General features: G+C 42.8%; 3 protein-coding genes across 3 annotated transcripts; 2 read left to right on the plus strand and 1 right to left on the minus strand.

Moving 5' to 3' along the window:
- Positions 1 to 45640: 45640 nt before the first annotated feature.
- Positions 45641 to 64179, minus strand: GTF2H4 (general transcription factor IIH subunit 4). The gene is made up of 14 exons (XM_075265891.1): positions 64106 to 64179; positions 62568 to 62696; positions 61258 to 61362; positions 58485 to 58616; positions 54889 to 54985; positions 54192 to 54280; positions 53864 to 53972; positions 51568 to 51636; positions 51383 to 51466; positions 51071 to 51203; positions 50420 to 50550; positions 50058 to 50105; positions 48390 to 48468; positions 45641 to 46549 (listed from the first exon to the last, which is right to left on the minus strand). Exons 2-14 carry the CDS (start codon positions 62684 to 62686, stop codon positions 46380 to 46382), a joined length of 1365 nt encoding a protein of 454 aa, XP_075121992.1. The 5' UTR covers positions 62687 to 62696; positions 64106 to 64179; the 3' UTR covers positions 45641 to 46379.
- Positions 64180 to 64227: 48 nt separating this feature from the next.
- On the plus strand, positions 64228 to 90070 carry LOC142194122 (E3 ubiquitin-protein ligase TRIM39-like). The gene is made up of 7 exons (XM_075263141.1): positions 64228 to 64300; positions 70467 to 70888; positions 73529 to 73624; positions 78911 to 79141; positions 83727 to 83749; positions 89378 to 89460; positions 89547 to 90070. Exons 2-7 carry the CDS (start codon positions 70469 to 70471, stop codon positions 90068 to 90070), a joined length of 1377 nt encoding a protein of 458 aa, XP_075119242.1. The 5' UTR covers positions 64228 to 64300; positions 70467 to 70468.
- On the plus strand, positions 89813 to 106602 carry LOC142195835 (olfactory receptor 5AP2-like). The gene is made up of 2 exons (XM_075265892.1): positions 89813 to 89841; positions 105650 to 106602. The coding sequence occupies exon 2, from the start codon at positions 105661 to 105663 to the stop codon at positions 106600 to 106602; it is 942 nt and encodes a 313-aa protein (XP_075121993.1). The 5' UTR covers positions 89813 to 89841; positions 105650 to 105660.
- Positions 106603 to 144179: the final 37577 nt, after the last annotated feature.

The raw sequence follows: 144179 nt of genomic DNA on the forward strand, positions 1-144179 counted from the left end.
GGTTTGAGGGGACCCAAAAGTATAATAGTATTTCAACCCGACACATATACTGTATGTTATTGGTGTCTTGGCTAGACTTATATTGGGCTGTCAATATTCAAGGTTTTACACTATTTCAGAAAGTTTGAGTAAGTAGGAAAAGAGTATGTCACTGTCAGTCACTGTCGCATATAGGGCTTGTAAGCTAAATTCCCTAACACTCTCTTTGGAGTGTTGGAGGAAACCAGAGTGTCCAGAGGAAACCCACACAAACACAGAGAGGTCTTTACAGTGGCATCTCAAAAATTAGGCTGTGTTCACACTGCCATGGAAACTACAGCTAATCAGATAACAAAGTGGATAACCCCAAAACTGTGCAGGAATGTGCCCTAATTACTATTGCCCTAATGCTCCATTAACTGTAGAGACTGAATTACTTGTGCTTGGCGGCACATGACATAATAACCTATTCCCATGGAAGATTTATGTCTTTCTAACTTATTTCAGTTTACCTGTCAAACTCTGTTTAATAAGGACTAATAGGTAATAATATAGCCTGATACTAATAATATAGCCTTATGCTAATAATACAGCCTTATGCTAATAATACAGCCTTATACTAATAATACAGCCTTATGCTAATAATACTGCCTTATACTAATAATACAGCCTTATGCTAATAATACAGCCTTATACTAATAATACAGCCTTATGCTAATAATACTGCCTTATACTAATAATACTGCCTTATGCTAATAATACTGCCTTATACTAATAATATAGCCTGATACTAATAATATAGCCTTATACTAATAATAGAGCCTTATGCTAATAATACAGCCTTATGCTAATAATACAGCCTGATACTAATAATATAGCCTGATACTAATAATATAGCCTTATACTAATAATAGAGCCTTATGCTAATAATACAGCCTTATACTAATAATACAGCCTTATGCTAATAATACTGCCTTATACTAATAATACAGCCTTATGCTAATAATACTGCCTTATACTAATAATACAGCCTTATGCTAATAATACAGCCTGATACTAATAATATAGCCTGATACTAATAATATAGCCTTATACTAATAATAGAGCCTTATGCTAATAATACAGCCATATGCTAATAATACAGCCTGATACTAATAATACAGCCTGATACTAATAATATAGCCTGATACTAATAATACAGCCTTACAGTATGGGAAAAATATGCAAATCTGTTTTCCAAGAGGTAAATAGCTATTTACCTCTTGGAAAACAAATTTGCATATTTTTCCCATAATTCCCCCAGTGGAGCAAAAAAGGCTTTTTGTAAGTCTCCATACGCCTGTGAAGGTGATCTCTACTATTATCCCCAGAACCTAGCCTTATACTAACAATACAGCGTTACACTATTGTGCATTGGTAAAATAACATCCCATTTCCAGAAAATTAAATATCAGTATGTAATGGGAAACTATATGAGATTATAGAGGCAAAAAATTTCAGAGGAACTGACAAACTGTATGTAAGGTTGTATCAAACACGTATGAAGAAAGGAAGTCTGCTACACTCCAGAGTCCTTTAAAATTTAGACGCTTTATTCCATATTCGTTAAAAGAGATAGTCCAACACAAACATCGTGACAGTAGGAAAACATACAAGTGAAATAAAATGATCTCTAACGCGTTTCGGGGTTAATGTCCCCCTTAGTCACTGCCAAAATTTGTTGCTTTTTGCTTTATCTTTATAGTATCGGCAAGGTGAATGGGATTTTGATAATTTCATCTATACATAGCGGAAAAAAGGCTAAGGCCCCACGTAGTGATCCACAGCCCAAAACCACTGCAGGAAAAAACACAGCGGAAACACATTGTGGTTTTCCTGCAGCACTTTTCACGGAAAGTCTGCAGAGTGTGAATGATTCGTGCGGGCAGTGCGCGGCAAGCATACGGACCCCATTATAGTCTATGGGATCCATGCGCTTTGACAGCACAGCGCTTGCAATTGCGATTGTATTCCATCCAGGGGTTCTCCATGCGGACTCTCCCCGGACGGAATACATACGCTAGTGTGAAACAAACCCTTCCAGGATACTGCTATTTCCAAAAACGCAGCATTTTCACTGCGGGTACTTTTCTGTAATGTGTGGATGGTATTCGCTACAGGGACTGTAACATGCCGCAGCCAAACCGTGACGCTTACACCATGTACAGCTTCCGCCTAAAAGTTGCTTTATCAGAAACACTTTATTTGGTGCAGAATTGATAGCGTTTTTTAGCTATATTTCACTACATAGTCTAAGGGTATGTTCACACATCAGTATGCCATCCGTCCGTTTAAAATTCAGTTTGACACTTCAAAACGGACTGATGCACATACTGATTGTATACTGACTAGAGATGAGCGAACACCAAAATGTTCGAGGTTCGAAATCCGATTCGAACAGTCGCTTACTGTTCGACTGTTCGAACGGGTTTCGAACCCCATTATAGTCTATGGGGAACATATACTCGTTAAGGGGGAAACCCAAATCCGTGTCTGGAGGGTCACCAAGTCCACTATGACACCCCAGGAAATGATGCCAACACCCTGGAATGACACTGGGACAGCAGGGGAAGCAAGTCTGGGGGCGTATAAATCACTTTATAACATGGAAATCCCTGTCAGCTTGTGATTGTCGCAAGCTAACTTTTTACCATAGGAAATCAGCGCTGGCCAATGCATTCTATTAGCTTGATGAAGCAGAGTGTGCACAAGGGTTCAAGCGCACCCTCGGCTCTGATGTAGCAGAGCCGAGGGTGCACAAGGGTTCAAGCGCACCCTCGGCTCTGATGTAGCAGAGCTGAGTGTGCACAAGGGTTCAAGTGCATCCTTGGCTCTGATGTAGCAGAGCTGAGTGTGCACAAGGGTTCAAGTGCACCCTCGGCCCTGCTACATCAGAGTTGAGGGTGCGCTTGAACCCTTGTGCACACTCTGCTTCATCAAGCTAATAGAATGCATTGGCCAGCGCCGATTGAAGCAGAGCTAAATCTGTGTGCTTAGCTCAACTACTCCTCCAGCAGAGCCAGCGCTGATTGGCCGAATTCCGTACTCTGGCCAATCAGCGCTGGGCAATGCATTCTATTGGCGTGATGAAGCAGTGCTGAATGTGTGTGCTTAGCTCAACTACGCCGGTGGAGTAGTTGAGCTAAGCACACAGATTCAGCTCTGCTTCAATCAGCGCTGGCCAATGCATTCTATTAGCGTGATGAAGCAGTGCTAAATGTGTGTGCTTAGCTCAACTACACCGGTGGAGTAGTTGAGCTAAACACACAGATTCAGCTCTGCTTCAATCAGCGCTGGCCAATGCATTTTATTAGCTTGATGAAGCCGAGTGTGCACAAGGGTTCAAGCGCACCCTCGGCTCTGATGTAGCAGAGATGAGGGTGCACTTGAACCCTTGTGCACCCTCGGCTCTGCTACATCAGAGCCAAGGGTGCACTTGAACCCTTGTGCACACTTGGCTCTGCTACATCAGAGCCGAGGGTGCGCTTGAACCCTTGTGCACACTCGGCTTCATCAAGCTAATAGAATGCATTGGCCAGCGCTGATTGAAGCAGAGCTGAATCTGTGTGCTTAGCTCAACTACTCCACCGGCGTAGTTGAGCTAAACACACACATTCAGCACTGCTTCATCACGCCAATAGAATGCATTGGCCAGCGCTGATTGGCCAAAGTACGGAATTCGGCCAATCAGCGCTGGCTCGGCTGGAGGAGGCGGAGTCTAAGGTCAGACCAGAATGGAGACTAGTGTGGAGCGATCTTAGACTCCACCTCCTCCAGCAGAGCCAGCGCCGATTGGCCAAAGTACGGAATTCGGCCAATCAGCGCTGGCCAATGCATCCCTATGGGAAAAAGTTTATCTCACAAAAATCACAATTACACACCCGATAGAGCCCCAAAAAGTTATTTTTAATAACATTCCCCCCTAAATAAAGGTTATCCCTAGCTATCCCTGCCTGTACAGCTATCCCTGTCTCATAGTCACAAAGTTCACATTCTCATATGACCCGGATTTGAAATCCACTATTCGTCTAAAATGGAGGTCACCTGATTTCGGCAGCCAATGACTTTTTCCGATTTTTTTCAATGCCCCCGTTGTCGTAGTTCCTCTCCCACCTCCCCTGCGCTGTTATTGGTGCAAAAAAGGCGCCAGGGAAGGTGGGAGGGGAATCGAGTTTTGGCGCATTTTACCACGCGGTGTTCGATTCGATTTGAACATGGCGAACACCCTGATATCCGATCGAACATGTGTTCGATAGAACACTGTTCGCTCATCTCTAATACTGACACCTTTTTGATGATAGTATCCATATTTGAATATGGGATTGTCTTCTGCAGCAACAAATTCTATGTATAAAGCAATGAACTGAGATATTTTTAGAGTAAACTCTCAAACTTGTTAAAATTTAGGAAACTGTTACATAGCGATCTTACTGTGCTCAGTATCCTAGGGAACTCGATAAGGAATATGCATGACCCTTGTGAAAGCAATCACTTTAACTTCATTTGGGAGCGATGGACAGAAGGATACAAGCAATGTTTATCACCTATTCATCTACAAGTATTTATGGCGCTCATCACTCATGTTTCCTCCACTTGTGCTCTTTATTTGCCTCTCTTAGGCCGTGTTTACTGCGCCGCTCTCGTAGATTTATGGCGTTCATTATCCTTTCACGTTGAAGTTAAAAAGACAATAACAAACATTACGTATTTGTATGCGACTCAGACCTCTAGTTATAGAGCCAGTTTAGTAATGTTTACCAACCATGTGAAAAAACAAGACCCACTGACTACTTACTGCATCTCGGAAACTTTGTGAATACTTTAGATTATTTTATTATCTTTTACATTATTTGCTAGTTATATTTGGGATAGTTGCTTTGTCATCAGTTGGCACCAAATGAGTTAACAATCATTTTGAGGGGCCTGAACTGATCTGAAGCTTTGCCTTCCTCTCCAGATCAGCAGCTGGCCGGCTTTGAAGTTATCCCTGTTTCAAAGAGAAATAAGTGAGCTGCAGGGGTTTTTAGACATTCGGCGGACTGAGGAACAGAGTCATTAGAAATAGAGAAAAGACACTTTATAGGTTTATATCATGGACAGGGGGTAGAGAATTGTGTCTAGAGAACCATGAATGAGAACCAATCAGCCAAAATAGAAGTTCCAAGACGCATTCTTATTGATCAGTAGGTGACAGACCCTCACCCTTTCTATACCAAGAATCATCAGGATCAATGACCAGGTGGGCAATACAACAAGATCCAGCAAAAATCTATTACAATGAGAAGGTTTGGTAGCAGAATCCAAATATCTAAGGCTTTCCTATATATTGTTAGATCAATGGAGATTGTGAAACCCCCGAGGATTCCTGGAACAAGGTTCTTGGGTCGCCCCTTTACAGCACAGAGGTGGTCACATATATGGTCACATAAACATGGTCGACTGCCAATATAATAACAGGAGAAATGGAAACAACTGAGAACACACAATTGCTCCATACTTTGTATAGACTATAATGGAGAATATCTATATAGGTGTGGCCTCATTTCTTCGAAAAATAGGAGGCAAGTGACCTTAAATGCCATGTGTAGTGCTCAGTTGTAAAGGGCTGTATCTATGGCCCCCATAATATAGTTGGTTTTATGGGATGTGGATACTCAATTTCTGGGCCTATAGGCAGGGGTGAACCATGGCTTTCTGCCACCTGAGGCAGACGTCAGAAACCCCACCCCCACCCCGGAGGAGGGGGCGGGGCCGAGCGGAGCGAGCGTCTTTAGCAGGCAGAGAGCAGGCAGGGAGAGAACCTGCTCTCTGCCTGAGCATGAGGGGAGGCCGCTGGAGCAGCGCTGTGTCCACAGGGCCGCCCCAATCCACCACTCAGTAATGGTGACCCTAAGCCAGTCCAGGACCGCTTGTCCTGGACTGGCTTAGGTCAGCAAAAATGCCTAGAGGCCACACCAGATTACAGCTACAGTGTATACCCTTCATTTACTTTACATTTTAACTTTACAATTATTTTTATTTTATTCTTCCAGTCATAAAGCCAGAATATCCTCTGAAGTAAAACAATGTATATATGCTAAAGATTGCAACATTCTAGTTAACAAAGTCATTATATAGATGACATGTCAACTACTAAAATGCTGGTTTTTCAGATCATCAGGTTTGGTAACTGTATGAAGGTCCCATTTAACAATGTTATGTTCCACCTTCTGTAATAGTGTTTGTCCAGCTTGTCACGGTCTTAGACTTCATGCACACAACAGGGAAAAATAGCCGTGCTGTTTTTGGAATGCCATCCCAGGGCAGTTCTTAGGGCACATTGACCCTGACTAACAATAATGGAGACATCTAGACACTGGTGTAAACTTGGTACATCTTTGCTTTAATTTGGTGCACCTAGGATGGGCTACAATTTTTCTACATGCTCAAAATGTGTGCATAGAATCTCGTAAAAAGGGGATAAGGTGTAAATACGGTACAATGCACCAAAAATACATCAAAATAGTGTTGATAAATTTTGGAACAAAGTAAGGCAACTAAAAGGTGGTATAAATGCAATCTAGTCAGTCGAAAGTTCTCTAGATATATCATCTGGCCTCAGTCACTGTGATAAATCGGGTGTATTTTCAGACCAGTTGTCTAAGTTTGCACTGTCTAGCACAGTGGTTCTTAGCCTTGTTTGAGGTACCGAACCCACCAGTTTCATATGTACATTCACCGAACCCTTCTTTAGTGATAAATCAAATATGATTTTTTTTCCAAATTCAAGACATAGGTCTATGTTTTTTTACTCGTACACAAAATGAACCGTGCCTAGGGCCTAGGGTTCGATCGAACCCCTATTAAGAACCACTGGTCTAGCTAACAGAAAATGTGGGCCCTTAATTTTAGTGAGACTATTGACATGTTCTTTTTTAACAGACCATCAAAAAATAGATATATCCTATTTTTGTCTGTTTTGACGGATTGGACAATTCTATGAGAAATCTGTGACAATGGATTCCCAATGGATACAAAGTGGCTGTGAAAAAAACAGACATTGGATCCATTTTTCATGTTTTTTTTCCATTGTTCATGCGCAGGAGGCCTTATTCTTGGTATTCCTCTCTCTCAATCTTTAGGGTACTTTGCAACGAGATGGATCTTTTAATAGTATATTCACAATAAGGTAACATCAGTTTGGCCATTTGGACATTTCCCGGCAGTTCTCACCCCTGCTTTTATGGATTCACATTATGCAAGGTCTACCAGCTTTACTTTCCCAACATTATGAGGCTTTTGCTTTGTTTGCATGATTTCTACTTACTTTGTAAAAAAATACAGAAGCAATGTTTTTTGACATAGCTGAGGCTAATTGAAGAATGGGCTTCATTTTACCGTGAAGCAACCTCTAAATCTTTTCTTAGCCACCTGCCGTTTGCTGGTTCAGAACTAATTAAATCCTTAATTTTCAAATAATTCCTTCAATTCTGTCATTTTTAATAACTTCACGGAAAATGCAGATTAAAGGTATATCATTAGATGGGACATTAGAAGAAAATAGAGGGAATGGAAAAAAAGAATGGAAGAAGTAATAAGCCCCTTGTGTGTGCCACAATATTAAGACAAGACCAGTAAACAGATCCCGTTACCGTACCTTTTTGGTTTTGTTACAAAAAGCAGTGGAGCAATGTTTCACCAGATCCCAAAATCTGTGAATCAGATTGTGTCTGGCACTATACTATATCTATGCTCTCGTAGTAGATGTCTAGCCTTCAGTATATTCATATGTAAATGCTTTTACAGGATGTTCATCCAGGACCACCTATAGTTACAAATCTATAATCTTAATCCTGTCTTGCTTCTATGGCTGTTTGATCAGTTTAATAATAGAAAAAAAGAAAAGCAAAAAAGTCACTTAGGCTGAGGCTTTGTTGCAGATTTGGCTGCCATTTTTATGTGGCCACTTACTACAAGAACTCATAGAGCTGATTGCGCATGCGTAGAAGATTGAAAACCAGGCCAGAAGACAACACATAGAGGCCGGTTCCTGAAGAAGATGGAGTTGGCGCTGGAGAGTTCTCTCGCAGCACTGGGGACGTCCCCAGTGCCGTTTGAGCGCTGGGACCCGCCCCCAGTGCTGCAAGAGAACTCATTTGCATAAAAACGGAATATCTACCGAACACAGAGAAGACATCTAAAGGTAGAAGAAGAATAACCTTTCTTAAAGGGGCTCTATCAGCAAAATCATGCTGATAGAGCCCCACATATGCGTGAATAGCCTTTAAAAAGGCTATTCAGGCACCGTAAAAGTTATATTAAACTACCCCCCCCCCCGTTTTAAAATAATAACCTAAAAAGGAATGTGCTCTACTTACCGAACGTGCACCCTGGGCGGGCATTCAGGGTGTGTCTTCATCTTCATCCCCGCCTCTTCTTCCTCTGATGTCCTCCGGTCCCGTCTTCCTCCAGTGCTCGCGAACGGCCAGTGATACCCGGGGCGCATGCGCAGTAGCCGTAGTAGAAGCCGCATGCTACTGCGCATGCGCCCAGGCCGTTTTTTCATATCAGTGTCCACGAGCGAGCGCTGGAAGAAGACGGGACCGGAGGACATCGGAGGAAGAAGAGGCAGGAAAGAAGATGAAGACACACCCAGAATGCCTGCCCAGCGTGCACGATCCGTAAGCAGAGCACATTCTTTTTTAGGTTATTTTTTTAAAACGGGGGGGGGGGTAGTTTAATATAATATTACCGATGCCTGAATAGCCTTTTTAAAGACTATGCACGCATATGTGGGGCTCTATCAGCATGATTTTGCTGATAGAGCCCCTTTAAGGATATTCCTACGTGTTAGTTAGAAAAAAAGGATTCTAATGATAGGATCTAGAGATGAGCGAGTAGGTATTCGATCGAATACTACGGTATTTGAAATACTCGTACTCGATTGACTACCACTCGCTATTCGAATGGAAAAGTTTGATGCAGAACCAGCATGGTTCTTCTGGTTCTTCTCCTACCTTCAGAAGTCTTCTCCGTGCAGCTTCCCCGCGGCGTCTTCCGGCTCTGAATTCACTCTGCCAGGCATCAGGCCTGGGCAGAGCCGACTGCGCATGTCCGCTTGTAGTGCGGGCATGCGCAGTCGGCTCTGCCCAGGCCCGATGCCTGGCAGAGTGAATTCAAAGCCGGAAGACGCCGCGGGGACGCTGCACGGAGAAGACTTCTTGGAGGATCCGGCGCGACCCTCACTCGTGGACTTGGTAAGTGTAATTTGATCGAATGTTGCCTACCCCTGAAACGAGCATTTCCAGCCATAGAGTATAATAGGATTCGATATTCGATTCGAGTGGTCGAATATTGAGGGGCTACTCGAAAAGAATATTGAATCTCGAACATTTTACTGTTCGCTCATCTCTAATAGGATCCCTTTTAACACTTAGGAGAAAAGTGTACACATAACATTTTCATTCTGTATTAAGAGGATTATGGAATCATTAGGGCAGAAACAAATATAAAAACCCAGATTTAACATCTGCTGATATGTATCGGGAGAGTAAATTATAAAAAATATTCAAATTTGCAGAAAAGTCACCCACATTATATTATATATGTATAAAGTAGAATCAGATCACATTTGTTCCAAATTTCTAGAGCTTTTACATAATTTTTTTTCAATTTTTTACAGATGTTACAGAGTATTTTGCTTATCAGAGACATAAAGAGGAACATTTTTGAAGACTGGATTTTTCAACAGCAGTTTTCATATCACTTGCCTCAATGGACCGTGCACCTCATATATAGGAGGAGATGCATGACTCCTTGTCCATAAGGCTCACCCTCTGCCGAGCTGTGCGCCTACACTGAAATCTACACCAGTAAAGTGACATCAATTATCATAAATCTGGTGAGGCTGGTGGCCCTGCCCATGTAACACCTCATCACATCGTCTTCCAGGAAAGTGGAGAGGGTGGCTCAAAAGTAAAAATAAAGTCGCAAATGTTTGCGTAGAAAAAAAGAAGATTTGTGCAACAATTTGTAACTTTTTCCTGCTTGATATACAAAGAAAGTTGGTCATGATAAATATCCCCCAATGTGTGTAGTGTGAACGGTGACTATTCAATAGTCAATTAACAGTAAATTGAATAGAAGTATTTCAATCAATTAAATATGATTTAACATTTAACATTGCCATGTATAATAGCTTCTAGATGTGTGCATACAATGAGGCATACAAAGTTATACACTGTCTACCAATAAGTATTTGGACACCTATGGTAGAATAGAAAAACAACATTTATTCATATTCAATAGTTGGTAGGTCCCAGCAGATGCTTCCTTACGGATGGTATTGATCAACACAATACTCCTGGATGCCTGGTGAAACTCCTGGTGTATGTGAGCCATCGGTTGGGTGCGGTTTCTCTGGCCAGCACTTGTTGGTCTCTATCTCCCAGTTTCGGGGGTCTGCCAACTCGGGGCACATTCCGACAATCACCGTTCACATTCCACTTCGTAATCACATAGGCCACTGTCAATTTTGGGTAATTCAGTTCGTTGCTATGTCCCTTAAGGGTCGACAATTTCTGTAGTACCCCACAATTGCCACTTTCTCAAAATCGGATAACTCTGCACTTCATAACATCTTACATGTGACTAATGCCAATGCTGTTTCCTATTTAATGGCGGAAGGCATGACGTACATCACGACCACAGATATCTTCATTTGCGTGGGTGTCCAAATACTTATTGGTAGACAGTTTAGCAAATCTTTTCCTTATTTAAGAGCACAGATTTAGTTTGTTACCCAAGCCCTATCACTGAATACCCTGACCAGAGTCAGCCCTTCATGGTATTTGTATTGCCTTATATCAGGGCCTTCTTTCAGAAGTACAATGTGCCCTGCCACACTGCAAAAATACAGACTGAGGGCATGACTAAGAGTTCAGTGTGCTAACTTGCAAAATTTTTAATTAATTAGATTAGCAAAAATGTTTAACTTTTAATTGTCTCCAAATTTTAAATGTTCATGTTTGTGAGAAAACCCCTTAAGGCTAAAGCCCCACACAGCGAATCACTGCCAAAACTGCTGCGGAAAAGACACTGTTTTTCATAGAAAGTCTGCAGAATTTTCGTCTGTGGACTTGCTGTCTCTATTATACCTATACAAAAAACACCAGAGTTTCTGTAGGTATAATTGACATGCTGCGATTTACAAAAACACAACAGTTTTTGAAATCGCAGCTTTTCTGCTTCCAGTTTTTGTTCTTCAATGTATGGATGGGATTAGCCACTTTGCAGGTACTGTAATATGCAGTATTTTTTGCTGCAGCATTTCAATGCAAACCAAAACGTTGCATATTCACAAAGTGGGGCCCCGGCTAAGGATCCACATTGCAGAAATGGATTGTTTTTTGTTGTAGATTTGGCTGCGTTTTTGAGCCAAAGTCAGGAGTGGATTTAACAGAAGTGAAACGTGTAAGAGCTTCTTTTATGTTTTTCATTTCTTTTCAAGCCACTCCTGACTTTGGCTCGCAAAAACGCTGCAAAATCTGCAACAAAAAATTCAGCATTTTTGCAACATGGGGCCACAGCGTATTTCACAGTCCATTCATATTAATGTGACCACTGCCTACTTTTGACGTCAATGTTAAATAACCAATGGCAGAATGCACGTGTCATCAGCCATCTGGGTGCACTCATCATTGTGGAAGGCACGATGGATCAGCACAAGTATGCATCTATCCTTGCAGACCATGTTCACCCCTACATGTGAATTGTTTTTCCTCAGGATGATGGCATCTAGCAGCAGGACAATGCGACATGTCATTAAGCTCGCAGTGTATGTGCATGGTTTGAAGAGCGCCAGGATGAGTTTACCGTACTCCCTTGGCCAGAAAATAACCCGGACTTGAACCCAATCGAGAATCTGTGGGACCACATCATTCGGGTTGTTCGCTCCATGGATGCTCAACCGCGTAACCTAGCGCAGCTGGCCACGGCACTGGTGTCGGCGTGGCTCAACATCCCAGTGAAGATCATCACAACATCCTCTCTCTTCCTGCACGTCTCGCAGCGGTCCGCTCTGCCAAAGGTGGTTATTCTGGATTTTGACAGCTGGTCACATTAATGTGACTGGACTGAGTAGTTCAAAGCTATTCAATCCAATGTATTTTCTCTCCTCTCTTCATATATGGACACAGGACTTCTTTTCTGCATACTTAGGCTCTGCACAGTATCATTTCTGTAACCCCATATACATGGGCAAAGTACAGTTCTACCCCTGCAAAATATATAGAAACTGTACACCGCCCCTTCTATTATAATATAATAATATCCTGTATAGTACATATAGACACAACACAGCATCAGTTCTCCTAGGGTGGATTCACACCACTGTCTTTAGGTTTGTTAATCTGATCTGATAGAGAATCAGAGCAATGGACATAAAATGCCAGATTAAAGACTTTCCATTTGTATCCATCATCATTGATTTCAATGATAAAGTAGCATTAAAAAGACCTTTTCTGGGGTTGTTTTTTGCTTATTTTTTTTCTTTTGTAAGTGTCAGGTGACTTTAAAAAGTTTAGACTAATGGGAGGGGTCTCACAATGTTCATACAACCCAGGGCTCATGGTAGTCTTAATTTGTTCCGGATAGCTGGGCTCTCTAAGAAACACCAACGTGAATATGTAATGGAGACCCAGGTTAATGTTTATATAGAATGTATAAAACCTAAAGAAATGCAGATGAAACAATAATGTAAATACTCTGAAATGTCACAAATACTATACTTACTGTATAGCAGCGGAGCTTGTGGAGTACAGGCGAGTGTGAGCAATGACCTAAGCACATTGAAGCTGAATTGCCTTTTCTCCCTAACAAAGAACAGGCGGCCAGCTTTGTAAAGGCGCACTGTCAGTACAAGGGAAAGTGACCTGCGAATGTGTACTCCTGGTCCAGCTCCATGGCGTCTGAAATAGATGAGAAACTGTAATATTTGACCAATCATTTATCACCCTTATAACACCAGCTATGACCATAACATCATCATGTTTCTCCTAACTTTTATGGGCACATAAACTGCTGGCAGATATCTACCAAATGGTTTGCGTACCAAGTCCAGGTTTTTTCCATGATTACTGTAAATCTGGAGATTCCATTTCCAGCTTACATTTCCTACTACTTCAAGCATGTCACTAATGTGGAAGTATACAGGATTCTTTCAATTGCACTTTGAAGGAGACTAACGTTTGACCAGAACAGAATATATCCTTGTTCTAAAGTGTCTTTCTGTTGGAAATATAAAAATATACAAGTACCTGCTGTCCACTTGTGCAGTAGTATAATGCACCTTTATGTGCAAAGCTTCAGAATATTCATTCGTAACATTAAAGGGGTTGTCAGAGATATGAAACAATATGCAAAGATTGAAGGGTTGAGTTAAAATAGGATAAAGCCATATACTTATTACTTACATGTCTAACACCCCTTTACTTTTAGCGCTACACCACCATTCTCCCTATTGGGATTGTATTCAAAGAAAGAGAAGTAGGACAGCAAACCAGAATTCTTAATCTCATCGTGTATATGAATTCTTAGTGCAAGTTATATACAATTTCTGGTGTGAAATATTAATGCAACTTTTCAGGTAAAGTAGAATGGGGATGTCTTGCCATGAATGTTGCTTATGATAAGAAGTTGCATTGTTGTGTATCTGTGTTCCCTGCTGTTAAAAGTTTGATCCTTTTTTCACAGATCCATTTATGTCTATGGATGAATCCAGTCAGTGATAACAGATCTGAAAGGCTGATGTGTGAAAAAATAGGGTAAATTCTATTATTTCATGGATAATGGACACTCGGTGATGTGAATAGGCTCTTATGACTTAAGTGGATTCCAGATGAGTGCGCTTATATTACTGGTTATGCGTTTTATAAAATCCATTGAATTTATTTACTTTTCTTTAAGGGGGCATTCACACCATAGAAGAATTAGACAATGGACACTAGTTGGTCCGTTTGCAATTTCCATTCATTTCAATGGGATTTAATCTTGTGTCCTTTACGCTGGGTTCACACCTGCGTCTGGGGTCTCCGTTCTATGGTTTCCGTCTTCTGCATGCCATGCGTTTTGCGCTCTCCGCCGCGACACCGGATTTTTTTATCCGGACACAGAGTACTGCATGTCCGACTCTGTGTCCGGATTATAAAACCCGGTTTCGCGGCAGAGAGCGCAAAACGCTCACCGCTGCGCACAGCCGGACAGCTTTCTCACCCATTCAAATGAATGGGTGAGAAAGTCTCCTGCAGGTTTCCGTATCCTGCCTGTGTTTTAGGCAGGAAACGGAAACCTAAGTACGGAGTGCCGGGCCGCAGATGTGAACGAGCCCTTAGTGTCCGTTTACAACCATGTCCGTTTTTTCAAGCGGACAAAAAAATCCTACTTGCAGTAAGTGTTTGTTATTTTTTTAACATTGAGGTCTATAGCCACGGACATATAACAGACAGTAACTGATAGCCATCTGTTACTGTCCGTTATTTTGTGTCTGTTTATTTTCTGCACATGCTCAGAAAGCATAAACAGCAAAAAACAAAAACGGACAGTATAAAAAAACCGACACCAACTGATGCTAATTGATACTAATGTGTCCGTTTTTTTTAACTGATCTATTAAATGGATCAGTTAAAAAACGGACACATTAACATCACTGAGGGCAGGTTCACAACTGCGCCCGGTCTTCGCTTTGCAGGTTTCCATCTTCTGTCTGAGAAACTGGACAGGAAACAGAAACCGCCAGTCAGTTTTCAAACCCATTCATTTGAATGGGTTTGCAAAGTGTCTGCCCGTGAGCGTCTTTTGCCTCTCTGTGGCAAAATAATTTTTTTTTAACCGGACACAAAGTCGGACATGCAGGACTTTGTATCCGGTAAAAAAAAAAAAAAAAAAACGGTTTTGCCACGGAGACCAAAAGACGCTCACTAGCGGACACTGACTGCTGGGTTTCCATCTCCTGTCTAGTTTCTCAGGCAGAAGACGGGAACCCACAAAGCGGAGACCGGGCGCAGGTGTGAACCCGCCCTTAGCATCAGTTAGTGTCAGTTAATGTCTGTTATTATAGGTATCCATTTTTTTTTCTTTTAAACAGACACCTTCATAATGGAATCCAACGTTAGTGTGAACCCTGCCTTAGGATTTAAATTTTCCATGGATTATTTTATTACAATATACTGACACACTTTGGTATTGCTTGCAGTATATGGTACATGTGTATTGAAATACGCTCAGGCTTTTATGCCATTGAGATGATTTAGTGATGGGAATTGCAGAATTGCTTACTGAGGAGATTTTCTATGAGTTGCAATAATCTATGATGCCCTCCTATTTGCACGAGACTTACAGCTTCGATCATATGCATCACTTACTTCTTGGCCCATCATGTTGTTATAAGATCCATTAGTAATCACTTGTGATAGGGACAGCCCTAGTGACACATCTCAACAGAATAAAACCACAAGTAACGGACAAGTACAATTGTAACAGTTCAAAGAGGTTGAAAGGTTCCTCTCCATTCTTACCCCCTTTATGTAGGTAAAAATCATGTACCGTACCCATCAGTCAAGATCTACTGTATATACAGAGTTATGGGGAATTAAGAAACACAGCTGAAGTAGCTTGGACCCACTACAGATGACATATCAATAATATAGATTCATTGGGTATTTGTATAGTAACCCACAAAAATAATAAACTCTTTGGTAACGAGAAATTACATTACAATATTAGAATCTAGGTCAGGCTAAAGATTATTTGGTCCTCTAGTGGTCCAATCCAACCTGCTATGAATGATCATTCTGTCAACAGGAAAGCCTTATGTGTGTGGGCAACCTTACACTAGGAGAATTGTGCAGTGTAAGGGTGCAGTGATATAACTGTGAATAACCATGCCATTTTATCTGCCAGAGGAAGATGGTGGAAAGCTGAGAAACAGGGGCTGTTGGAACTGTTATGGCTGCCAATAGTAGGCTATCATTCATCACATTTTATTCTTATAGGAGACCCAAACAGCTCAGTCACACGTCAGAAGCATATACAGTACTGTGCAAAAGTTTTAAGCAGGTGTGAAAAAATGCTGCCTAATAAGAATGCTTTAAATAATAGAAGTGTTAATAGTTTATTTTTGTCAATTAACAAACTGCAAAGTGAATGAACAAAATAGAAATTTAAATCTCATCAATATTTGTTTTGACTTGTGTTTGGAGGAGGAGTCCTGGAAGGGATGATCCGGCCCCCACAGAGCCCTGGTCTCAACATCATCCAGTCTGTCTGGGATTACATGAAGAGACAGAAGGAATGGAGGAAGCCTACATCCGCAGAAGATCTGTGCTTAGTTATAACAAGATGTTTGGAACAACCTCGTTCCTTGAAAAACTATGTACAAGTGTACCTGGAAGAACTGATGGAACGCAAAGGGCAGTGACATCAAATATTGATGGGATTTAGATTCCTCTTTTGTTCATTCACTTCATTATTTTGATTAACTATTGGCACCTCTATTTTTGAAAACATTCTTACTGTTAGAAACTAGGCCGGAGCCTCCACAGCACTGTGCGGGGATTGCTGGCCCCCCCTTTCCTCTGCTCCCGAGTCCCGCTTCTGGGTCTTGGGAGGCAGGCTGGACCTCCGCAGCATTGTGCAGGGATTGCTAGTCTCCTCCTGAGCCAGACAGTGGACTTCAGGTTTTCGGACTATTTAAGGAGGGTTCTGGCTCCAGTCCGCCACTGGTTATTCAGTTGTACTCTTTGTCCGGATACTCGTTCTCCTGTATCTGACAACCTGTGTTCTGACCCTTTTTCTTTGACTTCTGACCTTGCCTTTACCTCCTGATTGTGTGCTGTGCTTGCTCCTGTTTATGACTCCGGTTTGCCTCTAAACCTCTGCTTCTTGAACACCATTTTTGTACTGCTCTACTGCTTCTGTTACTGACTCGGTCTGCCTGACCTTCCCTTTGGATTTCCCACTGTACTGCGTTGCCCTCTTCTTGATGATCCAGACCGTATGACTGCGCTTTGACTCTCTGCTCCCACCTTCTGACTACCCGCCACAACCTTCTGAATCCTTGGACCTGTACCACAACCCAAGACACTTGCTGGAAAGAGATCTCAGTGTCTGATTCTACTGGGATTTGTGGTGCGCTGTGTGTTTGGCATTTCCCAACCCATACCGCTCCATCCAGCAGTGTAGCCAAGTCCATCCCTACCATCTGGGGCTATGGTGGGGTTAGAGTTGGTGTGGCGGTTGGGGTGTTAGACCCATTTTGATCAGTGTATCTAGTACTAGTTCTCACTATTTGCTCAGATCTGCATCTGCTATCCTAACACTTACATTGCAGCATTTTTTACAAACCTACTTGAGCTTTTATGCTTTAGAGCAAAATAACTAATATAATAAAACACAACTAGAGTAAATTTGTTCAGTGAAGTATATAGGGCCAAAGGAAAACTACTTATGGAGTTGCAGAGATCAGTTCTATTGCTGCGTGTCCATAGATATTACCCCCTTACCACTTATAGAGTATTGCAAGGTGAGCATTCAGATAAATGCTTATTTATATAAAATGTGAGCTGCTTGCGTCTGCCAGAACAGAAGCCTCTCTTACACAGATCCTCCGTGGCTCATAGAGGGGTATTTTTGATGAGGAGACCCCCCTCGGTTATGTCATATGTCCTTATACGGCATACGAGAAGACTTTGTCTCCATGGATCAATCCCTTTGTGTACCCTAAATCAACTAAGACCTGATTCCCACATAGTGGTTGCTGGTAGCCATATTTGCCACCCAAACATTTTATTTTACCAAAACTGGAATTATACGGAAGAGGTGAACTAACCTCAAGCAAATCACAACATTGTGTAGCATCAGTCCGCTGCCAACCACTGCATTATTCCACCATTGCATCACATATACTCTATTACAAAGCAGTCTATGGTGCAAAGCTTTGGGCCAGTTCTTGTTCTATCCAAAGCACATATTAGACTTAATTCAATATATTGTTATTTATCTTGACAGAATAAGTGACAACTGAAAACTTGGAGGAAAAAGACTTGTGCGGTATTTGCCTCAAATATTTAGAATCTGATGAACAAACTTTGTACTTATTCCTTTTTAGTAGAAACAAACTATCATCATGTTCCTGGACTGAACAGATTTGTTGAAACATATACTTCATGTTGTTTGATCTTGGCAGATTCGTTTCTGTGGATGAAATGTGATAGATATTGGTTATATTGCACAAAATGGAAGCTTTGTGTAATGTGAAGGCGCTATTTACTTTTTCTTTATAAAACAGGATAAGTTGTCCAACAAACATAGGACAAGTGCACAGATTGTAATGGTAAAGGAAAACTCCATCAGAGGAGGACAATGTCTCCTGCCAAAACAGCTCTCCCCATTGACCCCCTCTAATGATGTTTCGCTTCACATCCAACATCCTGCTTTGGATTAAGACCAACAAAACTAATGCGCCACCCACACACCCCCACTTCCCCTTTTAGTCTATTGACTGTGACTGTCTCTGGTCTTCAGTTTATGGACCGCTATTTACACATGCCACACTTTTTATTTTAACATGTTGTACTCTTTCTGAGAGCCTATCTAACAGGTTTCTTGTCTGTGTGTCCATCGCATGACTATGGATTGTATAGAACATGACCATAGACTGAGTTTTAGATGTAAGCAGAATGAATGATCTAGAAATTATTCAGAGATCCAGAACCATGAAGAATTGATACAGAAAGTATTTTGGAAAATGTAGAACTTCATATTATACAAACAATAATCTTTCTCTCTCAATATTGGTCTAAAGCAGTGGCATAACTACCGCCATAGTAGCAGAGGCAGCTGCCACAGGGCTCGGGACATTAGGGGCCCAGTCACAGCCGTTACCGCTGCTATCATTATACTTGGGGGTCTTTTCGGACCCCCGAGTACAATGATCGGCGGCCCTGGAGAGGTAAGAAACATAAAAAACACTTTTACTTACCTCTCCACGATCCGGGCAGGCTTCGGTCTAGTCGTCTGACGTCTCTTGATCCTGGCCTGCATCCCGGGTCATGTGACGTCTGACGTAATTGAAAATGGACTACTTCGGAGGCCGACATCGTAAGAGCCGGGAGATAGGTGAGCAACAGAGTTTTTTTTATGTTGTTCTCCCCCAGGGTCTCCGACTATTATACTCTGGGGTCTGAAAAGATCCCAGAGTATAATAATTGTTTATGGGTGTCCACAGTGGGGCATCATACTGTGTGCAGGGGCCACTATGGGGTACAATACTGTTTGCAGGGGCCACTATGGAGATAATAGTGTGTGCAGGGGCCACTGAGGGACATAATACTGTGTGCAGGAGCCACTATGGGGGATAATACTGTGTGGAGGGGCCACTATGGAGATAATACTGTGTGCAGGGGCCATTATGGGGGATAATACTGTGTGGAGGGGCCACTATGGGGAATAATACTGTGTGGAGGGGCCACTGAGGGACATAATACTGCGTGCAGGGACCACTATGGGACATAATGGAGTGCGCAGGAATGTGCAGGAGGGGGTCGGTTGAGGTCTTCGGTGCCGGTGGGGGGGGGCTGGGGCCATGTCAAAAGTTTGCCACGGGGCCCCACCATTCCTAGTTATGCCACTGGTCTAAAGGTGGACAACCCTTAAGGAACAACTTACTTAAAGGTTATAACAATCATTAAATCCAGGAGCGACCTACAAATAAAAAGCTGAGCCAGACACAAGAAAGTTTACCGGTAATGAAACTGAATCTATTGATCAACCATTACTGCAATGCTCAGAACTTGATAGGTAGTTAAAGTTGTGGGGAGTTGAATTCACCTCCTTTCATCCAGCGGATTCTTCATGATGGACTCGAGAGTTCTGCACTAGTTCCAACGCCCAGGTCACATTATATAATGGAGGAGACACAGTGACCCAAAGGATGGGATCTGGTTCTGGTTGTACCCTAGGGACCCATGATAGAGAATAAGCCAGCTGAATTAAGGTATAGTTATCTCCTTGGACAACCCCTTTTAATCTTCAAACATAGAATAGTAGAACCAGTATTTTTAATTAATAATATTGTTAAAACAAATGTATCAAATAGAAAATAATCCTGCTAAGGGTTATTTGCAAATAAGAATTTTTATTCCTTAGGGCTAGTTCACATGTGGGGCGCCTGTGCGGGTTTTGACACAGAGAGAGACACGGCGAGCCGCGTCTCTCTCTGGTCAAAACCCGCCTGCCGCGACCATCGTGGTCGCGGCTTTCCCCTCCTTTGTCGGCTCAAAGACATAGGAGAAAGGACATGTCGCTTCTTTTCTCCGCTAGCAGCAGCCCGCCGCTAGTGGAAAAAAGAAGCCCGGCGGTCTGCATAGACCACCATTGTAAAGGGGCGGATTTTGAAGCGAAATCCGTTGTCAAAATCCGCCCCTTTGTTCACGTGTGAACGAGCCCTTAAGCAAATCACCTCTCCTAGGGTAAGTTCACACGGCGGAAACCTTTTCCGTCATGTGGCTTTTTCTGATGGCTAGCCGCGATGGGATGCCGAAAGCAGCATCCCGTTCCTGATTAGGCCCAAATGAATGGGCCTAATCAGGAGTGTGTCTCGAGCTGCAGAATCCACGGGAAGTTAGGACATGTCGCATTTTTCTCTGCTAGCTGAAAAAAAAATCACTAACGGAAAAAACTGCAAATAACTCCCATTGAAATGAATGGGAGGCGCTTTTGAGGGCAAATTTTGAGGCAGATTCCGCATCAAACTCCACCTGCAAAAAACTCCTTTTGAACATACCCTTAGTCATCCGGTTGCGTTGGCTGCCATGAATAGTCACACAGTCATCACTTTACTCATAGTGTTCTAGATGGAGTCTGACATTACACCAGCATCAAAGTAATCCACCCCTATAGACATAATTCATGGTCAAGAATGAGTCCAGTGTCACTGAAGCATCTTCCAAAATCACACAACATCCTGTCCATGAAGTTCAATGAAACTGGGTGTACCAACTCCAGCTTGATACAGGCAGTGGCCATGTACCATAGTAAGGAGACTAGAAAACCCAAGCACAAGGTGATGTCAAAACCTCTCTACAAAGTCAATCATGTCACTATGGGTGTGACGCAATGACTAGTGACAACCATTCCGCCCAGAATATTGGAAGAGATAGTTTGCATTAGGGGTTTCTTGTTCTTATTTTGACAATGGGTAGCAGAACCATAGCCAGGTGATGGGAATTTAATAGCTAAAATCCATATAAGGGGTTTTCTTTAAAAACTATAGTACATTTATTATTCCATATGGATTTTTTTGGAGTATAGACTTTCTAAACCTTGACAGAAACATGAAGATGTAAAACACTAAAAGTGGCACAGAGAAGACCAGGCACCTTCAGTGGTACAGACAGGGATACTTGCATAGAGATATATGTACCTATGGGCAAAATGAAATCATGTATCATACTTGTGGAAAAGTGGCAACAGCAGTGTAAAAAAAAAGAAAAGTTGCAAATGAATCGCCTGCGCCTTTTTAACCTCAGAAGACTGTTGAAATTGATAAAGTCCCCCATTGTCTGCATATAATACCAGGCATATATTCACACATTCATTTTGATATACTTGTTTATTTTAATTTCTCCTCGGCTTTCTCATTTCCTCCCTTGTGGTATGTATATTCTGTTCCTCTCCCTGACACTGGCCCCTAACATTAAAGGAAGTACAACTTTTGAAATCTGATAATGTCCTTAGAAGTTGGTAAGAAACAAAAGGCTTAAAACAAAATACAGAGGAGCAGAAAGGTGGGCGATGATCCAGTAATAAGGGGCAGTCACATCCAGGATGACACAGAAGCCAGGTTTTATTTTTATTCAAGTGACAAACACAATATGTAGGCTAAGATGACATAAACTATAACATAAGACATTCATGAAAATGTATGCAAAAGGAAGCAATACATTAGGAAAGCACCCAATAACTTAGGCTCATATAAAGTGTACCTCCAATTATAAAATATCTTATTATAAATAGAACAGGGGAATATAAAAAACTTCTTTTTTTTTTGTAGATTGTGAGCCCCATGTAGGGCTCACAATGTACATTTATTTCCCTATGAGTATGTCTTTGTAGAATGGGAGGAAATCCATGCAAACAAGGGGAGAACATACAAACTCCTTGCAGATGTTGTTCCTAGTGGGATTTGAACCCAGGACTCCAGCACTGCAAGGGCTCACAATGTACATTTATTTCCCTAGTATGTCTTTGTAGAATGGGAGGAAATCCATGCAAACAAGGGGAGAACATACAAACTCCTTGCAGATGTTGTTCCTAGTGGGATTTGAACCCAGGACTCCAGCACTGCAAGGCTGCAGTGCTAACCACTGAGCCACCATGTTGCCCCCTGGAATATAAGAAACTTTGTAATACACCTTATTAAAAAAAAATAATAATTTCTTCTCCACTTATTGTTCTGACTGCCTTTTTATGATGAACTCTTTAGAGAGGAGAGGGTGGAGGAGAAGGCTGCTAGAAAAAACAAACATATACATCAGTTTTTAAGCTCCACTACATTGTGAATGAGAGAGTTCTTTTGATATGGCTATATCTTCAAGATACGGCTCTACTACTACAAAGAATGAGGCTCTCGTATATAAATTAACTAGCCAGCAGCAGACTCCTCATCCCCTCTCCCCTCTCCATAGAGTCTGTGTTTGAGCCTGAAGATGAATATAGATGTTATTAGGCATAATAGTCTGAGTGGGGGAAGGAGGAGGAAAAAGGCTTAATAGGTAGGAGAGAAAACATATTTCTTTAACATATATTAGAAAGTCGCTTACATTGTACACCTGTTACTGTTTATTTCTATAATTGGAAATATGCTTTAAATTCATTACATTTTGGTCAATGCTATCAAGTACATCCATTACTAACCAGCCTAAGGATCATGTACTGTTAAACCATGTGCAAAAGCCTGTACAGCAGCATCCCTATGTGTTCCTCAATGTGACTGTTATAGAAGTAACATAAGATGCTTTGTTAGTTGAAGAATCATACTGCTGGTCACATGACATACTTGAGGACCAGGAGGGAGTGGACAACTCACAAATACAGCCAGAGTAGAAAGAGGGAGAAAATGTGCGGCGCGCTCTTCTGTTGACTCCGCCCATTCATTTTTCATGTGCTCCCACACAGTATAATCCTTCTACAGTCACCCGTAAATTATATACCCCCCTCCATCTCTCCCCCAGTTTCATATACACCCTTCCTCTGCCCCCAGTTTCATGTCCCCCCTCCATCTCTGTCCCCAGTCTCATGCTGTTCTCCCCCTTTCAGCTGCCCACAGTTTCATGTCCCCCCGTCTCTGCCCCATTGTCATGCCGTTCCCCCCTCATCTGCCCCAGTGTCATGCCATTCTCCCCCCTTCATCTTCCTCAGTGTCATGCCATTCTGCCCCAGTGTCATGCCATTCCCCCCCTTCATCTGCCCCAGTGTCATGCCATTCTTCCCCCCTTCATCTGCCCCAGTGTCATGCCATTCCCCCCCACTTCATCTGCCCCAGTGTCATGCCGTTCTCTCCCCACCCCCTTCATCTGCACCAGTGTCATGCCATTCTCTCCCCACTCCCTTCATCTGCCCCAGTGTCATGCCATTCTCTCCCCACCCCTTCATCTGCCCCAGTGTCATGCCATTCTCTCCCCACCCCCTTCATCTGCCCCAGTGTCATGCCATTCTCTCCCCACCCCTTCATCTGCCCCAGTGTCATGCCATTCTCTCCCCACCCCCTTCATCTGCCCCAGTGTCATGCCATTCTCTCCCCACCCCTTCATCTGCCCCAGTGTCATGCCATTCTCTCCCCACCCCCTTCATCTGCCCCAGTGTCATGCCATTCTCTCCCCACCCCCTTCATCTGTCCCAGTGTCATGCCATTCTCTCCCCACCCCCTTCATCTGCTCGTGTCATGCCATTCTCTCCCCACCCCCTTCATCTGCCCCAGTGTCATGCCATTCTCTCCCCACCCCCTTCATCTGCCCCAGTGTCATGCCATTCTCTCCCCACCCCCTTCATCTGCCCCAGTGTCATGCCATTCTCTCCCCACCCCTTCATCTGCCCCAGTGTCATGCCATTCTCTCTCCACCCCCTTCATCTGCCCCAGTGTCATGCCGTTCTCTCCCCACCCCCTTCATCTGCACCAGTGTCATGCCATTCTCTCCCCACTCCCTTCATCTGCCCCAGTGTCATGCCATTCTCTCCCCACCCCTTCATCTGCCCCAGTGTCATGCCATTCTCTCCCCACCCCCTTCATCTGCCCCAGTGTCATGCCATTCTCTCCCCACCCCTTCATCTGCCCCAGTGTCATGCCATTCTCTCCCCACCCCCTTCATCTGCCCCAGTGTCATGCCATTCTCTCCCCACCCCTTCATCTGCCCCAGTGTCATGCCATTCTCTCCCCACCCCCTTCATCTGCCCCAGTGTCATGCCATTCTCTCCCCACCCCCTTCATCTGTCCCAGTGTCATGCCATTCTCTCCCCACCCCCTTCATCTGCCCCAGTGTCATGCCATTCTCTCCCCACCCCCTTCATCTGCCCCAGTGTCATGCCATTCTCTCCCCACCCCCTTCATCTGCCCCAGTGTCATGCCATTCTCTCCCCACCCCCTTCATCTGCCCCAGTGTCATGCCATTCTCTCCCCACCCCCTCATCTGCCCCAGTGTCATGCCATTCTCTCTCCACCCCCTTCATCTGCCCCAGTGTCATGCCGTTCTCTCCCCACTCCCTTCATCTGCCCCAGTGTCATGCCATTCTCTCCCCACCCCTTCATCTGCCCCAGTGTCATGCCATTCTCTCCCCACCCCCTTCATCTGCCCCAGTGTCATGCCATTCTCTCCCCACCCCTTCATCTGCCCCAGTGTCATGCCATTCTCTCCCCACCCCCTTCATCTGCCCCAGTGTCATGCCATTCTCTCCCCACCCCTTCATCTGCCCCAGTGTCATGCCATTCTCTCCCCACCCCCTTCATCTGCCCCAGTGTCATGCCATTCTCTCCCCACCCCCTTCATCTGTCCCAGTGTCATGCCATTCTCTCCCCACCCCCTTCATCTGCCCGTGTCATGCCATTCTCTCCCCACCCCTTCATCTGCCCCAGTGTCATGCCATTCTCTCCCCACCCCCTTCATCTGCCCCAGTGTCATGCCATTCTCTCCCCCACCCCCTTCATCTGCCCCAGTGTCATGCCATTCTCTCCCCACCCCCTTCATCTGCCCCAGTGTCATGCCATTCTCTCCCCACCCCTTCATCTGCCCCAGTGTCATGCCATTCTCTCTCCACCCCCTTCATCTGCCCCAGTGTCATGCCATTCTCTCCCCACCCCCTTCATCTGTCCCAGTGTCATGCCATTCTCTCCCCACCCCTTCATCTGCCCCAGTGTCATGCCATTCTCTCCCCACCCCCTTCATCTGCCCCAGTGTCATGCCATTCTCTCCCCACCCCCTTCATCTGCCCCAGTGTCATGCCATTCTCTCCCCACCCCCTTCATCTGCCCCAGTGTCATGCCATTCTCTCCCCACCCCCTTCATCTGCCCCAGTGTCATGCCATTCTCTCCTGTCACAGCTCCTGCTTTAATCGCGTAAGTATTCAGCTCATCGGCGTCTGACGGACGCCGATGAGCTGAAATCGGGACTGGCAAGTGCTGGGGTGGGCAAGTGCCGGGGGCCCCAAGAGGCTCTGTGGGCCCCGGCCCCCGGCACTTGCCTGACTATGCCCTGCGCTGACGCCGGCCCTGAATGACTGGTGCGGGCGCCAGGGGGCCGGCACACGGTGGCGGGCCAAAACCGGGCCCCCACCAGTTTTCAGTTTGGCCGGGCCCCTGACGCCAGTACCAGTAATACTGGCCTATCGGCGGCCCTGATTGTACCTATTTAATCTAGTTCCTGATCTAGATTCAACAGACAAGAACTGACCACTCAGCCAAGCATTTGCTGAGTTCTTGCTATGGGAAGACAAGAGCAGGAATTAGAGAACAGTGGGGTACCCAGGCGGCATCGGAGATGCAGCAGTAGGTTGTCAGTAAGAGGAGTTATGCTTTTTTTTGCCTAATCTACCTCTTTGCCATAAAATGTCATCCAAGAACACAACAGGCCCAGTTAGTGCATATGGATATCACAGGGGAGAGTCCTTCACTAGGGTTCCTATCTGATAACCAGATTGGAGACCAATGTTGAAGATTGGTTCACATCTGTGCTGGGTGTTGATCTAAAACTACCAGAAGAAAAAGTCCTGCGAGCATGACTATTACTATATTGTTCTACAATTTAAATGAAAAAGAACAGACACCGGATGGACCTCTTTATAGTCAATGGGGTCCCTTTGGGTCAGCTATTTTAGTAGTCCATTTGTCAGTTCTTCTGGTCCTCTGACGGAGTGCTAATGTGAGTGCGCCATACAAGAGAGCTATCTCTCTGGCAGACTCACCCATGTTTCACCTGGTCACCCATTCCTTTGAATAGCATCCTTTATTACACTTGCTGGAGCTCACCTGAATGATAACTACTGGTTCCTGGGCTTTTCAGAAATCAGATCTACAACCATGAGTTGATCACCAGGATTGTCTTGTTTGAACAATCTCTTTAAAGGGATTAATTGGGGAACAATAAAGCTTAACCATTGCATTCCCTGCACAGTTTAAGCTTTATTATAAATCCCTTCCTTCGGCCCCCAGGGCCCTGCTCGGACGGCTGCCGGAAAGGCTTGAAATCTTGTTCCTCTTCCTCCCCTGCTGATGCTTTGACTCTCAGTCACATGAGTCAATGGAACTGCAGCCTAACTAGATGGGAGTCAGTGATGTTATAAACCTTGAGCTTATATATGGTACAGAAATAATACAAAATATTGCAATATTAACCCCTTTAGAACTGAATCAATTTTCATTTTTTCATTTCTGTTTTTTCCCTACCCATATTCCAAGAGCCTTCATTTATTTCACAAGAAGGCTCATTGTTTGTGATACTCATTGTACTTTGTAATGGCACCATTCAATATCCTGTGCAATGTATTTGGAAGCTGGAAAAAAATTCAGAATGATGTGGAATTGGAAAAAAAACGCATTTGCGCCAGAATGATGCGGAATTGGGAAAAAAACGCATTTGCGCCAGTTTCTTAATTTTTTAATTTTTTCGGCCTTCAATTTTTCACACGTACTAATGCACACCTATATTCTGTGCATTAGTACGATCACAGAGATACCATGAGGAAGGAACGGCTCAAGTTCCAAAACGCGTAGCTTTACTATGCTTTGACATCTGTAACAACTCTCTGGTTACTTTCTAACAATTTTATGGAAAGAAAATAAAGGTTATATTTTAGTCATATATCGCCTGGTTGACGCTGGATTCCTCCTTTTCATTCCTGAACAATCACAGAGATACCAAATTTATACAGTATTTTTAATGTCTTGATACCCTTTTAAAAATGTAAAACTTTGCAAAATAAAAATTTTTCTTTGTGTCACCACACTGCATCACCTGTAAATTTTTAATATTTATGTGCAAAGAGCTGGGTATGGCGTCTTTCTATACAGGGCAAGATGTCCTTTTTATTGATACCATTTTTGGGAAAGGCTGATGGTTTGATCTTTTTTTATTTAATATTTTAAAGAAGCAAAAACAGCTATTTGGCCATTTCAATTTCTTCTTCACTATGGTGTTCACTGTATGGGATAAATATTTTTATATCTTAATAGTTTGACCATTTTTGATAGCGGGGATCCCTAAAGTGTTTATGTTGATTTATTTCTATATGTGATCTACGGAAGGGGGATTTGAATTTTTATATTTTTGTATCTTTTTAAAAGTTTTGTTTTTTTTGGTTTTTAGACCCCCAAGAGACATTGAACCCTAGAGGGTTTAATTGCTCAAACAATATACTGCTATACTAATATATTGCTGTGTATAGCAAAATCCATTGACTTACATGGTGCCTATGGCAGCATGTAATAGACTATGTTAATGAACAAGCCAGGGAGCCTTTAATAGGCTCCTGGCTGTCATGGCAATCATGGCCCATTGCCCATGGCTCCTGCACACTATAGATGTTTCAGTCACGTTTTGCTACAGCATTAAAGCGTTAACCCCTCGTTCATATCTGTGTTCGTATTCCGTCCGGGGGAGTCCAAATGGGGATTCCCCCAAACGCAAAACCAAATCCAATTGCAAGTTCTGTGCAGTAAAAGCTACAGATCCCCATAGACCAGGGGTGCCCAATACGTCGATCGTGATCTACCGGTCGATCGCGAAGGACGTATGGGTCGATCGTGGGATCGGTGTCTGCTTGTTGACAGTACAGGCTGAGAATCATCTCCGGACACTGGCAGGCCGGGGCTTTGCACTTGTTCGCAGTCAGGGCTGCGGTGGCCCCGCCTGCCAGTGTCCGGAGATGATTCTCAGCCTGCTTTGTGAACAAACAGACACTGGAGAGCTGTCTCCGCCCTGCCGGCCCCGCTACCCCGGCCCGCCCCCCGGCCCTGCCCCACCCCCACCCACAAGAAGTGGGTAGTAGATCTTAACCCTTGGTCAGTTTCTAAAGTAGCTCACATGCTCAAAAAGTGTGAGCACCCCTGCCATAGATTATATCTCCGCAGGGATCATGCAGACAGGAAAGTGGTTCACAATCTACTTTCCTGTCTGCATGATTCATGCGGGCAGAGGGGGGCAAGCACACAGACCCCATTATAGTCTATGGGGATCAGTGTGCTTTCACTGCACAGTGCTTGCAATTGCATTTGGTATTCCGTTCGGGGGGGTCCCCATGTGGACTCCCTTGGATGGAATACCAAAGCAGATGTGAACAAGGGGTGACAGTTGGTGCCAGTCCCAATCTCAGCTGTTGGCGGAGGTACTAGTTGTATAACCGGTATCCCTGGTATCTCCTGAGCCCTTTCCATATAGCTCCTTGCACATACATATACGTGATTTTGCGTGAAAGGGTTTATACAAAATATTTTTTTTTGTTTAAGATGAAAGGTGTGTAATACCTATATGGGCGCCATATGCACTGACATAAGAGTTTGATTCTGATAATAATAACAATACCCACTTGATATATCACTTAGATGATGCCGGTAGCTGAGACAGCTATTAACAAGATTCTCTCAGTACACACATCTGTTCCCACTATACAGATGTGCGGAGATTTATGTTACTGTTTTCCGGAATATGTTAGCTTTATAATCATAAAGAATCCTTGGAGAAGAAAGGCTCAATTCTGAATTAAAGTTGAATGTATGTATGAATGTGTTGTTTTAAGAAAACACTAGCACCAATGCAAAGAACCCACATGGTTTTCATTTTCCTGCAGATATTCCACAACAGGATTCTCTGTTAATTCTTGATTGAAGAACAATTCTCCTCCTTGTGTTTACGTGACCTCCAATAAAGAGTGGCATTGTGTGCACTGAAATACGTTCTTACAGTATAAAATCCTTTGGAAGGGGTCAGTTTTATTAACGCAAGCAGTACGTTTTCAATATAAGGGATAGTTGAATATGAGTAAGACTAGGTTCACACCTGTGCCTGTATTCTGTCCCTGAACCCGCTTAAAAAACGTGTAGAAAAGTCTCACAAGCAGGACTTTTCTCTCCGTATTTTTTGGGTGGAAACCCAGTAGACTCCATTATAGTCTATCCGTGGGTTAGCTTTTCCGAAGGAAAGCTGAACGCTAGTGTAAACCTAGCGTGACTGTTGTTTTGTAAACTTCCAGTCATTGAAGGTGTGTTGACCCAATGAGGGCCAAGGCCTATTAGCACCCAATTAGAGGATCACCACAGGCCCAATTTCACATGCACCCATCGATCAGATGTCACTGACTTAGTATTACATGCTAGCAGTCAAATTAATATGTGGTCATGTATCCATGACCTGCCAGAATAACAACTACTCTTTGTTACAAGCGCTCAGTTCTGGTTCATAGAGGGAAAGATCCATTTATTGCCTGTTGCTTATATTGCGATAACATGTTCTGTAGCATCGTATAAAAATTGTTGTCAGGCATATCAGTTCTTGTCCAAAATCAGAATTTCCTACACTCATAAGCACTAGAGATGAGCAAGTAGTGTTCGATAGAGTAGGTGTTCGATCGAATACTACGGTATTCGAAATACTCGTACTCGATCGAACACTACTAGCTGTTCGAAGTTTAAGGTTCGATGCAGAACCAGCGTTGATTGGCAGAATGCTATACATTCTGCCAATCAACGCTGGTTCTTCTCTTACCTTTAGAAGTCTTCTCCGTGCAGCGTCCCCGCAGCGTCTTCCGACTGGAATTCACTCTGCCTAGGCATCCGGCCTAGGCCGAGCTGACTGCGCATGCGCGGGTATGCCCTCGCATGCGCAGTCGGCTCTGCTCAGGCGTCGGGCTGGGCAGAGCCGACTGCACATGCACAGTCAGCTCTGCCTAGGCCCCGATGCCTAGGCAGAGTGAATTCCAGCCGGAAGAAGATGCGGGGACACTGGGAGAAGACTTCAAGGAGAATCCAGCCCGACCGTCACTCGTGGACTTGGTAAGTATAATTTTATCGAATTTTGCCTACCCCTGAAACGAGCATTTCCCCGCATAGACTATAATGGGGTTCGAAATCCGTTCGAACAGTCGAACAGTGTGCGGCTGTTCAAATCGGATTTCGAACCTCGGACATTTTAGTGTTCGCTCATCTCTAATAAGCAATATGGAAAGTTGTATTATCTGGCAATCTGATGGCATAATCTGGCCCATATAACGTTACCTACCAGAATCCATTGTTGGAGAAGGCCCCTTTCTGTTCCACTATGGCAGTGTTTTGACTAGTTAGGTGTGGAAAAACTCAAGTAGCCCACGCACAGCCCTGACCTCAACTCCATCAAGCCAGACATTTGCAAGCTAGGCGTTCTCACCCAAAATCAGTGCCTGACTTTACAAATATTATTTTGGTCGAATGGGGCAAATTCCAAAAGGTATACTCCAAAATCTTAGGAAGCCTTTCCAGAAGAGCAAAGGCTGTTATAGTGGCAAAATCAATCCAACACCACATTGACACTCATGGTTTTGAGATGAGAAGTCCAACTAGCTCTTATAAGTTTGATAGCCAGCTGTCTGCATACATTGGGCCATACAGTGTATTACTATATTTACCTTGCAATAAATTCACTTAAGCCAACTCCATTAAGTCACATATTTTTAATCCCTTGTTTTGCACTAAGAAGTCCTACAATATTTGGTCAATAAAAGGGAAGGGGTTGTTCAAAAGTAGAATGAACCCACCAGGAAGGCAGGGGAGGTGTAAAATAAAAAATAAAGCATACTCAGTTGTCCATCAGATGACGGCTGCACCACCGTCCGGCGTCGCTACCTTGTTGTCAGAAGTTCTCATCCTCAGGTCACCACTAAATAACGTCAGCAGGACCTGGAGAGGGATCAATGACATAATTCACATACATCATCAGTTCCTTGTCAGTGACCACTGAGGCTGTTGATTGGTCACGTGAGGCTGCAAACTTCTGGAAACAAGGCGCCAGCATTAAACTGACACTGGCAGCCACCAACTCAAGGACAGTTGAGTATGCTTTATTTTTTTATTGTACGCCTCCCCAGGCCTCCTGACGAGGTTTCCCCAATCCCTGGACAACCCCTTTAATCCTGTATTTCTAAGGGAATGCATTTAATACTATCATGAATACAGTCTATCACAGGAGTCAGCAACCTTCGGCACTCCAGCTGCTGTGAAACTACAACTCTGAACATGCTCCATTCACTTCCATAGGAGTTCCAAGAACAGCAGCGCAAGTATGCATGCTGGGAGTTGTAGTCTTACAACAGCTGGAGTGCCAAAGGTTGTCACTTTGTTATTAACCAGGCTTGAGATCTGATCCCAGTTAATTTAAGACAATAGGTGATTGTCTTATTGTATTTTGTGGACACACAAATATGCAAATTGATGAATCAAAAAATTAGGTGAAACTATTTGCCTGACTGTAATATTTCCCCCAATCTGATAGATTTCCAAGGAATCCTATACTTAAATAGAAAGCAGAAACTTAACATATATTTATATAATATTGTATTTCCTGCTGGTTTTATGTAGATAACATACTTGACTTATCTTGTCATCTAGCCCATATAAAACACTTCTGGCCATTCATACAGGCTCCCATATGTTTACATGCACAAACTATAAGGCTGTATGTGGGTTCCAATACAGGAATGTGGAGTAGAATCCAGAAAAGTTTTATATTCAAGAAAATACTCAATTGATTAACTTTCTGGAATTTAGACTTATGCAAAAAGAATGTAAGTATTGTATATGCTTTCAAAATCTGATATCATCAGAAGCAAAGAAGAATCTGTGACCTTGAACTCAAGTGTACAATATGGGCCTTCTCTTATATACCCTCACGGGTACTCTTTGGATATATTATACCCAATTTCCCATCTCTACAAGTAAGACAGCGCCCTCTAATGCCATCCCAACACCAGCAGAGGGATTTCATAGTCCTGCACGGAAATCCAAAGCTTGGAAGAGATAGATTCAGCACTTAACACCTTAGCAAGAGGTTCTATCAATTCATAGGCACAAATATTCATATATCTATACATTTTCTGATGGAAGAACTAAGTAAGATTTGTTTGCACTAAAACACCTTGATTTCCTTTGGATGAAGTTGGAAAAACAAGAGCCACAGATGACTCCTTCTGCATTTTATTACAGCAAGACAGTAAATACTAGACTCAAATATTTGGGAACTCTGTTAAATTATATTGGTATTTCCTGAATGTGCTAAAATTCCTGGCAGGGTAATTTCTTCCAGGTACAAAATGCTCCTTTGTTAATGGTGTCAGTATAAGGTTTCTAATCAGTGGCTGGATCTAGCCCTGTCATCGGCAATACGTAGAACAGCGGGCTATGGAGGCTCCAGCTCTATAGCAGGTGATTGTAGAGTTATGACTATACCGTATGTCAGCATATGAAATCACACTAATGCAGGGAAGTATTTGCCATACAATCTGAAGCAGTATATGGGAGGTTATTTTATCATTTGAACTGGTATTTTTGATTTTATTGAATATTCTATAGACAAGTTCTCTTTCTCTCTATATATACATTAATTTAATAAGTGCAATAACAAAGCTATGCCCCTAAGTAGAAAGCATGTTTATGTTCCTACTGTGCCGCAGTAGCTGCGAGTGTATATTCCAATATGTTTTCTTTTTCTTCATTCTCGGTCTGGGTATTTTGGGCTCCCCCTTGGGAGGTGGGGGTATGAAAAGGCGAGTCTTTGGGAAGGTAACTGAACAAAGGCACCCATTCACATGCTGGCTTCTAGTCTATCAGAGAAAAAAAAGTGAGGCCAGTCTTTAACCTGAGCTGCTGGCAGTCTGTACCAGATGTGACATAACTCAGACAAGGAAGAAAAAATGTACATTCCACCGAGGACAGAATATGGTTTCAAAAAAGAGGTCTCTTTCACATCATTTTTTTATACTTTTTTCCCCTAAATATCCCATTCCCGGTCCTAGGCCTTTTCCTTTAACACTCCATCATAATCAATGATGAAATGAATGCCTTCAACTTCCAATTAGTATGAAATGCAAGCATCTGTATCTATGATCAAGATATATGATAAAGACGTATAGACATATATATATATTCTACATATAGGTGTCCATGCATATCTATTTCTACAATTCGATGAAAGACTCTAATTTCTACATGTTTACTAAAGCTTTGAAAGGCTGCAATTCACGTTTCCCCCACAGGGTGGCTACCGATAGACACATATAGGATAGTGAGAATATTCCTTTCTGATAAGTTAGCACTAAATCATGTTGTTTTAAGAAAAATAATTTTAGCAATGATATCACCGGCACCTAAGGCCCAGTTCATATCTGCATTCAGTATTCCGTCTAGGGAACACGCTTGGGGACCCCTGAACTGAATACCGAATGCATTAAGAAGCAGTGAGTCATGAAACCACACTCAGCCCATAGACTGTAATGGGGTCCATGTGGTGTCCGCACGAATCATGCGGAAAGAAAAGCACTTCAAGATGCACTTTTCTCTTAGCATGATTCGTGCGAACACACTGTGGAAAACACACGGACCCCATTATAGTCTATGGGATCCATGTGGTTTATGAGCTAACTGCTCTTTAATGCGTTCAGTATTCCGTTCGGGGGGTCCCCAAGCAGACTCCTTGAATGGAATACTGAACGCAGATGTGAACCAGGACTAACCCATGACTTCTGAGGCCAGTGACAGGCCGCAGCAGTCACCTGAACCCCTTTATTGCCAGCCGAACCTGTGCACAGTGGAACGGGGAGCTCAATGACGGTACAGGGGACTGTAAGTGAATATTACATTTTTTTATTTTCATTTTACCCCACTCCAGAGATCCCTTAGGGGGAATTCACACGGAGTAATCTGGCGCACGATCTGGCACGTATACGGCGTGTCAGAGTTTGCGCGCTCAAAAAGATCCCTTTGATTTCAATGGGAGATATGAGAGTATACGGCGGCCGCAAAATTACACGGCGTATACGCTCATAACTCCCATTGAAATCAATGGGATCTTTTTGAGTGCGCAAACTCTGACACGCCGTATACATGCCAGATCGTGCGCCATATTACTCCGTGTGAATTCCCCCTTAGTTTCCCAGCTTGAGTGGAAAAACCCCTTTAACTTGTGATACACATCTGTGCATGTCCAGCAATAAGGACAGGTAAGTGAGGACTCCTCTGTATCTGTTCTGTTACAATGACAACTCCAGATAAATCTTCAATTGACTTTCTACTGGTACCCACTTTCCCCATATCATAATCCCACCCATGTCACGTGGTGTCCTTGTCCTAGTAAAATAGTGACATGAATGGACAGGTCCCTGTGGCGCATAAAGCCAGTTTATGTAGGCCTTAAAAATTCTTAATGTAAGTCCCTGCAAAAATATTCTAGTATTTTACCATGCTCCAGTTGCAGTTTTCTACAAGGCAGCAGATTTTTTCTGTACATATGTTTGTAAGGAAGTGGTAGGGGTTTCCCCCCTAGCCTTATCATGTGTTTTTAATTGCCCTATTGGTGTGTCTATAATAATGCCCCGTGTGTGCAGCCTAGAGTGTACTGCACCCATGTTTATAGATATTGCCCCCTTAACCTGAGATGCCGGGTGGGCTGCTGGATACATTGGCCCTGTCAGTGTTACTGGTCAAAAGAAGATATAGGCCCAAGGCAGACAGCTTGTAGGAGAAGGAGTCTGGCATCAACGTAGGCAGACATTGGTCTTGATGCTGAGGACATGCTGTGGCATTGTTGTTAAGGGCTCGTTCACATCTGCGCCCGGTCTCCATTCTGCAGGTTTCAGTTTCCTGCACAAAACAGAGGCAGAAGACGGAAACCTTCAGGACTCTTTCATACTCATTCATTTGAATGGGTTTGAAAGATGTCCGACCATGAGCGCCGGTGAGCGTTTTATGCTCTCCGCCGCGAGTCAGACATGCAGTACTCTGTTTCCGGTTTAAAAAATAAACGGTTTTGCGGCAGAGAGCATAAAACACTCACCGGCGCTCACGGCGGGACCTAGTCTGACAGGTTTCTGTCTTCTGCATGCAGAAGATGGAAACCTGAAACGGAGTCAGGGCGCTAGTGTGAACCCAGCGTAAGGAAGGACCCATGGGATAAATTATTAGAAGGGACGAGATGGAAGTGAGAGGCGTGTGGTAGTGACTGCTACTAGTGCAAATGGGACCTGCCGTGTGAGGTATAGAACACAAGGTCTGAGCACAGCCACCATGGAACAACCCGGAGGGCTGGTGATAGAGACTAAGAGAAACTTTGGCAGCCATTGCTTGTTCATTGCTAGGTATGAGAGTGGAATGGAAGGTTGAGAGCGCAGCAGGAACCTGGAAATATAAACATTCTGCTCAATCTTGCCATTCATCTTGGCCTGGAGGAGCTGGAGGGCTGGAAAATGAAAAGGAATCTGAGGTGGAACATGAGGCGAGGACTTCCACTGGAGATGATAGAGATCTGAGTGGCAAACGCTGCGTTCCAGGAAGCCGAAGGCCCGCCCCCAGTGCACCAATTGCTTCATTTGCATAACACTTCAATGTTGTTTAAACCCAAATCTACAAAGGTGACATACATAAGAGAAGTATGATCTTTATGACTGTAATAATGTTATCTATATAGCTGTGCTCTATAACACAGTGGAAGGCGATAGACTCCCGTAATTAACTTATTTATTAATTATTACATCACAATGCATAAAAAGCTGCTGAAAACTGGGATGTCAAGACACAAGTTGCATCTGCCTTTGTCTGCCATTGGGTAATAGTTGTATGGGCATACATGGGTTGTCTTCTAATAGTCCTAATTTTCAGTGCAATATATTCAGCCCACCCAAGGGTAATCCAAGTGAGTATGGTGAAAGTATTTCAGATATTCCTGACTTAGTATATATGTATATACATTCTTATGACCCCATACTGCATCAGCCTAAAGCACTGCTTCCTGTGGCACTGTTCCAGTGCACTGACCCCTAACAACCTTTCCCTTCATAGACAGTAAGTTAAACACCACTATACACCGCACTTTTTCCACTCCCACAATATGACTAAAGTTCTCTGCTCTTTCAACCAGAAGGTTTTTCCCAACGTGGCTTGTGAAATTTCAGATATTCACTTTGGCAGCTTATTTAAAATCCCCAGTGTGTAAATTCTGAAAAAAACGACAAGGTATGTCCAGCATCGCACACAATACGCACCACTGTGCAACCAGAGCCAGTTTATGTAAGATCAGCCATGCCCCGCGTACTACTCATTTACACATTACCCCACAAAACGTCAATTCAAGGAATTTATCAGATGAAGTATATTGAGGCAATTTTACTGAATGTTATTCCAGAGGACTGACTGAAATCAGATGTTATAATTTTATATCACTTTGTATACACACACACGTATATATAGATATATACTCTGCTCAAAGGGAATGTGATGACAACAAAATCACACAAAAATCATCAATGGAAATCAAATTTGGAGTCACCCCCAAAATTAAAGTGGAAAAACACACTACAGGCTGATCCAACTTCGATGTAATGTCCTTAAAACATGTCAAAATGAAGCTCAGTAGTGTGTGCGGCCTCCACGTGCCTGTATAACCATTAGTCTTTACTTTTGTAATATACTTAAAGGGGTATTCCCATAAGCCTTGTCCACCAACCTGCAGGCAATCTGCTCTGTTCACTTCCTGGTTTTCTCGGCACATTGGTGGGCGGGGTTTCACTTGCTCTGCTATCTGCTATGTTTGCAGTCAGTAATGAGGGATTGGTTGTAAATGCATTACCACAGTATGAAGCTGATGTAGAAGCTGATGTAGCAGAGCTGGCTTTGAGTCAGCTTGCATTACATACAGAGGTAAGGGACTCCTTATCTCAGCCCTGATCAGCCAAATTCAATTAAAACAGAAATGCTGGAGCTCTCACCTCCCCCCTCCCCTATCTGAGGAGCTTTGTTACTTGTCAGACATAAACAGCTCAGAACTGCTGCTGAGCACTCAGCCCCTCCCTCCCCCCCTGAGAGCAGGGAGCTACCCAGGGGTGAACCTTCCTTTTTCGCCGCCCAAGGCGGATGACAGAAAGCCGCCCCCCCACCACCACCCCGGGTGGAGGGGGTGGAGCGGAGGGGGCGAGGAGGAGCGAAGGGGGCGTGGCGGAGCTGTGTTAGCAGGCAGAGAGCAGGCAGGGAGAGGACCTGTTCTCTGCCTGAACGTGAGGGGAGGCCGCTGGAGCAGCGCTGCGTCCACAGGGCCTCCCCAATCCACCGCTCGGTGACAGTGACGCTAAGCCAGTCCAGGACAACTTGTCCTGGACTGGCTTAGGTAAGCAAAAATGCCGCCCTCCCCGGGGCCCTGGCATAGCGCCACCTGAAGCGGTTGCTTCAGGTCGCCTCATGGGAGGCGCGGCGCAATAGCAGTAGTAAGATTGCAGCCTGGGCTTGGGCCTGCTCATTGCCACCCTCCGCGGCCTATAGTAGAAGGGGAAGCGGGGGTGGCAGTGAGCAGGCCCGGGGAGGTAGGCAAATCGGCCGCTACCTGCTGGGGATACTCCAGCAGGTAGCGGCCTATTATAAAACAATAAAAAAAACAGGTATGTTACTTACTGACCTCTCCGCTGCTCCCGCTGCCGCCTCCTCTTCAGCCGGCAATAAGATGTCTGCGTCTCAGCGTAGGAGGTGTGATGACACTGCCTGTGCTGAGACGCAGAGGTCTAAACCAGCGCAGGAGAGGGGAGGTTCAGGTTGTTTTCAGAGCAGCCTTCTCCTGTGCTCGTTTAGGAAAAAAAAGTTACAAAACAAAATTAAAAAAAAAATACAGCTGCCATCCCCCTCCAGAGTGCTGCCTGAGGCCGTCGCTTCACCTCGCCTCATTAGAGCTGCAGCGCTGGCAGCTACCTCACTTGAGAACTGAGCAGATAAGCCCAGTGGCCATAGAAACTAAGTGTAAACAATGAAGTGAATAAATTAAGATAGTGGCCAAACAAAGCAGTTTTGATAAAGCAATGTATTTAGGAAAAGTCTTAAATCCACATAAACTAGCAGTATAGATAGGTAGGGTTATAGATTGGACATTAAGTTCATGGGTTCCAAATCCTAGTAACCCTACCGAAGAATGTCTAAAAGGAATGCCATGTTACTGCATCTCAGTTCCGATTCACTTGAATGAACACTGCAGAGTACAGAGCTGTATACTTCTAGTCTGCACAGTCCTGTACACTGTACTACTTTTAGAGGCCATGACTTCTGCTGATCATTGGGGTGTCCAGAGTTGGACCACCAATGATATTATATTGATGACTTATCCTGACCATAGGACAGTAATATCTAAATCCCAGAAACCCTTTAAGAAAGGCCAAAATGCACCAAATGTATCATGGTTGGCAAAAAAGTTGGCCTAACATATAAAATATGATCTGTATAATTCTGCCTCACATTAAGATATAAAGGAGTGTATTGTAACTAAAAGTAGCAGAGGGCAGATGGGATAGTATAACCGAGGCAGACTATGATATAATATATCCACTTGAGACATCATTTGTAGAAAGGCCACCATGACTCTCTTCACATTCTCATATAGCTGCTGCCGTCCATCCCCGGAGACGCAGAATGTGATTTCTACCAGAAAATCTTTCAATATCTGAACCTCATCCACACGAGTCTGTCTGTTCCACACCACAAGAAAAACGTATGAGGCCCAAACACTCAGAATTCTTAACCTTTTACACTTCCTTCATCTGTTCTTTCCGGTTGACAAAAGTCTTTTAAGTCAAAGGCAGCATTGTTCTTAGACCTTGAATCCCTTACAATTTAGAACCTACAGTAACCTTATACCGAATTAATCTTATGCCGAATATCAAATGATGTTTTTTCATCTCTTCCGTCATAATAATAATGTAAAACATTAAAGGCTGATACACTGATACCTTTCTCTTCTACGGCTTATCCGTGGCTCTTTCACCTATATTATAACCATGGGCATTGCACGATTGATTGATCCGTGAATGTGGAATGGTGATGTATATGATGTAGGGCTGATGTTTTTGATCAAGTCGGAACAGAAGAAAAGTATCGAAGTGTGGTATATGAGCTTTATACTGGGTCTGGATATTACGGGATAGTGGAAGATCACCGTGTATGCAGAAGGTTATTGGTCATTGATTTATTAATCTTCTCAGGTAAGGTCCCCAGTGATGGCTACCTGACCATGGACCCTACTAGTACACATCAGCAGATACGTTGCAGACTTAGTAGTTTCTGGCCAACAGATGTTTACCACAGTTCATGGAGGCCAAGGAAATGTTGCATTTGGGCAGTGCTGGAGTCCGGGGGTTCAAATCTGACCAATCTGCAAAGAGTTTGTATGGTCTTCGACAATTTGGGTTTCCTCTCAGACCCCAAAGACACGTTAATAGGTATTGGAATGTAGATTGTGAGCCCTATATGGCACAAAGTCTGTAAAATAACCGGAGAATGTGTTGTCGCTTGTATCATCACTAGGGATGACTGACTGTCAGTGCAATGACTCATCAGACCAGGAGAGGGGGCAGTGTCGATCCACAACAAAGACATGATTGAAGCACTCATATGGCCTCCAGCTCCAGTCATAACTCCACAGCAAATGAAGTTGAGGGTGGCTGGCTGTCAATGGCGGGTCACTGTGACAGCCAAATGTGTAATGAAGGTGTATTTGGATAGCGGAACATTGAAACGTAGGCGCTGCGTGTAAGCAGATCAACTCTTCCTACTTGGTGGTGGTCACTATTTCTGAGCGTGTCCTCATGTAACCACCACTAGATCAGAATCACAGCACATTTATGTCCTCAAGACCCAGTGTCAAATATGAAAAACCTGAAATCATTTACACATCTGTCTGAGACATAATACTGGGTATTGCTGCAATCTGATATTTCTATGTGGGTGTTTTATTACTTATTACAAGATCTGCCATTGTGTAGCTAGACCACCAGCCACTGCAGGGGTTTCATTAATATAGTTCCTCACTCACCATTTGGATTCATTGGACTTAGCACCCATCACACTGCCATGGCTTACATTTTTAATGCTAGTGTGAACACAGCCTTGCACTGCAGCTACACAATGCTATGATCACAGTCTCACAAGGAATTCATTGAATGAAGTGCCATTCACTGCCTATTAAAAATGCTATGGCATGTGCCCCTTTTTCAATAGGTGCCCAGAAATTGCCAGTTGCCTATTTAGTGTACATATAGTGTACAATTATACGGACAATGTTGGTACTTCAGCTATAAGACTATCAAAGTTGTTATAATCTAAAGGCACCAGCAGGTGGAGCCAGTGTCTGTATAATAGGAAAGAGAGCTTCACACAAAGATATGTGCCAACAAATCAGGTAATTTTTATTGGTAGAGCAAACGTTTTCGGTCTGGAGAGACCTTCCTCAGGCTCTACAAATTATCAAAACACAAAAGACAATCAAAAAAAGGGGATATTAACAACATATCCCAAATAAAACATAAAGTGCATAACACCAAATAAACATAAGGTAGAAAACATATGTGTACAAAATATATACATAAAGAACCATGCGATGACTGTTATTAGCATTATCAGAGATAGCTTCTTGGAAATATATAAAGACATCCCATTAAGGTGAATAACATGTCAAACAAATGTGAACACGCTGCACAAAGACTCATTTGCATGCTACAATGGAGGTAAATAAACAACTGTCATGTTGAATAAAGAAAAGAAAAAAGCTGTATATGAACATCTCAGTACCTGTTCAATGTAGTAAAAGCTGTCACAGATGTTGGTCTGGAAATTTGGTATGAGGTAAAATACCTGAAAGTGTATAGGGTACAAATTAGACCCAAAGTCAGACCAGATTAAGAACCAGGGCAACTATAAGTTCCAGACCAGCCTATGCTCGTTGTCTAGGGGTACCTTACCTCTGCCGCCGCTATGCCGGGGCCCGCTCTCTCCGAGGAGGAATAGTAAAGAGATGCGCACAGGTACACAGGCAATCTGCCAAAAGAAAGCGCTGGGTGTATAGCGTCTCCCTTGTCTTTAAAAAGGCGCCGGAACGTACGTCATTCGTCCCTCGGGCGCCTGCGCATCTCCGTGTGTACTGAGGAAGTCGAGATGCGCATGCGCGAGTGCGCGCTACGTCTAAGCCCGATGGTCGGGCTCAGTAAAACTTGTATGCGCATGCGTGCGCTGACTAAGGAGAAGCAAGGGATACTAGCGAGATGCAGGTGTAGCAGAATAGGCAGAATGTAACCTGTTAACCGTCAGCAGAAGGGAAATAATGATAAGACCAAATCCAAGTGAGTGAATAGAAGTTGTATAAAGCAAGATGTCATGGTAAAGGAGCTTGAGACCCCAAGGTAATGTGATACCATATTAATGGTGAGATGTAAGTAGTCCTGGTAATAATAGATAGAACGAAAAGATGAATGAAAAGAATATTTGTATAGAGAAAAAAGAGAAGAGAGAAGGAGGAAAAATTGAAGATCAGAAAGCCGAAGAGAGAAAAGGAGAAGAAAGACAAGAAAATGAAAAAAGGGGAAATCAAGAAAATAAGGAGAAAGAACTATGAAAAAAATTTAAAAAATTATGAAAAAAGGCAAAAATAATAAAAATTAAAAAATGAAAAAAATAAAAAATAAAGATTAAAAAATAAAAAAAGGTTAAACAAATAAAAAGTAAAAATTGAATAACAAAACAAGAAAAATAAGAAAAGTATATATAGGAATAAAAAAGGTTGTCACTTGGTTTGTAAATGTGTATTGTGATAAAAAATAAAAAATAAGAAATAAAAAACTAAATATACAAAACGAAATTTTCCGTACAATATTAACTACGTTGTAACTGATAAGGATACTAGGTGGGGCGGGCCCGGTATGGTTGGTCAGAGGTTGGTTTAACGAGTCTGTGAAATAAAAAATAAACAGGTAAGAAAAAACATAATAGGTAATGAGATGAATATGACATGTTAATTAACGTAGTATGATATGTAGACATAAACAGATAGAACATCTGGCTCACAAATATGCCTGTATTTCGTACTCTCTGTTTAAACCATGGGGTTCCATGGTTTGCAATTTGTGAATCCAAAACGCCTCTCGCTTTTTAAGAAGCGTTATTCTATTACCGCCCCTCCGTGGACTTTCCATGTGCTCAAGTACTTGGAATCTGAGCTGTGCGATACTGTGTCCTGCTTGAATGAAGTGGAATGGAATAGGTAATAGTAGGTTACGACAACGGATATTGGATTTATGTTGTTTTATGCGGTCTCGCACACGTTGGGTGGTCTCCCCAACGTATGCGAGACCGCATGGGCATTTGATAAGGTAAATGACGAAGTTAGAGTTGCAAGTAAAGAAATCATGGATAGGGAAAGTCTGACCTGTATGTGGATGGTAAATTTTATCCCCTTTCAATATATTAGAACATTGATGGCAGCCAAGGCACGGGAATGTACCGTGCCTTGGGCTGCTCAGAAAAGTTTGACAGGGTTTTTTAATATCTGATCCAAGGTCAGCTCTAACTAGTCTGTCCCTGAGATTCTTAGGACGTTTAAAACAAGCTCGGAAATTGTTTCGAAACTCGGGGATGTCCGGATAAGCTTTTGTCAACAGGGGCCAGTGTCTTTTTATGATATTGTGTATTTTGTAGCTGAAGGGATGGCAGGAGTGCACAAATGTGATCCTCCCACCATCGTCCCTCAGACTGGGTGCAACGGAATTTGTAGGGGCATCTAGCCTAACCTCCCTTAGGGTGTCTTGTAAAAAAATTTTAGGATAGCCCCGAGATAGAAATTTAGCCTCCATATCTTGGTATCTGATTTCTCTAGTTGATGTTTCCTGAACTATTCTTTTAACCCGAGATTTTGGGAGTGAGTTCTTAGTTGGTTTTGGATGGCAACTGGAAAAATGTAAAATACTGTTTCGATCAGTCTCTTTTGTATAAATGTCAGAACTCAATAATCCTGCTTCAGATTTGATAATGAGTGTATCAAGGAAGCTAATCTTATTACGATCAAAATGGAGTGTAAATTGTAGCTCGGGCCAAATGTTATTGAGGTAATGAGCAAAATCCAAAAGACTTGTGATAGGTCCTTCCCAGATACAGAACACATTGTCTATGTATCTTTTCCATGTTAATGCATGTTGTGCAAATAGGGGATTTGTGTATATAAAGGATTCCTCAAATAATGCCATAAATGCATTGACATATGGGGGTGCCACATTGGACCCCATGGCTGTACCCCGTCTCTGTGCAAAATAGGTATCTTGGAACATGAAATAATTTTCATTGAGGATGATATCCAGTAAGTCAGTTATGAGATCTATAATCTTTGGATCCACATTATTGGATTCCAAAAGTGTCCTACTTGCACGTATGCCTTTTTCGTGCTGAATGGACGTGTAAAGACTGACCACGTCTAATGTCACTAGGAGTGTAGCATGTAGTAGCATGCGGCTTCTACTACGGCTATTGCGTATGCGCCCCGGCTATCACTGGCCGTTCGCGAGCGTTGGAGGAGGACGGAGGAAGAAGAGGCGGGGAAGAAGATGAAGACACACCCTGAATGCCTGCCCAGCGTGCACGTTCGGTAAGTAGAGCACATTCTTTTTTAGGTTATTATTTTAAAACGGGGGGGGGGGGGGGGGGGGGGGGGGGTAGTTTAATATAACTTTTACGATGCCTGAATAGCCTTTTTAAAGGCTATGCACGCATATGTGGGGCTCTATCAGCATGATTTTGCTGATAGAGCCCCTTTAAACATGACTTTCCAAGTATATTGGGGAGATCAGCATCACCTCTGGGTAGGGAACCTACTTTTGGTTTGTGAGTGACTAAACCCCCAGGCCCTAATTTAGTTGCAGAATGACCGGTTGTTCCTACTGGCCTTGGCACACACACACACAGAATACTGTCTGTATTTTAAAGATTCAATATGCAAAAGTAGCAACTCTGACTCCTGCTCCAACTTCACAAATGGCTGGTAGTCAGACAGTAGCAGTAAAGCTTCTCTAAGGCTAGGTTCACAGCAGCGCTCACTTTCCATTAGGGGATTCCGTTCCCCAATCCGCTTGAAAAATGTGGAGAGAAGAGTCCTTCAAACAGGAATATTTGATTTAAAGCCCATTTGCACATAACAGTGTGTAATGAGAATCTATGGGGTATTGTCAAGAGGAAGATGAGAGACCCCAGACCCAACAATGCAGACGAGCTGAAGGCTGCTATCATACAACCTGGGCTTCCATAACACCTCTGCAGTGCCACAGGCTGATCCCTCCATGCCACATTGCCGCATTGATGCCGTCATTTGTGCAAAGGGAGCCGCCACCAAGTATTGAACATTTACTGCACATACTTTTCATGTGACCAGCATTTCTGTGTTAAATTATTTTTTTACAGTTGTTCTTATATAATATTCTAATTTTCTGAGATAATGACTTTTGGGTTTTCCTTGGCTGTAAGCCAAAATCATCAACATTAACTGAAAGAACACTAGAAAAAATTCACTCTGTTTGTAATGACTCAATATAATACATGGGTTTCACTTTTACGATTGAATTACTAAAAAATAAAAAAAACTAACTTTTTGAAGATATTCTAATTTATTGAGATGCACATAGAAATTCTTGCTACTGTATATGGAAAACTTCTGTTACAGCTTTCATATACCCATGAGGTACCCTCCTGTATACCAATGCAGTAGTGTGCTTAGTTACCTCCTTATGTCTCATTCACACAAATATGCAAACCCATAATATTTAACAGTAACTCACTCCTGGTTTTTGCTTAGACGCACTGATGCAAAATACTGACCAAAAACTAACTGTGTGAAAGTGACTTTACACAATGAATATAATTAATAATACAATACCGTATTTTCCGGACTATAAGGCGCACATAAAATCCTACGATTTCCTCAGAAATCGAAAGTGCGCCTTATAGTCCGGTGCGCCTTATATATGGATGGAAGCGGCGGCACGCGAGGAGTTAAGCGGCGGCCGCCGGCAAAGTTAACTTCTTACAATTGAAGTTAGAGATGAGCGAATACTATTCGAATAGCATGCTCCCATTGCAATGTATGGAAGCGTGCCATTGAAATGAATAGAAACGGCTGGCACGCGGGGGGTTAAGCAGCCGCCGGCAAAGTCTGCGTGCCGCTGCTTTCAATCACATATAAGGCGCACCGGACAGTGCTGCGCCTTATAGTCCGATGCGCCTTATACATGAACCTAGACAGGACTATAAGGCGCTCATGGGTAATGCGACTTATAGTCCAGTGCGCCTTATAGTCCGCAAAATACAGTAATCGGATCTGTCTCAAGGCAGTGGAAAAAAAGAAATTCTGGTGTAATTAACATCTGTGGGAAAATCTCCTGAATGATTTATTGAGGAAGTTGCAATAAGTCAGCAATTACAGGAAGAATCTATGGCCATCAGAGATCCAGTCCATTTTCCAGATGGCAATGTGAATGGCTGTAATTGTTATATCTTTTATGTCCAATAAATAGTAAAAGCCTTCTAGATAATAACACCATTACATCCAAGTAGAAGGCAGATGTGTAATGTCTCTCTAGCTTCAAAAAATCCCAGCGATACCAAATTAGGGACTCAAAAATAGACGTTTTCTTTAAGGTTGGCAGCCCAGTGAACATCACCAGGCATGGAAGTACCTTGTAACTAAAGGTAGTACAAAAATACGCAAGACTTGAATGTCAATAACAAATGGGCAATGTCTTGTCTTCAAATATCAACGTCTCTCTAGCTGTGTTTTTGCCTCTTCCAGAAACGTTTGACATCTGAATGGCCTGCTGGGGTAACCACCATCACACGTCTCGCTGGGTTCTCAAACACGAGCACTCCCAGATCGCGGGCATAATTTCTCAATAATTCAAAGTCTACCTGTGAGAGGAACTGGTTGTATAGGACACCTAGAAGACAAAAAAAAGGAATGTAATGCTCCAATAAAAATAAAAAAAACAAGAGACTAATATGCTAATGTAAGTAAAATACACAAATGCTAAAGGTCATGACATGAAAATGCAGTTTTCCCACGTCATGTTGCAGTTTTCCCCCAGTCAATGGGCAAACCAGATCAAAGCATCAGCCATTAGGGCACAATGAAATTTTAAAAGACCACAATATGTCCTGATATCTTATTCACAGAAGTGTAAAGTTCTGTTCACACTTGTGCTTCAAGTCTTCCTAATGTAGATCCATTAAAAATGATGGAAAGGTCATCAAAGCCTATATAAATCAATGTTTGTTCCTCGCTGCTTGATTACATTCTAGGAAGAATCCATCACAACGCCATTGCTTTCGTTATAAATGGAAGCCAAGATACCGATGTGAACAGAACCAAACATCTAATGGCTGGCCTTATCTACTAATGTGGCATAATAGTAACATGTACCAAAAGGGTTAATGTATTTAAGACTTTACTGGATTCTAGTATAGTATATACCATAGTATATCATCTACTAGAAAAATATGAAGCGTACCCCTTAGTGGACCTATCATGTAATTGTGAGCAGTAAAGCTTGAGAAGGTAACAATGCAGTTTCTATGTTAGGGAGCCTTCACACGATGTAACACTGCGCTCATTCTGATCGTAAAAAGACGTTCAGAGTGAGCGTGTAAAAAGCAGCTCCCATTGACTTGAATGGGAGCCGGCATACGTGCGCTCCCCATTGAAATCAATGGGAGGCTTTTTTCTCTATGCTTTCAATGTGATACGCTCGTAATACATTGAAAGCATAGGGAAAAAGCCTCCCATTAATTTCAATGGGGAGCGCACGTATGCCGGCTCCCATTCAAGTCAATGGGAGCTGCTTTTTACGCGCTCATTCTGAACGTCTTTTTACGATCAGAATGAGCGCAGTGTTACATCGTGTGAAGGCTCCCTAACATTGAGATAAACCCACACAGCCATCTAAATGAAATATACATCTATGTACAAGGCTGGCAAATATATGTTTGCAAACTTGTGCAAGGTTATTGCCTGCCATTGTAGAAGATTTTCAGTGCAAAAGTCATTTATGATTTGGGAATTTTTCTCAGTAGCAACTTTTTATATCAGCAGGAGCATAAAAGGAGTATTCCCAGTAACATAATGCCATATTTCTATTTGTAGACAATTAAAAGTTAAAAATCTCGTAGAGTAATATAGATTTCTTCTAACCGTCTCAATGAGCACAGTCTGTTGTCTTGATTGGTTGTTGATGGATACGGCAAGGAATGCAGGAATTTTCTATATTTTGAAACCCAGCCATGGTTTCCTTATTGTGACCGGGTTATCTTCTCATACATGTAGTGTCCCTGCCTGATAACCTGCCTACAATAAGGAAATCATGGCTGAGCTTCTGACATGTCCAAAACGATAGGAAATTTCCTGCTTCCATTGGAAAAAAAAAAATAAAAAAAAGATTGTTACTAGAGATGAGCGAGTAGTATTTGATCGAATACCTCCCCTGCATAGTTATTGGTGTAATCGGTCCAATACCACGCGGTAAACACAGTAACAATTCGATGCTCCTCCCACCTTCCCTGGCGCTTTTTTACACCAATACCTATGCAGTATTCGATTGATCGCTCATCTCTAATTGTTACCATTAATTTTCAATAATTTATATTCGCAAAAAATTGAAAAATGTTTGACTTTAATTTGTCTACCAATACAGTTATTTTTTGAGAGAATACCCCTTTGAGCCCGAGAACATGTTGGACACTTCTTTCACATTATTAGTATAACATTAGAAAAAAAGTCCTCACCTTCAGAAAAACGTAGACGATCTTTCTCCAGTTCCCAAAGACGAATCTGGTCAGTGATGGTTGGGGGAAGAACTGGATTCTGTAAAAAATGCATGTAGTATATAAACTGTGCCATCAATGTTATGGACAGATATGGCGGCATTTATTTATTTTTATTATTGCATTGTACATATTTTGGTCTAAAAAATGTTTTTTTTAATCATTAGTTTTCCTCAAATTGTTTTATGCAGACTGCTCAATTCCATTCAGTGAAATCTTTTAGAGAGGAGGTGTTAGATCTTGGCCTGTAGCCCTCATCTATGTTCTCCTGAGGGTTCATAAACCCGCATTTAAGTTGAATTTGTATCAATCTGATAAGAATAAGAATGAACCCTCAGAAGAAGAAGAAAGAAAAGAGCTACAGACTAAGCCGTCACACAGTTTCCCTGGCAAAGCGTTCCCTGCATGTATGTAATATATAGAGTACATACCGTATATACTCGAGTATAAGACGACCCGAATATAAGCCGAGGCCCCTAATTTTATCACAAAAAAATGGGAGAACTTATTGACTTGAGTATAACCCGAGGGGGGGGGAAATGCAGCAGCTGCTGGAACATTTCAAAAATTAAAATGGTCAGGGTTTTTGGGTTCAGTAGTTGCTGGGGAAGGGGAGGGGGTGTTTTGGTTGTCTGTCTGCCCCTTCCCTGAGCTTGAGGACTGGGTTTTTTTCCCCACTTGGTATTCAGCGCGGCTGAATATAGGGTATCTGCAGTGCTCCTATTAACCCCCTCCCGACGGAACAGGAGCAGTGCAGATCCCCTATATTCAGTAGACCAGGCACTTTCAGACACAGAGATACCTAATGTGTTTGTGTTTCACAGTAATTTTCTACTTTTGTACGTATACGAGGGAAAGGAGTGATTTACAACTTTAATTTTTTTTAAAGCTTCTTTTTTCCTCCACTATTTTATGGGAGATTCTATACATTGATATTGCGGCTGGTCATAGACCCCCCCCCCCCTCCTAAAAAAAATAATAATAATTTATTTTTTTTTGCGGACTCGAGTATAAGCCGAGGGGGGCTTTTTCAGCACAAAAACTGTGCTGAAAAATTCGGCTTATACTCGAGTATATACGGTACTTCAAAAGCAAGCACCAAAATGAGTACAATGCATTATCTACAAAAATGTACCTAAAGAGGTTTTAAGCCTCCATTACCATTAAATGGGTCATCCAGTACCAGTGATGATTCTCCCAATGCACTGAGCAGCCTATATATAGTATATGCAGTGCTCATGTGACCGCTCTATACAGATTTTCTTTACCTCTTGTGATGTTCCGCTCTCCTCGGTTAGAATTAGTATAGAAGGACTACATCACTGCTGGGAGGGGGCTAGAGCACTAGAGTGGGACAAAAGCAGGAACTTCTGGTAATTGTATCAAGGTCCAGGAGGTGCTGCAGCCAGAAGATTGGGATGTAGACAATTTCTGCAAGCACCAGGAGGGTCACAGGGTGACAATTTTATATTTTGTATGCAGGCAACTTTCTGAGAATAAAACTAGCCCAGGGAACAGTTTGATTTAGAACAGGTTTGGAGCCCAGAAAATTCCTTTAATTCCATACTAGACTTTTTTTTTTATTTAAAAAAAATAGGGAGAGGGTGTCAGCTGACTTTTACATCTTACCTGCTGTAACATTACTGGATGGGCTCTGGTACGAAGAAAATGGATGATCTAGGGATATGGAAACAAATAGGTAAACTTTGTACAGAGGTGTTGCTGCTGATTTCTTAATACTCCATATTAAAATAAATTTCAACAATCAGTGTTTTCATTCATAAAAAGCTTTTCTATCTTCATTTATTATTAGGGTTGTGTTCTACTCTGAATGTATGTTGTAGAGTCAGCACATTCTGCTCTAATACGTAATATACAAGAACAAATCCGCAACAGGAAGCTGCAGGCCCCTCTATTTGTAACATACATTTAGAATAAAATAGTTAATCTATTCACTTGCAACATGATTGGTAAACCATATGGATTATTACCTGCTCAGCAGTAATGCCATTCCCAATAGCTTGTTGAACACTTTCTCTGGTGACCTGTGCCACTACCAGGTTGGGAAATCGATATAGCATTTCAGAGAAGAGAGCGATGAGGGCTATCTGCAGTTCTGAATCTGAGAATATATGATGCATTAGGTTAACAGGAGAGAACACCACCATTGGGCAGAGCGGACAAATATTATACCCAAATTCAACCACTGCAAAAATGCATGATCATAATAAGTTGGCCTTAAACAGGGTCCGTCACTATATCTAGCGTCTCTTATTTTCTTACCACGCTGTGAGCCTGCTAGTGCACAGAATCTAGAACATTTATCTTTTTTCTCTAGCCCCTTCTTGGTTTTTTTTTAATGTAGATTGTGAGCCCCATATAGGGATCACAATGTACTTTTTTTTTTCCTGTCAGTATGTCTTTCTATAATGGGAGAAATTACATGCAAACACGGGGAGAACATACAAACTCCTTGCAGATGTTGTTCCTGGCGGGATCCGCACCCAGGACTCCATCACTGCAAGTTTGCAGTGCTAACCACTATGTTGCCCCCCCTAGCCCTTTCTGTTCTGACAGATCCTCTTTAAATTATTGGACTCACATCCATCTCTTTGCAAAGACTAGCTTCTTGAGTTACTAACCTGTGTATGCATATATCCTGTAGTTGGTCTCCACCACAATAAATCCTTGCTTATGGCTGTCAAGAGAAGACCCAGAGACTCCAGAAGCCAGATTAATCGCCAAACGAGTCGGATAATAGCGACGTGACTTTCTCTGAAGATAATATAAGAAATGCCTCCTCAGTTAGTAAACAATAGAAGATTATAAAGAAAGAAAAAAAAAAACTTTTGCAAACATTTTACTTCCACGATTACTGGACACATGGGTGAAGGTCTGACGGAGAATCAGAGACTGGTATAGGAATATAATATCAGTGCAACAGAACTACTAACCTTTCTCTGAAATACTAGTCCGAATTCTCGTAAGTGCTGCAGAAACGTCAGTAGTGAGTCACTCATGCCCTCCACTGAGTAGTCCTTATGAGTATAAAGCAAGAATCAGCTACATACTTATACATGCAAGATTTCCTTCTCTTAGCAAAAACATCAGGAAATGTTTTGTTTTCATGAGAATTTACCTTCCCAAGTGTAGAGAAGCTTAACTGGAACATAAAGGAAAGTATCTCCACCAGATTCATTCCTCGAGACTGTGTAATAGAGAAATATATAAGTGATAGAAGTCAGAAGGTAAAAGGCTCTTGCTGATTGATAGGAGTCCGACCACTGAGACCCCCACCATCAATGGATGCAGACAGGTCTCTGCTCCATTCATTTCATTGGGAGAACAGAAGATAGCTGAGTATATGTCTATATAGAATGCTACAGTGGGTAAGCATGTGATGCATGTATTTAGAAAGCTCCATAGATTCTGGTGCAGCTGAATTCCCCCTCTAGCCACACCGAGCAATCAGTGCAGTTAGTTTTGGTTCCTGATATGATAATCAGACTTTCTGCTGCCAAGTGGGTGGTCTCAGGCAAGAACAGACAAGGGGTGTAAATTTGAGGAGGACAGTGTCAAAAATCTCAATCACACCCTCATGTCTGCTCTGAGCGAAGACTAGTGACGCTGGGTTCACACTAGCGTTCGGGTCTCTGTTATCAGGTTTCCGTCTTCTGCATGCAGAAGACGGAAACCTATCATGCCGAGTCCGGCCGTAAGTGCTGGTGAGCGTTTTATGCTCTCAGCGGCAAATCCGTTTTTTTTAAACCGGAGACAGACTACTGCATGTCCGACTCTGTGTCCAGTTAAAAAAAACTGGTTTCGCTGCGGAGCGCATAAAACGCTCACCGCCGCTCACGGCCTGACACCTTTCAAACCCATTCAAATGAATGGGTTTGAAAGATGCCAGCAGGTTTCCGTCTCCTGCCCTGTTTTGTGCAGGAAAAGGAAACCTGCAGAATGGAGTCCCGGGCGCACATGTGAATGATCCTTTACCGGACAATAGAGAACCTAAATAATATATCAGATACCAAAACTAATTGCCAGAATTAGCAGAGAAACAACCATTACAGGAGGCCAAGAAATAAAGATGTTGGAGGTGGTAAGAGTCCACGTGGCTCAGCCATGCATTCATTTGTATAGGGGTATTGAGAGAAATAAAAGTCAGGTAACAGGTATTGAAAGTATATGGTCAACTTAAGACTTACACCAAACACTACAGAAAAGCTGCATTTATTGTTTCAAGTTTTACTTTTTTTTAAAGCTTTAGGAAGGATTCAAATGGAGTAAGAAAAACTGGAAGCCAGTATAGTCAAAACTGAAAGCTTCTACCCTTAAATATGTTAACTATTACTTTCAGGATTACAAGTAAAACACTGCCCTAGAAGTTATCCTAGTATTAGAAATTATTGCATAGAGAATCAATCATTTTGTTGAAAAATCAGGGCGGCTTCATATCTTCGCCTGAACTCCGTTATGCAAGTTTCCGTTTCCTGCCCCGAGAAACTGGGCAGGAGATGGAAACCTACAGTCAGTTTCCAAGCCCATTTATTTGAATGGGTTTGGAAAGTGTCCGTCCGTGAGCGCCGGTGAGCATTTTGTGCTCTCCGCGGCAAAACCGTTTTTTTTTTAACCGGACACAGAGTCGGACATGCAAGACTTTGTGTCCGGTTAAAAAAAAACAACCTTTTGCCGTGGTGAGCTCAAAACGCTCACCGGCGCTCACGGCCGGACACGGTCTGTTGGGTTTCCATCTTCTGTCTGCAGAAGACGGAAACCCGACAGACAGAGATCGGGCGCAGATGTGAACGAGCCGTTAGCCAAGTTGATTCCGCCCCTGTTAAAATCCTCTGCAGAGTTAAATGGATTTTCTGGCACCAAATCAATTTTTCATACTAGTGACCTATTCCCAGGAACTCTTCATCAGTATGTGGTCTGTCGGTGCTGGAAGCTGCTAAATGACAGCGGCGGTTCCGGGGAAGTGCAGTAAAGCTCCTATTAAATGAATAGGAGCTGTGCAGCACACAGTGCCTGACCCCTAGTAGCTTACAACCCTAGAAGCTGCAGCAACAGCTGATCTGTGTGGGATCTGGGTGTCAGATACCCACAGATAAGATACTAATGACCTATCACCTGAATAGGTTATTAACATGAAAAATCAGTTTGGGGCTGAAAAACCCATTACATAAAAAAATCCATATGGGTGTCCACCCCACAGCCTAGTTCCCTGTCTTTGGACACAAAAAATATTTGCTTACGTGCTAACCCTGCAGAATAGAGAGAGATAAGGGTTTATGAACAGTCCACATAATGTGTGTAGTTCACAATTCTAATACGTATAGTATTTCCCTAATGCAAATTTATAGCGTACAGCTTATAGATACACAATGTTCTGGTCATCAGACTAAAACACATGAAATTGGGTCTATACTTGCCTCTGCTGATTTAAGGTACTGAAGCATAAAATACCAGAGCTGGGATGCTGTGTCCAGAAGCAAAAACTGAAATCCAGCAGAAGAAATGCTCGGTGCTTCTCCAGCGTCACTGCAGAATTAACACAGAGCAGGAAAAGGTTAGGAGACTGAGCATTTACCAAGAATGCAGCGTTTTCAGTCTTAAGAACTGTTTGTGCGCTTACATCTGTATTTTACATAGTATGCTATGAGCTCTTATGTCTGTCCACTGCTGTGACTGTATATAGAGTGCAATGAGTTCTGAGGTAGGTCAAAAAGAAGAAAAAAAAAAAAAAAATTGTAGTACTACCTTTTCATGAGACCAGCTTGAATTAGGAGCTGTGCCAAATCCTGGCTAACAGTAGCACTAGGTGATCCGACCATAAACTGCAATATAACCTACAAATAAAATTCAGATACTAAACATTAATATCATTAACAGTGGTTATAGTTAAACATAATGCAGATTACATTGCAAAGGACGCGGCATAAAGTACACATTTTCTATGTCATTATTTGTTTTGTTTATTTCCCTATCAGTATGTCTTTGTAGAATGGGAGGAAATCCATGCAAACACGGGGAGAACATACAAACTCCTTGCAGATGTTGCTCCTGGTGGGATTGGAACCCAGGACTATAGCGCTGCAAGGCTGTAGTGCTAACCACTGAGCCACCCTCTATGTCATTATTTGTATACGATTTGGGGTTGCAATAGCTCTGAATGAATATACTGGAATTACCTGAAAATTAAAGTTCTATTGTGTTGCTAGACAGTGTCTTCCTGATCCTTTACAGCATTAATCATAAGCATTATGGCAATAAAATAACATAGGAAATACTACACTGCAATCTATCTAAACCTACTGGAATCCAATATATTCAACCCAGACTGTAGCTGTATACGGATTCTCCGAAAAAGAAAATAAAGAGATTTTGTACTATGAACAATATAGTTGGATATAAGAGCAGTATTGGTAGAAGAATTTTATTTAACGTGGCAATTCACCTCCCATCTACTCTCCGCATATTTATCCAGTGACAGGACATCCTTTCCATGTTTATCAGGACCAAGTAGACTGCCATCATCTGCCCAAGCTTTTCCTCTATAGAAGGAGAGAACATAGAGAATTATACATTTAGAAAAAACACTGTAGAGAACTTACAAACAGATATTTTTAGCATAAAATTTGGCAGACAGTTTAGTATATTAGCATACTGTTACAAACAGGATTAGCATATGTCTGCAAAAACAACACATATCAAAGAGAAATACTGGCTATTCAGCTGATCTCCATATCCTGATAGTAAGTGGTCCCTTGTCTGATTTTCTGTGTTCCTGACCATTTTGCCTTGACCTTTGACCTTGCCATTGCCTCCTGCTTCTGTACTCTGCCTATTACTGTTAATGACCTCAACTTGCCTCTAGACCTCTGCTCCTTGAACTCTTCCCCTTACTAAACTTCTCTCCCCCCTCCCCTCATAGATTGTAATCCCTCGCGGGCAGGGCCCTCTACCTCACTGTGCCAGCCGATCACTGTTAGTATGATATGTACCTGAATATTTTGTGTATTGTATGTAACCCCCAAATGTAAAGCTCCATGGAATTAATGGTGCTATATAAATAAATAATAATAATAATAATAATAATAAAACTCTCCCCTCTACAATCTATTCTGAATTCAGCGGACAGGCTCATCTATCAGTCTAGAGGCTACAGCGATGCCTCGGGTCTGTGCCAGTCGCTACATTGGTTGCCTATTCATTATAGAATAAAATATGAAGTTATCCCCCTCATCCACAAGGCTCTCCATAATGCCGCACCTCCATACATTTCCTCCCTCATCTCTGTCTACCGCCCAACCCGTGCTCTCCGCCCACTCAATGACCTAACACTTACATCCTCTATTATCAGAACCTCCCACGCTCGTATACAAGACTTCTCCCGAGCTGCACCACTTCTCTGGAATGCTCTACCCCGGTCAATCAGATTAACTCCCAATTTCTACAGCTTTAAGCGCAAACTAAAGACACATCTCTTCAAACAGGCCTATCACAATTCCTAATGTCAACCCTTCCGTACTACAATTAGAATCCCTAAATTTTAACCCTCTTCTGTCCCCGCTCCCACACTACCCCACTTGATATGGTGCCTTTTCAGCCTAACTTATCTGTTCAAGCTCCATCCACATGTTTAAGGTCACCACTAGTGACAGCTCATACAGTATTATTTGTGTAATGACAGTCATCTCTATTACAAAATTGTCTGAATACTGTATAAGCAATGCCGCCCCTGCTACCTCTTGAGTCACCCCCTCTACCTCATAGATTGTAAGCTCTTGTGAGCAGGGCCCTCAGTCCCATTGTGTGAAATGACATTCTTTGTTATGTATCTGTCTGTATCTGAACCCTACAAATTGTACAGTGCTGCGGAATATGTTGGCGCTATATAAATAAAATGTATTATTATTATTATTATTATTAATAACACTGATGTGGATGTTGCATCATAACCAGGGCATATGTCTGTCATTGAGTGCTCATATGGTTAATCACAAAATCTAGCATTGCATCTAGTTTCTACAACACGAGTTTGAGACCACCACTTTAGACAGAAATGCAAAATCATCATCATCATAAAACTATATGTACATGAACGTGTGCATTGTACATGGGAAAACGGCATAGCCAGTATATGGGCGGAAATAATAGGTCAGTGTACTAGCCGTAAAAACACAGCTAGCACACTGAGAAATCTTACATTCGCATACATGAAGTCTTATTACTGTAATAGTTGATACTATAGTACTAGAATTACTATATAAAAAAGTAAAACACAAAGATAAAGGTAATTGGTGGGAAACAAATAGTAAGAATGTGTAAAATATACATATAGTTGTCAGCCCTCTGACAGCTCAGAATGGTGCGGTGGAAACAGTGTAGTTATGAACCTCACAGCATCATATATCAATATGATGCTGTAAAGTCACTGCACAAGATCTGCAGTTAGATCAGGAAATATGGAAGACCCATGGACCACATTTTATGATCCGAATAAAGCAATGTGAAAGGGCCCTTACCAGTTCTGAATTATGTTTTGGACAATGATGGAAGGATCTTAGGTTTTCAGGGCTACTACATCCTTACATACAGCATGTTGTAATGCAACCAAAAGTTTACCACATTAATTAACTAATATTGGTATTAAAGGGGTTTTCCAGGTTTACAAATCGATGACCTATCCTTAGGACATGCCAACAATCGAAGACTGATGGGGGTTGTAGGTGTCTTTAGCTGTTTGAAGAGACTGCAGTGTCCAGGTGAGCGCTGTGATCTCTTCACTGAAAACCAAGCACAGTGCCATACATTATATAATCGGTAACGGGGCTGAACTGCTCAGGTCAAGTAATGATGAACGTGAAGTCACTTGGCCTGCTATGTGGAAACAGCACGCAGCTGTTCTGGGTATATGACCCCAGCTTAATTGAAGACCTATGCTAAGAATAGGTCATCAATTATAAAAGAAGAAAACCCCTTTAATTGCCTGGATGATAACTGGAATATTACACAGCAATAAAAGTGTACATAAGTAAAAGTATATCAGCACTCTCAATAAAAGGTGTATATTATGTCAAACAGGGCGACATTGCTGTGATCAGGCTCATAATGTGTCTACAGAATGCCTCCATCCAGATATTAGGAATTGCCTTTGCTGTTTGTCTCTAGAACTGTTTTGCCAAGATTAGAAATGAGGAAATTTTTTAAAAATTCGATTTGGCAGCTTGGCCAAACTTCTGGATACAATTCAATCCAAATTAATTTGTTGTGAATCGCCTTTAAAAAAACAGCTATTTCCTGGCTGCAGAGAGCCTGTATAGAGGTGTAGAACACTGTGCCTTGCAGTGGTTTTTAGTGATATCCCACTAAGGGACCTGAACAAGCGATGCACTCATCACTCGTTCAGCACTATAGACTGCAATACACTGGTATTGCAGTCTATAGAGGAAGTCCACCTACGCAGGCGCATGGGCTGACTTCCTCACTTTAGGGCAGGATCAACCAAGTACTGGGGGCTACTAGCAGCCCAGGGTCACTGGCCAGACCACAGGCTGCAGAAGATGCATATAGGTACCCCTCCACCTTGCCACGGGGTGCACCGAGTGAGATATGTATGACTGCGGTATCCAAGGGGTTAAAACCCCCAATTGGAGCTGAGCTCCGACCGGTAAATATGGAGCAGGACGTTAGCTGTCAGTTACAGCTAACACTAGTTCCTGATCACATGGGAGGATGCAAATGGGTTAAAGGGCTGTGATGTTTCAGGGCAGGCTGGCTAGCTGCTGATTGGCTGCACACATGGCATTGTGGGTGATCTCCACATTCCCAGAGTTCCTTGACCCATGACCTAATGTGCAGCGACCATTTTAGGAAAAAAAAAATTTGATTTGTTACCACGATGCGTGAGGAAATCCGGATTCGATGCAAATCAAATACTTCAAGAAATTCGGATCGAATTCCACTTCATCAGCTTTGATTTGCTCATCTCTAGCCAGGATGAATGAACCTTCTATGTACTTTTCTGAATAAGAGAAGTGCATTTCTTACCCGCCGAGCAAAGCAATCTTCAGATTTTCTCTGAAAATTGGATTTAGAATGAGTCCCTGTAGTCCTCCAGGAAGCTGTTGTGTGTGCCACAGACGCAGTCCAGACAGAATCTGTGTGTTCTCCTCATGTTCTCTAGTCAATTTTAAAAAAAATAAAGCAATTACAAATTCTTACAAAAATTCAAACATGAAAAATGTGAAAATAGACACAATTTTTTGGTTGACATTTCCCAATATGTTACCAAAAATAAAAAAAAACATGCAATAACAAAAATGACATACATAAAGCTCTATATATCCCTGAAAAATATACAACAATTATTTGAATAACCCAATGAAAAAATGTTAAAACTGCCAAAGCTGCACGCACAAAAAAAATTAAAATGTTTAAAGTCATGAATTAGGAAAAATGGCCCAGACATAAAGTGGATGAGAATGCACATGATATATCAGTGACTACTAATAACCCCAAACACTGGTAATACTTGTATTTAGTATGTACATTGTACAAATTGACCGTGAAATTTCCTTAAGCCGAGGCTACAGCTTTTTTTTGTTGTTGCAGATTTTGCTGCGTTTTTTTGAGCCAAAGCCAGGAATGGATTGAGCAAAGAGTAGAAGTAAAACAATTTCCTATATATTTCCCACAGCTTTTGTAGCCATTCTTTTCTTTGGCTCAAAAAACGTCAGCAAAATCTGCAAGAAAAAAAGCTGCGTTTCCGCAACGTGGGCCCTCAGCCTTAACCTTGTATCCAATAACTGAGCAGAGCTAAAAAAAAACTGGTAAATACCTCCAAGTAGAACTGGGCAATTTTTCCAGATAGGAGTTATTTCCTGAATAACATCCATAAAGGGATCTTATGGACTCTAATGCTTTTTCATAGGGAAGACTGAACTGATCTAGCAGCCTCAGGGCTAGTTCACACGTTGTTAGGTGCTTGAGGAATATGGTCAGGAAAAAAATCTGCTTCAGGGCTAGTTCACACGGTGACATGGAGGAGGATTTTGACAGCGGAATCCATGTCATAATCCTCCTCCATATAATGTTAGCCTATGTAGACTGCTAGCTTTTTTTTCTGCTAGCAGAGAAAAAGAAGCGACATGAACTGTCCTCAGGCGTTTTCCGCCTGAAGAAAGTAATAGAAGTGAATGGGAGGCGAAAACCGCGCGTTTTTTTGCAAAAAAAAAAAGTTCCAAAAAGGCTTGGCAAGGTCCAAAAAAAGCTTCCTAATTAGGAAGCTTTTTTTCTGGTGCCAAAATAAGCCACACATTATTTACGTGTGAACTAACCCTCAGGAGGTAGGAAGTGTTTTTTAGTGAGTTTTTTGACATGAGGCGTTTGTTGGAGCTTTTTTTGGAGGTGTTTTTAGTTTTTGTTTTATTCCTCCAGCACAGTGAATGGACCTTGACAAAACCGCGTCAAAAACCACATCCAAAACCGCGTTCAAAACCACGACACTGTTTTTCCTCCCTCCCATTGAGTCCCGTTGTTTCTTCAGGCGGAATCCGCCTGTAGAAAGGTCATGTCACTTCTTTTTTTCCGCTAGCGGAAAAAAAACACTAGCGGGAAAAAAAAGCTAGCGGTCTACATAGGACTCTGCTGTTTTGAGGCGGATTTTGACGCGGATTCTGCAGCAAAATCTTCCATATTTCACTACGTATGAACTAGCCCTTAGGGTACCAGAAGCTTCTATTGTGAATGGGCCTGGAAACAGTTTAATAGGACTGCAGATCTGTGTCTATTACTCAAATTGGAGCAGAGCTGCTCCTGGCAGTCAGATCAGCTGATCAATGCAGGGATCCTGTGGATAGGTCATTAGTATAAATAAGGGTATGTTCATATGGAGTTTTTTGCAGGCTGAAAAAATCTGCTTTAAGAATTAGGAATTTTTTTTGCTGTTGAGGTTATTGCCACGTGTGTGGACCTGGAAACTTCACTTTAAAAAACGCTTGTAGTTTTTGATACGCTTTTTTCAAAAAATGCATCAAAAGACCATATCGCATTTTATCCACCTCCCATTGATTTCATTGTTTTGGTTTTTTTTAAGTGGAATCTGCTTGAAGATCGGTCATTCGCTTTTTTTTCCCCTCTAGCTGAAGAAAATCTGCAAGAGGAAAAACAAAACTGCTACTGACTTCCATTTAAATGAAAGGGAGGCATTTTTTTGAGGCGGATTTTGAGACAGATTCCGCCTCAAAATCAGCCTACAAAAAACTCTCTGTGAACATACCCTAAAAATATGGTTGGGATTGAAAACCCCTTTAAGTCACACACTGCTATTTGTAAACTTTACTATAACCCAACTAAGGGGGCGTTCACACTACCGTCATTGTCCGACAGGTAGTGTCCACTGCTAGTGTCCGTTCAAAATCTCGCACGGACATTAGGAGCAGACACTAGCTGTGTCCGTGACACTTGTCATTCATTTAAATGGCGATCGGGTGCATTCTTTTGCACTCCGTGCCTGTCCTTAACTGTCCGTTTGTAAAGATGTCCGACTTCTCAAGCGGACAGAAAAACCCGAGATGTAGGTTTTATCTGTCCGCTTGAAAAGTCGGACATCTTTACAAATGGACACGGAGTGCAAAAGAACGCACCCGATCGCCATTTAAATGAATGATAAGTGTCACGGACACAGCTAGTGTCCGCTCCTAATGTCCGTGCAAGATTTTGAACGGACACTAGCAGCGGACACTACCTGTCGGACAATGACGGTAGTGTGAACGCCCCCTAATATGTAAGCTCTTCCGAGCTCTCAATATATTTTTCTTACTTGTGATTTTCCTTCTTCACCCACAAAGCAACAGCTGCTTGAGGCAGCGGCTGTTCAAGAAACAGCATGCGCATGACATAGTTCTTGGCGAGGCCTGGGAGTTCCCTGAGGTGAATGTGAAAATCAAAGAGTGAACAAATTATAATAAAACACAATTGAATGATCAATCAACAACTAATTAAGCAGCTAGCATACAAAACCATATGATAAACTGTTAAAGTGGTCCAGGGCTACTCTAATTATAGGCCCCAGTTAATCATCAGAAGGTCCCCAGCTCTCCCCACCACACGAACCACTGTATATAGCTGTAGCAAGTGACAGGGTAGCTAGGAAGGCAACAGAAGAGGTTCTTGGTTGTGCATACAATAGGTTGTGGTGGCATGTAGTTGAGGTGTGTGGACTGTGCTGGGATGTGTTTTATGCTCAATTTGCAGCCTGAGTGAAGGGGGAAGTGTAAGATTGAGTGAATGGAGTGAATTGACCCCTGACAGCCGTACCTGTGTCATGTGCTTAAATGGCCCGTATGTGACAGGGTGTTTGGTGACCATTTTTTGTAATATACTTAACTACCCTACCTAATTCCTTTTTATTATAAGGCAGACTGTAATATTTTCTTTACCAACCCTCAAACTGAGCTGTTACTAAGGAAAGTCTGTACATGACTATAATGTAAATATGAAGAGCTAAAGCACTTAATAAAGGGGGATGATCACTTCAAATGGCTGTATCTCTGGTTTTATATCACCTAGATGGTTCTGGTATCATAAGAAAGATGAGATTCCCAGTGTTCCTCACAGCTTAGCAGCATCGCTGGGTGGTAAGGAACACCCCCTTTGACAGTACAGGGCTGACAGATGAGTACAGTCAGGAGCATTCCTTACAGCCCAGCTAGACTGTCAGGAACACCCTTCTGACAGTGGGCTGACGACATTGCTGTTATAACGGCAAGGATATCTCCAGCCCTAGAGCACTGTCAACTTTCTAGCAGTATATAAAACTGCATGTGCCCGAGGACATGACAGATCCTATTTAAGGCCCTCTGTACTCTGAGATAGCCAAGTACAACGCTCGGCCAACTCTGGCACTCCCTTAAGGAATGGATGGAGCAGCAGGGCACATGCTCGGGAACCAAACACCCATACTTGGAATCAATTTAGGTCAGACCGACACCAATCATAAAGTTATCCTCTACTCTATCAGTAGGGGATAACATCTAAAGTTGGTACAAATCATTTAAAAAGGAGAAATATTCTAACTGACCTAAAAAACATCAGACATCACAGACTGTACCAAAATGAATCGCAGCTCACCTAAAAACAGCCAGACATGTAGCAGGATGATTGTATAGTCGATCAAGGACACCTGGGCTCAGTTCTTGAAGAAATTCATGCAGATTTTTGCACTTCAGTTGCACTCGCTGTAGCTTCATTCTAAGTGTACTAATGGAAAGAGAATCAAAATGTTAGGTTAAAGGTTCGTTTAAAAATAATATTCTTAATATAGGTCATTAAAGGGGTATTCCCATGTACATAATCATATCTATATTTGTAGATAATGAAAAAAGTTAAACATTTTTGCAAATATAAGTAATTAAAAATTCTGCAAAGTTTTAAAGATTTTCTCTACTATCTTAGTGGTGACGTCTGTCGTCTTGATCGGTTGCTAATGGATACAACCACAAAAGCAGGAACTTTCTATGATCTGGGACTTGTCATAAACCCAGCCATGATTTCTTTAATGTAGCTGGGTTATCAGGCAGGGACACTACATGTGTGAGAAGATATCCCGGCCACTATAAGGAAATCATGGCTGATTTTTCTGTTCTTAGAAAGGTACTGCATTCATGTTCGTATCCACTGGCAACCAATCAAGATAACAACTTGTGACCACAAGATATTTAGAGAAAATCTTTAAAACTTTGCAAAATGTTTAATGACTTATATCTGCAAAAATGTTTAACTTTTAATTATTTACAATTTAAAAAATAGTTATGGTCCTGGGAATACCCTTTTAATTAAAGATCGGCAGGGGTCCAACACCATGGCCCCTGGCTGATCAGCAGTTTGAAAAGGCTGTAGCATTCACCTGAACGTTGCAACCTTTTCAGTACTTAGGCGCCATGCTCTGCACTGAGTATGCTTCTGATGTGGAGCCGAGTTTGCAGTGGAATACACTCAGAGTGACATCCAATTGCATTCAGTTATGCATTCACATCTATGGGGGCTTCGGGTTCATTCCACTCCAATGACACAGATGAGGTCTCTCCTGCTCGGTGTCACTGGAATAGAATAAATAGGAAGCTATACTGAGTCATTTCCCATAAAACTACTGTATATATATATATATATATATATATATATATATATATATATCTCAATCTGTTCCTGTCCTCCTGATCTATAACACACTGATGCACAATGTGACGGGTTTTCAGGACCTGAATATCTGTAAAAAAAAAAAAAAAAAAAAAAACAGACAGAAACGTATCCTTTTCTTTTGTTTTAGAACAGGGATCTATGTAAATGACATCGCCATCCGCACACATCCATTTTTTTTCATCCCGGATCTGCTAAACAGATGTAAGCGTGATGTGAATGGAGCCTTAATTCTGACCTAGCAGAGCTGCCTGCATTTTGCACCACGGTATATAACACCCCCACCTCTCTGCACACTGGGGGTATATAGACATACATGTAGGATATTATAATAGACTATGGGTCGCCTGAACAACACAATGAGCAAAGATAAGATCAAACAAATTCCCTAAAGCCAGCCCCCTCGCCCCTCAGCATTAGTGCACCCCGTATATCATCCATGCGCCCCCTTACATCGACCCCCCATAACCTACACCACAGCAGGGTAGTGCCGCAGCGCCCCGAACTACAGCCAGCTTGAGTTCCTGTAGCCCACGTGACTTCTCGTGTCACGTGATCAGAAGCTCCCGGCCGCTGCCGTACGGAATAGGCTATAAGAGACTTCACATGGACGCCTCTAGACCACGTGACTCTGACGTCATTCTACCTGCCAGCAGCGGTGCCCGGAGGTATAGGGCGCGTGTGTTGAATTGTGTGCTGAGCTGCGTCATGAGCTTGTACAGAGCTGAGGTCTGCGGCCTGCGACTCTCTGCGCATATGGCAGCCGCAGCTTGGGAGTTGTAGTTGCACGATTGGAGGGGAGCCATAGGTAGCAAAGCGCTTCCGCAGTCTATGTGTATAGTATTCCTGCACCCTCCTGTGTGGCTGGCTACTATAGGACAGTATATGGGACTATAGTGGTGTAAATGCTTGTGGGTTTGTCATTCTATAAAACCTGTAATGACATGAATATCATGGACTATATGGAATCAATGTCCTGATGACATGTGAAAACCAATATGGTGGCGTATGGACTAGTCGTCTGCTGTGCCCTGTACACAAGCTGCGCTTTTCCGGTCTTGGTCCAATACGCCTTGTTCCAGATTATTACGCACATGCCACGTTTGTTAGTTTTTCCCAACAGAGTCAGAAAAAGTTACTGGGTCTCCAAAACGACTACCGGTAATTTAGATTTCTAACTCGGAGTTGCGCCTCGCTGCCATATTGTGGTGCGAGTTAGAATGGATATCTATGGCAGCTCCTACCTGGTAGACTTCCATTCTGGTGCTGAGACGTCCAAAAGACTTCTGAAGAGGTCGTAGCCTGTTCATAAATCTCTCAGTCCCTGCACCAGTTAATCCGTTTATTAAAACTGGGGTACAATAGGCCACTCTTAATAAATATGCCCCTATGTGTAAGTAATACTTCATTCCATATCTGGGTCCACAGGTGGCGTCTCTTTGACCTTCTCATTGTTAGGCCGTGTTTACTTTGTACGTTCTTTTGTCAAAACCCCCCCACACGTTTATGTAACTACATGCAGTTTTTAAAAATGCTACTTTGTGTTTTCAGCAAAATTGCAGTGTGTAAACCCAGCTTCAGTAGGAAAACTCCAGGCAGTAGTGAGGAATAGCCTAGTAATCTGTCTCAATGGAAAGCATCTGTGGCTCCAGAGCGGGTGAAGCTATGTACCAAACCTCAGTGTAGTCCACAGGTGCCGTGAGACTCTGATAATTCCAGTAAAACTTGTGTTTTTGATTTTTCCCTCCAACTGCGCTAGGTTCACACCTGTGTTCGGGTTTCCATTCATGGGGTTACCTGTGGATCCCATAGATTATAATGGGGTCTGCCAGGCTTCTGACTGAAAAAGTAGAATGATGGATGTTCTGCCTGAATGGGCAAAGATCGCAGGTGTGAATTCCAGGCTAGGGTCACACTACTATAAGGCTCCGTTCACACGGAGTAACGCGCTGCTCATTCTTTCACGTAAATAGGTGTCAGTGAGGCACTTCAATGGGTCTGGTTTACGTGCACTACCCATTGAAGTCAATGGGAGGCTTTTTTTTTTTCTTTAACCTATTGCTTTCAATATGATACGCACGTATCACTTTGGAAGCAATAAGTAAAAAAAGCCTCCCATTGAGTTCAATGGGTAGCTCGCGTAAGCCAGCACCCATTGAAGTCAATGGGATCTATTTTGAAGTGCCTTACTCTGACACGTGTTTATGTGTCAGAATGAGCGGCGCGTTACTCCTTGGGAATGGAGCCTTAGGGTAAGTTCAGACAGAGTTTTTTTGGTCCGGAACATGAGGCAGAGGCCGCCTTAGGTTCCGGACCAAAATTGGGTAGCCGTGACTGAAAGCCAGTGCACTGAACCCGGCTTCCAGCCGCGCACTCCGCTCTGGATTAGCCCAATGAATGAGCCTAGTCTGGCGGAGGGTGTGTCTTCAGGCCGAATAGTGAGGTGAAATGGCCTGAAGAATGGGCACCTCGTTTCTCCTGAGCGGCTCCCATTGATTTCAATGGCGTCTTTTTGGTCAGGACGCCTCAAAATCCTGACCAAAAAACTCTGTCTGAACTTACCCTGATTTAATTTCTATTGCTCTTATCCATCACAAGACAAGATTTGTAAACAGTCACCCAATGCTGCTTCCATTGCCAAAATGCGGGAGACCTTATCCCATGTGCAAGATTCACTGAAATGGTGGACCCATGCGTACACCTGAAGACAGCAGATTTGCCTTACTATTTGTCTTTGTCATGGAGTGCTAATCTGCCTCTAGTGAGGGGTCATGGCTTTTCCCTTCTTCCAGGACGAACATGGCAGACCTTTTCTTTTTTACTGAAACTACTGGGTGAAAAAGTTCTCTTCTCCTTTAGTGGCATTCTTAGGGTCAGTTCACACGTGAAAACCGCCTAGCTTATTTGTGCGAGGTAAAAAACCTCGGGGAGTTTTTTTGACGCTGTTTTTTGCATTCCACGCGGTTTTTGACGAGGTTTTTGACGCGGTTTTCGCTAGCGGTTTTCGCTAGGGTTTTTTTTTCCTATATGTGCTATAGAAACTGCAGGCGAAAACCGTGCGGTTTTTTGCAAAAAAACGCGCTGTTTTGTGTGCAAAAAAACGCGCGGTTTTTTACCGCGCGGTTTTCGCCTCCCATTCACTTCTATGCAATTCTTCAGGCGTTTTCCGCCTGAAGAAAGGTCATGTCGCTTCTTCAGGCGGAAAACGCTAGGAGGAAAAAAAAAGCTAGTGGTCTACATAGACCACCATGTTAAAGGAGAGGTTTTTGAAGCGAATTCCGCTGTCAAAAACCTCCCCTTTGCCCACGTGTGAACTAGCCCTTAGTGGTAGCCTTCTTCATTCTGCCGCTCTGTGTTTTTGCTTTTCCTCTCCTTTGGAGGGCTGTCTTCCCGCTCTGTTAGCTCAGTCAGTAGAACATGAGACTTTTAATCTCAGGGATGTTGGGGTTTGCCCTACGTTGAGCACCAGACTCCCGCTTCAGGAAGCCCTCCATCAATGTCAAGCCTGCTTTGCAGTGTGTCCCAAGTCCTTATGACCTTCCTCTTTACGTGCTAGTACTTCCTGTGGTGCTCCTCTGCCTGAAGATCTTCCCACACTCTGGGGATTCTCAGGTGGGGGACCGTTGCTAGCATCAACAGCCCTTGGGTCCGGGAGGTGGTGTCAACCAATTACTCAATCTTCACTGGCTCAACTGCCTTCCTTTAGGTAGTCACATTATCCATTCTCAGGGCTTTTTACATGACCCTTTCTCCATCCCAAGTAGGACCTGAAGGGGTTCAACTAGCTTGTTCATGGCCACAGGTTTCGCATGAAGTCCCTATGGTCTGTGGTGACATCTCTGGAGTCCAGCGGCCCCCTGTCATCCTTTGACATACATGATACCTGCTTCCACATCCTTATCGTGCTGTATCTTCAGTGTTTTCTTGGCCTTGCTGTGAGTTTGACATTTCCAGTTTGTCTCGCTTCCCTTCCTGGGTCTTCTCTGAGGTGATAGCGTCTCTCATGGCAACCCTTCACTCCAGAGGAGTCACCATGTTTTATACTTGATCTTAATCCTTAACTAGTCCTCCTCCTTGATGGTGTATCTGGCCAGCTGACAGGTCTCCTGGATCTCATTTGCTAGTTCTCCTGGCTCTTCTATGACAAACAGTCCTGTCTGGTACCTTCGATTTACATGGCATTCCTGTGCATGTTCCTTTATGCACTCCAGAACAGGTGTCTCCTGTAAGTCCAAGATCCATCCTTTGTAGGAACCCTCAGTGCTCACCATCTCTGTATGCAGGTCCTGGGCACGATGGTGTTAACCTTCCAGCCCATCCTTTATGGTCAATCCCATTTGTCCCTCTGCCAATAGCAATTCTGGTGTCGTGGGTCTGATCTCTATCCAGCGTCTACTTCCTGATCTATATTGGGAACTTCTTGTCGGCCCTTCTCCCGTGGGGCATCTCCTTGGGAGTGCCCCCCCCCCCTTCTCCCCATTAGTAAGTGTTTTCCACCATCTACAGTCTTACAGGTTGGTAGCGGTCTTTGGTCAACTGTCCCTAAGTGGCAAAAGCATCAAATGAGTGGCCTCCCTCCTGATTAACTTGCTGGAACTGAGGCCCCTTCTTTTCTTTTTTTTTTTTTTTATAATGTAGATTGTGAGCCCCACATAGAGCTCACAATGTACATTTTTCCCTATCAGTATGTCTTTGGAATATGGGATGGAAATCCATGCAAACACGGGGAGAACATACAAACTCCTTGCAGATGGTTTGTTGCCCTTGGTGGGATTTGAACACCAGGACTGCAGTGCTAACCACTGAGTCACCGTTTGGCCCCTGAACTGAGGCCTCTTCTGTCCTTGCTTTGTCTGGCCACACTCTACCAGGGCCCTTCCAGTCAGTGTCCAGGCAGACCACTCCAGATCACCTTCTTGAACCTTCAAGAGGGCTCCAAGCGGTCAGGCAGGAAGCCTCCCACTCCATCTGTAGTGCCTCGTCTCCAGGTCCATGTTCCATAAATGGAGTATTGGGAACCAGACTACTTTAGCCAAGTACCTGGATGAGGGGGTAGCTACACTAGCAGATTTTTTTTTTTCTCCTCCCTGTTCTCCAGACTGTTCAGGGCTGCAAACCCCCAGTCTGCCAGGATCTTTTCAATGCTAGTGGAAAGTCTACATGCTGTGGTACGTACGTAATGGCCACCATTCACTTTCTCTTTCCCTTCCCGGGATCCTGGCTTTCCTTCCCTTTCTGGTTCCCCACAAGGAACTCCCTTCCACCATCTTTTCTGTCTAGGTGATTTTTCTTGTTCCACTTCAGTGATGTTGTTTTGTCTTCCTTTTTGCTCGGACCCTAAGCATCCACGTGCATGCTCCCTTACCTGCCTGGATGTCATCCAGGCAATCTCTGTCCATTTGTTTATCACTGACCCCTTCTCTTGTTCTAATACCTTGTTTGTTTAACCTGACGGCCCTTTCAAGTGCCTGGCTACTTCCAAGGCTTCAGTCTCCTGGTGGTTTTAGTCTTGTAGGCTCAGGGGTGGGCCACTGCCGCCTCTTGTGATGTCTCATTCTCAAGAGAATGAACATGTTGAGCCTTCTGGGCAGTTTGTCATCAGTTTCCGCCACCCGGGGCTGCCTCTGTCTACACACTTTCTAGATTCTACCAGATCAATTCTGTGGCCTCTATCTTGCCAGTTTGGGCTGTAAGGTTGTGCATGCCGCTGTGCTTTAATTTGCTCGCATGGCTGTGGAATGCCCTCTGAGACTGCTTTAGGACTTCACATGGTGCTGTTTCTTACCCTCCCATCGCCCTCTGTGAAATAAGTGAGGAAAAATAGATTTTTGTACACTTCATAAAAATCTTTCTTGTTGTATTTATTGGGGGACACAGAACCCACTTTTTTCTTTTTTTTTCTTCTCTTTGCCCATGCTGTATTGGGTCCAGGTCATGTTGGTTCTGTTTTTTTGATGGTGTGTGGAGGTGTGTGGTTGTTTTTTGTTTCCCCCCCCCCCTCTCCCTCTGAGAAAAACCAAAGGCTACCACCACCTTGGTGGATACGGGCTATTTTACGATCTGAGGAAATGGGGGACACTAGAGTTCAGAGGGCTTGTTTGGAAGAATGATCCAACCATCTTTTAATAAATAAGGTTTTATAACTTAAAGGGATTCTACCATTAACTACTTTTTTTTTCTAATTACCACGTCGGAATAGCCTTAAGAAAGGCTATTCGTCTCCTACCTTTAGACGTGGTCTCCGCCGTTCCGTAGAAATACCGGTTTTAACCGGTATGCAAATGATCTCTCCACAGCAATGAGGGCGGGCCCCAACGCTGAAAGGCCGATGAGCGCGTCCCCATTGCTGCCCAGAGTTCTTTCCTGCGCCGCCTCCTTCTTCTGCAGCAACTCCGCCTCTTCTAGCTTCTCTTGCTCTTGTAGTTCGAAACAGGAGCATAGAGAGGCCACCTCAAAATGGCCGCCGGCCGGCTCCTGTATTGAACTGCAAGAGTGTCTACCCAAAAATAGCCGCCGGCCGTTTTTGGGTAGCCGCTCTTGCAGTTCAATACAGGAGCCAGCCGGCGGCCATTTTGGGGTAGCCGCTCTTGCAGTTCAATACAGGAACACATTAGAAAAAAAGGTAGTTTAATGGTAGAATCCCTTTAAGCTGTATGAGCTGGTAGCTGTCAATATACAGATACTAAGTACATGGAGCGCTGGGTAACTTCAGAATGAAGGGGTTAGATTCTCAGATGTGAACAAAAGCAATCATGTTCGCCTCAATGTTAAGACCGCAGACAAGCAGCTGCTTTTATATATGTCGAGTAATGTCTGTCTCTCTTTATCCACTAGTAATGGCGTATGGCGAGACCAATCCTGTTAAGGAGCTACAAGATGAACTGACCTGTCCCATTTGTCTTGACAACTTCAAAGACCCTGTGTCTATACAGTGCGGCCACAACTTTTGCCGAAGATGTATCTCCCAGACTTGGAAGGGCATTTACACCAACTTCTCATGCCCTCAGTGTCGGAAGATATCCAAATGGAAGTTTCTCAGACCTAATCGTATTGTGGAGAATGTAATGGAAATTTCGGCTCAGCTGTTAGCAGCAAAAGAAGGTGAAGAAGAAAAAAAACAATGTCTAAAGCACGATGAGCCCCTCAAACTGTTCTGTAAGGATGATTATGAAGAAATCTGCGTTGTGTGCAGAGAGTCTGTCTATCATAGGAACCATACAGTAGTACCTGTGGAAGAAACTACTGAGGACTTTGAGGTAAGTCCAGGGGAGGAAGTAGTGGCTTATTACAGTTGACAATTGTCACTCTTTTAAGAGCTTGTACAATTTAGAATCCCCCTATGTATATACCTTTTTAAAGAATACTGTGTACATGGAAGGGAGTCTTACGTGTACAAGATCCTAGAGAGTGGTTAGGGTGCATTCACACTGAGTAAACGCTAGCTTATTTTGTAGAGTAAAATTACACTTGTAAATTTTGCTATCCCATTGACTTCAATGATATTTTTTTACAAGTGTAAAAATACGCCTGTAAAAATACGCCTGTAAAAATACGCCTGTAAAAATACGCCTGTAAAAATACGCCTGTAAAAATACGCCTGTAAAAATACGCCTGTAAAAATACGCCTGTAAAAATACGCCTGTAAAATGTCCGTGGGGGAAGACTTTGTGACTTGTATCTCATTTGTATCATCTGTCTTTCACAGCTTTCAAATGAGTGAAAGCGGGACAATCTGCTACACATTGAGTGAATTTGTGTGGTATGGCTAGCTCCAGCCTCACTCATACCCAATTTGGCTGTTCTGATTCCTAACAATGTGCCTTTGTGACGCCATACTAAATAATTCCACTTTAGTGGCCCTAAACAGTGGTATGCTCCTTAAACATCCCCCCCCCCTCCCAAATAATGTCTATCCTGAGTGTGCCCCCCTGCCAGAACATGCCTCCTGCTGCCCATGACAGTTTCACAGCACTCGAAATCCTGTCCTGGGATTAGTACTAATCAAAGTGCTGAGCTTTTTTGGCTTTAAAGGGGTATTCCCATGTCCCTTGCTCACCAGTCTTCGCTGCTGCAAAGACTTCTTTCTTCCTGGTTTTTTACGTCAATTGGTGGGCAGGGTTTCATATGCAAAGCCATAATGTCCGACTACCTCCAGTTTAGCCCCACCACACAGCGTGATCCTATGGCACGAAGGGCCTGTGATGTCATGAAAGGTCCTATAACACTTGGATTAAGCTTGTTCTATATAGAGTTGGCTAAATCCTTGTGGGCTAAGGGACCAGGTCCTTCTGCCCACTAGGATTTAGACTGTTTTATATAAGAAAGCAGCACTCCTCCCCCCCCCCTTTATCTGAGAGCAGGAAGCTAGGTCATGTGTGGTGCAGACACAGGAACAGGCACAGGCTCGCTCCTGTGCACTTAGCCCCTCCTCCCTCCCCCCCCCTACCCTGAGAGCAGGCTGCTATGTCACTTGACATTTGAGCAGATAATCCCAAGGGCCATAGAAACACAGTGTCAACAATGAAGTGAATAAATTAAAATAGTGGACAAACAAAGCAGTTTTGCTGAAACAGCGTATTTAGGAAAAGTCTTAAATCCACATTAACAAGCAGTATAGATAGGATCCTTGTGATGGGACAACCCCTTTGTTGACAAGCCTACCACAGAAACCAGTAGGTCTGAAAGTATTAACTCTCTGCTATAATGCACTTAATGGCTAAGGCCCTACATTGTGGAAAGCGTTTTTTTTTTTTTTTTTTTTTTTGTACATTCGTCATTCATTTGCGCCATCTCATCTGCAACAAAAAAAAGCTGCTTTGGAGTTGTCTGGGACCTAGCAAAGTTGGGCACGGATGACCTATTGAGAGGATGGATTATCAATATTGGTTTGGTTGGGGTCTGACACAGAAAGCTAGCAGATGGCTAATACCAACACAATAATGGCACAAGAATCGATCTACTAGAAAAACAAGAAAAGTCCACCAAAAAATAATTTTAAATTCTCATGGGGTCTGACACAGATAAGCTGTTTACCAACTAGAAGCAGTATGTGACCAGAACCCATTCTGCTGCTATTCAAGTGACTATTGTATGGATAGAAAGCCATATGGAGCTCTATACACTGTAGTGGAGACACATAGAAATGCAGCTCTGCTCCCATCCCTTCGAATAGAAGAGAGCTGGTTCTGGACATCCACCATACAGCTTCCATTAGGAGAAACAGCTGACTGGTTGGTGTCCAACTCCCTGACCTTGCACTTATCTGATGACTAGAGATGAGCGAACACTACTCGAAACAGCCGTTTCGGATGGCACGCTCCCATAGAAATGAATGGATGTAGCCGGGACGTGGGGGGTTAAGCGGCCGGCTGCCGGCAAAGTCTGTGTGTCGGCCGCTTCCATTCATTTCTATGGGAAAGTGCTATTCAAAACAGCTGTTTCGAATAGTGTTCTCTCATCTCTACTGATGACCTATCTTGTGGATAGGTCATCAGTATCCAACTTTGATAGGTCTTGGAACAAACTGAATATCCCCTAGCTAAAACTTATAATTTAATAAATCCTATTAAAAGATGGCGTACAGTCAAAGTGGAAACCAAAAGTAGAATATGTAGTGTCAGAAGTTATAGCTGTGGGCATACTCCCTCATACTTCCCCTGAACCCCATCTTTATGAGAGTTATAGGGATGGCGGGTGCTTTGAGACAGTTATCAGTTTTTAGATACCAAGGCTGTTATGTTTTCGCTAGGGGATATTCGGTGAATGTGATTTAGGCATCCCCCTCACTGTCTGCGAAGGTCTTGGAACAAACCCTTTAAAAGCGCTATCGTCCTCTAAAATGTTAAAACCTATTGGTGATGTTTTGTAAAATGTCAAGTGTAATTGTCGTTAAACAGGTTGAAGTTGAAGGTCATCTGCGGGCATTAAGAAAAGAGATCAGCAACGTTATGCAACTTAAAACTGTTGAAGAAGAAAAAGCCCAAGCACTTGAGGTACAGTTATACACTTATCTGAGCCATGGATCTAATTACAAAAGCTGATCTTATTGGAGCTATCATTGTTTAAATTGGGAGCTGTGCATGCTTACGGCTCGCTCTTCAGCCGGTTTGCCAGCAACGAGGGATATGCTTCTGGCTCCATGCAGGGACAAGCGAATGATTTGAATCCTTCTACCATGTATGGCTATGGATGACGTGAAGGGAGAGGTAACATGAATATTTGTCATCCTGTTCCCTTGTCAGAGAACATGTTTGCTTTATCATTGTCAGATATAGGGGGGGGGGGGGGTACCTTTTTACGCCCGGGAAAAAGTGATCAGATGAACAGTTGGCTCTTCTAATTACTGCTTTGTGTCCAATTATTCCACAGCCCAGCTGTTTAACCCCCCAGATTCTGTGGTTAATGCAGATGGATGCTGAATGTTGAATATAGTAAAACTAAATTTAAAAAAATAGTAAATTATACATTAATGGAGTTGTCTGGGATAAAATGCATTTTCTACACTAATCTGAACACCCTCTCCACACCAACTTTCTAGACTGCATACTTTAGCAAATAATGTATATTTACCCATATCCCTGGGGCGGTCACGTGACCACCCACGCACATTTTCTTATTATCCGGTGACCTTCCGTTTTTTCATACCCTTTCCTGAGATTTGATGAAATAGTACAGTATATGCTGGGTCTTTAAAGATTGCGGCCACCATAGATACCAGGAAGTCTTCTAAACAACCTTCCAACAATGCATAACTAGAGCTAAAGGACTCAGTTATAGAAGCTGATACATCAGCCAAAAGAAGGAATGACCTCATGAGGCAAAATGTATAAAGGCAAAAAATTTATGCCATTCTCAAGCCCACAAGAGAATTTTTTGCCACTAATGGAAAAAGCTGTCCAAGTCTTCATGGCTGCCATCTGGGCCTCCAGTCACTCTTTCTCTGGAGTTTTCCCTGATCTGTTCTGTGGCCTCTGCTGCGCAGGTTGGGCCATTACTTTCTGTGCACTGGGTTGTTCGCGTGGCTGTGTATTTCCCATCCACTGGGACTGCTTTTAGACATCCCATGGTGCTATTCCCCAGTCAGTTATGCGAGAAAATTGGATCTTTGTACTCGCTGTAAAATCCTTTTCTCGTTGTATTCACTGGGGAACACAGATCCCACGCTTTTTTTTTTTTTTTTTTTTTTTTTTTTTTTTTTTGCCCCTTATCTCGACTCATTGGTTTAAGTAGTGCTCAAAAAGTTACATGTATGCCAAAACAGTATAAAAAAAAAAATAGCTTGTCCTGTAAAAAATAAGCCCTCAACCATCATTGTGAACAGAAAACTGATCTATATAAATTCCATAATTGATGTGGGTTATTTTTTTTTTATATCTACTGGCAAGTTGCTAAAATCTAAGTAAGTTAGATTCCCCAAAATGGTGTCATTACAAATGCATTTCATACCTCAAAAAGCAAACCATAGATGGTAAGAAAGAAAGACAACAGAACTAACCTCCCCTTCCTCCCAGAATAACTCCCCAACACTTGTAAAATAGTGGTGATTTTGGTGTACCCAATAGTCACTTTTCACCATCTGCTCTCTGTTCAAATCTCCAACGAATGCTCACTAAGCCCCCTGCGAAAAACTGACAGGCAGAGTGCTGGAATCACAGTATATCTCCCCCAGGTTTCTGATGTGGTCCACTGCACATCTTGAGTAGACCTCATCCCCAGGTGTGGTTACTGGGCCATAGAAGGCTGCAGAGCCTGCACTTCAGGGTAGATCCTGAGAGCAAGATGAGGAGCCTGGGTCTGTCCTGAAATACTGATACTGGTGAAACCTAACTGTGTTCTGTTTGGTGTGGCTGATAGTAAGCCACACATAGTTAGTTTTTTTTTTCTTTTCTTGTTTAGTTAGTCCTTCGATGAGTAGGTTTCTGTGTAAGGGTGCATTCACACTGAGTAAACGCTAGCTTATTTTGTAGAGTAAAATTACACTTGTAAATTTTGCTATCCCATTGACTTCAATGACATTTTACAGGTGTATTTTTTTACAGGCGTATTTTTAGACTTGTAAAAAAATATCATTGAAGTCAATGGGATAGCAAAATTTACAAGTGTAATTTTACTCTACAAAATAAGCTAGCGTTTACTCAGTGTGAATGCACCCTAACTGTTTTTGTATCTTTACTGAAGAGTTTTTGTTTTTTTTGTTTTTTTTGTTTTGTTTTAAATAAGCCAATTTGTAGAAGATAGTGTCCTGTCTTTGACTGGTTTGGTCCGTTCCATTGCTGCTACCAATCTACCTTTCCCACAACCCTTATAAATTCATGGGGGGGGGGTCACAGTTTTCAAAAGGGGTCAGACTCCAGGAGACTCCAACTTGGGGGCTTTGCAAATTTGAAATGGCATTCAAAAGCCAAACTTCTAAGTCTGCACTCCAAGAGACAGATATTTCTTTTACACTTTTGCTCCCTGCTGTTCATACAAACAGCAGTTTAGGGCCGCATATGTTTTGGAAAATTTTTCTTGTAAATTTGAGAATTGCTTTTGGATATTAGTAGGCTTACAAAGCCTAAAATAAATTGAATATTTGGGAAGTGGTCCGTCCCTTCCTCAATGTGCACAATAAATCATTACTACTGGCAGAGGGCTGCCTAGGATTTACATTGCCAACCTAAAGCAGATATGGTAGATAATGTTTAATTTAGGTGGTTTGACAATGAAATGCTTTGATTTTTGACGTGTTAACAATTTGTGACATATATATATATATATATATATATATATATATATATATATACACACACACACACTAGAGGGAGGACCCGGCTTCGCACGGGTATATTACAATTTATGTTTGTGTAGTGGCCCCATAAGAATTGTCCAATTTTGCACTGGTGTATGTTGTATGTGGTTTGTGTGTATGTCCATAAGCGTCATGTGATTATGTGTATCTCATTTTGGATGTCAGTGAAAAACCTGTGATCAGTTGTTATGGATACCTGGAGTAAAGCTGTATCTAATCCTTCCCCGTGTAGTACTGTGTTTAGATGCAAGTATCCAATCCTTGTTGGTGTGGTACTGTGTGCAGATGCACATATCTAATCCTCCCCGTGTGGTATTGTGTGAAGAGGCGTGTATCTAATCCTCCAGTAAGTGAAACTGTGTGCAGACGCGCGTATCTAATGACTCTGGCGTGTGGTACTGTGTGCAGATGCGCATATCTAATCCTCCCCCTTGTGGAACTGTGTGCTGAGACGCGTATCTAATTCTCTGGCATGTGGTACTGTATTCAGAGGCCTGTATCTAATCCTCCTGTGTGGTACTGTGTTCAGATGCACGTATCTAATCCTCCCCTGTGTGATACTGTGTGCTGAGACGCGTATCTAATTCTCTGGCTTGTGGTACTGTGTGCAGAGGCATGTATCTAATCCTCCAAAGTGTGATACTGTGTGCACACACGTATCTAATCCTCCCCTGTGTGGTACTGTGTGAAGAGTCGCGTATCTAATCCTACTGCATGTGGTACTGTGTGCAGACGCGTGTGTCTAATTCTATGGCGTGTACAACTGTGTGCAGACGCGCATATCTAATCCTCTGGAGTGTGGAACTGTGTGTAGACGTGCGTATCTAATTCTACGGCATGTGGTACTGTGTGCAGACGCGTGTATCTAATCCTATGGCGTGTACAACTGTGTGAAGACACGTGTATCTAATCCTCCCCTGTGTGGTATTGTGTGAAGAGGTGCGTATCTAATCCTACAGTGTGTGGAACTGTGTGTAGAAGCATGTATCCAATCCCCCGGCATGTGGTACTGTGTGCAGACGTGCGTATATAATCCTATGGCATGTGGTACTGTGTGCTGAGACGTGTATCTAATTCTCTGGCTTGTGGTACTGTGTGCAGAGGCATGTATCTAATCCTCCAAAGTGTGGTACTGTGTGCACACACACATATCTAATCCTCCCCTGTGTGGTATTGTGTGAAGAGGCGCATATCTAATCCTTCGGCGTGTGGAACTGTGTGTAGACGCGCGTATCTAATCTTACTGCATGTGGTACTGTGTGAAGACACGTGTATCTAATCCTCCCCTGTGTGGTATTGTGTAAAGAGGCGCGTATCTAATCCTTCGGCGTGTGGAACTGTGTGTAGACGCGCGTATCTAATCCTACTGCATGTGGTACTGTGTGAAGACGCGTGTATCTAATCCTATGGCGTGTACAACTGTGTGCAGATGCGCGTATCTAATCCTCTGGAGTGTGGAACTGTGTGTAGACGCGTGTATCTAATCCTAAGGCATGTGGTACTCTGTGCAGATGCGTGTATCTAATCCTATGGCGTGTACAAATGTGTGCAGACGCGCGTATCTAATCCTCTGGAGTGTGGAACTGTGTGTAGACGCCTGTATCTAATCCTTCGGCATGTGGAACCGTGTGCAGATGTACGTATCAAATCCTTCAGTGTGTGGAACTGTGTGCAGAAATGCGTATTTAATTCTCTGGTTTGTGGGACTGTGTGCAGACCCGTGTATCTAATCCTCTGGTGTGTGATACTATGTGCTGATCTGTGTATCTAATCCTCTGATGCGTGTATCTCAGTTTGGATATCAGTGTTGTATTGTGCATGTGGAGTGACCGTGTGTATTGCAGTTGGAATATGAGTGAAAGTCTTGCAGGTTTGTATTGGCTAAGGGGGGGGGGCACTGTGTTTGGAATGCTGTATCTCAGCAACGGTACGTCCGAGCGAGTTGGAGTCTCGTCTTAAACCTTCCCGGATATCTGAAGTATCTCTGTACCAAATTTGGTGAAGATCAGTCCAGTCGTTTGGTTCGCATTAGAGCACAGACAGACAGAAATTCATTTTTATAATATAGGGAGATATATATATAATTTAATTTTTTTTTTTTTTTTTTTTTTTTTTTTTTTTCCACCCAATTTTCCTATACAAAAAATATTGGTCAAAGTTTACCATGAAGTTGAAGTATGTGTCTCGGCAAATCATTTGGTCAAGTTAAAGCATCTCAAACTTCTTGCCACATAAAGTGAGTCAGTTTTCCTAAAAGGCTGTGTGCCTTAAGGCGTTAAACATGCGACGGTAAACCACAAATATTGTCTTGGTACTGTTTAATTTTCCGGTTACACTTGAAACCAGGGTGTGTAATTAGAATGTAGAAACAGTAGATTTGTATTGATTCGCGTCATAGCAGTAACATTTTCATAGTAAGTGCATGTCATGGTGGACTTTTTTGTTTTTGCAAGTGTTGACTTTACAACGTTACAACTTTTTCTTAAAGGCTGAAATTTTACAAAAACGTAAGTCCATGGCTGCAGGCTTTGAATGTTTACGACAGCTTCTTGCTGATGAAGAAACCACCACCAATCATCGTTTAGACAACCTTCAGAGAACAATTCAGACGACGAGAAACGAATGTATCGGCAGGCTTGATGATCAGCTGTCTTGCCTCCAGAAAGGCGTTACTGACCTTGAAAAAAGTCTTGCTGTGTCACACAGCCATATTCATGAGGTGAGAGAAGGTATACATGGACATCATACAAAGAAAAAAAAAAACAAACTATAGACTGGATTTTATTTTTACAGTCTACAGACAGCGTCTCCTGGTGTCAACCTCTCCACTTCCTTTCTGCACAGGCCAGTAGCATACTCCCTAGATGAACAGTGTTTTTTCTAAGTTTGTTATCTCTGAGTTTACATAGACACTGATCAAGGTACTCTTCTGGCCCTTTAAGGGTTCAGCAGCTGAAAAGCACTTTGCCAAGAAAGAGAAGAGAATATAGGATGGGGAGTAAGTCTTTAGCCTGACTACTAGAGGTGGTCTAACTAAATTGTGAGCTGTACACACTGAGACCTATTCAGCTAACAAATGGAAGAGGGATATTGGGTAAAACACTTCACTTATCGTGAACTACAAGTTTAAAGAGGACCTTTCACCGATTTGGGCCAGGCAGTTCTGTATACTGCTGGAAAGCTGACAGTACGCTGAATTCAGCGCATTGTCGGGTTTCCTGATCTGTGCCCCGGGTAAAGCGCTATTGGTCCCGGTACCGTAGCGCTTTATAGTCAGAAGGGCGTTTCTGACAGTCAGTCAGGTACGTCCTTCAAAGCAGCGCCTATCGCGCTGTACAGTGTGAGTGGGGAGGAACGCACCTTCCCCTCCTCATAATACTCGTCTATGGACGAGCACTGTGAGCAGAGGGAGGGAGCGTTCCTCCCCGCTCACACTGTACAGCGCGATAGGCGCTGCTGTGAAGAAGGACATACCTGACAGTCAGAAACGCCCTTCTGACTGTAAAGCGCTATGGTACAGAGACCGATAGCTCTTTACCCGGGGCACAGATCAGGAAACCCGACAATGCGCTGAATTCAGCGTACTGACAGCAGTATATAGAACTGCCTGTGCCCAAATCGGTGAAGGTCCTCTTTAAATATAATCCTGGAGATGGGGACTACACCTTTCAACCTGTCGTAAAAAAACCTATAACAAAAAGATGCCAGAATTTTCTCCATTATAGTTAAATAAAATATGTTGTATATAATCCCAAAATATTATCAATAAAAAATACAATCCATCCCACAAAGAAAGAAAGCTCAAAAAATGCAGTGATCACTAAATGAAAAGCCTAAATCATCCTAAGGGCAAAAAATCTAAGCTGAATCCTTATGGAATTTACATTTACATAGACTTTGCTTTTGTGCCAGCCTAAATGTTACCACTATTTTATTGTTCCATTGTGTTTCACATGCTGCAGATGTTAGTCGTCAGTAAAGTTAAGGCCCCACATGGTGGAATCGCAGCTTTTTTTTGTATATATTTATTTTGACAAAGCCAGGAATAGATTCAGCAGAAGGTAGAAATAGAAGAGCTTCCTATATATTTCCCACTACTTTTGTAGCCGTTCTTGGCTTTGGCTCAAAAAAAGCTGTTTCTGCAACGTTGGGCCCTGGCCTAAAGGAAGTTGTGTTGCTGGGGGATTTGGTTTGGTTTGGTTTTTTTAAAGTCTCCGAGGCTTTTGATAAATGTAGTTCGCTACTTGTGGCCTTAGTCTTAAGATGTTATTGAAATTAATATTGGGACAGATTTTATGATCCTGTCTGTTTTAAAGATATGTAAATTTGAAGTAGCTGACACTGGGTGATAAATCTAGTGCATCTTTAGACTGCCTAGTCTCCAGTTATACCTTGTATTAGTTGGCTTACTTTGTAGTGCATGTTGTCTCATCTTACATCTAGCCAACTCAATCCTCCCCTGTTTTCTCTAAGCCACACCTCTTATCAGACAAAGGGAAAATGGTGTCTAAGTGTGAAATCACACTGTTGGTATACCATTACAGGATGATGGCAGTGGACATTAACTGTAGCAGAGTAACTGACAGAGACCCCTCTGTCCGTGTATGTTCCTATTGACGCCAATGTGAACATGAGGGACTCTGGTTCGACCAGATGCAGGGGGCGCTGTCTACATCAAATCAAATCAAAAAATGCTTTATTGGCACGTCCGAATAGGTATTTGGCATTGCCAAAGCTAGTAAAGTGGGTGGGTGGGGGGGGGGGGGGAGTTGGGTTGGGTGGGTGGTGGGTATGGGGGGGGGGGGGGTTCGGTTATAACAGTCCATGGAGTCTCATCTTCCTCTTCGTTGGTGACTGCTATATGGGGCGGTGGGGGTGGGTGGGGCGGGTGTTTTGGGATAAATATAACAGTCCATGGAGTCTCATCTTCCTCTTGTTTGGTGACAGCTGGACACGTATTGGGCAGCGATCTCCACAGTGGCCTCTTCTTCTCCCAGTAGGATGTAGAGTTTCCTTTTCTCGTCTGCAGATATGAAGTCTGGCATGTGGGCAGAGAGTCTTTGGTAGCAGGCGGCCCTCATAGCTGAGTATTTGGTGCAGTGTAGCAGGAAGTGGGTCTCGTCTTCTAGGGCCCCCTGGTCACAGTGCTGGCACAGTCTCTTCTCCCGTGGCTTGTACGTCTGTCTGTATCGCCCCGTCTCTATCTCTAGGTTGTGGGCGCTCAGTCTGTATCGGCTCAGGGTCTGTCTGTGCTTGGGGTGGCGTATTCTCTCCAGGTAGGTGGCCATGGTGTAGTCCCTTTGTAGGGATTGGTACACGGTGAGTTTCTTGGAGTTATTTATTTCGTTTCTCCATTCTTCAATGTACCGCTCTCTGTTTGCCTCTGTGGTCGCCTTTATTTCGGCCTTGGTTATCATCTGTTGGTGTTTTTGGTTTGGTTGTTGGCTGCTGTTTGGTTGGTGAATGTCTGGTTTGCTCAGGTGGCTTAGCCAGGCTTGGTGGTGGTAGGAGTCGGACTTGCTCACTTGGATGTGTGCTTGGAAAGCTAGCGCCCTCTTCTGTATGGTGAGCCATAGGGGGAGTCTGCCTAGCTCTGCCCTGCAGGCCATGTTGGTGGTGTTGCGATGGACATGTAGCAGGTATTTGCAGAACTCCAGGTGGAAGTTCTCTGTTGGGCTGGAATCCCACCTTGACTGGTCTGGGTAGGTGGCTGGGCCCCAAACCTCACTGCCATAGAGAAGGATCGGGGAGATGACAGCGTCAAATATCTTCATCCAGACCTTCACCGGTGGTTTGAGGTGGTACAGTTGTCTTCTGATGGCGTAGAAGGTTCTGCAGGCTTTTGCTTTCAGGGTTTCTATTGCTGCTTTGAAGCTTCCTGATTGGCTGAGCTCCAGCCCCAGGTAGGTGTAGCTGTTGGTTTTCTCCAGTGTGGAGCCGTTCAGTGTGAATTGTGGGGTGGTGGAGGCTTTATTGTGGCCCTTCTTCTGGAATACCATGATTTTGGTCTTCTTCTGGTTGATGGGTAGGGCCCATGTGGTGCTGAATTTTTCCAGCACTGACAGGCTTTCTTGGAGGTCTTTCTCGGTGGGGGCCAGGAGTAGGAGGTCATCGGCGTATAGCAGGAACTTCACCTCTCGATTGTTCAGGGTGAGGCCTGGGGTTGGTGAGGCCTCCAGGGCTGTAGCCAGTTCATTGATATAGATGTTGAAGAGCGTTGGGCTCAGGCTACAGCCTTGTCTGACCCCTCGGGCCTGTTGGAAGTATGCTGTCCTTTTCCCATTCACCTTCACACTGCACTGGTTTCCGGTGTAGGAGCTCTTGATGACGTCGTACGTTCTTCCTCCTATTCCACTCTCTAGGAGTTTTAGAAGTAGGCCTGGGTGCCATACTGAATCAAACGCCTTCTTAAAGTCCACGAAGCAGGCGAATATCTTGCCTCTTCTGGTGTTGTGGACGTGCATCTTGATGAGGCTGTGCAGAGTGTAGATATGGTCTGTGGTGCGGTGGTTTGGCATGAACCCTGCTTGGCTCTTGCTGAGGACCCCGTGTTGTGTGAGGAAGGTGAGGATTCTGTTATTGATGATGCTGTTGAACAGTTTCCCTAGCGTGCTGCTGACGCAGATCCCTCTGTAGTTGTTGGGGTCGTATTGGTCCCCATTCTTGTAGATGGGGGTTATGAGCCCTTTGTTCCAGTCTTCGGGGAAGTGTCCAGCATTCAGCACGAGGGTGAATAGCTTTGCCAGTGCCGCGTGTATTGCTGGAGGGCTGTATTTGATCATCTCTGGTAGGATGCCGTCAGGGCCACTGGCCTTTTTGCCTTTCAGCACGGCAATTCTTTCCTGTATATCTTTTATGGTGATTGGCGAGTCCAGAGGGTTCTGGAAGTCTTTGATGACTTTCTCCATGTCCCTCAGTTTGGTGATTATCTGTTGCTGTTCTGGAGTTAGTTCTTCTTCTGGGATGTTTTTGTAGAGACCTCTGAAGTAGTTGAGCCAGATATTACATCTCTCATTGAATGTTCTTTACAGTCATTCTGTAACAGATGATGGCAACTGACATTAACCACGGTTGTGTGAACCCTCCCTACAACCTGTAATATTTGTGCTGTAAGCTGGAATTCTGTCACACTGAGCTGAGTAAATCAGCCTGATTAGCTGATGGTAAAATTCCCCTGCTTCTTTGGAGGTGAGGGGTGGAATCTAGTAGGTGAAGGTGCTTATTGTGGACTAGATATTGGATGTGAAGAATACTACATCAGAATATTTGCATGTTTTAAAATCTCTTTTCTTTGCCCAATACAGACCCAGGAAGCTGCTGCAAACAGGTGAGTTGTATTGTGGGTATGTCCCCTGCTTTTCCAGACCTAACATTAACTTGTACAGCACAACCTGGAGTATAGCAATCCAGCTACGCAGAGGCAGGGTTTTGTTTGATTGGCCCGATCAGGAGCTATTTCACTAGTGTCCCATCTGTAAAAGGGTTATCCACCTTCATAAAACGGATGGCCTATCTTTGAGAGGTCATCAATTTTAGCTCAGCATGAGCGCAGCTGTCAGGACCCATGTAGATCAGCTGTTCTTGTGTAATCTTAGCTTCTGGCGTTATTTATATGCCAATAGCTAAAAAAATTGTAAATAAGCCCTTCAGCTCCTAGCATGTAAAGAATATTGGGAGCCGCATTCATGTAAAAACAGCAGGTCAGTGGCATTCTCAACAGTCAAACCCTCACCAATCTAAATATCTTAAAGGGTTTTTCCAATGAACATAACATTAATAATTTATTATAATTTTTATTTTAAATTTTAATAAAGGTTTTTCTCTAATCATCATGGTGGTGAAAGTGTTTGTCTTGCGTGGCTGTTAATGGATGCAGCCATGAATGTAGGATCTTTCTATGACCTAGGATTGTCAGAAACCACTTTTTGTGGACTGGTTGGTTATACAGCAGGAATGGTGCATGCAGTGCCACAATAATGAAAAAAAAAAAAAAAAAAAACTTGAGTCTTCAGTAGTTGATACCTTTTTTTTTTTTTTTTTTTTTTTTTTATTATTATTATTTCATACCCACTGGCTAACACGGTACAAAAATATTTTTTCCATTACATCCACCATGACTGCTACACAAGGAGGTTGACCTCTGACCCGCTGTAGGGACAGGAACTGAGAGACTCGTTAAATACACCACTCCCACCACCATTCACCAGTGTTTCCTGTCCCTACACAGCGTCGGGATGAGAGGCTCTCCTCCGTCTGGGGGATAGGTAAGTATTACCACCGTCCTCGGTCGTAGTCAAAGGTGCCTGCCTCCCTGGGCCATTAAGGACACGGGGTATCGCTCCGGCCTGCCCCCGGGTGGAAAACTCCCCCCTTCCAGCTGTCCATTATGGCTAATGCAGGGGGTAGAGTGGATGCCGGCTCTGGCTAGCACACAGGGGAGGAACAGCCAACCTAGGGTATTGGCGTTCCAGGATGTGAGATAGCCGGGGTGGCGTGTGTCCCAGCTTCCTGGGAGGCTGAGGCTGCAGGATCAAGGAATTTCTGGCTACACAAGGTGAATGCCGGGGTGAACTAAGCGGCATTCTTGCAAGTTAGGTGATGTATCACTATATGTTCTAGCATGTTGCTCTCTGAGGCACAGCTGTTGATCACAGATCCCCTGGCTGTTCCAGCTCCCTTGGTGTTGAGTACTTGGAACAGCTGCTCTGTACCTGAAATTTTTTTTTTTTTTTTTTTTTTTTGGGGGGGGGGGGGGGGCAAAGTGTAATTTTGGGCTTCCATTCTCCATTTGTAAGTAGAGACGGAAGGTTCCCATAGGAGCAAGGGTGTATTAAAAACTCCCAGGGAATGACCACTTTGTGGGAAGGAGTTGGCATTCCTGTTCTAGAAGCTCTATGCTCAGGAAGTACGGCAAAGGTCCTTAAGGGGATAAGCCGACTTGGGAGGGTTTAGACTTTTTCAGTATAAAAAGTCCAGTCCTCCAGTTCTAGCCTTGTGCCCTGTTTAGATGAAAGAGGAAGTAGGTTTATTTCTCTTAAAGCCTTAGAAGACATAGGACCTTGTGGCTTATAGGAGTCTTTCCCTGTGTTAGAGACAAAGCTTAGCCAGGGAAAGCATAGAGGGTAAAGTTCTATTGAGAAGGCAAATTCCCCTAGTGTATAACAGAGATGGAGTAAACCTTGGTAGCAGTTTGTTGATTATCAAGCAGATCATGCTGGGGGAAATGCCCAAGGTGAAAGGCACGCATAACGCCATTGTGGAATGGTACATATTGATCAGTGTGTGTGAATATGTATAATAGGCTTGACACCATTGTCGAATGGTATATGCCTATTGCGCAAGGACATAATATTCATTACAGGTTCCTGTTTACATCAGGTCAGATATTTAGTGATTGGAGAATAAAACCCCTTTCTGACAACAGTGCAAACGGCTACAGTCTTCGGCAGGTTATAATAGGTCCGTCTGTTCTGATAATAGTGTATGTAGGTTACACTTTATGCCTGTGCGGATAAAGGGGTCCGGATAATGGCCTATATACATTCTGCCTGTTCTGCAGCAGGGTCAGGGGCCAGATCTTTTGAGGGAAAAGGTTCTCATTCTACCCTTCCGGGATTCTGAGCAAAGGATTATGTCTATTGATCCTTAGCCTATCAGTTTCAAAAAAGAAATTCCACTCCTGCGGACAGAGATGGATGATTCAATGCCATTAGGTAAAGCCAGGAACGTTGAAGAGGTAGGTTATTTGCGCTCTCCACTGCGAGGCACTTAGGGGAGATTCAGGCCCTATCTATTAGGGAACCTGATCTTAGAATCAAAGTGACAGGATTCTTTAAGGCCGGATCCAAAATTTTGTGCCGGAAGCAGTGTCAAGCGTTCCTCAAGCAGGCCATGGACATCAGAAGGGCAGTGGTCGCCTACCCGGAAACTACCTACTCCTGGAGAAAGGATGTAAATTTATTAATTAAATTTGTGAGTACAAAAATAAAGGTCAGAAGGCTTCCGAAACTACCATTGCAGGGGGATTAATGTGACAATCCTGCAGGCTTTCCTGTTAAGTAATCTACCAGAGCCAGGGAACATCAAAGCTCATTCAACTGGGGCAGCTTCCTCCTCTTGGGCGGAGAGACGGAGAGCTTCCCTAGAGCAGATATGCAGGGCTCCCACTTGAGCTAGTTCGCTGACCTTTGCTAAACACTACAGGTTAGGTTCGGTAAGTGATTTAGCCTTTGGACGTAAGGTCCTTTCGGCAGATAATCCCTCCCTAGGAGTCAGCGCCGCACCTCCCATGAGGCGACCTGAAGCGAGCGCTTCAGGCGGCGCTATGCCAGGGCCTCAGGGAGGGCGGCATTTTTGCTAACCTAAGCCAGTCCAGGACAAGCTGTCCGGGACTGGCTTAGCACGGAGCGGTGGTTTGGGGAGGCCACTGGAGCAGTGCTGCTCCAGCCACCTCCCTGCACGCGCAGGCAGTCTCTGGGCCTGCTCTCTGCTGGCGAAAGGCGCTAAGCCCTGCCCCCTCCGCTAAGCCATGCCCCCTCCCCGGCAAGGGGGGGGGGGCGGCTTTCTGCACTTTGCCTCAGGCGGCGAAAGGGACAGGTTCACCCCTGCTAGGAGTTGTAATCTGGTATATCTCCTTGTGTAGCCATCATGGTGGATGTAATGGAAAACCAAAGTTAGAACTTACCGGTAACTCTATTTCCGTGAAATCCACCATGACGGCGTCTAATTACCCTCCTAGTTAATATCTTTATGTAAGACAGTATACTGTAGTTCATATTTCGTACCTTTCCTTTGTGATTTGGTAAACACTGGTGAATGGTGGTGGGAGTGGTGTATTTAACGAGTTTCTCAGTTCCTGTCCCTACAGCGGGTCAGAGGTCAACCTCCTTGTGTAGCAGTCATGGTGGATTACATGGAAATGGTTACCGGTAAGTTCTAACTCCGGTTTTCCTTGTGCCACTAAGAAATTCAAGGCCGAGTTCCTGCACCCATTGGCAAATTATCTGGACAAAATTCAGTCACCTTTTAAAATGATTAAAGAAAAGCTTCAAAATTATGTATAATTTTTGATGCTATATATCTGCAAAAATTCATGTTCATGGGGGAACTAAAAGATATATGATGTGAAGATTGATAATCCTTTAAGAAAAAAAAAAAATAATCCAGGATTATGATTCTATGTGAGTCAAACTCTGTCTGATCCTGCAGTCCTATTTCCTTCAATCTCTCCTTGTTTTAGATGTACAGGTATAAACAAAAAAAAAATGCCATTGACTTTAATAAGTCGTCATACCACATTAAAATAATGCAGCATCGTGTGGTGTTTGTCCATTATATTTGATGGAATCCGCAACAGACTACTAACTCTCCAACATGGATGTGAATGTATCAATCGCAGGATGAATAGATTTGTTAATGATAGGCAAATGATAAAAGTAGAAATAAAATATTCAAAAATCTCAATTCATTCAGTATATAGTATGAGCGCCAGGCACATAAATACAGACACTTTACATACCTCGGCATGTTGTCAGTGATATTAAAGGTCTTCTGAAGACTGTTTTGCTATGCTGACTGTGCTTGGGCACACGTTTTCAAGGATTGCTAATGGCAACTTTAATTGCTGACCAAAGGTGTCCCAGATGTGCTTGATGGGATATGAGTCCGGAGATGCTGCAGGCCTTGGTAACGCAGTTAAACCCTTAGGCCTGATTCACATCTGTGTTTCGGTATTCTTTCCAGAAGTCCGCTTGGGGGACACCCCCCCCCCCCCCCCCCCCCCCGAATGGCTGTGCCGAAGGGCTGTGCAGAAATGCATTATTTTATTTTTATTTTTTTTACTAGATTTCCTAGTAATTTAAGGAATGGAAGTAACCTAGGAACAGAAACCTATGCGCATTAGAAAGCGGTTACTAAGAAACCACATGGACCTCTAAGGCTATAATGGGATCCATGTGGTTTCCGTATGAAACAACTGCTGCTTGCAGTTCTCTCTCCGCGTGATTTGTGCAGAAGCCACACAGACCCCGTTATAGTCTATGGGGTCCGTGTGGTTTCTTAGCTAACCCCTTTTTAATGCATATAGGTTTCTGTTCGTGGAGTCCCTGAACGGAAAACTGAACGCAGATGTGAGCCGAGCCTAAAAATGACCTTTTGGTGCTCATGTGCAGTTTGCACCTTCAGTGCTGTTTGTGTTGCGCAACTGTTCTTCCTAATACACACAGAGGATGATCTTGTCATCGTCCTGTCATGTTGGCAATGCAGCAATCTGTAGCCTGGCTACTAGTTTCAGCTTTTACAAGCCTGTTTAGTGTTTTTATAAAGTAGCATGTTTTTACACTCAGGGCTCGTTCACATCTGCGCCCGGCACTCCGTACTTCAGGTTTCCGTTTCCTGCATAAAACAGAGGCAGGATACGGATACCTGCAGGAGTCTTTCTCACCCATTCATTTGAATGGGTGAGAAAGATGTCCGGCCGTGAGCGGTGGTGAGCGTTTTAGGCTCTCTGCCGCGAAACTGGGTTTTATAATCCGGACACAGAGTCTGACATGCAGTACTCTGTGTCCGGATTAAAAAAAAAGTTTTGCGGCGGAGAGCCTAAAACGCTCACCGCCGGACCCGGTCTATGGTTTCCGTCTTCTGGCATGCAGAAGATGGAAACCATAGAACGGAGACCCTGAACGCAGGTGTGAACCTAGCGTCAGGGATTTAAGTGGATAACTAGAAGTATGCATTAACATTTTTCAGAAGTTTGCTGTGTATTTTAGAAGGGGTACAATAACCCTTTGCAGGCTATGCTGCAGTGTGTGTCTAACAGTCCATGCATGCTCTATATAGGAATACTGGGACAGGAATATGGAAATAGGTTCTCCATAACAGAAAACATCCTCTAGTGCAAGTTAGCACCCTATATAGATCAATGCCTGGTTTACTATGTCCTTCTGTATCCTTTTAGACATTCTGATGTTCCTCACCCTAAAAGCAGAAAACCCAGACCTCATGAAATAGAGAAGTTGGAATCTTTCCGAACATTCGCTGGTGAGGTTACTTAACATGTATGTTGTCCTGGTTAATACTATTATATGGATTTATATAGTGTTCTCTTTTCTACTCTTTCTGTTTAGTTTGTTTATCCCTGGATCTGAAAACTGCCAATCCAAATCTCCTGGTATCCTGCAGAAATAAATGTGTGAGATATCAAGAGGAGGCCCTGACTGTGGCCCCACGTCCAGAGAGGTTTGACTCCAAACCATGTGTTTTGGCAACCACTGGGTTCAGATTAGGGAAACATTATTGGGAAGTGGATGTCGGAGGTGGAATATACTGGACCATTGGCATTGCTAAGCAGTCTGTATGCAGAAAAGGATTCTTTAGGATCGAACCTGGAAGAGGAATATGGGCAATTGGCTTACTTGGCATGTATGTAGATAGATACTACGCTTTCACCAGCCCTGATACCCTCTTGAAACCTAAGGAGCAACCTGAAAGAATTGGAGTCTTCTTGAACTGCGATGAAGGCTTTCTTTCCTTTTACAATGCTTTCAACCTAGAGCACCTTTTCACATTTAAAGTGCCACAATTGCCTGAAAATTTCTACCCCTTTTTTTGTGTCGGAGCTTTAGGGACAGTACTTAAACTGAACTGCTGAACATTAAGTTTTAGTTGTAGTAGGAAAGTTGCAGCCAAAGCACATTTTTAATTTTTATTTTTTTAAAATCCTGAGTTTTAGGTAGTTTTTAATAGACCAGTGTCATGTATAGCCACTGGATTGGGGTGGGGGGGGGGGGGAGAGAGATGCCTACACCTTGTATCTGGTGTGAGTGGTGCATGGTGACTCTATTAAAGTGTACTCCTGTTTTAGATACAACATGTTACACTCTATCCAGAGCATACTGGGCATTATGATCAGTGGATGTCTCACTGCTGGGACATCCGCTGATCTTGAGAACCAGGGTGTTTTGCACCCCAATTCTGACAAGAGCGCATGGCTGGATGGTCCCCATGTGAATGGAGGACCATTCAAGATGTCAGTAAGCATTCAGCTGTGTCCAGCAGTGGGATACCACTGATCAGCAAGTTAACTTGTTCTAACTGGAAAAACCCTTTAACCCTTCACAAGTAGACTGTACAAAATGGACCTTAGACGTTCCTCAGATGGATGTATTATGGCTCAGTGTTAGAGCCTTATGAAATATTGGATCATTGACATTTTAGTAACACAAAATCTATTTTATTTTTTTAGTGGAAAGATTTTTCTTAATTCTCTTAGACATGCCTTCATTCTTGGTGTTTTTAAATGAGTTGTCTGCTTTTTGGTTTAATTGTGTAAGGATAAGAAATTATTCACTTTAGGACTTGCTTTAGCCCTCACCTAGTAGCCCCTGCTGCTTACTGTGGGTACCATAGATTCTCAAAGATGACAGCTGTGCAGACATCTATCACAGTTACAGGACATCCATAGTTGCTTACTTTAGGAACAGTATAAAAGACAGTCCCATCTTGGAGAATCTGTGGATGTCTGGTACTTATGGTGAATCGTGGGCACTTGTAAATGCGGCCTGAAGCAAGGCATTGGCTTATTAGGCAGTTGCAGAGCAGTAATGTATGGTATTTTTCTTTTAAAAAACTTTGCATTAAAACAAACACCTATTTAATGGTGTCAAGATACAGCTTTACTATGGTCACTGGTTAAAGGAGTTGTGCAGGACTTTGAAAACATGGCTGACTAGAGATGTGGCGTTGCCAGTGACCAATGGACATATCACTTACTGAGAAGTAGAAAGTGGGCATGTTTTGAAAGTCCTGCACTGCCCCTTTAAGCCCTTGCAACACATTCAGGACTAAATGTTCCACATGTAGAGGGAATAAGTCCTGCAGATATCTAGATCTGCAGAAGGCCAGTTATGTTGCTGGTGTGTCATGTCGCAAAGCAGCTGGCTGCAGATCCACACCAAAATTTGCATCCTTTATGAATTTTACACCATGTCTGAACTTAATGGGAATGATACGGGTAATACATCACTAAATATATGGTAAAAGCCACAAAGTGGGGGGGATAGTTTTATTAAAATGGATGCATTTTGTACTTTTAAAATCTTAAGTTTTATTTTCTGACCCTTGGGTTTTTAATTTTAAGATTTAAAAAAAAAAAAAAAAAAAACTAAGGCAAAAAATTGATATGGTGGATAGTGAATTTTTTTGTGATCAGACTGTAAAAAATATAGCAAGTACATTTTTCATCTATAATAAAAGTCTTACACTTTTCTGCCTCCTTTACTTGAGCACTCTTTTTGGGATTTGTGTGCATCTAATATAAAATATAGCACTTCATATAGTACCAGCTGACTTTCAACTACTATGAGACCTTATACAGGCTTTCCCTACCAAACAGGACCTAGACGAGGTGGTGTCCCGCTTGGAACAAGTTTCTGCACACAGTCAAAGTAGAGATGTCTCATGTCAGCTCATGGGCTGAAACTACTGAACAATCTGAGTTCAACCGCAGACTAACTGCAGTGTAATACATCCAAGATCACTCTATTATCCACCTTAAGGGCTCGTGCACATGGTGTAAACACGTGCTCATTTTGGCAAAATACACGTGTAAAAATCAGACTCCCATTGAAGTGTGAAAATGTCATTGAAGTCAATGGCAGTCTGATGTTTACAGTATGTGTATTCTTTACACGTGTACTTTGCCAAAATGAGTGCGTGTTCATTCCATGTGCATAGACCCAAAGAATATCACACCCCAAATTGCTGAGCAGGAGACAGAGGAAGGAGGAACTATGTCCACCTATTGGGCATCTCTGAAAAAGGTGATCTAGCTAACCCCAGTGACTTATGTAGAAGAACTGAATATCCAGCAACCGCAGTTAAAATCTTGATTCTTTATTACGAATAAAAACCACAAAAACTGCAATAAGGCATTCCCAGCAAGAAAGTGAAAAAAAATGTTATTTGCTTGGCGTCGGCTGACTCATTTTAGGCTATGACTAAGGGACTTCGGTACTGAAATGCGTCAGCAGTCACCAAGCAAATAACAACATATTTTTTTCACTTTCTTGCTGGGAATGCCTTATTGCCGTTTTTGTATGTTTTTTTTCATTCGTATTAAATAATCAAGATTTTAACTGCGGTTGCTGGATATTTGGTGGTTCTCCATTTGGATTGCTCTGGGCCGATGGAGCCACTTCAGCCGTGCACCTTCTTTTTTTTTTTTTTTTTTTTTTTTTTTTTTTTTACTGAAGAAACTGTGCGTCAGTACTCTTTTGAACATGTTTTATATTTGGACAATTGCAATATTCATAATTATATTGTCTCTGTGTGTGAGCTGTGTTTTTCCCATTCCTTCCCCCCCCCCCCCCCCCCCTTTCCTACGTTATACGACTTCTTATGTAGACTATACTATCTCTCTGAGAGAACATATCCTGAGGTTCGTGGGCCTAACACAGTTTTTGAAGACTCTACTGTGAAGCTGTCAGATGTTTCTACACGCTAACTATGGATTTATCCCACCAACTCCCTCAGAGTTGATACTAAAGATCCTGACCAATATCTTCTGAGCTGAGGTCCCCACCAGTAGCACCTCCTCTGAGAGACAACCCTCTCCACCTACCATTAAATCAGCCTGTCCTATCCAGCTGTGCAGCACCTAGTGTCCCCCCAATTTTTCTGTCTAGTGTCACACTATACTTAGCTCAGGCTCTAAATCTACCACACTGCTAATCCTTCCCTTAGAGGGTCCAGTCTGTGAGGTTCTCTCCTACTCCTGATTTAAGTAGTAGTCCTCTGCCCTCTTAGGATCTCTGTACACTGCCATTGATTTTTGTGTATAGTTATATACCTCTCTCCCCTTCCCCCATGGGGTATTGCCATGTTCACGAGAGACAGCTGTGGGGTCAATGTGCACTATACCCCTTGATAAATTCTGAGAGGGGTGTTTTCAAAATGTCACTTTTTGGTGGTTTCCATTGTATTGATACTGAAGGGGCTCTGTAAGTGTGCCATGGAACCTGAAAACTATTCCAGCAAAATCTGCCCTCCAACTAGTGCTCTTTCCATTTTCGGCCAACCATGTACCTATACAGCAGATTCCAGCCACTTCTAGGATATTGCTGTGTTCATGAGCCATTGATTAATTGTGGGGGGGGGGGGGTTTCCCCTCCTTTATTCCCCAAGTTTTCATTTTCACAAGGAGTTAAAGTGATTGTTTTAGTCATTTTCACAACCTATTGTTAATAAAATCCTGGAAACGGCTGCGAGGCAAAAATGCTCACTATACCCCTTAATATATTAATTTAGTACAGAAAGAGTGAGGTCACTTTTTGATGAATTTTCATTGTATTGGTACTGTAGGCCCATGATGGTGAACCTATGACACGTGTGCCACAGAGAGTGTACAGAGACCTCTCTGCTGGCACACACACCATTGCCTGGGTTGCTAACTAAGGGAGAATCTGGTACAGGGTTCCCCGTTAGCGATCGCGAATGCACATACAGCTGAAAGTTGTCAGTGTAGACCGCGGTCTGCACAACCACGGCCTACGCTGACTGGAGAGTGTGACCTGCAGTCAGAAGGACACCCGGCTGTTCCTCATGGAACTTCAGGTATATAGTTGTTTGTATTATTGAAAGCTCTGTAAAGCCCCATTCACACAACTGTAATTTCTGGGTCTGTAACTGTCTACAATTGTGTATCCACACAGTTTTGAGATTAAATTGCTGTGTTGGCACTTTGCGATAGATTAGTGGGTTTTGGGTTGCAGTTTGGGCACTCGGTCTCTAAAAAGGTTTGCCATCACTGCCCTAGGGGTTCTGCAAGACACGGCCCCTGAAAACTGTCCAGCAAAATCTGCTTTTCAAACACCCAGTGTGCTCCTTCCTTTCCACACACTGCCGTGTGCCCTAATAGAAGTTTACACATTGGATTTTTTTCCATGCTCTGAAGAAATTGCATAACAAACTGTGAAATGCATTTTAACTCCTTGTAAATGTGATTAATTGTAGGGCTAAATAAACAAATTGTTGAAAAAAAAAAATCTAAATTTCACCTCCATTTTGTTTTAAATTTGTGAAATGCTTAAAGGAAACTTTCCAAATGCTGTTTTAAATTATCTGAGGGGTGTCGTTTCGAAAAGGGGGTGATTTATGGGGAGTTTCTAAAATATAGGTCTTTAAAATCCCCTTTAAAACCGAAGTAAACCCTAACAAATGGGTTTGAGAATTTATTTACTTATTTTTTGGTAAATCTGGAAAATCGCAGTTACACTTGTAAGCCTATCGTTCAAAATAAATTAAAGGACAATTAAAAGATGACGCCGAAATAAATCAGAGATATGGTATATAAGTCCTACCATCCAAACTTGTTAATAAATATCTGTCTGAAAGCAGTACATTTCACATTTTGAAAATTGTAAATTTTTCCAAACTTACATCAAATTTCCTGTTTTTCTTATAAACAAAATTTTGTTCAATGTTTATCAATAATATGAAGTACAATGTGTCGTGAAAAAAAACAATCTCAAATTCACTTGTGTAAGTTAAAGTGTATCAAAGTGTCTATTTATTGCCATAGAGTGGCAAATGTCAGTTTTGAAAAATTAGGTACGCTTCACAGTCTGGGTGAATGGTATATAAACTGGTAATAATAAGATATAACTTTTACTAGTTGCCACTTAGGCTAAAAACGTCCACACATACTACATATATAAGACTCATATATGTAAAAACCACTGAATCGGAGCAAGATTTTATCTCCCTCAGTAAACATTCAGCCTATTCTGTGTGTATTGATGAGAACTAAAAGTGGATACACTATTATGACACAGTGTTCCACCATAGATATACACTCACAGCTATTCAGAATTGGCTGAGAATAGAGTTACATTGACTCACTGTCATATTCCTGAGCCAAATTGAACTGGTAACATATATGGTAAATAAAATAAAAGGAGCGTGATAGCTTTAAATTAGGTGCTGTAGGATCATATGCAGCAAACCAACACTGCTGTGGTAGTTCGAGACAGCTATATTGTAACTACCAAGATAAAATCTTGCTCCCATTCAGTGGTTTTTACATATATGAGTCTTATATATGTAGTATGTGTGGACGTTTTTAGCCTAAGTGGCAACTAATAAAAGTTATATCTTATTATTACCAGTTTATATACAGTCCTATGAAAAAGTTTGGGCACCCCTATTAATTTTAATCATTTTTAGTTCTAAATATTTTGGTGTTTGCAGCAGCCATTTCAGTTTGATATATCTAATAACTGATGGACACAGTAATATTTCAGGATTGAAATGAGGTTTATTGTACTAACAGAAAATGTGCAATATGCATTAAACCAAAATTTGACCGGTGCAAAAGTATGGGCACCTCAACAGAAAAGTGACATTAATATTTAGTAGATCCTCCTTTTGCAGAGATAACAGCCTCTAGTCGCTTCCTGTAGCTTTTAATCAGTTCCTAGATCCTGGATGAAGGTATTTTGGACCATTCCTCTTTACAAAACAATTCAAGTTCAGTTAAGTTTGATGGTCACCGAGCATGGACAGCCCGCTCTCAAATGATCTGAAAACAAAGATTGTTCAACATAGTTGTTCATGGGCAGAATACAAAAAGTTGTCTCAGAGATTTAACCTGTCAGTTTCAACTGTGAGGAACATAGTAAGGAAATGGAAGACCACAGGGACAGTTCTTGTTAAGCCCAGAAGTGGCAGGCCAAGAAAAATATCAGAAAGGCAGAGAAGAAGAATGGTGAGAACAGTCAAGGACAATCCACACACCACCTCCAAAGAGCTGCAGCATCATCTTGCTGCAGATGGTGTCACTGTGCATCGGTCAACAATACAGCGCACTTTGCACAAGGAGAAGCTGTATGGGAGATTGATGAGAAAGAAGCTGTTTCTGCAACCACTCCACAAACAGAGGCCCCTTAGGTATGTAAAAGCACATTTGGACAAGCCTGTGGACTGTTGAAACAAAGATTGAGTTGTTTGGTCATACAAAAAGGCGTTATGCATGGCGTTCAAAAAAAAAAAAACAGCATTCCAAGAAAAACACTTGCTACCCACTGTAAAATTTGGTGGAAGTTCCATCATGCTTTGGGGCTGTGTGGCCAATGCCGACACCGGGAATCTTGTTAAAGTTGAGGGCCGCATGGATTCCACTCAGTATCAGCAGATTCTTGAGAATAATGTTCAAGAATCAGTGACGAAGTTGAAGTTACGCCGGGGATAGATATTTCAGCAAGACAATGATCCAAAACACCTCTCCAAATCAACTCGGGCATTCATGCAGAGGAACAATTACAATGTTCTGGAATGGCCATCCCAGTCCCCAGACCTGAATATCATTGAACATCTGTGGGATGATTTGAAGCAGGCTGTCCATGCTCGGCCACCATCTAACTTAACTGAACTTGAATTGTTTTGTAAAGAGGAATGGTCCAAAATACCTTCATCCAGGAACTGATTAAAAGCTACAGGAAGCGACTAGAGGCTGTTATCTTTGCAAAAGGAGGATCTACTAAATATTAATGTCACTTTTCTGTTGAGGTGCCCATACTTTTGCACTGGTCAAATTTTGGTTTAATGCATATTGCACATTTTCTGTTAGTACAATAAACCTCATTTCAATCCTGAAATATTACTGTGTCCATCAGTTATTAGATATATCAAACTGAAATGGCTGCTGCAAATACCAAAATATTTAGAACTAAAAATGATTAAGATTAATAGGGGTGCCCAAACTTTTTCATAGGACTGTACCATTCACCTAGACTGTGAAGCATAGATATAGTGGTTGAAATTAACCCCTGTGACCATATGAAAAATTAGGTATTTTGAACTTTATTCGCTGGGCAATGAGTAGCCAGTTAAGGCATTGGCAGAGGGGAGTGGCCAATGAAGAATTGGGGGGAGAAGTGTATTACATGAGCTGGACTGGACTGGTCAGGAACGGGGACATGGATAAGGTTATTACAGTAATTTAAGCAGGAGATTATGGGCATGGACTAGCATCTTTGCAGTTTCAACGGTGAGGAAGGAGTGAATTTTATGGATGTTCTTGAGTTGGGGGTGGCAGGAGGTGCTGAGGGTTTGGATGTGCAACTTGAAGTATAGGTCAGAGTCCAAGGTTATCTCAAGGCAACGGACCCGTGGGACAGAGGTAAGCGTGGTTCCATTAACTTTTATAGGTCAGGTAAAGGGGCCAAGCGATGTGGGGTGAAGATGATGAACTCCTGTTTTCTCCATGTTGAGTTTGAGAAAATGGGAGAATGGCTACGGCTGCTACTCTGCAACTTTGGACAACAGAGAGGTCCAGAGAGAGATAGTTGAGTGTCGTCAGCATAGCAATGGTATTGAAAACCATGAGATTCTATGACTTGGCTGAGGGTGTTGATGGAGAACAGGAGGGGTCCTAGGAAAGAGCCTTGGGGGACACCTACAGAAAGAGGGCTTGACAAGTAGGTCGTGCATGAGTGGGAGATGCTGAATGTGTGGTTGGAGGGGTTTGAGGAGATCCAGGAAAGGGGCAGGCCTGTGATGCCAAGGGATGAGAGCATTTCTAACAAAAGGAAATGGTCGACTGTCAAATGCAGAGGAGAGGTCGAGGAGGAGGACAGAGTATTAACGCTTAGCTTTGGTAGTTAGGTCGTTAGTGAATTTTGCAGTTTCTGTGGAGTGATGGGGTCTGAAGCCTCACTGTAGTCTATCAAAGAGTAAGTTGGACAAGAAATAGGAGGATAGTTCGGAATGGATGTGTTAAAGCAATTTAGAGACGTACGGGAGCAGTGAGATGGAGCAATAGTTGGCAGGAGAGGACGAGTCGAGGGACAGGTTAAGTATAGTTGTGATGGTAGCATGTTTGAAGGCGGAAGGGAAGGATCCATTGGTGAGGGATAGGTTGAAGAGATGTTTTAGGGCCGGAGTAATAACTTTTAGTGAGTTTGTGGATGAGATGTGACTGAATCAAGTTAAGCGCACAGGAGGTGAGGTGGGATTTAGACATTAGGGTGCAGAGCTTTTCATTAGTGACAGTCGAGAAACAGGTTAAAGATGAAGAGCACCGAGCAGTTGGGTAGAGTGGTTGTTGGGGGTGTAGGGGTGAGACTGTCTCTGATGGTGTCAATTTTGCTTTTGAAATAAGAGGCAAAGTCATCAGCTGAGATAAGTGATGTCGGAGGACGGAGAAGGGAATTGAAGGTAGTGAATAGCTGTTTAGGGTTGCAGGATAGAGCAGTTATGAGTGTGGTGAAGTAGACCTGCTTTTCAGAGGTGAGTGCATTCTTGAAGGTGAGAACTGCCTCTTTATACCTGATGAAGTCTTCCTGGGAATGGCTTTTCTTCCAGATTAAAGAGTCCTTTACCCACTTCCCGCCACATTTTTTCATTTTTGACTTCTTGCCTTCTAAACACCATCATTTCCTTATTTTCCCATTTGCAAAGCCATACAGAGGCTTAACATTTTGTGGAACAAATGCTTTATAATGTTACTATTTAATCTGTACATTGTACTTTGAAGCTTGAAAAATAAAAACTGAATTTGTGCAACTTTCTTGCCATGTACGATTCTGGGGACACTAAATTTTAGTTGCCATATCTTGTTACTTTGTAACTTTTTTTTAATGTTTTTGTGTACACGGATGCATAAGATGTGTTTGTTTGTTTTTTGTTTGTCTTTTTTGCTTGGCCAGATGTACTTTTACCATTTAGCTGCAGATCCAAATTTGGAATACAATTTGATAAATTCATACATGTGATCTCAATCATAAAACCTAAACTATACTATACCAAATAATTGCTGTACACACGAGTAATATTTGCAATGTATTTTTTTTATTTTAATATATTACTTGCACAGAAACTAATCAGTTGCTTTTAATGATCAAATAAATAATATCTCTTGAGATTAATACCGTTCTGTCATGAGCAAATATGCCCAGGGTAATAGCGTGGTTATTTTTAATTACATGAGGGTATTAAACCTCCCACCACCACCATCTCCAGGGATCACGGTGTCTTCTCAGATTCTGATTCCGCTGTGAATTTATATTAATAAACTGAGAAACCGATGCTGTAATTACAATGCAATTGTTACACTGGATTTCTCATGGAAACTGTGACAAATCTATTATGTTTGTTATTAATTCCCATTAGCATACAGTTGTCCACACATTAGAAAATATAGGGTGATCAAACATAATAATGCACCATTAGCCTTAACCCCTTTATTAGGGAAATAGTCACAGAACATACACTATGTGATCAAAAGTATCCGGGCACCTGACTGAAAATGACTTACAAGTTGGTGGCGCCCTCCATCGGTAATGCTGGAATTCAATATGGAGATGTATCCAAGCTTACCCTGAGGCTACTGGCCTAATGTCACACCATAGGGTTCAGAATGGAAACACTCTAACCATTTATGTAGATAAACCGCTCCCGTGATGTTAACTAACTTCACCGCAAGATGAAAAGTATATCCTATGTGTTTCCTCATTAAACATTCATCAGGGGCTCTATAGATTTACAAGTAGCAGTAAGAGACTGATGTTAAGAATGGTAATCAAACAATGTCAGTAGCGTGACCGCACTGATGACGGTGGTACTGGTGGATTCCTTATATAACTCACTATTTAACACTGAAGTCAATAGTTATTGAGTCTGATAGTAATAGATCCTGTCTAGAGGGGCTGCAATGTGACGTTCACACTAGCGTCACTGTCCGGCCTTTGGGTTTCCATCCTAATCCCCGGAAAAACTGGATAGGGGATGACTTGCCAGTGGTCACTTTAAAAACCCATTCATTTGAAATCATCCCCCCTTTCCCTAGAATACACATTAAAGTAAAAAAAATACTGTGAAACACATATGCATTTATTTCTGTGTTCAAAAACGCCTGGTCTACAAACATATAAAAAATATTTTTCCCATATGGTGAATGCTGTAGTGGGAAAAAAAAATCTAAAGTGTCGAACCGCTGTATTTTTGCTGTTTCAGCGCTGATCAAAATTTGAATAAAAAGTGATCAAAGCAATAGATATTCCCCAAAATGGTATAAATAAAAAGTACACTTGGCTCAGCAAAAACAGATGCCCTATGCATATACAAATATAAAAAAAAAGTGGGTGTTTAAAATATGGTGACTTTTAGGGAAATTTTTTTGGAAAGTTTTAGAATTTTGCCAAGGAGTTAAAATGTAAATAAAACTATATATATTTGGTATCCCCCGAAATCGTACCAAAACATAAAATATAGGTCATTTTGGCTGCAGAGTGAACACGTAAAAATGAAGCCCATAAGAAAGTCGCATAAATCCTGTTTTTGTGCAATTTTACCCCATTTAGATTTTTTTCCCAGCTTCCCAGTACATTATACAGTATAATAAATGGTACCATTATAAAGTATCATTTGTCCCACAAGCATTATGGAGTTTGGAAGGCGGGGGAGTCAAAAAGAAAAATTTCTCTGTGGGAAGGGGTTAAGGGGGTGCATTTGTATAACAAGCGGAAAAAAATATATAACACTGAGTGGTTTTATGAATTTTTGTACTATTGTATTGCTTTAATCTCTTATAATTTTCTTTTCACTTTTTTTTTTAATATGAAGTTAGGTCTACCAAAACAGGAAAACCACATACCACAACGGTAGAGATGAGCGAGTACTGTTCGGATCAGCCTATCCGAACAGCACGCACCATAGAAATGAATGGATGCACCTGGTACTTCCACTTTGACGGCGGCCGGCCGCTTAACCCCCCGCGTGCCGGCTACGTCCATTCATTTCTATGCGAGCGTGCTGTTCGGATCGGCTGATCCGAACAGTACTCGCTCATCTCTAGACAACGGTCATCTTCACATATAGAAATGCTATATTCATATGATAGTATATGATGGCTTTGTGAGATCTGTATTTTTAATGGACGTCACATGGCAGCATTAGATTTAGAGTGTGTAAATGGAGATTATTCTCATGACCATTAATATAAGTCATGTCCTATATTTGTCCATTTTCACGTGCCCCTCCATACACTGAAATGTATGGGGGAATCTGTGAAAATGGCTGCCACTTGGGTGCAAGACAGGTGTGAAAAATGTATGTTTTTCATGGCCGTTATGCACCTTGGTCATATGAATGTAGCCTAAGAGTGTTCCTGAATGTCATGTTTGAAAGCATACAGATTAAAAAGATGAGGGTGTCTGTGTTGTAAATGGCTGGTTAAAAATGACCTTGTCTATGTATTGAAAGAATCTCCCAATAAAAAAAAGTGATAAAAACAATAGAAAATTGGTAAGACAAGTATGAAAAAAAAGGTGTATTAACAGATTGGAATGATTTATCATGACCAGTGTGTGCCCCGCCAGAGCTGGTGCCTTGTTATAAATTTAGGCGCATCCTCAGGGGTCCATGCACCTAAACAGAAAAGTGGCATAAATGCTGATAAATCTGACAAGGCCCCACCATACTCCCAACTTACCCCCTGTGAAGAAAGTGATTGCAGGACATGTCAGTGTCATTTTTGTACAAGAAAATTGTGGCTTTTCATGGATTCTACACCAGTTTTCTGGTGCACAAGGCAAGATAATATATGTATATGTGTATATTTTTATGCACTTTGTTTATTATACATATGTGCATTATATTGGTGCAGTGTATTTATTTCTATAAGGGATTGATTAATTAGGATTATACACCATATATATAGGGAGAAACTCTCTGGTTCATCAGTAGTGAGAGGGGTACGGTTCTGTCGGACTGTTTTTCTACAGTCGGACCCCTCTGTGTTGCCCTCCATTGTATGTTATATGTTTTGTATGTTTTTTATTGCTTTTTCAATAAATATATATATTTTTATTATTTTTTTGGATTCCTCAATTTTTGTTGTTGCACAAGGCAAGATAAGTCAGCCCAATTGTACACATAGATAAAACTTAGCCCAAATCCAAAATGGGCCATCAAAATAGAAAGAAATTTAGAGATGGAAGTAATTTGCACAGAAAGGGCCACAGCAGACTCTACCTGCTCAGGAGGCTGAGGGCCTTCGGAGTCCAGGGGCCACTTCTTAGGGCCTTTTTCAACTCTGTGGTTGCTTCAGCCATCTTTTTCGGTGTGGCCTGCTGGGGGAGCAGCATATCAACCAGGGACAGAAATAGACTTGACAGGCTGATCAGAAGGGCCAGCTCTGTCCTGGGGAGCCCCCTGGACTCAGTACAGGTGGTGGGTGACAGAAGGATACTATCCGTTTTGACCTCCATGTGGGAGAACAAATCCCACCCCATGTATGGGACCTTGATGGGACTTGGCAGCACTGTAAGTGACCGTCTGCTTCACCCCAAGTGTGAGAAGGAGCGCTATCGCAGGTCCTTCCTTCCAACCGCGACCAGGCTGTATAATCTACATCAGTCCAAGCGAAGATCACTCTGCACAGAGAACTAATGATTATGATTATGAAGTCTTCCTTCTTCTTCTGTTCCTTAGCTGCTATGGACTCCTGGTATATCTTCTCTTCTCAGCACATGTGTGTCTACGTCTGTAATATATTACTGTGTATTATCCTGTATCTGTCTTACTTTGCTTCTATAACATACTGGAATTTCCCAACTGTCGGACTATTAAAGGATTATCTTATTTGAGAGAAACATATTAATATGGGGTTTTAGTGGCAATGTAAACCTTTTCCAAAATTGTTGTACCATAGAGGACAGCCAAAATATATGGCTTTGGGAGCCCTCCTACAAGGTTTATAATTCTTTGCTGGTTCCTATTATGATATATCTATATGGGGTCAGTCACAGCTCTGTTTTTTCATTACAATAGTTAAGTCATAAAATCTTGTCTCCATTACCACCTCTAACAGGAGTTACTGAAGACAGATTTAGGCCACATCCAGACTGCCAAAATTCTTCGACATTTTAGCAATATTTATCAGAATTGTCCCCCAAATTGTGACTGCACAGCAGGTCTAATGAACTGAACTAGCAGCATTATAGGGGCCTTATTCAGCTCCCATCGAACTCATTAATAAATCTATCTTTATAAAGTAAGCTCCCCCTAGTGGTGACTGTAGACTTGCAGAATTTTTATAATTAATAAAGTGATCAGTTCACTTTATATCCTTCCTAAAGTAATTTATACCCCAAATCTAACTTTCACAACCCTGGTGTCAAATATTCAGCGAGGAATTGAGATACTGTAATAGACATTTTATATGACTACAAAAACAAGAGGTTTCCATTAGGATATAAAAACTCTGGGGGAAGAAGCCTCAAAGGACTCCGATGTGATATAACTACAACCTTGAATCAGGCCTTCATTCACGGAGTAAAATAACCTGAGAGGTAGGTGTTGCATTTTCATTGTATACTACATTGGCCTAGCTGGGGCTTCTTCAGTACTAGAGATGCTCTGCTTATGGCAGAATGATCCTAGTCAGACTCCATTCAGAAGGATATGCTAGAGCAATACACTGGTAGATGCAAGTACACAAGCAAGCAAATGTACTGAAATGTATATTACAATGGAAAGTATATTGTAATGGACATTAGGCAGTGTGTTCTGTGCACTGTTGTTGTGGGTATGCAGCACAAGGCATACTAATATCTATCTATCTATCTATCTATCTATCTATCTATCTATCTATCTATCTCCTTTCTATCTATCTGTCTATCATATATCTATCCATCTCTCTCTCTATCTATCTATCTATCGTATGAGAATATCCCTCACATTGAGCAGTCTCAAGACCAATATCATATACTCTATGCTTTACTTGTATTCCTTCCTGCAGACAAAATATCTAATACTAAATTTACTTCTTTATAAACAGTAAAATATATGTTAACATTGTGATTATAAGGTCCCATGAAGCAGAAACACAGTGGGAAAAAAAAGCAGTATTTTATAGTACCAGGAAAGTGAATGCGAGTTCATTAATCTCATGCACACACTGTAGAACGATTAGAGAAACAGAAAATCTGCGGCCGCAAAATAAAGCGGCGTATACGATCCAGGCTCCCATTGAAATCAGTGGGAGCTTTTACGGTGCTCAAAATCTCACACGCCGTATACGTGCCAGGTCACGCGGCACGTTACTCCGTGTGAATGGACCCTAAGATTTACGCTGTGGGGGTTTTTTTACTGTGATTTGTGATATGGGGCCTGAGTCTTAGACTTGAGCTTTACTGCTTCTATGTAAAGAATACAATGGGGCAGATTTCTGAAAAGTATATTAAAGAAAAACTGTCTTAATAAAATAAAATTACACACAAATATTGAAATTATTTGGATCTGAAAATAAGATATACAGTATGTTTTATGTATGCAAGGCGGTTTGCTTGTTTAGAAATCTTTTAACAAAGAAATTATATTATTTATTGTGTTAGAATATATTATATTATATCATATTATTTATTACATTTTAAAACCATGCACAAGAACAAGGGGCACAATCTGAAAATCAGAAACAATATCAGGAAATATTATTTCTCAGAAAGACTAACAGCTTGGAGCAAACTTCAGCAGATGTGATTGAGAAATCTACAGTAAGTGAATGTAAGCATGTCTGGAAAAACAGCCGTGTATTCCAAGATACAATAGTATAAGGGCAGACTAGATGGACCATGTGCTTGTTCTCTTTTTGTCACTTTTCTATGTTTCTATAATATTAATAGTTCCTAAACTAAGGGGGGGGGGGGTAATATATAATATATAATATTCATTTGTAACCAGACAGATGTAATAGAGAAGTATGTAATACAAATAATATAATACGTTTAATAGGTGTATGATAATAGTAGAATAAAATACATGTTTGTGTGTTGTCTATGTTTTAGTTGTGACAGTTTATGTGTGAACAAACTCTTGTACTGGATTTCAGAGGACCAGTGTAGATAAGATAAGATAATCGATAATAGATAGTAGTGTGTCAGGGTAAAACGTACATGATATGCATAAGTAGAAATAAGCTAATATGACATATTTTGCTATTCTGACATTGATATTTTCTATTGCAAATCTGATTTTTCCCGCATTTAAAGAAACCCTGTCTGTGTGTGGATGGGATTTGTTTCTATCCCATTAACTACACTAATACTGTAAATTGCAATGGTTTAGATGATGGCAATGTCTCCGTTGGCTAACCAGATGTGACTTGTTGCCCTGGTCTTAAGGAGAAAAATCCTACTGAAAACGGTAAACTATGTGTTGCTGTTCCTTGCAGGAATATCTTACATGGCAGAGTGGAATACCACACATTTCACAGAATTTATTCTCCTCGGACTGACAGATAATCCGAAACTTGAGATTATACTCTTTGTCCTCTTCTTCATCTTCTACATTATTACCCTGACTGGTAACCTAGGCATCCTAGTGGCCATCAGAGCAGATCCTCGGCTTCACACTCCCATGTATTTTTTTCTCAACAATCTGTCGTTCTTGGATCTGTGCTATGCCACTATTATCACCCCCAAAACGTTGGTGAATTTTATGTCAAAGTCCAAAACCATTGGTTACAAAGAATGCGCCGTACAGATGTATTTCTTTGCTGCTTCAGTGACCACTGAATGCTTCTTATTGGGCATCATGGCCTACGATCGCTATGTGGCAATATGTAACCCACTACTTTATACAGTTGTAATGAGTAACACTATTTGTCTACGACTTGTGGCTAGTGCATACACTCTGGGATACCTCAACGCAACCCTACATACCATTACCACTTTCCGACTACCATTCTGTAAGACCAACAAGATCGATCACTTCTTCTGCGATGTTCCTCCTCTACTGAAATTGTCCTGCACCAAAACCACCATGAATGAAATACTGATGTTCATTTTTGGAGGTTTTGCAGAAACAAGCTCCCTCACCACCATCATAGTCTCCTACAGCTACATTATATCCAGCATACTTCGAATTCGCTCAGTGGAGGGGAGGAAGAAGGCATTTTCCACCTGTGCATCTCACTTTATGGCTGTCACCATATTTTACAGCACCATCCTCTTCATGTACTTGAGACCTACTTCTACTTATTCCATGAGCCAGGACAGAGTTGCGTCCGTATTCTACAGTGTCATTATACCTATGCTTAACCCTCTAATTTACAGTCTGAGGAACAATGAAGTGGCACAAGCCTTAAAGAGAATTAGGACAAAATACTGTTGTAAAGGCAAATAATAGACCATAAATGTGCAGAGTCTGTTTTATTGTACAATGCGTACACTGTAATATATTTTTGTTTTAATAAAGAGGATAATGATGATAATAATTATAATGTTTGGTCGTTTTTTTTTTTGTTTTTTTTTACATCTGTCTTTGTTGTTACATAAAGGTATTTTTCTTTTATGTTTTTTTTTTTTTTTTTTAATTAATACCGTGATGAAAAAATAGAGTTTACCATGCAAAACAGATATTTGCTTTGCTCTTTGTTTTTGAAATGTGTCCTATCACTATGACTAGAGCCACATTTTAGCAGGGAGTCAGCGCGGGTGCTGGGGCCTCCTGCTTCACTCAGGCTTAAAGGGGTATTCCCATGTCGCATACTCACCAGTCTTCGCTGCTGTAAAATCTTTTTTCTTCCTGCTTTGTTGCGTCATTGGTGGGCAGGGATACATATGCAAAGCCAGCGGCGAGATGATGTCGCTTCTATGCCGCTGGCCCTGCGTGCGCGCTCATAGATGGTGAGACCAGTCAGTTCTCCAGCCTTCACAATGCCAATACAGACCCGGCATCTGCTGTAATAGAGAGGCGGATGCCGGGGAGGGTTAGACGCCAGCACAGGTGCCTGCGACATCGCTACGCTCCTGCCCTGCATGAAGCCAGCAGCGGCAGGAGCGATGCTGCTATTCCGCTATTCCTTGTGATGGGACACCCCCTTTAATTTGTAGGACATCTATAGAAGGTTATAGTGGAGACCTCCCATCCTTCATAGCTTCTCACCATTAGGTTATACTCAAAAGAGAGAGCACACCACTGCACTAGACATGTTGCAACCGCCAGGTGAATGAACAGACTGCTCATACGGTACAGCTGGGCACTGTATAAACATAAGGGCACAAGCAGGGGCCCAGCTCACAGTGGCCTGGCACTAGCCAGGGTCAGGATGTTCTGGGTGTCAGCATACTGGGCTAGCCTATGATTTGCTTATGCACTAATTCTGGCTGCTATAGTGCACCTTCCTCACAGGTATAGTCAGCTTTGCTTACATTACAGCCAGTGGCGTAACTACTGAGGTAGCAGCTGCCACAGGGCCCGTGACATTAGGGGCCCGGTAAAAGCCACTACCCCTGCAGATTTTTTTTCCTTAATATCCCCACACCCTCAAGGGCCCCATACCTTCCCTACCATAAGTAGAAGATCAGCAGTAGATGCAGGGCTGAAGATGCTTCTTGTAAAAGCTTCCGCACACAGCAGCTTCCTGTTCTGCCCCTCCCCCTCCTCAGTATCAGGAAACATCCTGTGCGATGTATCTGCTCTCTTCTCTGCTAGACAGAGCTGCACAGCCACATGTAAGTATATTTTTTGGATAAAATATGTATAGATGTGTATATGTATTTACATTATGTGTCTTATATACTGTGTGAGTCCTGTATGTCTGTAGATAAGGGTGTATGTATGTTGTATATGACTGTATGTGTGTGAGCAGATGTGTATACGTGTAAGTATGTACAGCATATCAATGTCTGTGTATCTATTTGTCTATCTATCTATCTATCTATCTATCTATCTCCTATCTATCTATCTATCTATCTATCTATCTCCTATCTATCTATCTATCTATCTATCTATCTATCTATCTATCTATCTATCTATCTATCTATCTGTATTTGCTTCTATACATGTCTACATACTAGAATTGTATTTTATAATGTGATGCTTAGTCCCGGTTCACATCTGCGTTCAGGTTTCCGTTCGTGGAGTCTGTTTGGGACCCCCCAAAAAGAAACCTATACGCATTAAAAAGTGGTTACTTTCAGGGTCTCCAATTATTATACTCTGGGGTCTGAAAAGACTCCAGAGTATAATAATTGTTCATGGGTGTTCATTATGGGGCATAATGGTGTATGCAGAGGCCACTATGGGGCATAATAGAGTGTGCAGGAATGCGGTGGGGGAGTCGGTCAGTCGAGATCTTTAGTGTCAGTCAGGAAGGGGGGGGGGAGGAACACCATGTCAAAAGTTCGCCACGGGGCCCCACCATTCCTAGTTACGCCACTGATTACAGCCCAGAGTCCGGGTGAAGAATGGAGGGGGAAGATCACAGCCTTGGAGTCTGCAGTGCTGGTGAAAGTCAGAAAAATTCATGTTGATAGCCCTGTGCTGTGCCTCATAGTCTACTGAAATGATTTCTTGTATTGTATTGACCCCGGCTACTTGGGAAGACACAATCAGCATAAAAAGAACATATGAATGTGTGTACCAGTACAAATATTTGTGTGTCTGTGTAAATAGGTGCATGTGGATATAGGATATGTGTGCACATATGGGGATGTCTACGGAGATTGACTTTAATTATAACTTTGTTGTACTAGGATATATTCACACAACGGTGTCCCATCTGTGAAGCACAGTCCATAGTTCCCAGACTGACCACAGTTCGATAAATGGAAGTTACTGCATTATAGGGAGTTATGATGTGGAGAGCACCCAGATGTAGGTGTAGCTAGTGGGGGGACGGGAAGGGAGTTGTAACACAAGTAACACCTCAACTACATTGATGTCCATATAACGCCAATGAAGTTGAAGTACATAGTAGAGGAAGAAGCCTGCTCTACTAGTATGTAACTTGTAAACCACAAGACACTACAAGTTTGTGGCCTATGAGCTGCTCTAAGACATCTGTGTTCTGGCGCAGGCGTCTGTGCGATGACATCACTGTCCTGTACCAGTGTGGCGAATTCTAGTAAGCAGAGGTAGTGGCAGCGGCGATTCTCCTCCTCCTCCTAATTAATGTTGTTGTTATTATTATTCATTATTAACTCCTTAAAGACAGAGCCAATTTTCATTTTTGAATTTCTGTTTTTTTCCTCCCCACATTCTGAGAGTCATAATTTTTTTTATTTTTCAGTTCACCAGGGCTGGCATTCCCCGTTGTTGGAAATCTATCCCCCCCCCCTCCCCTTAACCGTCCATGTCTGATTGCCTTAAGGAGAGATCAGAGGGATTGAGGAGATGATCGCGGCAGGATGACAGCCTGAAAGTCTGACAGTTGTGGAATGTCTATTAGGGCCCCTTCACATGGTGTAAGCGCGCCGCTCATTTAGACATGTATACACGTGTCCAAGCGCGGTGCTTCAAAACAGAGCCCATTAATTTCAATGGGAAGCGTGCGTATATTGGCATACAGTGGGGCAAAAAAGTATTTAGTCAGTCACCAATAGTGCAAGTTCCACCACTTAAAAAGATGAGAGGCGTCTGTAATTTACATCATAGGTAGACCTCAATTATGAGAGACAAAATGAGAAAACAAATCCAGAAAATCACATTGTCTGATTTTGTAAGAATTTATTTGCAAATTATGGTGGAAAATAAGTATTTGGTCACCTACAAACAATCAAGATTTCTGTCTCTCACAGACCTGTAACTTCTTCTTTAAGAGTCTCCTTTTTCCTCCACTCATTACCTGTAGTAATGGCACCTGTTTAAACTTGTTATCAGTATAAAAAGACACCTGTGCACACCCTCAAACAGTCAGACTCCAAACTCCACTATGGTGAAGACCAAAGAGCTGTCAAAGGACACCAGAAACAAAATTGTAGCCCTGCACCAGGCTGGGAAGACTGAATCTGCAATAGGCAACCAGCTTGGATTGAAGAAATCAACTGTGGGAGCAATAATTAGAAAATGGAAGACATACAAGACCACTGATAATCTCCCTCGATCTGGGGCTCCACGCAAAATCTCACCCCGTGGGGTCAAAATGATCACAAGAACGGTGAGCAAAAATCCCAGAACCACGCGGGGGGACCTAGTCAATGAACTGCAGAGAGCTGGGACCAATGTAACAAAGCCTACCATCAGTAACACACTACGCCGCCAGGGACTCAGATCCTGCAGTGCCAGACGTGTCCCACTGCTTAAGCCAGTACATGTCCGGGCCCGTCTGAAGTTTGCTAGAGAACATTTGGATGATCCAGAAGAGTATTGGGAGAATGTCCTATGGTCTGATGAAACCAAACTGGAGCTGTTTGGTCGAAACACAACTTTTCGTGTTTGGAGGAAAAAGAATACTGAGTTGCATCCATCAAAAACAATACCTACTGTAAAGCATGGGGGTGGAAACATCATGCTTTGGGGCTGTTTCTCTGCAAAGGGGCCAGGACGACTGATCCGGGTACATGAAAGAATGAATGGGGCCATGTATCGTGAGATTTTGAGTGCAAACCTCCTTCCATCAGCAAGGGCATTGAAGATGAAACGTGGCTGGGTCTTTCAACATGACAATGATCCAAAGCTTTGTAAGAAGCATTTCAAGGTCCTGGAGTGGCCTAGCCAGGTTCCAGATCTCAAACCTTTGGAGGGAGTTGAAAGTCCGTGTTGCCAAGCGACAGCCCCAAAACATCACTGCTCTAGAGGAGATCTGCATGGAGGAATGGGCCAACATACCAACAACAGTGTGTGCCAACCTTGTGAAGACTTACAGAAAACATTTGACCTCTGTCATTGCCAACAAAGGATATATAACAAAGTATTGAGATGAAATTTTGTTACTGACCAAATACTTATTTTCCACCATAATTTGCAAATAAATTCTTACAAAATCAGACAATGTGATTTTCTGGATTTGTTTTCTCATTTTGTCTCTCATAATTGAGGTCTACCTATGATGTAAATTACAGACGCCTCTCATCTTTTTAAGTGGTGGAACTTGCACTATTGGTGACTGACTAAATATTTTTTTGCCCCACTGTATACGCACGCTTCCCATTGAAATCAATGGGCTCTGTTTTGAAGGGCCGCGCTCGGACACGTGTATACATGTCTAAATGAGCGGCGCGCTTACGCCGTCTGAAGAGGCCCTTACTGTTCTTTTGCTTTTTATACCTTGTTTTCTGCTCCCTCTCCCAGAGCCCCATCTTTGCCTCCATGAACGTATCCTTTTTTCTCTTTTATATTCAATGTTACAGTTAATAATAATAATACATAATACATTTTATTTATATAGCGCCAACATATTCCGCAGCGCTGTACAATTTCTAGGGTTCAAATACAGACAGATACATTACAAAGAAAATCATTTCACACAATGGGACTGAGGGCCCTGCTCGCAAGAGCTTACAATCTATAAACAGTTCTACTGTTTTATTATGAATGTTACTTATGCAGTAAGTAGAGCCTTGCTACGTCAGGAGCAACCCCCCTCCCCCCATTTCCCTCTCTTCCCTAGTTTCTTGCCTATTTTGTAAATGTTTCCTCTTCTCTTTTCCCCCTAGCTGGTTGAACGGGTGATTGACTGTCTCTTTCCTCTTGTTATTTCCAAAGAACAAACGTCACACTCGGATTGTGCTGAGAAAAGTGGCTTATTTATTCACACATGTAGAGTTAAACGTTTTTCGGTATTAAAGTATACCTTCTTCAGACTCTACATTTGATAAACAATATATACAAGAAAACAAGAAATGAATATTCTGTACAGTGCACTCTATATACAAAAATAACACAAATCAGCCATTCTAGGAATGGGGCAAGTCTGTGAGAACTTCAAGATATGGAGCTATTATTCAGGAAACAATATTACAAATAACAGTAAATCAGAAAAAGTATGGCATGAGGGTCAATAAACATAGAGGTAATAAAAGTAATGTCACTATGGGGGAGTCAAATGGCAACCTAGCATATAAAAGGAGACAGGATGGTATACCTTGACATAAGGAGTCAGAAGCACGAGAGGGGTGTCCCCTAGTGATGAGGGAATTATCAGCATGAACTGTGAATAATAAGCAATCAGCTGTCAGGCAACATATAATGTTAGTGTCATCATAGCAGGTAAGTATTTAACGGTGATCACAGGTAATTGGTCAAATTGCAACAGTGCAAGAGCAGTTGGTGGGCTACTGATATGCAAAGTATGGTATATAGCATAACCATAGTAAAGAGTGTACCTAAACAGAGCTACATATATAAATGTCCATACATTGACAGCACAGTACAGGTAACGCTATGCTCATTGTCCAGGGGCTCACCTCCGTGTTGTTTCCATACAGGGTCCGCTGGGTAGAAGATTTGGAAGCAATACTACCATCCTGTCTCCTTTTATATGCTAGGTTGTCATTTGACTCCCCCATAGTGACATCACTTTTATTACCTCTATGTTTATTGAAAAAGATAAAAGATAGATTATCTTTTCTAGTGGGGGTACCCCTTTTTGTAATTTTTGTAGATAATTGGTAACCCCGGATCCAGTGTGTACTACTCTATGTTTATTGACCCTCATGCCATACTTTTTCTGATTTACTGTTATTTGTAATATTGTTTCATGAATAATAGCTCCATATCTGGAAGTTCTTACAGACTTGCCCCATTCCTAGCATGGCTGATTTGTATTGTTTTTGTATATAGAGTGCACTGTACAGAATATTCATTTCTTGTTTTCTTGTATATATTGTTTATCAAATGTAGAGTCTGAAGAAGGTATACTTTAATACCGAAAAACGTTTAACTCTACATGTGTGAATAAATAAGCAATAATTCTCAGCACAATCCAAGTGTGACGTTCATTCTTTTGACGTACATCAAGGGCTCACACATCAACAGTCTCCGACTGCATCCATCTTAAACCTTTTCCTTTTGTTATGTTCTCTTTTTTGTTGTAAAACCAAAAAAAACTTTTTCAAGGAAAAAAACTACACAAATGTGGTATTTCTATAAATGTATTGACTTATTTTTACAGAATAAAGTTAACATGTCAAATATTTACCAAACACCATAAAACAGAGAAGTAGAAAGCAATTCTAGAATTGCAGCCTTTTGTTGACACTACCTCACAAAAAAACTTTATAATAATAATACATTTTTTTCTATATAACGCCAACATATTCCGCAGCGCTGTACAATTTGTAGAGTTCTAGTACAGACAGAAAGATACATTACAAAGAAATAGTCACTTCACACAATGGGACTGAGGGCCCTGCTCACAAGAGCTTACAATCTATGAGATAGAGGGGGTGACACGAGAGGTAGCAGGGGTGGCATTGCTTATACAGAGGTCAGACAATTTTGTAATAGAGGTGACTGTCATTACACAAACATAAAACTGTATGAGCCGTCACTAGTCGTGTCCTTTAATGTGCAGAAGGTACAGTACATGGACTGAAATGGCATCATATTGTGTGAGGTAATGTGGGAGCGGGAACAGAGGAGGGTTTGTTTTAGGGATTCTAATTACAGTATGGCTCCTCCACATTTGGTGGGAGTATAGGAAGATCCAGGCCCTCTGGTCTTCCACGTTTTCTCTTTACACTAAGATCAGCAGATGGGACGTGGTCCCTTCTCCTCAACTGGCTCTCCTTTTTCTCATTCTGGGTAGAATATCTCAGGTGAAGGGCGACCTCCTCTGACACTTTCTAATGGCCACCAGGCCTTTAGCATAGTTCTGTAACCCCCTCTTTGATGGAATAGCTCCAGGAGTTTTTCCTCATTAGAAGGATGGAGACCCTGGTGGCGGAGGATTCCCCTACCTCCTCCAAGCTTGTGTCCCTCTGGCAGTTGTGGGTGGTGTTTTGGGAATCATCCGAATTCTCTAAGTTATTCTCATAACTCTCCCTGGTCCCCTTCCCCCTGTCCTTTCCTCTCATTTTCCCTTTGGTGTCTGTGTGTTCCCCAGTGTCTTTTTGTCTCCCCCTTTCCTCTTTCTCTTACCCCTGTTTTGCTCTTCCCTTGCCTGTTTTGGACTTTTACATCCATTTGCACAAGTGTTACCATGATGTTGGCACCATTGCTTGTATTCTGTAATGTGCACTTACCCTGTTTTCTTATGAAAAATTTAATAAAAATTGATTACACCTAATTACAGTACAGAAGGGTTTACATTAGGAACTGTGATAGGCTTGTCTGAAAAGATATGTCTTTAGTTTGTGTTTGAAACTGTAGAAATTGGGAGTTAATCTGATTGTCTGGGGTAGAGCATTCCAGAGAAGTGGTGCAACTCGGGAGAAGTCTTGTATACGAGCGTGGGAGGTTCTGATAATAGAGGATGTAAGTCTTAGGTCATTGAGTGAATGGAGAGCACGGGTTGGGCGGTAGACAGAGATGAGGGAGGAAATGTAGGGAGGTGCAGCATTATGGAGAGCCTTGTGGATGAGGGTGATAACTTTATATTTTATTCTATAATGAATAGTCAGCCAATTTAAGGACTGGCACAGACCCGAGGCATCACTGTAGCGTCTAGCCTGATAGATGAGTCTGGCCGCTGCATTCAGAATAGATTGTAGAGGGGAGAGTTTAGTGAGGGGAAGACCGATTAGTAAGGAGTTACAGTAGTCAAGGCGAGAGTGAATCAGAGAGACAATAAGTGTCTTTACTGTATCTCTGGTGAGGAAAGGGCGTATTCTGGAGATGTTTTTGAGGTGGAGGTGACATGAGCATGCAAGTGATTCAATATGGGGGGTGAAAGAAAGATCTGAGTCAAACATAACCCCGAGGCAGCAGGCATACTGCCTAGGAGTTATAGTAAAGCTGGAGACTGCAATGGATATATCAGGGACAGATCTATTAGTTGGTGGAAACAGCAGTAGTTCAGTGTTTGAGAGATTCAGTTTCAGATAGAGTGAGGACATGATATTTGAATCAGCATGTTTGTATAATTGGATGTCATCAGCATGTAGATTGTAGTGGAAGCCAAATCTGGTGATGTCCAACGTGGGCTGTGTATAGAGAGAATAGTAGGAGGCCTAGGACTGAGCCCTAAGGAACCCCAATGGCAAGGGGAAGAAACAGAGCCTGCAAACTATACACTGAAAGTGCGGTCTGAAAGATAAGAGGAGAACCAGGAGAGCACAGTGTCCTTGAGGCCGACTGAGCGGAGCATAGTGAGGAGAAGTTGATGGTCAACAGTGTCAGATGCTGCTGAGAGAGCCAGAAGAATAAAATATATGAAAAAATTGTCTATGTCTCAAAATGATACCAATGGAAATGATGGCTTTTTCCAATGATAACATGCGTTCACATAGAAAAATAAAAAAAGTTATGACCCTCACAATATGGTGCATTTTTTTCAGATTTGAGCAGGCTCATGTCAAGGCCTCATTGTCAGAAGTCTTGCACCTCTTGTGACTGCTGACATGTATCAAGAATGATGAAGTATGTGAGTAATGTCACGGGTTCCTGACCACTGACCTAACCCTGGGGAGGAAAGTGGGACTGGTTCAAGGATAATGGAAATGGTATGGAGGGAGAAACAAACTTTTGCATGGCAAAGTTTAGCACTATAATGAGGAGGTCCAGTTGGATTCATCCTAGGGGACTCGGTTTTGTCCATGTACCCCACTACTTTTAACATTTACTGATGTAATGGCTCTTGCATTGATGTAGTCATAATGGTTAACATCCAACATGGTGTACTGATCACATTGTGACTACCAGTTAAACCACTACCACATCACATTGTGACTACCAGAAACGCATGAATTTTCTTCCCATAATGTTTTTAACAGCAGTCTGCAGTTCTGTGTTCCTCAAGCTATAAATTATTGGATTTAATGCAGGAATTACAACTGTATAAAAAACAGCCACTACTTTGTCTTGGTCTGAGAAATTTTGTACGCTCGGCCGTAGGTACATAAACAGTATAGTACCATAAAACATAAGAACAACAGTAAGGTGAGAGGAGCAAGTATAGAAAATCTTATATCTGCCCTCCGTGGACCTAATACCAAGCACAATATGTATAATATAACCATAGGAAGTCATTATAGTAACAACAGATATGCCACTAACCAATGCCACTGAGGACAAAAGTACAAGTTCATTGACGTAGGTGTCAGAGCATGCAAACTTCAGCAAAGGGGGGTAGTCACAATAGAAATGGTGAATTTTTACTGGTCCACAAAAAGTGAGTTGCATTGCATAGGAAGCATTTATAACTGAGGTCACTATAGAAATCATGTAGCAGCCTCCTATCAATTGTCGGCAAATTGTTACTGTCATAATATGGTGATATAATAGCGGCCTGCTTACTGCCACACAGCGGTCACATGACATGAGTGCCAGAATAAGGGACTCGAGACTGCCAAATATACTGAACAAAGTGAGCTGAAGCATACAGGCGTTATACGCAAAAGACGTGTTCCCTGCGATCAAGATGTCCAAGAGTTTCGGAGTGATGACTGAAGAGTAACAGATATCTGAAAATGACAGGTGGCTAAGAAAAAAGTACATTGGTGTCTGTAAACTGGGAGCAAGCCAAGATAATAATATAATATTAATATTTCCCACAATAGCAAAGATGTAGATGAAGAAGAAGAAAATGGAAAGGAAACACCGGATATGACTGTCATCCGTCAAACTTAAGAGGACAAATCTGCACATAGTACTTATATTATATGTCAATGGTATAATCATTTTATATATTGTCAGGAAACCACACTTTGCATATGCTCTGCTATGTAAGATCCTTGGAAAGACAGAATAAAGGGATATAATGAAATGGCCTTCATTTTTGGGTTCCATAGAAAGGCAGAGTAGGATAACTTTTTTTTCTTCTTGCAAAATTTGCCATCTTCTATATTTTTACAAACAAACTAAAATACAATTAAAAATACAAACGAAAATAAAGTTATTAAACACAGCACTAGATAATAGTGTTATATCGATTTCACATTCATTCTGCAGAAAAAAATCTAGCCGTAAAGAGACTACATTTATAGATTTGGTTAAAAAATCAACCTGCCATGTTGCATTTTTTTCGGTTCTCAATAGAGATGAGCGAGTAGTACTCGATCGAGTAGGTATTCGATCGAATACTACAGTATTCAAAATACTCGTACTCGATCGAGTACCACTCGCTGTTCGAATGGAAAAGTTTGATGCAGAACCAGGATTGATTGGCCAACTGCTATACAGTCGGCCAATCAACGCAGGTTCTTCTCCTACCTTTAGAAGTCTTCTCTGTGCAGCTTCCCCGCGGCATCTTCCGGCTCTGAATTCACTCTGCCAGGCATCGGGCCTGGGTAGAGCCGACTGCGCATGTCCGCTTATAGTGCTTATAGTATAATTTGATCGAACGTTGCCTACCCCTAAAACGAGCATTTTCCCCCCCATAGACTATAATAGGGATCGATATTCGATTCGAGTAGTCGAATATTGAGGGCTACTCGAAAAGAATATTGAATCTCGAATATTTTACTGTTCGCTCATCTCTAGTTCTCAATCGTTTTAATCATAGTCAGCAATTGAAAAGTGACAGATGTATAAGCCTAGCATAGAATAATCTGCCAACTATCCAGCCTTCACAGACCAACCATGAATGGCAATCCAAAATTTCTAGAGTACAGCATGTCCAACTGTACTGTAGCTATAGCTGTACATGTACAATAGTGTTACTGCCGTTTTTGCTTTGCTATAACAAGCATATGTTGATGATTAATGCCTAACAATAGGCGGATTATAATGCACAATATCAGCACTCAAACAGTTGGGCACATTGCAGATGCTTACAATGTAAAGGTGCATTTTCTAGACGTTAAGGCTGGATGCATTTTATATTAATTGTCTTGACAGCTGAGAATAACAAATCCCAAGGCTGATCCTAGTTAATGCTCCTGTTTACAACTTCAAATCCATAAGGAGACCCCGAATAAGGACCTCTGAGTAATCTACCAGCTATTGCACATTCTATGACTCTTATCCATTGCATTGTTTCAACAGACCAGAAAAATAGTGCCATACCATGTTGATACTGCTGTCCCCTGAAAACCTGCAAATATGTTTTGCTGGTTAGCCAATAAAGGCATCATATCTATAGTATGTATATAGTTTTGTCTTTTTGACACAAAATTCTGTAATATTATATCATTTTTCATTTTGTGTAATGAGTTTTTTTTAATTGTGCTGGTAATTTCTTCAGCAGGAGATTTACCTTGTATCAGAGCTTGGTAATCCATATACCACAACAGGATGGTCAATCGATAATAGATTGGTGATACCCATAAATATTTGCGTTGTTGACACCCAAAGTATTTAGCATTGCGTCATGTCTGTTTTAGTGTAAAGAGTAATTTTAGTTTTTTGTGTTATTTCTTTAAGTGTAGATTTAGCTGATATCAGCGTTTGGCAATCCATCAATATTGATCGACAGGTTCATTGCCAAGTAGATTGGGCATAACTTTCTACAACTTTCTATCAACAGATGAAGTTGACAGTTGTGATGGAACTCAGAATATCCTTGTAGGCCACAAACCACATTAACCCTGCAGCCTATCAGTGGAGGGTAGATCTCCAGCACAGGCAAGCACAATGATCTAAAAATGCTGTCCTGCAGACCACCCAAAATACAGAACTTAGGAGGTCTGTAGCTTGTACTGCTGTGTGCAATAGAGGAACCAAGTTTGCCCTTTGCCAATCATTTGACCCTTATATAGCACCTATAGAACAGCCAAAGTAAAACTTAAAGAGGTTTTCCAGGAATTTTAGTACTTGGACTGGAGACCTAGGAAGGTGTCCACCTGTGAGCGTCTTCAGATCTCCGCGGCGAAACCGTTTTTTTTTGTTTTGTTTTTTTTTTAACCAGATACAAAGTCCTTCATGTCCAACTTCGTGCCGGATTAAAAAAAAAAATGTTTTGCCGCGCAGAGGCAAAAGACGCTCATGGGCGCTCACTTTGCAAACCCATTCAAATGAATGGTATACCTATTAGGGGGAATCGCTTGTAGCAGTGCAGGAAACAGGGACACAGACACTGGATTGCACACAGGTTCAGGCTTTATTCACATTTAGCGCATATACTGCTTTTGCAAAGCCACAGGATAAACAAAACAAAATCCTTCTCGGCTGAGAAAACTAACTTAAACGTAAGGAAACTTTTCCCTGACTATACAGAAGACTGGCTACCAGTCTCTCACCTTGGCAACAACAACAGGTGGCACAGTACCTGCTTTGGAGGTCCGGTCTGGACAGTTCAACTCTGTCAGTGTGGTGCCACATTGCTAGTCTTCACACACAGACTGTTATTAGGGCCTGATTAGTCAGCTGACCTCCCTGGTGTGAATCTTTACCAAACACCCTTTAGCTGCCTGGCTGGGACATACCTGTCTTCCCAGACCACACCCTTCACTCTCTCACATACCCCCCCCCCCCCCCTCCTCAGTTCTGACCCCTCGGGGCGAACTCCAGACACCAAACAATAAGCCCGGGACAAGGCATCCGCATTGCTTTGCAGTTTCCTGGCTCTGTGCTCCACTGTGAACTTAAGATTTTGAAGTGGCAAGAACCACCTAGTCACCCTGGCATTCTTGTCCTTGGTCCTGCTCATCCAAGTGAGGGGTGAGTGGTCGGTCACTAGGCGGAACTGCCTCCCTAGAAAGTAGTACCTCAGGGCCTCTAATGCCCATTTTATGGCCAGGCACTCTTTCTCCACTATGCTGTAGTTCTTTTCTGTTGGCATGAGTTTCCTGCTCAGGTAGGTGACTGGATGTTCTTCTCCATTCACCTCCTGAGACAGGACAGCTCCCAGCCCTACATCTGATGCGTCCGTCTGGACCACAAACTCCCTCCTAAAATTGGGTGTAATGAGGACAAGAGATCCACAAAGGGCCACCTTTAGCGCCTGAAAAGCACTTTCGGCCTGGTCATTCCACTGCACCATAACAGACTTCTTACCCTTTAGAAGGTCCGCCAAGGGAGCAGATACTGTGGAAAAGTTGTGTATAAACCACCTGTAATACCCAACTATGCCCAGGAATGATCTAACTTGTTTGGTGCCCAGTGATCGAGGCCATTCCCGCATAGCATCAACCTTGTTGACCTGGGGTTTGGTTATACCACGGCCAATCACATACTCCATACTCCAAATAGCGTGTCTCCTCCATCCCCAAAGCACACTTTTTGAGGTTGGCAGTCAGGCCAGCTGCTCTCAAAGAATCCACTACCACTTGTACCTAGGCCAAATGACTCTCCCAGTCATTGCTGAAAATGATGATGTCATCCAGATACGCTGAGGCATATTTTCTATGGGGTTTCAACACTGCCCATTAACCGTTGGAATGTAGCTGGGGCCCCATGGAGCCCGAACGGTAACACGACAGTGAAAAAGTCCCTCAGTGGTGATAAAGACAGTCTTTTCTTTGGCGCTGTCAGGGGTACCTGCCAATATCCCTTAGTGAGATCAAGTGTAGAGAAGTACCTTCCCCTCCCAGCCTTTCAATAAGGGAGGAATAGGGCAGGACGGCGCTCACAGGTCCAATAGATTTTATTAATAAGAAGAATTGCACAACGCAAACAATCACAGTGTTTTGGGCTGGACGCCCTTTCTCAAGTGCGTAGCTAATTAAAAACACACAAATCCATATATAAGGTAACATATAGAATCTATAACATATAAAATCACAAACAGTTAAAATTGTAATGTTGCCAAACTCAGATATAACACTTCAAAGCTGATATACAACATAAAGATAAAAAAAAAAAAAAAAAAAAAGAATATAGACATTGGGAGCATATATATCTTATCCATATATTCATTGTAAATGGCATCCTTAAAAATAGATATACAATGAGCTGGAAGCTCATATTGTTCACCATATACATAGATCTTTTATCCTAAACACCTTGGTAAATGAGCAGCCTTATTAGACATACTGAGAACTCTGATCTTTATAATAGAAGTCTCCAAGAGACAGGACAGCGTCTTACCTTGCAGGAAAAAGACCTGTAAATACCAAGGATCAGCTATTCTGTTTGGAGAGTGCTGCAAGGTAAAACGCTGTCCTGTCTCTTGGAGACTTCTATTATAAAGATCAGAGTTCTCAGTATGTCTAATAAGGCTGCTCATTTACCAAGGTGTTTAGGATAAAAGATCTATGTATATGGTGAACAATATGAGCTTCCAGCTCATTGTATATCTATTTTTAAGGATGCCATTTACAATGAATATATGGATAAGCTATATATGCTCCCAATGTCTATATTCTTTTTTTTTTACATCTTTATGTTGTATATCAGCTTTGAAGTGTTATATCTGAGTTTAGCAACATTACAATTTTAACTGTTTGTGATTTTATATGTTATAGATTCTATATGTTACCTTATATATGGATGTGTGTGTTTTTAATTAGATACGCACTTGAGAAAGGGCGTCCAGCCCGAAACGCTGTGATTGTTTGCGTTGTGCAATTCTTCTTATTAATAAAATCTATTGGACCTGTGAGCGCCGTCCTGCCCTATTCCTCTGTTGTTTCCCCGGTTGACACAACTGGTGCCTTAGAGACGTGCTGCTCCCCATACCTGGTATCATATACACCTTAGTACGGAGTTGTGAACGCTGTCACAACTAAACCAGGTGAGAGGCCACCAGGTCTGATACATTCATTACAATTATCTAAAAAGGTGAATAGACTATCTACACTATAAAGTGTGCTCAGTGTTTTTCTATCTTTTACAAGCCTTTCAATAAGTTCGTCTACCCGAGGCATGGGGTAGGTGTCAAACTTAGAAACCTCGTTCAGCTTCCTGTAGTCATTGCAGAAACGCAATGTCCCATCTGGTTTGGGAACTAGAATAATGTGACTGGCCCATTCACTGTTGGACTCCTCAATGACTATCAATTTCCGCATTTTCTGCACCTCCCCTGAAATGGCTTGTCGGCGAGCCTCGGGGACCCAGTACAGCCTCATCCGTACTTTCACATGGGGCTCAGTAACAATATCATGTTTAATTAGGCATGTACGTTCGGGTTGCTCAGAGAACACATCTGTATTCCTAGCTGCAAACTCTTTGCACTCTTGTTGCTGGCTGTTTGTGAGGGTCTCTGATATTCCTACCCCTGCTACTACCTCTGTAGTCCCAACTATAGCCTGTGGGGATTTCACGGGAGACAGTTTAGCTGGAGACCTTTCTGTAAACAGACTCTCCTGGTTCCCTGTAAGCAGACTTCCTCTGTCTTTCCATGCCTTTAGCAGGTTTACATGATAAACCTGTTCAGGTTTTCTCCTACCTGGCTGACGAACCTTGTAGTTCACTTCCCCTATCTTTTCCTTTACCTCATAGGGGCCTTGCCATTTGGCAAGAAACTTACTCTCCACTGTGGGAATGAGTACAAGTACTCGGTCACCGGGTTTAAGGGTCCTTACCCACGCCTACCTATTGTAAACACGGCTTTGAGCCTTTTGGGCCTCCTGCAGATGCTCTCTAACCATGGGCATGACTGACGCTATCTTGTCCTGCATACTAGCAATATGTTCAATAACACTTTTGTGGGGGGTGGGTTCTTGCTCCCACGTCTCTTTGGCGTTGTCCAAGAGACCCCTAAGATGTCTGCTGTAAACCAACTCGAAAGGGGAAAACCCAGTGGAAGCCTGCGGTTCCTCGCGGATGGCAAACATCAAATAGGGTAACAAAACATCCCAGTCTTTTCCATCCTTGCTTACCACCTTTTTCAGCATATTTTTTAAGGTTTTGTTAAACCGTTCTACTAACCCGTCTGTCTGAGGATGGTAAACAGATGTATACAACTGTTTGATATTAAAAAGTTTACACAATTCCCTGGTGACTTTAGACATAAATGGGGTACCCTGATCTGTGAGGATCTCCTTGGTAGTCCCACTCGGCAAAACATGGCGAATAACTCTTTAGCTATCAACTTTCCTGACGTGTGCCGTAGAGGGATGGCTTCAGGATATCGGGTAGCATAGTCCATGACTACCAGAATATGCTGATGCCCTCGAGCGGACTTAACTAAAGGTCCTACCAAGTCCATGGCAATCCTTTCAAAGGGCACCTCAATAATGGGCAGAGGTACCAGGGGGCTTTGAAAATTTGTCATGGGGGCATACACCTGACACTCTGGACATGTTTCACAAAACACTTTAACTTCATGATATACCCCCGGCCAATAAAAACGCTGCAATATGCACATAGGTGACCCCCTTGCACGCTTATGTGCCAACTCCAGCACGGTTCGGCGATAAGGCTGGGGAACCAGTAATTGCTCTAAGGTCTCGCCTCGCACCCTGTCAACTTGGAATAACAACTCCTGGTTGACAACCATGCGGGGGAACACCTCATCAGCGCCTGGGCGCTGAGACACACCATTGATAACACTAACATTTTCTCAGGCCCTTTGCAGAGTGGGTTCCTGGTATTGTGCAGGACCAAAGTTATCAGGAGACACTTTCAAATCTGACATCTGAAGTTCAGTACCAGCCTCGGCTTCACCTGACATTACCTCTAGGGAAGACATAGAGCCACAATCCTCTTTTAACATTGTCACCCCTACGGCAGGAACCCTAGAGTCCTGGTGATTAGGTTCAGGCTCAAGGACCTGACCAGACAACACTTGTGGTATTCTTGGGGTTGAATCCTCTGACCCTTGCTTTCCCCGCCACAGAGTCCAAAATAGGGGAAAGTCCTATCCCAGAATGAGGTCATGGGGCAAGTTCTTAACAACCCCTATCTCATGTTGGCTCTCTCCACAGGGGGTCTGGATGGAGACAATCATGGTTGGGTAGTCCCTTATATCCCCATGTATGCACAGGACCCCGACTGTGCGTCCAGTGACAGTCCCGTGGTCAACATAGTTCCAATTAACAAGGATCCCCCGACTGCCAGAATCCAGTAGTGCCACCACTAAGCACCCAGCCACGGTCACCTGGCACAGGTGGCGCTCACTAACAGCGTCTGGGGTGGCAGCAGTGTATACAGGTGCAGCATAGAGGGACACTCTCCAACCCAGGCTGCAGTCCATGGGTTCAGTGGCACGGGGACAATTAGCCGTAACATGGCCCGGATCGTGGCACTCCCAGCAGATGACAGTCCATCTCCCCTGGGTCACTACCTTATCCTGGGGAGTCCAAGATAAATTGGCTCTCTGGGCTTTGGGAATTTGTGGGATTTGGGGGCGCCCCTTCCCAATGGACTGTGTAGCGCAATATTGCTCCACCAACCCCACCAATGCATTGGCATTTTTGGGTCACCATGCCCCACGCACCTTTGGATCTTACTTGGTAAAGACCTCAGATACCAGTCTACAACAACTCGCTCCACAATCTGCGCTGGGGTCAATGTCTCTGGCTGGAGCCACTTCCGGACAAGTTGTACAAGATGGTGCATTTGTGACCTTGGTGGTAACGCCGCCTGGTATTCCCAATCATGGACTCTTTGAGGCCGGACATTCTGGTCCACACCCAGTCGGGCCAGAATCTCTGCCTTCACACGCTGGTAATCACATGCATCCTGTTCACTCAGGTCAAAATAAGCTTGCTGGGGCTCAGCAACTAAGAAAGGAGCAAACACCTCTGCCTAGAGCTGTGGTGGAAACCTCTCACGGGAGGCCACTCTTTCAAACCCAGTCAAATAGGCCTCTACATCATACTCTGACGTCATCTTGGTCAGCGCTTTATGGACCTCTTTTCTAGCATCCTGCTCTGGGTTTGCTGGGTCGGCCTTTTTCTGAGTAGCCAGCAACATGGATATCTGCTTAGCCAAAAGACGTTTGGTCTCCTGTTGCGCTGCATTAGCTTGCTGCTGCTGACAGGCCTCTGCATGTCTCTGCTGCAACAGCCTGTTAGTCTCTTGTTGTGCTGCAGTAGCCTGCTGCTGCTAATTAGCCAGTACCAGCTGTTTCACAATCTCCTTCATAACTGTGGCTTTCTATTTCAGCTTGTGTATGTCTCACTGCACTCATGCCCGCATCCGAAGCACCATATGTGGGGAATCGCTCAGATAGATGCTTGTAGCAGTGTAGGAAACAGGGACACAGACACGGGATTGCACAAAAGTTTAGGCTTTATTCACATGTCATGCATACACAGCTTTTGCAAAGCCACAGGATAAACAAAACAAAATCCTTCTCGGCTGAGAAAACTAACTTAAATGTAAGGAAAATTTTCCCTGACTATACAGGAGACTGGCTACCAGTCTCCCACCTTGGCAACAACAACGGGGGGAACAGGGGAGCAAAATCACAGCCACAAAATAACACGGCATATACAATCCTAACTCCAATTGAAATCAATGGGAGCATTTACGGTGTGCAAACTCTCACACGCCGTATACGTGCCAGATCATGCTGCACGTTACATCGTGTGAACGCACCCTAAAGGAACATACAACGGGCTATGTATGCATTTTAGTGGAAAACACCTATGCTGTGCCCTGTGATGGACAGTAGGGGTGTGACAAATACACACTAGACACCAAGAGCAGAAAACACTCTGCCCACTAAGAGAATAAAGACATTTTGGACTGTCTTCACCAAACTTCCATCTACAGGGGCACACAGATGCAACACAAGGGATCGCTTTGCCTACCTGCAAACAATCCCACACTCCACAAGGTTGCACAGTCCGGCATGGAAGCGGTGTCAGAGGGTTCCTAAATGCCTCGCTTCACGATCCGATCAGTGAAAAGGATGCCTCGATCCTCTTCGTTACTGGGAGCGCCTCTTTCTGGTACCATGACAAGGTACACAATTTGTCTTCTCTTCGAAGCAATCTATTCTTTGCCCACAGAGTGAGCAAGGATATGGGACACAAAAGCAATACAGAACGACATCGCAACGTACAGCAAACGTGTAAATACTCTGAACCATCAGGTTGAATTAAAGATTTTCAACAACGTGTTTGTAGCCCTTAAGGCTTCCACACATGCTGTTAAAAAAGCCAGCCTCCTCCATAATCCCCTCATAGCTGGACCTAACCATCTCCAGAATTGGTGGTCTACTCACACCAATTTTTGCCATCATCTAAGGAAAGTTATAGCTATACACCTGATGGCCCAGAAAGTCCGAAGGTTCCAAACGTTAAAAATAATATCCTGTTTTTCACAAACATCAATTTAAACTCTGTCACGAGTAAGGAAGATGTGGCCTGTGTCTTCCATTCCCGGTGTGCAGAGAAGATGCTAGTGAAAAAGGAATAGAACACTAAAGGAACATACAACGGGCTATGTATGCATTTTAGTGGAAAACACTTATGTTGTGTCCTGTGATGGACAGTAGGCGTGTGACAAATGAACACAAGACACCAAGAGCAGAGAACACTCTGCCCTCTAAGAGAATAAAGACATTTTGGACTGTCTTCACCAAACATCCATCTACAGGGGGACACAGATGCAACACAAGGGATCGCTTTGCCTACCTGCAAACAATCCCACACTCCACAAGGTTGGACAGTCTGGCATGGAAGCGGTGTCAGAGGGTTCCTAAATGCCTCGCTCCACGATTCTAACCTTGAAAAAGATGCCTCGATCCTCTTCGTTACTTGGAGTGCCTCTTTCTGGTACCATGACAAGGTACACAATTTGTCTTCTTTTCGAAGCAATCTATTCCTTGCCCACAGAATGAGCAAGGATATGGGACACAAAAGCAATACAAAACGACATCGCAAAGTACAACAAACGAGTAAATATTCTGAACCATCAGGTTGAGTTAAAGATTTTCAACAACATGTTTGTAGCCCTTAAGGCTTCCACACATGCTGTTAAAAAAGCCAGCCTCCTCCATAATCCCATCATAGCTGGACCTAACTATCTCCAGAATTGGTGGTTTACTCACACCAATTTTTGCCATCATCTAAGGAAAGTGATAGCAATACACCTGATGGCCCAGAAAGTCCGAAGGTTTGAAACGTTAAAAATAATATCCTGTTTTTCACAAACATCAATTTAAACTCTGTCAAGAGAAAGGAAGATATGGCCTGTGTCTTCCATTCCCGGTGTGCAGAGAAGATGCTAGTGAAAAAGCAATAGAACACTAAAGGAACATACAACAGGCTATGTATGCATTTTAGTGGAAAACACCTATGCTGTGCCCTGTGATGGACAGTAGGAGTGTGACAAATGCAAACTAGACACCAAGAGCAGAAAACACTCTGCCCATTAAGAGAATAAAGACATTTTGGACTGTCTTCACCAAACTTCCATCTACAGGGGGACACAGATGCAACACAAGGGATCGCTTTGCCTACCTGCAAACAATCCCCCACTCCACAAGGTTGGACATTCCGGCATGGAAACAGTGTCAGAGGGTTCCTAATTGCCTCGCTCCACGATCCTAACCTTGAAAAGGATGCCTCGATCCTCTTCGTTACTGGGAGCGCCTCTTTCTGGTACCATGACAAGGTACACAATTTATTTTCTCTTCGAAGCAATCTATTATTTGCCCAAAGAATGAGCAAGGATATGGGACACAAAAGCAATACAAAACGACATTGCAACGTACAACAAATGAGTAAATATTCTGAACCATCAGGTTGAGTTAAAGATTTTCAACAACATGTTTGTAGCCCTTAAGGCTTCCACACATGCTGTTAAAAAAGCCAGCCTCCTCCATAATCCCCTCATAGCTGGACCTAACCATCTCCAAAATTGGTGGTTTACTCACACCAATTTTTGCCATCATATAAGGAAAGTGATAGCAATACACCTGACGGCCCAAAAAGTCCGAAGGTTCGAAACGTTAAAAATAATATCCTGTTTTTCACAAACATCAATTTAAACTCTGTCACGAGAAAGGAAGATGTGGCCTGTGTCTTCCATTCCCGGTGTGCAGAGAAGATGCTAGTGAAAAAGGAATAGAACACTAAAGGAACATACAACAGGATATGTATGCATTTTAGTGGAAAACACCTATGCTGTGCCCTGTGATGGACAGTAGGAGTGTGACAAATGCACATTAGACACCAAGAGCAGAAAACACTCTGCCCTCTAAGAGAATAAAGACATTTTGGACTGTCTTCACCAAACTTCCATCTACAGGGGCACACAGATACAACACAAGGGATCGCTTTGCCTACCTGCAAACAATTCCACACTCCACAAGGTTGGACAGTCTGGCATGGAAGCAGTGTCAAAGGGTTCCTAAATGCCTTGCTCCACGATCCTAACCTTGAAAAGGATGCCTCCATCCTCTTCGTTACTGGGAGTTCCTCTTTTTGGTACCATGGCAAGGTACACAATTTATCTTCTCTTCGAAGGAATCTATTCTTTGCTCAAAGAATGAGCAAGGATATGGGACACAAAAGTAATACAAAACGACATCACAAAGTACAACAAACGTGTAAATATTCTGAACCATCAGGTTGAGTTAAAGATTTTCAACAACATGTTTGTAGCCCTTAAGGATTCCACACATGCTGTTAAAAAAGTCAGCCTCCTCCATAATCCCCTCATAGCTGGACCTAACCATCTCCAGAATTGGTGGTTTACTCACACCAATTTTTGCCATCATCTAAGGAAAGTGATAGCAATACACCTGATGGTCCAGAAAGTCCGAAGGTTCCAAACGTTAAAAATAATATCCTGTTTTTCACAAACATCAATTTAAACTCTGTCACGAGAAAGGAAGATGTGGCCTGTGTCATCTATTCCCAGTGCGCAGAGAAGATGCTAATGAAAAAGGAATAGAACACTAAAGAAACATACAACTGGCTGTGTATGCATTTTAGTGGAAAACACCTATGTTGTGCCGTGTGATGGACAGTAGGAGTGTGACAAATGCACACTAGACACCAAGAGAAAAAAACACTCTGCCCTCTAAGAGAATAAAGACATTTTGGACTGTCTTCACCAAACTTCCATCTACAGGGGCACATAGATGCAACACAAGGGATCGCTTTGACTACCTGCAAACAATCCCACACTCCACAAGATTGGAAAGTCCGGCATGGAAGCGGTGTCAGCGGGTTCCTATATGCCTCACTCAACGATCCTAACCTTGAAAAGGAGGCCTCGATCTTCTTCGTTACTGGGAGTGCCTCTTTCTGGTACCATGACAAGGTACACAATTTATCTTTTCTTTGAAGCAATCTATTCTTTGCCCACAGAGTGAGCAAGGATATGGGACACAAAAGCAATACAAAACGACATCGCAACGTACAACAAACGTGTAGATGTTCTGAACCATCAGGTTGAGTTAAAGATTTTCAACAACATGTTTGTAGCCCTTAAGGCCTCCACACATGCTGTTAAAAAAGCCAGCCTCCTCCATAATCCCCTCATAGCTGGACCTAACCATCTCCAGAATTGGTGGTTTACTCACACCAATTTTTGCCATCATCTAAGGAAAGTGATAGCAATACACCTGATGGCCCAGAAAGTCCGAAGGTTCGAAACAGCAAAAATAATATCCTGTTTTTCACAAACATCAATTTAAACTCTGTCACGAGAAAGGAAGATACGGCCTGTGTCTTCCATTCCCGGTGTGCAGAGAAGATGCTAGTGAAAAAGGAATAGAACACTAAAGGAACATACAACGGGCTATGTATGCATTTTAGTGGAAAACACCTATGCTGTGCCCTGTGATGGACAGTAGGGGTGTGACAAATGCACACTAGACTCCAAGAGCAGAAAACACTCTGCCCACTAAGAGAATAAAGACATTTTGGACTGTCTTCACCAAACTTCCATCTACAGGGGGACACAGATGCAACAGAAGGGATCGCTTTGCCTACCTGCAAACAATCCAACACTCCACAAGGTTGCACAGTCCGGCATGGAAGCGGTGTCAGAGGGTTCCTAAATGCCTTGCTCCATGATCCTAACCTTGAAAAGGATGCCTCGATCCTCTTCGTTACTGGGAGCGCCTCTTTCTGGTACCATGACAAGGTACACAATTTATCTTCTTTTCGAAGCAATCTATTATTTGCCCACAGAATGAGCAAGGATATGAGACACAAAAGCAATACAAAACGACATCACAAAGTACAACAAACGAGTAAATATTCTGAACCATCAGGTTGAGTTAAAGATTTTCAACAACATGTTTGTAGCCCTTAAGGCTTCCACACATGCTGTTAAAAAAGCCAGCCTCCTCCATAATCCCCTCATAGCTGGACCTAACCATCTCCAGAATTGGTGGTTTACTCACACCAATTTTTGACATCATCTAAGGAAAGTGATAGCAATACACCTGATGGCCCAGAAAGTCCGAAGGTTCAAAACGTTAAAAAAAAATATCCTGTTTTTCACAAACATCAATTTAAACTCTGTCAGGAGAAAGGAAGATATGGCCTGTGTCTTCCATTCCCGGTGTGCAGAGAAGATGCTTGTGAAAAAGGAATAGAACACTAAAGGAACATACAACGGGCTATGTATGCATTTTAGTGGAAAACACCTATGCTGTGCCCTGTGATGGACAGTAGGAGTGTGACAAATACACACTAGACACCAAGAGCAGAAAACACTCTGCCCTCTAAGAGAATAAAGACATTTTGGACTGTCTTCACCAAAGTTCCATCTACAGGGGGACACAGATGCAACAGAAGGGATCGCTTTGCCTACCTGCAAACAATCCCACACTCCACAAGGTTGCACAGTCCGGCATGGAAGCGGTGTCAGAGGGTTCCTAAATGCCTCGCTCCACAATCCTAACCTTAAAAAGGATGCCTCGATCCTCTTCGTTACTGGGAGTGCCTCTTTCTGGTGCCATGACAAGGTACACAATTTGGCTTCTCTTCCAAGCAATCTATTATTTGCCCACAGAATGAGCAAGGATATGGGACACAAAAGCAATACAAAACGACATTGCAAAGTACAACAAACGAGTAAAAATTAACAACCATCAGGTTGAGTTAAAGATTTTCAACAACATGTTTGTAGCCCTTAAGGCTTCCACACATGCTGTTAAAAAGCCAGCCTCCTCCATAATCCCCTCATAGCTGGACCTAACCATCTCCAGAATTGGTGGTTTACTAACACCAATTTTTGCCATCATCTAAGGAAAGTGATAGCAATACACCTGATGGCCCAGAAAGTCCGAAGGTTCGAAACGTTAAAAATAATATCCTGTTTTTCACAAACATCAATTTAAACTCTGTCACGAGAAAGGAAGATATGGCCTGTGTCTTCCATTCCCGGTGTGCAGAGAAGATGCTAGTGAAAAAGGAATAGAACACTAAAGGAACATACAACGGGCTTTGTATGCATTTTAGTGGAAAACACCTATGCTGTGCCCTGTGATGGACAGTAGGGGTGTGACAAATGCACACTAGACACCAAGAGCAGAAAACACTCTGCCCACTAAGAGAATAAAGACATTTTGGACTGTCTTCACCAAACTTCCATCTACAGGGGCACACAGATACAACAGAAGGGATCGCTTTGCCTACCTGCAAACAATACCACACTCCACAAGGTTGCACAGTCCGGCATGGAAGCGGTGTCAGAGGGTTCCTAAATGCCTCGCTCCACGATCCGATCAGTGAAAAGGATGCCTCGATCCTCTTCGTTACTGGGAGCGCCTCTTTCTGGTACCATGACAAGGTACACAATTTGTCTTCTCTTCGAAGCAATCTATTCTTTGCCCACAGAGTGAGCAAGGATATGGGACACAAAAGCAATACAGAACGACATCGCAACGTACAGCAAACGTGTAAATACTCTGAACCATCAGGTTGAATTAAAGATTTTCAACAACGTGTTTGTAGCCCTTAAGGCTTCCACACATGCTGTTAAAAAAGCCAGCCTCCTCCATAATCCCCTCATAGCTGGACCAAACCATCTCCAGAATTGGTGGTCTACTCACACCAATTTTTGCCATCATCTAAGGAAAGTGATAGCAATACACCTGATGGCCCAGAAAGTCCGAAGGTTCCAAACGTTAAAAATAATATCCTGTTTTTCACAAACATCAATTTAAACTCTGTCACGAGTAAGGAAGATGTGGCCTGTGTCTTCCATTCCCGGTGTGCAGAGAAGATGCTAGTGAAAAAGGAATAGAACACTAAAGGAACATACAACGGGCTATGTATGCATTTTAGTGGAAAACACTTATGTTGTGTCCTGTGATGGACAGTAGGCGTGTGACAAATGAACACAAGACACCAAGAGCAGAGAACACTCTGCCCTCTAAGAGAATAAAGACATTTTGGACTGTCTTCACCAAACTTCCATCTACAGGGGGACACAGATGCAACACAAGGGATCGCTTTGCCTACCTGCAAACAATCCCACACTCCACAAGGTTGGACAGTCTGGCATGGAAGCGGTGTCAGAGGGTTCCTAAATGCCTCGCTCCACGATTCTAACCTTGAAAAAGATGCCTCGATCCTCTTCGTTACTTGGAGTGCCTCTTTCTGGTACCATGACAAGGTACACAATTTGTCTTCTTTTCGAAGCAATCTATTCCTTGCCCACAGAATGAGCAAGGATATGGGACACAAAAGCAATACAAAACGACATCGCAAAGTACAACAAACGAGTAAATATTCTGAACCATCAGGTTGAGTTAAAGATTTTCAACAACATGTTTGTAGCCCTTAAGGCTTCCACACATGCTGTTAAAAAAGCCAGCCTCCTCCATAATTCCATCATAGCTGGACCTAACTATCTCCAGAATTGGTGGTTTACTCACACCAATTTTTGCCATCATCTAAGGAAAGTGATAGCAATACACCTGATGGCCCAGAAAGTCCGAAGGTTTGAAACGTTAAAAATAATATCCTGTTTTTCACAAACATCAATTTAAACTCTGTCAAGAGAAAGGAAGATATGGCCTGTGTCTTCCATTCCCGGTGTGCAGAGAAGATGCTAGTGAAAAAGGAATATAACACTAAAGGAACATACAACGGGCTATGAATGCATTTTAGTGGAAAACACCTATGCTGTGTCCTGTGATGGACAGTAGGGGTGTGACAAATACACACTAGACTCCAAGAGCAGAAAACACTCTGACCTCTAAGAGAATAAAGACATTTTGGACTGTCTTCACCAAACTTCCATCTACAGGAGCACACAGATGCAACACAAGGGATCGCTTTGCCTACCTGAAAACTATCCCACACTCCACAAGGTTGGACAGTCCGGCATGGAAGCAGTCTCAACGGGTTCCTACATGCGTCACTCAACGATCCTAACCTTGAAAAGGAGGCCTCGATCTTCTTTGTTACTGGGAGTGCCTCTTTCTGGTACCATGGCGAGGTACACAATTTGCCCTCTCTTTGAAGCAATCTATTCTTTGCTCACAGAATGAGCAAGGATATGGGACACAAAAGCAATACAAAACGACATCAAAAAGTACAACAAACAAGTAAATATTCTGAACCATCAGGTTGAGTTAAAGATTTTCAACAACATGTTTGTAGCCTTTAAGGCTTCCACACATGCTGTTAAAAAAGCCAGCCTCCTCCATAATCCCCTCATAGCTGGACCAAACCATCTCCAGAATTGGTGGTCTACTCACACCAATTTTTGCCATCATCTAAGGAAAGTTATAGCTATACACCTGATGGCCCAGAAAGTCCGAAGGTTTGAAACGTTAAAAATAATATCCTGTTTCTCACAAACATCAATTTAAACTCTATCAAGAGAAAGGAAGATATGGCCTGTGTCTTCCATTCCCGGTGTGCAGAAAAGATGCTAGTGAAAAAGGAATAGAACACTAAAGGAACATACAACGGGCTATGTATGCATTTTAGTGGAAAACACCTATGCTGTGCCGTGTGATGGACAGTAGGGGTGTGACAAATGCAAACTAGACACCAAGAGCAGAAAACACTCTGCCCACTAAGAGAATAAAGACATTTTGGACTGTCTTCACCAAACTTCCATCTACAGGGGGACACAGATGCAACACAAGGGATCGCTTTGCCTACCTGCAAACAATCCCACACTCCACAAGGTTGGACATTCCGGCATGGAAACAGTGTCAGAGGGTTCCTAATTGCCTCGCTCCACGATCCTAACCTTGAAAAGGATGCCTCGATCCTCTTCGTTACTGGGAGCGCCTCTTTCTGGTACCATGACAAGGTACACAATTTATCTTCTCTTCGAAGCAATCTATTCTTTGCCCAAAGAATGAGCAAGGATATGGGACACAAAAGCAATACAAAACGACATTGCAACGTACAGCAAACGAGTAAATATTCTGAACCATCAGGTTGAGTTAAAGATTTTCAACAACATGTTTGTAGCCCTTAAGGCTTCCACACATGCTGTTAAAAAAGCCAGCCTCCTCCATAATCCCCTCATAGCTGGACCTAACCATCTCCAAAATTGGTGGTTTACTCACACCAATTTTTGCCATCATATAAGGAAAGTGATAGCAATACACCTGACGGCCCAAAAAGTCCGAAGGTTCGAAACGTTAAAAATAATATCCTGTTTTTCACAAACATCAATTTAAACTCTGTCACGAGAAAGGAAGATGTGGCCTGTGTCTTCCATTCCCGGTGTGCAGAGAAGATGCTAGTGAAAAAGGAATAGAACACTAAAGGAACATACAACAGGATATGTATGCATTTTAGTGGAAAACACCTATGCTGTGCCCTGTGATGGACAGTAGGAGTGTGACAAATGCACATTAGACACCAAGAGCAGAAAACACTCTGCCCTCTAAGAGAATAAAGACATTTTGGACTGTCTTCACCAAACTTCCATCTACAGGGGCACACAGATACAACACAAGGGATCGCTTTGCCTACCTGCAAACAATCCCACACTCCACAAGGATGGACAGTCCGGCATGGAAGCAGTGTCAGAGGGTTCCTAAATGCCTTGCTCCACGATCCTAACCTTGAAAAGGATGCCTCCATCCTCTTCGTTACTGGGAGTTCCTCTTTTTGGTACCATGACAAGGTACACAATTTATCTTCTCTTCGAAGGAATCTATTCTTTGCTCAAAGAATGAGCAAGGATATGGGACACAAAAGCAATACAAAACGACATCACAAAGTACAACAAACGTGTAAATATTCTGAACCATCAGGTTGAGTTAAAGATTTTCAACAACATGTTTGTAGCCCTTAAGGATTCCACACATGCTGTTAAAAAAGTCAGCCTCCTCCATAATCCCCTCATAGCTGGACCTAACCATCTCCAGAATTGGTGGTTTACTCACACCAATTTTTGCCATCATCTAAGGAAAGTGATAGCAATACACCTGATGGTCCAGAAAGTCCGAAGGTTCCAAACGTTAAAAATAATATCCTGTTTTTCACAAACATCAATTTAAACTCTGTCACGAGAAAGGAAGATGTGGCCTGTGTCATCTATTCCCAGTGCGCAGAGAAGATGCTAATGAAAAAGGAATAGAACACTAAAGGAACATACAACGGGCTATGTATGCATTTTAGTGGAAAACACCTATGCTGTGCCCTGTGATGGACAGTAGGGGTGTGACAAATGCACACTAGACTCCAAGAGCAGAAAACACTCTGCCCACTAAGAGAATAAAGACATTTTGGACTGTCTTCACCAAACTTCCATCTACAGGGGGACACAGATGCAACAGAAGGGATCGCTTTGCCTACCTGCAAACAATCCCACACTCCACAAGGTTGCACAGTCCGGCATGGAAGCGGTGTCAGAGGGTTCCTAAATGCCTCGCTCCACGATCCTAACCTTGAAAAGGATGCCTCGATCCTCTTCGTTACTGGGAGCGCCTCTTTCTGGTACCATGACAAGGTACACAATTTATCTTCTTTTCGAAGCAATCTATTATTTGCCCACAGAATGAGCAAGGATATGGGACACAAAAGCAATACAAAACGACATCGCAAAGTACAACAAACGAGTAAATATTCTGAACCATCAGGTTGAGTTAAAGATTTTCAACAACAAGTTTGTAGCCCTTAAGGCTTCCACACATGCTGTTAAAAAAGCCAGCCTCCTCCATAATCCCCTCATAGCTGGACCTAACCATCTCCAGAATTGGTGGTTTACTCACACCAATTTTTGACATCATCTAAGGAAAGTGATAGCAATACACCTGATGGCCCAGAAAGTCCGAAGGTTCCAAACGTTAAAAATAATATCCTGTTTTTCACAAACATCAATTTAAACTCTGTCACGAGAAAGGAAGATACGGCCTGTGTCTTCCATTCCCGGTGTGCAGAGAAGATGCTAGTGAAAAAGGAATAAAACAATAAAGGAACATACAACGGGCTATGTATGCATTTTAGTGGAAAGCACCTATGTTGTGCCCTGTGATGGACAGTAGGAGTGTGACAAATGCACACTAGACACCAAGAGCAGAAAACACTCTGCCCACTAAGAGAATAAAGACATTTTGGACTGTCTTCACCAAACTTCCATCTACAGGGGGACACAGATGCAACACAAGGGATCGCTTTGCCTACCTGCAAACAATCCCACACTCCACAAGGTTGCACAGTCCGGCATGGAAGCAGTGTCAGAGGGTTCCTAAATGCCTCGCTCCACGATCCTAACCCTAAAAAGGATGCCTCGATCCTCTTCGTTACTGGGAGCGCCTCTTTCTGGTACCATGACAAGGTACACAATTTATCTTCTCTTCGAAGCAATCTATTATTTGCCCACAGAATGAGCAAGGATATGGGACACAAAAGCAATACAAAACGACATCGCAAAGTACAACAAACGAGTAAATATTCTGAACCATCAGGTTGAGTTAAAGATTTTCAGCAACATGTTTGTAGCCCTTAAGGCTTCCACACATGCTGTTAAAAAAGCCAGCCTCCTCCATAATCCCCTCATAGCTGGACCTAACCATCTCCAGAATTGGTGGTTTACTCACACCAATTTTTGCCATCATCTAAGGAAAGTGATAGCAATACACCTGATGGCCCAGAATCTCCGATGGTCCCTTGAATTCCCTGCAATGAGATTGTGGGATCGAAGGTATTTCCATGGATGAGCAACATAAAATGTACAGAAATACAGACATTAATACAGGACCAATTGCCTGTATCTTTTTTCCATCTTTTTTATTGTAAGAAAAGGAAACAGTCAGCATGCAACATTTACTGTAAATCAGGAGATTTTCCCATTATGTATGTTTGGTTCAGAAATGGAACAACTAACCATTGAGCCGCAGTAGGGCTAGCCCTAGGATTCTTTGGGCCCGTAGGCAACAGAGCCTCAATTGACCCATCTTGGACAAACTGATGTGCACTGCATTAACAAGCAACCAAAATTAGATTTATTTTGCAGAGGCCGACCTACTGATGTAGACTGTAACACAATCCATTCTGTTGGGAATGTTTTTTATCATATAAGTATAAGACGGTGCAGAGCATTGCAGCGTTCCACTCATGATTAGGCCTCAATGAATGGATATAATCAGTGGGGAGAGTTAAGCAATGGCCTTCGAATCATCTGCAGAATCCATAGAAAAATGGAGAACGAAGCTTTTTTTTTCCCCATCGTTCCTCTTCAATTGTTTTCAATGGGAGGCAGAATGAGGGATTTGAAGGCAAAATCGTTGCAAAATCAGTACTAGATTACGACATGTGAACAGGCCTTTATACTGGTAGCAGTGAAGGTGCATAACAAGCAAAGACTGGGCCTCATATCAAACCTTTCACTTGGTTTTCCCCTACCCCCTACGGTGTCACTGAAGATGCCCGAAGATGGCAGGTAGTCGCCCCAGAGCCCAGGAGAGGTAACATTGTTTTTTTTTGTATGACACCTCCCCCAGACCTCCAATTATTATTGTCTGGGATGAGACTCTGGAAGAAACTCCACAGTATAATAATAGTAGTTCGGTCCACCAGGTGATCCTTGTGAGATGAATCTTGCTAGGTTCGCCCAAAAAATACTCTTGCCACAGGCCCATGGTCTTACTTACTGAGTCCTGCTCCCGACCACAGCTGCCTTAGCTTCTACTTTAGCCCTCCCGGGAGTCCTGTGTTGCATATTACATCACTGCCATCAAAGTCCTGACGCTGTTCAGCGTCAGCAACATGATATGAGCCTGTAGGGGTCACCATAGGAAAAAGAACTGTGTGAAGGGGCCACTGTAGGACTTTATAATGTGTGGAGTGGCCTCTCTGGGACATTATATTTTATGCAGGGACCACAATAGGACATTATACTTTATGCAAGGACCACAGTGGAACATTATACTGTGTGCAGGAACTGCTGTGGGACATTTTGCTGTATGCAAGGGCCGCCATGGGACATTATACAGTGGGCAGGGGTTGCTATTAGACATTATACTGTGTGGAAGGGTCCCTATTGGACATTGTACTGTGTACTGGGGTTTTTATGGAAATTATATTGTGTGAGCAGGCGCTATGGGACATTATACTACATGGAGGCCACTATCGGACATTATACTGTATGGGGGTGGTATGGAACATTAAACTTTGTGGAGATGCCACTGTGGGATGTTAAAGGGATCCTATTATTCAGAAGCAATTTGTTGTCCCTAACACGTCGGAATAGCCTTAAGAAAGGCTATTCGTTTTTTTTTAAATTAAATGTAGATTGTGAGACCCATATAGAGATCTCAATGTACAATTTTTTTCCCTATCAGTATGTCTGTTTGGAATATGGGATGGAGATCCATGCATACATGGGGAGAACATACAAACTCCTTGCAGATAGGTTTTTGCCCTTGGTGGGATCTGAACACCAGTACTCCAGCGCTGTAAGGCTGCAGTGCTAACCACTGAGCCACCGTGTGGCCCCAGAAAGGCAGTTCGTCTCTTACCTTTAGATGTGTTCTCCGCTGCGCCATTACGTAGAAATCCCGTTTTCCGTCGGTATGCAAATGAGTTCTCTTGCAGCACTGGGGGCGGGCCCTAGCGCTCAAACAGCTCTGGAGGCATCCCCAGTGCTGCCAGAGAACTCTCCTGTGCCGCCTTCATCTTCTTCTGGAACATCATCTTCCTGTTTCTTATTCCGGTGCAGGCTTTGAAACTTGTAGGCCTCAGGCTTTGAGCAGAGCCTACTGCGCATGCCCGCAGCCATAAGAAAAATGGCCGCTTACACAAGGGACAGAGTAGTATGTTTTTTGTTTTTTTTTTCACTGTCCCCAGCTTATATAAGCTTTAAAATGGTCCATTTTTGGCTGGACAACCCCTTTAATATCAGAAGGATATTGGCCTCCATCACCAACTCCCACCCACAATATAATGGCTTCATCAATCGTCACCATACAGTATGGGGGACCAGTGTATGGGGGGGAATAGTGAAAGACCACTGTATGGAGGATGAGGCAGGTGAGTTAGCCACTATATGGAGGGAATAGAGAAGAGGCTAATGTATCAGCCATACAGTGGCCCCCTTCACTATCCCCCCATATAGTGGCCAACTGTATGAGGGAACCAGTGTATGGGGGATAATAATGAAGGGACCACAGTATGGAGGGCAGGTGAGTTGGCCACTTTATGGGGGGAATGGTGAACGGGCCACTGTATGGCTAATACAGTAGCCCCTTCACCTCAGCAGTAGGTCAGTACTTAAACTGAAGAGAACCTGGTGGCATCCCTTACCCCTCCCGCTCCTGCGTGCAGCCTCTCCTCTTCCTACGTCAGCCTGGGCCCTGTGTGCAGCACATTATGTCGTGATGAAGTAATGCGCAGCGTACAGGGCCCCCCCTGGACAGGAGCAGGGGAGAGGAAAGTGGATAGGGGCCTTACCGCACCTCCACTGCCTATTAAAAAAAGCAGGTCCAGTAAGGCCCTATAAAGGTACAGAGCCCATCGGGGGATTCACCAGTCCCCCGGCGGACCAGTCTGACCCTGGTGGAAGGTATAAAAGTGGTTCATAAACTGTGTGGGGGCCATAAATAAGGGGATCATATAATAAAGTGAGCCATAAAAAGGGGTCAGATAATACACAATAATTAGCTGCCGATGAGGGTCACACAAAATGTCTTGGCGTGTCACCTGTACACACCTGGCCACGGCTCACCATCATTATTTACACTATGTTCAGCATTTCCATTGAGAATTTCAGGTTTTATTTTTATTGCATAAAATAACAGGACACAAGTTGCAATAATCTAAAGAAGCAAATAAAATCTGCTATGGTTTGTATTTTCTAACAATGTTTCTTTTCCATGGATGTGTATGACCAACATAAGTAGTGTCATGTTACTGTCAGGAGTGTCTGTCACTGGTGGGGGGAGGGGACCAGAAGGGGGAAACTGACAAAAACCCAATGGGGACAATTTTAAAAAACGTATCAATGAGGAAGTGTCTTTGTTGCCATAGCAAGTGATCATAGCACTTGTTATACTTCACATTTTACTGCTGAAACATGAAGCTTCCTTTGGTCAACAGCGTTCATAAATCTACTGGAGCAAAACTACAACTCTCCCCTATGCCCACTAGGTGGCGCTGCTGCCTATGAGTATTTTATACTGGCCGTGGACTGCTCCTATCTGCTCCTGCCCGCTCACCTTGTAGCTGTAGCTCCTCCTCTATTGGGAGGGACTTCTGGCTGTAGCTCCTCCTCCTGCTCTCCCTCCTTCAGCTATTCGGCTGCAGGGGGCGCTCCGCTTCTCCTCTGTGGCTTCTCACCTGTTGGAATTACTGGCACCCGCACTTTCCGTTGGCTCAGGGTATCACGTGTCTGGTCACGTGACCTCCGCAGCTCCTCCCCGCGCGGGGCTGACAGGACAGCAGTGTGCAGAGCTCAGCCGGCAGGGAGAGGAGCTGCTCTCTACTGCTGTCTGTGCTGTGTGTTGTGTCATATCCGCAGCTTGTCACCAATAGAACTGTCCTCTAGTCCTGACCTGGGCAGAGGGATTGTGAATGCAGATACAGGAGACTGCCTGCCCCAACACACCCATCATATAAGGTACTGGATGTGTATTAATGGCTGTGCATGTGGATAGCTTTACTAGCTGTGTGTATATATGTAATGTAGGTGTATATAGACATGTAACATGTAAGTATTGTGTATAATATGTGAGGTATGTACTGTGTATAATGACATGTGTGTTTATGTACATGTATACAGTATACACACACAGAAATATATACACACATACCTACCAACCAACTTTCCAAGGACAGAGAGAGGGACACAATGTGTGGTCTGCTATGCCTGCCACAGCAAATTTAGCTCCCCGCACTTCTATGTTGACTCCGCCCATTCTCACCCATTTTTTTTGTACCCACGCACTGTATGATGCTCCTAGAGTCACCCTAACATTATATGAACAAGCAATGGATTAGGGAATACCAAAAATTAGTGAATACCTATTTATTAACCCTGTGTTAAACTTGCTGCTCTACTATAGCTTCTCTTCCCCTCTTCCACCAACACCATACCTGTACTAATCAGCACGCAATGGTTTCAGTGTGGGAGGGGTTTAGCAGTGTACACACACGGGCGCCATTACTGCCTATCTAGGGGTAGAGTGGGTTGATTCAAGATTCTAGTGTCTGTTCCCAATCTCTTTTTCCCCCTCATAAATGCATGGTGTCCGTAACCCTGAGGTGTGCTATACCCTCCCCAACTAGGGGGAATAAATTACTGATACATGACCTCCCACGACAACAGATACTGAGTGCCACTGGCCATATAATATTTACGGGCCGTACAGTTTTGCTGCAGAAGAGTTGAATCTGGGACATACCTGCTGCCGACCAGGACCGCGGAACACAACCCAGAATCCAGGACTGAATGCCAGTCATGACAACATTTGATTGAGTTGTCAGTAAGGCTAGCTGCACATCTGTACACGGGTCTACGTCATCCAGGTCTGCCAGGGAACCTGAGTAAGGATATGTAGACCACTAAAACAGTGGACCCCATAGACTATAACAGGGTCTGCCGGGTAATTTCTGTGGCAAATTTTGTTGTACCTTCATTTCTTTTTACTACGGTCAGTATTCGTGTGACAGAAGGAAGAATTTGCCACCATTGCTATTGCATCTTACTGATGTTTGTAGAGCTGATGTCCTCCCTTTTATTATCTGACTGGCCTGAGGTAGGTTCCTTAGTCTTTATGCCTGGAGTGCATTTTAATGCATTTTTAAATGTATCCAAATGTTCCCCTACAAGCTATGAGTAAGGGACTGATTATGGCTTCCCAAAACGCGTAAGCTACAGTAAGTGCCAGTTTTTATCCCTTTTCTTGGGTCCTTGTCACGTGGATGTTTTTTTTATCTGGATATGAAGTAAAAGTTATATTTTATATATGGTACGCTGGATGTTTTACAATTTTTTGTGCTTCTATTTTTCCACCGCCTTACTCTGACTCCTGCTCCAACTCCTCTGTAAATGGCTGACAGCCATGGTGAGTCAGTAAAGAGCCTCCAATTCATTAAATGCCAGAGACTGAATTCCTATAGAAGTAAATATGTAACAAGCCATACATCTAATTATACAATATTAATAATTGTATAATATAATTAAAGGGGTTGTCCAGTTTCAGACAAATATTGAGAGACAAATATTATTGTTTGTATAATAAAAAGTTATACAACGTTCCTTAATGCATTTTGTATCGATTTGTCATAGTTTTCTAGTTCTCCACTTGCTGCCATTCATTCTGCTTAGCCTAGGTTCACACTAGAGGATCAGAACAAAGGAGAGGTGGACTGCCAAAGTGGTGACAACATACGGTACACAGTCCAACGGACTCCATTGACTAAACTGAAACCAGCGGACGAAGAAATCCATCATGCAGGACATTTTCCTCTGTCGATTTTCAGGTGGATGATGCAATAGAGTCTCCAATGGAGAATTCGGCACAGATGTGAATGTAGCCTTACTATCAGCGGATAAAATCAGTCCATGGTCATGTGATGAACACACAAGTGCGCAGCTTGTTAGAGTCGCAGCACAGTATCAGACATCTGTATTAAGCCGTGCACTTGTGTGTTCATCACTTGACCATGTACTGAGTTTTATCCATTGAAAGTAGGCAGAAGGAAAGATAGTAAGCTGAGATCTAGAATAACGAGGAATTAATATAGAAGGTATTTATTTATTATGCACACTTGTATAGCGCCATTGTCTCCCGTGGCGCTTTTCAGACATTGACAGCTACTGTCCCATATAGGACTCACAATATATACATTCCCTATAAGTATGTCTTAGGAGTGTGGGAGAGAATCCAGGCAAACACAGTGAGAACATACAAACTCCTTGCAGATGTTGTCCTTGGCAGGATTTAAACCCAGGACTCCAGCAGAGAAAGGCTGCAGTGCTAATATTGAAAATTGTACAATGGTGGGCTCAATCTAAGGGCTCTTTTACACAGCGCAAGAGGGGCGGATTTTGGCGTGGAATTCATCTCAAAATCCGCCCCCTCAAAATAGAGGTCTATGTAGACCACTAGCGTTCTTTTTTTCTGCTAGTGGTTTGTTCCCGCTAGCGGAAAAAAGAAATGAGCTGCCCTTTCTTCAGGCGAATTCCGCGGCTGATTCAGCAGTGGCATCCGCCTCGCGACAGCACCCTCCAGTGTCGGCTCATTCATTTGAGCCGGCTGCGGAGGGGAAAGCTGCGACTGCGATGGTTGTGGCAGCCCATTCATTTGAGCCTAATCCGGAGCGGAAAAGTCATCAGTATGTGATCTGTGGAGGTCCAACACCTAAATCCCGCAGATCAGCTGTTGTGCCAATGCAGTTGCTTCTGACTGCCAGAATAGCTGATCCGTGTGGGGTCAGGGTGTCAGAACACCACAGATCACATACTGATGACCTATCCTGTGGATCGGCTTTTATAAAGTTTTGAATTACAAATCATTTTTCCTATAGATCAAGGTCAGACAATGTTTCATCTAGTTTCTTGAGAGAAACGGGCTTGTCATTGAACTCAGGTCTTGCAATAGTGTGCCAATTCTTCTAGTGTATTGTAATCCACCAGTAATAGCCAAGAGCAATTGTTAACTGTAGATGGTTCATAATATATGACTTTGTGCATTATATTTTTTTGGAAGAACCCTG

This window comes from Leptodactylus fuscus, chromosome 2, assembly GCF_031893055.1.
Source record: "Leptodactylus fuscus isolate aLepFus1 chromosome 2, aLepFus1.hap2, whole genome shotgun sequence".
Taxonomy (NCBI): Eukaryota; Metazoa; Chordata; class Amphibia; order Anura; family Leptodactylidae; genus Leptodactylus; species Leptodactylus fuscus.

Bases quoted from the DNA above. Each gene is read 5' to 3' on its own strand.
- GTF2H4 (XM_075265891.1), bottom strand. From the start codon at position 62,686: ATGAAGCTACAGCGAGTGCAACTGAAGTGCAAAAATCTGCATGAATTT. The intron at 61,363-62,567 runs GTGAGCTGCGAT...CATTCACCTCAG, and splicing joins ACATGTCTGGCTGTTTTTAG to GGAACTCCCAGGCCTCGCCA. The intron at 51,467-51,567 runs GTAAATTCTCAT...TATACTCATAAG, and splicing joins GCTTCTCTACACTTGGGAAG to GACTACTCAGTGGAGGGCAT.
- LOC142194122 (XM_075263141.1), top strand. From the start codon at position 70,469: ATGGCGTATGGCGAGACCAATCCTGTTAAGGAGCTACAAGATGAACTG. The intron at 70,889-73,528 runs GTAAGTCCAGGG...GTCGTTAAACAG, and splicing joins AAACTACTGAGGACTTTGAG to GTTGAAGTTGAAGGTCATCT. The intron at 73,625-78,910 runs GTACAGTTATAC...TTTTTCTTAAAG, and splicing joins AAAAAGCCCAAGCACTTGAG to GCTGAAATTTTACAAAAACG.
- LOC142195835 (XM_075265892.1), top strand. From the start codon at position 105,661: ATGGCAGAGTGGAATACCACACATTTCACAGAATTTATTCTCCTCGGA.